Source organism: Spermophilus citellus (genome assembly GCF_964194105.1).
Source record: "Spermophilus citellus genome assembly, contig: SCAFFOLD_298, whole genome shotgun sequence".
Lineage (NCBI taxonomy): Eukaryota > Metazoa > Chordata > Mammalia > Rodentia > Sciuridae > Spermophilus > Spermophilus citellus.
The window spans coordinates 170,386-314,564 of NW_027673066.1; the positions used below are offsets into that span (position 1 = coordinate 170,386).

Below are 144,179 nucleotides of genomic sequence, written 5' to 3' on the forward strand. Positions count from 1 at the left end.
CTCAAGCAGAAATTAAACTGTGTTCTTTGTTGCTACAAGAGCATTTTGGAGAGATCGTAGAAAATATTGGAGTTCACTTAATCAGAACTGGCAGCCAGCCACTTAGAGTAATTGCCCATGACACGGGAACATCACTGGATCAGGTATGTTTAGATAACATCATTTTGCTATCTTTAATTTCCTTCATTAATGTCTTCCACCAAAAGTTGAAGTGGAAAAGCCTACTCTAAGATATAACAATGTTTCCTGTGGGGACAGAGGGTGATACTTCAGCCCTGAGGTTTTGCTTCTCAGAGTGTTCCTAGATCACTGTGGCTAAATAAATCTTTATTCTTTCCATGCTACATCTCATTTTTTCATAATCAGTCTACTAATCTCAGTACTACCTTTAAGTAATAATAAGAATGATAGAAGGAAAGTAAATCGTTATGTGAAAGCTAAAGATCAGAGAAAATATATACATCATAGAAAGGAATCTTCCTGATTTCTTCTACTGATGTTTGATTGTTATTAGCTACTCCAACAGAGAGGAAATAAGAACAGAAATTCTTATATAGCCATCCCCTGATGTTTAGTAAACTATAGGGAAAAAAACTGCCAGCAGTTATGAGCTCTGTCTCCAGGTCTTCTCTTTTGAATTCTATCTAGGTGAAAAAAGCCCTTTGTGTCCTGATCCAACATAACCTGGTGATATATCAAGTGCATAAACGTGGTGTGGTGGAGTATGAAGCTCAGTGCAGCCGGGTGTTGCGAATGCTTAGATATCCCCGGTACATCTATACTACCAAAACACTCTACAGCGACACTGGAGAGCTGATTGTTGAGGAACTGCTGTTGAATGGCAAAATGACAATGTCAGCTGTTGTGAAGAAAGTGGCAGACATCTGTTAGCAAGAGCATCGGTTGGCTGACTAAAGGAATGAACTGTCATCTTAGGCCATCTGACCTCCCTCTTTCCTTCTGTTGTACAGATGGCAAGACCATGGACTATGCTGAGGTATCAAACACATTTGTGCGACTGGCAGATACATACTTTGTACAGCGCTGTCCCTTAGTGCCTACCATTGAGAATTCAGATCTTGGACCACCACCACCTGCCCCAACCCTTGTTGTTAATGAAAAGGACATGTACCTGGTTCCTAAATTGAGCTTGATAGGTAAGAGATTTTGAACATAGAACCATAATGCCCTAATGGTGGATTCTTATTTAATAAATGTTAAATGAATGAATCAATTGAGCATTTACCAAGTATTCACTCAGTGCCAGACATTGTGATATAAAATAATGAGAAAACCATGATTCCTACCCTAATGGAGTTTAAGTCGAAGTATAGGAGATATACACTAATCAAACAATCACATAGATATATAAAAAAAACTGTGATAAGTACTGTGAAGGAGAAGTAAAAGATGTTAATAAATATATAATGGGAGAGTAGAGTTATGCATGGGGTTAGGGCACATGTTTCTTTGAGAAAGCAAAATTGGAGCTTAGATTTGAAACAAGATTTTGAGCTAAGATTTGAAACTAACCAATGAGGTAATAGAGGATAAGCATTTTTAACAAAGGGATTAGTATGGAATAAGGAAAAAAACTGGGAATTTATGAAATAAAAGAAAGTCAGTATAGCTAGAACAAGGTGAGCAAAGTAAAGAGAAGTATCAGGTTAGAGCAACAAGCAGGGGCCAAGTCAAGCAAGACCTTATACAACACCTGTGCTTTATTCTCAGGATTTTTAAGCTTGGATCTATCTACAGAAAGGATAGGAGGATGAGGCAAATGGTAAACGAAAACAGACTGGTGAAAAATTGAAGTAGAAGTAGTGAATTACTCAGGAGGCTGAGGCAAGAGGATCCCAAGTTCAAGCCCAGCCTGAGCAACCTAGCAATACCCTATTTCAAAATAAAATGAGCTGGGATGTAGCTGAGTGGAAGAGCACTTGCTTAGCAGGTATAAGACCTTGGGTTTGATCCCTGTTATCTCAAAAAAAGGAAAAGAATAAGAAACAGTTAAAAGAGAGAGGTATCAAAAATAACATCTGTGTGTCTAACTTGCACATGTGAGAGGATATTGATGCCATTACTGAAAGGAAGCATTGGAGGAGGACCAGTTTGAGGGAAAAAGAAAGCATTTCTTTTAGTTCTTCAGCCTCTTAAACAACTCTAACCTACAGGTAGCCTTTGGGGTGAAAATACACCTGCCCTCATGTTTGGTCATTTCTCTCATCAGATGGTATATAACCTAACTGTTGATTTGTTTTATTTGGCAGGAAAAGGTAAAAGGAGGAGATCATCTGACGAAGATGCTGCTGGGGAACCCAGAGCCAAGAGACCAAAACATACCACAGATAACAAAGAGGTAATGGAGCTTCTTGATTAGACTTCTCACCCTGAAGCCGGCCAGAAAGAGCACACAGATAACAAACCCCAAGAGAGCTTAAAGGTCCCTAAGCTAAGAGGTAGTAGGAGTAAATGTCAAATATCACTGGTCAGGAGTGACCCAGTGAAGGACGAGAACCGTTGTGTCTTCCTTCTGAGGTTAACATACTTCATGTGTTGAACAATGCAACAGTATATGCAAAAGTATGGCTAGAACATGTAGACACAGGGGCCAATAGTGAGAAAGACACTTAGGCCTAAACTCCTATATTTATATGCCTTCTCAACATTCCTATAAAGATTTTTAGTAAGTGTCTCAAAATTAGTATGGCCAAAGCAGAATAGTTGATATCCCCCTCCCAGATATCTGCTCCCTCCAAGCTTCCTCATCTTGGTAAAGAACACCATCACCTAAATTTTTTTGTTTGTTTGTTTATTTTTTAATCACTCACTGGGCACAGTAGTGCACATCTATAGTCCCAGCTTCTCAGGAAGCTGAGACAGACCAGCCTGGGTGATTCAGTGAGACCTCGTCTCAAAATAAAAAATACAGAGGGCTGGGGAGGCAGCTCAGTGGTAGAGTGCCTGCCTAACATCATGAGGCCGTAGGTTCAATTTCCAGTACTGGGGGTCGGGGGGGGGGGGGGGCAGCAGCTGGACTCCTTTAATAGCTTCTCATTATCTTACAAGAAATGCAGACTACAGACTGTCAAGCCTTATGTGATGAGTGTATATCTTCTTGTGAGAAGTGTCTGTTCAGCTCCTTAGCCCATTTATTGATTAGGTTATTTGGTTTTGTTGTTGTTGCTGCTGCTGTTGTTGTTTTTGCATTAAGTTTTTTGAGTTCTTCATGTATGCTGGAGAGTAATGCTCTATTTGATGTGTGTGTGGCAAAAATTTCCTCCCAAAATGTAGGCTCTCTGTTCACCTCATTGTTCTTTCACTGAGAAGAAGCTTTTGGTTTGAGTTCATCCCATTTATTCTTGATTTTATTTCTTGTGCTTTAGGAATCTTATTATAGAAGTTGGGGCCTAATCCAACATGATGAAGATCTGCGCCTACTTTTTTCCTCTATTAGGCGCAGGGTCTCTGGACTAATTACTAGGTTTTTAATCTACTTTGTGTCAAGTTTTGTGCATGGTGAGAGACAGGGGTTTATTTTTATTTTGCTGCATATAGATTTGCAGTTTCATCTCATGCCAGTCAGAATAGCAGCTATCAAGAATACAGACAACAATAAATGTTGGCGGGGATGTGGGGGAAAAGGCACACTCATACATTGCTGGTAGGACTGCAAAGTGGTGTAACCAATCAGGAGAGCAGTATGAAGATTCCTTAGACAACTGGGAATGGAACCACCATTTGACCCAGCTATCCCACTCCTGGGTCTATATACAAAGGACTTAAAATCGACATACTATAGTAACACAGCCACGTCAATGTTCATAGCAGCTCAATTCACAGTAGCTAAACTGTGGAAGCAACCTAGATGCCCTTCAATAGATAAATAGATAAAGAAACTGTGGTATATATACTCAATGGAATATTACTCAGCAATAAAAGAGAATAAAATTATGGCATTTGCAGGTAAATGGATGGAGATAGAGATCATCATGCTAAGCAAAGTAAGCCAGTCCCCCAAAACCAAAGGCCAACTGTTCTCTCTAATAAGTAGATACTGATCCATAATGAGGGAGGAGGAGGTATGGGAAAAATGGAGGGACTTTGATTGGCAAAGGGTAGGGAGGGTACATGGGGGCAGGAAAGATAGTGTAATGAGATGGACATTATTATCCTAGGTACATATATGAGTGAACATATATGGTTGTACACACTATATCGTGTACAACCATAGAAATGTAAAGTTGTGCTTCAATTGTGTACAATAAATCAAAATGCATTCTGCTGTTATATATACATAATTAAGAAAAAAAATAATTAATTTTAAAAGAGGGGGCTGCTGGGGATGTGGGTTGTGGTTAAGTACCACTGGGTTTAATCCCTGGTACAAAAAAAATGCAATTACAATTTGCTCATTAAAAGTAACAAAATTTAACTCACCTTCTGTGTTCTCAATCATATCAAGTTTAAGTGCCTTTGATCCATCAAAGCAATATGCCTTGATGGAGTTCAATCCAAATAATGAAGCATTCTGCCTGATTTTTTCTATTTTGTTGGATATTTTGTCCAGTGCTATTACTTCTCCCTAATATAAAAAATCAAAAGTAGTCATGAAAAAACAAAAAACAGATGAAAAATTAGTATTCCCCACTATCCTCTCATTCCTACTCTACAAACTCATTGAACAAACATATCAAATTTACAGCAAATAACAAGTGTTTCCTTTTAAAAGATATCCTTGCAATAATTATTCTTTCTTTTTTTTATTGTTGGTTGTTCAAAACATTACATAGTTCTTGACATATCATATTTCACACTTTGATTCAAGTGGGTTATGAACTCCCATTTTTACCCCGTATACAGATTGCAGAATCACATCAGTTACACTTCCATTGATTTACATATTGCCATACTAGTGTCTGTTGTATTCTGCTGCCTTTCCTATCCTCCACTATCCCCCCTCCCCTCCACTCCCCTCCCCTCTTCTCTCTCTACCCCCTCTACTGTAATTCATTTCTCCCCCTTGTATTATTTTTCCTTTTTCCCTCACTTCCTCTTGTATGTAATTTTGTATAACCCTGAGGGTCTCCTTCCATTTCCATGCAATTTCCCTTCTCTCTCGCTTTCCCTCCCACCTCTCATCCCTGTTTAATGTTAATCTTCTTCTCATGCTCTTAGTCCCTACTCTGTTCTTAGTTACTCTCCTTATATCAAAGAAGACATTTGGCATTTGTTTTTTAGGGATTGGCTGGCTTCACTTAGCATAATCTGCTCTAATACCATCCATTTCCCTCCAAATTCTATGATTTTGTCATTTTTTAATGCAGAGTAATACTCCATTGTGTATAAATGCCACATTTTTATCCATTCATCTATTGAAGGGCATCTAGGTTGGTTCCACAGTCTTGCTATTGTGAATTGTGCTGCTATGAACATCGATGTAGCAGTGTCCCTGTAGCATGCTCTTTTTAGGTCTCTAGGGAATAGACCAAGAAGGGGAATAGCTGGGTCAAATGGTGGTTCCATTCCCAGCTTTCCAAGAAATCTCCATACTGCTTTCCAAATTGGTTGCACCAATTTGCAGTCACACCAACAATGAACAAGTGAACCCTTTTCCCCACATCCTCACCAGCACTTGTTGTTCTTTGACTTCCTAATGGCTGCCAATCTTACTGGAGTGAGATGGTATCTTAGGGTGGTTTTGATTTGCATTTCTCTGACTGCTAGCGATGTTTTTTTTTTTTAAATATTTATTTATTTATTTTTTTAGTTCTCGGCAGACACAACATCTTTGTTGGTATGTGGTGCTGAGGATCGAACTCGGGCCGCACGCATGCCAGGCGAGCGCGCTACCGCTTGAGCCACATCCCCAGCCCTGCTAGCGATGTTGAGCATTTTTTCATGTACTTGTTGATTGATTGTATGTCCTCCTTTGAGAAGTGTCTGTTCAGGTCCTTGGTTAATCTTTCTTATAGTTAGCTACTTTTAATCAATAGAAATCAAAACTGAAAATAGTGTTTGCAATCTTCAAGAAGCTCAAAAACACCTATTGAAAGTAAACATCAAAAATCACCAATTTGATGTGACTTCCTCACCTCTCAAAAAGGATGAACTAATGTATGAGACATCTAACTTAAAGTGCCTTTATATGCCAATAAAGGTTACTTATAAAATTGATAGTCATTTTAATATTTTTGAGCTAGTCACACAAAATTCCTATAAATTCTTGCAACTAAAGGCAGAAAAAGAAGAGCCAAAACCTCTGTACATCCCAGCAAAATATTCTGGAATTGATATTAAAAACACTTCAAAATTACTTTATATGATAAAATTTGTGTTAAGTTAAGAAAGATGACAATTTTAAGAATGCATTGTAATACTTTAAAATGTACTATGAAATGATTACTGCAAAAATGGTGCAATTGACTTTTCTATGTATTTTCTTTTGTTCCTTTTGCATATATCATCTGTCTATGATATATGCCTCAGGGGCATAGACTGATAACATAAAATTTGCTAATAATGTCCCTAGATTTTTTTTTGGTTTTCATCACTTTAATATTGTGTTTGAGTATTTTTCAAAATGTTCATATTTACTTGTCTTCTTTACCTCGATGTGATTTTTACCCAGCATTATGAAACTGGCTGAAAATGAATATATCTATAATATTCAGATTCTCTTTGGAAAGACTTTACTAGAGAGAATAAAGTATGTATGAATAATAGCCATCAGGCAAATATAATAAACATGTCATAAATTAAAAGGCGGTTATTTTCACTGTCAGATCATATCATAATCAATCTGTACATTTTTAAAATATTTATTTTTTAGTTGTAGTTGGACACAATACCTTTATTTTATTTATTTATTTATTTATTTATTATGTGGTGCTGAGGATCAAATCCAGGGCCTTGAACATGCTGGGAAAATGTACTACTGCTGAGCCACTATCCCAGTCCCTCAATCTGCATATTTAAAGTTTCAAGAAAACTGAAAAAGGATTTGCATTAAAATCTATAGTCACAAAATAAACCCTTCTATTTCATGAGCTTTATTTTAAACACTGTTGGAATTTTTTTTTAAGAAACACTATTGGTGTTTAATATATTTATCCTTCAAGAGTTTTTCCTGCCACTACTTAAATTCCTATTAGGCAAAGAAGAGTATAATTAAACACATAAATATATCAATGCTTTATCCCCAGTATCTAACACAAAGTAAGTACTAAAGAATGTTCAACCAACCAATCAAGGGCTTTAGACTGAGAAACTGGTAAGTATTCAGATTTTAGGTACCATTTAGTTTTATAGAGTTTGAAACAAAAGATGGCATCAGATGGCTAAATACTTCTCCAATTAAATAAAATTGTAGGCTATAAGGCTATAATGAGTTTTGAAAACAGATAAAACCAGTCCATGATAAAGCACTTTGCAAATATACATTCATAGGAAAACAATAAGATCTCAACCAAAGTTATCCAAGATCACACTTACCTGCATTGTTACAAAGAAGCATATTTTATAATTAAACTAAATAAGATTTAAGATACTGAAGATGCACACATTCTGTAAGTATTTATATGTGTTTATTTATGTATTATATATATCTGTGTGTATAGATATCAACATATACATTTCCACCCTGATAATATACTCTCAATATTTAGTGGTAGAATAGTTAGAACAAGGGCAAAACTTTAAAAGAAAGAATATGAAAAGATCTCTTAAATGTTTCAAACTTAATTATATGAGGAAAGAATTGTATTTTATAATGTAGAGTAAATTGAGGATTCAATTGGGTCTTTAGATGGTCTTCACAAATAATTGTTTACTGAACTTAATGTTTGGTGAACTGACATAATTGAACAATTTTCACTTTGGATAAATCTGAAGTAGAAGTATAGATGTGTTTTCTAAGTTACAGTCTACCCTCACCACTGTAATAGGTAATACATCAAATAGTTTTGTTATGAAGATAGTCTTACCTGATCATGCATTAGTGTTGCTTTGCCTCCAGGAGCTGCACACAAATCTAGAATCTTCTCTCCAGGTTGAGGATTTAAAACATGAGTTACTACAGCAGACGGCAAATTCTGAAAAGAAAAAAAAGCATCGATGCAATAGATTATCAATGATTCTAAATCATTTTTAATTTCAGAACCAGAGAATATAAAGAAATCTTCAGTGTAAATTCAGTACAGCATCCCCAAATTTGTTAAGAGTACAATTTCTATAAATATACTAATGTCAGGAGATCAGTATTCCTAGAGTATCCTACGACCTCACACAATACATCTACCTGCACATAAACACATAGGACACATTTTCCAGTCAATTCAGGGTCCTTCCCTGATGTTTTCTGGGTATCAGCAAAACAATAATTATTATTATTATTTTTTTACTTCCAGTGGTTCTCAATATTTGAGAGAATAAAATATGAGAATGCTCTGGCTCTTTTTCTAAAAAAGTAGACTTTACAATTTGCGGGCACCGCATCATCTAACGTAAGAATCCTCGATTTACACTAAATTCACACAGAAGTCATGTTTGTGTTCCTATCTCCATGATACCCACAACAAAATGTTGTGGGTATCATGGAGATAGCAGTAGGTAATATTAAATCATTGTTATTTGAATTATTATATAAAGACTGCTATTTCAGGACAATAGCCCTGAGTAAGACAGGTGTAATATTATCACAAAATAATCCATTTTTAAATATTTCTTGGGCAAGGGGAAGCAAATAAATAGAGGCCAACAAACATGAAGTAATTTTTAAAGCCAAAAGTTTTCAATTTCTACCAAAATACTTAAAATTATATCCATAAGAACACCCTCTACAACTGACAAGGTTGCAATCTTCCCAAAGGAATCCAAGATTAGCAATTCAAAAAGGAAGATCCATGGTGAAAAAGCAGTTATGAATGAGCAAGTTTTCCCTGTGACTATACAAAGCATTAAAATCAATGTAATTTAGGGCATATGAAAAGCAATTCTTTACACTAAAGACTAAAACCTATTTACAAATAGTTCATCTTCATGGGCCTAATTTATTCCAACAGTACTTAAAAACTGAACTCCAAAACAGAACATTAAAGCATGTGGCTACTAAAAATTGTTTGATGCTTTATCTAGAGATAGCTGATAAAGCTTCACTCATAATTATTACAATCTAGCATTCCTCTCCCACATTACTTTCTTTAGTTTGCTCCACAGGGCCACAGTATTACTGTCTTTTAACATACTAAACCTATTTCCTTCTCCAATTAGAATAGACACACCAGAAAATAAGGGTGTGGATTGTTTGTCTAAATATTTCTACTATATCATCAACATGTATATGCATCTTGCATATAATGAATGCTCAATAAATATTTGTCAAGTAAATAAATGAATCAGTGCCCTGAGCTCTAGCCACTGGCCACAGTCTTGGTGTCCCATTGCAGCCATGTACCGTAGCTGTTGAGTTGCATTTTGCCTCTGCCATGTGTCCCTTTGCCAAAAGCACCAAAACCTACAAAGGGGAGCCCATGCCTGTTATTAAAAATACAGGAGTGTGTAGGAAAATATCCCCCATTGAAAATATCTCAGCCAGGAGAAAAAGAAGACAATAAAATTAGAGATGGAAAAACAGATACTATCCCAGACATCACTGAAATTCAAAGGATTACTAAGGACTTTTGAAAATTTATATTTCAATAAACTGGAATGATACAAATTTCTAGACAGATATGACCTACATTGAACCAAGGGGCTATAGAAAACCTAAACAGACCAAGAGCTAACAATAAGATCAACACAGTAATAAAAAGCTCCAACAAAGAAACCCATATACAACCACAAGATTGGGATACTAATTAGAATAAGATGTACTCCATGTTTGTATAACTGACAAATTATACTCTACTCTCATGTAACTAAAAAGAATGAGCAATTTTTTAAAAAGAAAAATAATAAATAAATTGCTGAAGGGGAGAAAAAAACATGACCAGATGGTTTCTTGGCTAATTCTACCAGACCTTTGAAGAACTAATGCCAACACTTTTCAAATTATTATATGAAAGACAAAGTGAAGGAACCCTTCCAAATTTATTCTATGAAGTCATTTTCTCTAAAATAAGGACCAAGACAAGGATGTCAACTCTTACCACAACCATTCAATATAGTACTTGAAATTTTAACCAGAGCAATTAGGCAAGAAAATAAAAGGGACATCCTGATCCCCAAACTAGGACACATTCATGAACAAATATTAAAGACCAAATTCCCTGATGTATGCAACCCAGATGGAAGAATACTTAATAAAATATTAGCAATTTGAATTAAACACGTTAACAATATTGTATATCATGATCAAGATGATTTCATTCCAGGGATACAGGCATGGTTCAACATATGCGAATCAATAAATTAATTAATCACATATAGAATTTAAAAAAGGTCTCCAACAAAATTTAACACCCATTCATGTTAAAAACATTGAAGAAACTTACCTCAATGTCATAAAGGTATATATAACAAACCCAAAGCTAATATCATCCTAAACAAAAACAAACAAACAAAAAAAAAAACAGAACATTTCCTCTACAGTCACGAACAAGATAAGGACATTGACACTTACCACTACTATTCAATATAGTACTTGAAATTGTAGCCAGAGCAATTAGGCAAAAGAAAGAAAAAAAATGGCAGATAGAAAAAGAAGTCAAACTATCACTGTTTGCAGATGATATCTTAAACTTAAGAGATTCAAGAAACCACTAGAAAATGACTACATCTGATAAATTTATTAAAATAGCAGGATTTAAAAAAATCAGGGGCTGGGGTTATGGCACAGCGGTAGAGTGCTCACCTAGCACATGTGAGGCACTGGGTTCTATCCTCAGCACCGGGTTCCATCCTCAGCATCACATAAATAAAAAATAAAAGATATTGTGACACCAGAACTGGGGAGGGAGGAGGAAATCAATATACAAAAATCAATAAATTTCTATACAGCAACAATAAATCCACTGAAAAATAAATCAGGAAAGCAATTCCATTCATAGTAGTTTCAAAAACAAACAAATAAACAAAAACTTAGAAACAAATCTAACCAAGCAGAAAGCCTCTATAATGAAAATTACAGAACGCTGAAGAAAAAAATTGAAGACAACACTACTAGATGAAAAGACCTGCCCTGTTCTTGTTTAGACAAAATTAATGCTGTTAAAATGACCACATTACCAAAAGCAATCTACAGATTCAATGCATATTGAATAGTAATGACAAAATAGCAATGACATCCTTCACAGATCCAGGGGGGAAAAAATTCTAAAATTCATATGGACGAATAAAAGATCTAGAGTAGCTAAAGCAATCCTGAGCAAAAAGAGCAATACCAGGGGCATAATACCCAATATCAAATTATATTAGAACTATAGTAACAAAAATTACACAGTACTGACAGAGAGAGAGACAGAGAGACAGAGAGAGAGAGAGAGAGACAGACTGAGTGAGACAGACAGACAGACAGATAGACAGAAGGAGGTGGGGGAGAGACATGTAGATCAGAACAGAAGACACAGAGACAAGTCCACCCTGGTACAGTCACCTGATCCTTGGCAAAAGGATCAGAAATATGTTAGAAGAGAGACAATCTTTTTAACAAATGATGCTGGCAAAACTATGTACCCATATAGAAAGATGAAACCAGATCACTATCTTTCACACTGCACAAAAGTCAACTCAGAATGAATCAGACTTGTCCAGCATGGTAGCACATGCCTGCAATCCCAGCAGCTCAGGAGGTAGAGGCAGGAGGATCACAGCCTCAGCAATGGCGAGGTGCTAAGCAACTCAGTGAGAGCCTGTCTTTAAATCAAAACGGGGATGGGGATGTGGCTCAGTGGTTGAGTGCCTGTAAATTCAGTCCCCAGTACACCACCCCCAACCCCACCCGAAAAAAAAAAAAAACAGAATCAAAATTAGAAATTACACCAGAAACTTTCAAGCTGTCTGTTTTTATGTCAGTACCATTCAATTATTGTTACTACAGTATAATTTGAAATTAGGTATTGTAATGCCTCCAGGATAGCTCTTTTTACTCAGGATTGTTTTTGCTACTTTGGGTCTTTTATTCTTCCATATGAATTTTAAGATTAATTTTTTCTAGTTCCTGAGGATGTCATTGCCATCTTAACTGGAAATGCATTTTTATCTGTAGATTGCTTTTAGTAATATTACCTTTTTAACAATATTAATACTCTAAACAAGAACAGCAGAGGTCTTTTCGTCTTCTTCTGTCTCTAAGAACACATCAGTTAAACATGCTAATATATACATACAGGCAACAACTTCCTCAATAGAACTCCCAAAGCATAGCAAATACCAAGAATAAATGGGATAACATTAAGTTACAAAGCTTCTGCACAGCAAGTAAATAATTAAGAGTACAAAGAAAGCATACAAAATGAAAGAAAGTATTTACAAATTACTCTTCTGACACAATCAATATGCAGAATATATAAAGAACTCCAAAAGGACCCCCAAAATAATAATCCAATCAATAAGTGGGCAAATGAACTAAACAGACATTTCTCAAATGAAATATGAATTTAAGACAAATATGAAGAAAATGTTCACTATTTTTAGTCAGAAAATGCAAGTCAAAACAATACTGAGATTTTATCACATTCTAGTTAGAATGGCAATCATCAAAAATACAATAATACATGAGGATGTGCATGGGAGTGTAATATTTATACACTGTTGGTGGAACTGTAAATTAGTGTACTCACATTGAAATTGATAGGGAGGCTTCTCAAAAGACTAGGAATGGAACCACTATATGAAATACCACTCCTTGGTATTTCTCAAAAAAAAAAAAAACTGATCAGTATACTATAGTGAAAAAACTGATTAGTATACCGTAGTGAAACATGCATACCCACGTTTATAGTAGCACAATTCACAATAGCCCCACTATAGAACCAGCCTAGGTGTCTGTCCATCAACAGATGAATGAGTGAAGAAAATGTGATATATATACACACACAAAGGAGTTTTACTCAGCCATAAAGAAGAATGAAGAAAAATTAATGGTACTGGAAGACATGATATTGACTTAAATAAGCCAGACTTGGAAAGCCAAGGGTCATGTTTTCTCTCACACCTGGAAGCTATAAAGAAAAAGGAGGGGAAAGAAAGCAGGGTGTCTCATTAAAATAGGAGACTAGTAGACAAGAAGACAGAGACCAGGGAGAGACAAAGGGGACATACTGGGGAATTAAATTTATGTTAAATGCACATACAAATATATCACAATAAATTCCACTATTATGTATAATCAATGTACCAATAAAAATTGCAAAAAAATACTTTTTGTGAAGTTCAAAATTTAAAAAAAATTTAAATAAAAGATTTCTAGTATCTACTCTAGACCTACTGAATTAAATTCTCCAGAGAGATATCAGCCCTGATATGCGGTATTCTTCTGCCAAACAAAGTAATCCCAGTCTAATCAAAAGAAGACATTAGAAAATTCCTAAGAGAGAGAGTCTACAAAATAGCTTAGTCTCAAAACTATGGAGGTTTTAGAAATAAGGAACGACAGCCACTACCCAGGCCAGAAGAGATTAAGAATAAACAATGGGGGCTGGGGATGTGGCTCAAGCGGTAGCGCGCTCCCCTGGCATGCGTGCGGCCCGGGTTCGATCCTCAGCACCACATACCAACAAAGATGTTGTGTCCGCCAAGAACTAAAAAATAAATATTAAAAAAATTCTCTCTCTCTCTCTTTAAAAAAAAAAAGAATAAACACTGGTTAAATGCAGCCTGGGATCCTACAGACACGCACACAAAAAGAGGTTAAGGGAGAAACTGGTGAAATATGAATCAAATTTAGAGTTTATTGTAATATGGTATACACATTTGGAGTGCTGTAATATACATGGGATACTGTTTAATGGTTTAATGTATCAGTTTTTGTTTGTTTTGAATGACATAGCAATCTCACTATTACCCAGGCTGGTCTTAAACTTGTGGCTCTAGTGTTCTTCCCAGCTTAATTTCCCAAGAACCACTGTTGGTTTTCTAAGCAATGACAAATGTACCATCATAATTTGTTACTAATTAGAATTTTTTAAACTATAAAAATATTGAAAAAAGAAAAAAAAATTGTTACTATTAGGGGAAACTAGGCAAAGAGCATACAAGAATTCTTGTATTATCTCTGTAATTCTTAAATTCCACTCTGTAATTCCAAAATAAAACTTTATTTAATTAGGAAATCTCCAAGAACAGATCCTAGGTACCTACAAGTTCTTTTAAGTTCTAGAAGTGTTTTGATGCATACTAATTTATTCCAGAGTCCTGATAACCAGCATGAAGGAATTATAAAATTTGTGAGACATCAAGACTCTGTAGGCTGAAACCTATGAAAGAACTTGAATATCTTTTATGACATCATGTTGGTTCCTAAAACCACAATGCAATGATATGTTATGTCTACTATCAGCCTCTTAGCTTTTAGAGAAGAATGGAAACTGACACCTAAAAGCAAGCAGAATTTTCAATTTGACATTGAAGTGTCAGTATCTATTTCAATGACCTGAAGCTCTTGAAAAGTGCTTTGAGATGATACTTCTCACATCATTATACTTTTGGTCTTTTAATTGACATCTAGACTTTATAGTCCTTTGTTCATGTTTGTCTGAAAAGGCTATTGGATTATTTAGAAATTCCAAATTTGTTCTATTACCATTACCTGTAAATATGAGAACTTTTCTATTTGTGAAAAGAAATTCAAGGACCATAATGATTCTTTAAGATGGACATTCTTCTTAAAATAAACTTACTATTCTTCTTTTGGAAATGTTTCTTTAAAAAAAAATATATATATATATTTATATTGAGATATATATATATATATATATATATATATATATATATATATTTTAGTTGTAGGTGGACACAATATCTTTATTTCATTTTTATGTGGTGCTGAGGATCAAACCCAGTATGCTAGGCGAGTACTCTATCTCGGAGCCACATCCCCAGCCACTGGATATGTTTCTTTTTTTTTTTAATTTCTTTTTTATTGTTGGTTGTTCAAAACATTACATAGTTCTTGACATATCATATTTCACATTTTGATTCAAGTGGGTTATGAACTCCCATTTTTACCCCGTATACAGATTGCAGAATCACATCAGTTACACTTCCATTGATTTACATATTGCCATACTAGTGTCTGTTGTATTCTGCTGCCTTTCCTATCCTCCACTATCCCCCCTCCCCTCCCCTCCCCTCTTCTCTCGCTACCCCCTCTACTGTAATTCATTTCTCCCCCTTGTATTATTTTTCCCTTTCCCCTCACTTCCTCTTGTATGTAATTTTGTATAACCCTGAGGGTCTCCTTCCATTTCCATGCAATTTCGCTTCCCTCTCACTTTCCCTCCCACCTCTCATCCCTGTTTAATATTAATCATCTTCTCATGCTCTTCGTCCCTACTCTGTTCTTAGTTGCTCTCATTATATCAAAGAAGACAGTTGGCATTTGTTTTTTAGGGATTGGCTGGCTTCACTTAGCATAATCTTCTCTAATGCCATCCATTTCCCTCCAAATTCTATGATTTTGTCATTTTTTAATGCAGAGTAATACTCCATTGTGTATAGATGCCACATTTTTTTATCCATTCATCTATTGAAGGGCATCTGTGGACCAATGGTACAGAATAGAGGACACAGAAACCAATTCACAAAACTACAACTATCTTATATTTGATAAAGGGGCTAAAAGCATGCAATGGAGGAAGGATAGCATCTTCAACAAATGGTTCTGGAAAAACTGGAAATCCATATGCATCAAAATGAAACTGAATCCCTTTCTCTCGCCATGCACAAAAGTTAACTCAAAATGGATCAAGGAGCTTGATATCAAATCAGAGACACAGCATCTGATAGAAGAAAAAGTTGGCTACGAGCTACATACTGTGGGGTCGGGCCCCAAATTCCTCAATAGGACACCCATAGCATAAGAGTTAATAACTAGAATCAACAAATGGGACTTACTCAAACTAAAAAGTTTTTTCTCAGCAAAAGAAACAATAAGAGAGGTAAATAGGGAGCCTATATCCTGGGAATCAATCTTTACTCCTCACACTTCAGATAGAGCCCTAATATCCAGAGTATACAAAGAACTCAAAAAATTAGACAATAAGATAACAAATAACCCAATCAACAAATGGGCCAAGGACCTGAACAGACACTTCTCAGAGGAGGACATACTATCAATCAACAAGCACATGAAAAAATGCTCAGCATCGCTAGCAGTCAGAGAAATGCAAATCAAAACCACCCTAAGATACCATCTCACTCCAGTAAGATTGGCAGCCATTAGGAAGCCAAACAACAAGTGCTGGCGAGGATATGGGGAAAAGGGTACACTTGCTCATTGTTGGTGGGACTGCAAATTGGTGCAGCCAATTTGGAAAGCAGTATGGAGATTTCTTGGAAAGCTGGGAATGGAACCACCATTTGACCCAGCTATTCCCCTTCTTGGTCTATTCCCTAAAGACCTAAAAAGAGCATGCTACAGGGACACTGCTACATCGATGTTCACAGCAGCACAATTCACAATAGCAAGACTGTGGATATGTTTCTTAAGGAAACTGTTATTTCCTGTTCTGGCCTGCACTAAATTAAGCTATTTAGATTTCACTGTATCAGATATGACCCAATTAAAAATGTGGTGGTTCTGAATTAGTTTGTAAAGGGCAAGAAATTTATTGATTGGTGCTGGGGATTGAACCCAGGGGCGCTTTACCATTGAGCCCCGACCCCAGTCAATTTTATTTTAAGACACCATCTTGCTAAGTTGCTGAGGCTGACCTTAAACTTAACAAGGCTCCTGTCTCAGTATTCCAAGTCTGGAATTACAGGTGTGTATCCTCTTGTCTAGCTTGTAAAAGGAAATTTAATCATGTACAAACTAAACACTAGACAAGGATTTCTGGGAAGTTGTAAAAGAAGTATTTGGGAAACTTAAGGACTATGTGAATTACCTGGAGCCCCCACTTACTCAGCTCAGAACCTGCATTTGAAACAGGCCCTGCAAGTGATTCAGATCTTCCAAGAGTCACACTGTAAGCATTGGTATATGGTCAAGAGCAAAGGCTTTAAGTCAGAAAGACCTACATTCAAATTCTGGCTTTCTTGATTTATATGTGGCAATCAGCAAACCCTAATTTAGCCACTAGAAAATTACTGAGTGTCTACTATGTGCACACACTTTAATTCTCTAGGCTTCCATTTCCTTGTCTATGAAACTGAAGGTTTACAAGTAGCGTATGAAAAAGTGTATCCAGAACACTCAGCATGACACATGGAATGCAATACCCACTCAATTAAGTGCTAGCTGGTATTACCATTTTCATTTTTAATAAGTTTACTGGCCAAAGATCATCAATGTACATTTTATACAATAAAACAGCTTTCATTAGGGAAGTGACAAAAATTCTACCCTCAGATACAAAAGATTCATTCTAGCTATAACATGTCATGTTCCTTGTCATTAAGTGATAAAGGATATGACTTTATGATGCTACTTGAATATTTTGAATCATAAACTGTTTCACAATTTATATTTTATGTACTTGTCAAGTTGATCTTAAGGTTACAGGTGAGGGAAAGTAGTGATCCTAGTATAAGTATCAAAAAATATATAAAAATTGCACTATACTGATTTTTCTCTTTTCCAAAGTCAAAACTGAATCATGGGATAAGCAGGTATATGGCCCTTTCTCTTACTGAAGAGAGAAATAATATTGTATTAGATTCTGCAAGCAATGATGCATGGCTGTATTGTCAGATGATCACAAGTGTTTGAAGATGGATTATACAACAAATAAGCAAAAACCAAAAATTAAGCAAACAAAATGACCAAAAATGATGCACAAGCCATTGTGTATTAGGTTAGAGAGTCTAATATTTCACATTATTAATAATGTGCCAATAGATGACAATATAAATCATTTTCTGATTATTCACCACGGGAATTATTTCTGAATTTGTAAATAACTTTTGGTTTAATACTAGAAAGAGAATAAAGCACATGGCAACTGAACTTCAGTTTGTAATCAGACTCTACCAACTACTAGTGGTGTGAAGTTGGCCAAAAACAGATCTGGTTTTCAGTATCTTCATCTTATATTGAGAAAATCATCATCTAACCAGCAAATAGTAACAAATGAGTTAATGAATGAAAGTGCTTACTAAACTGGAAAAGGCAAACCAGATGACTTATTACTGCAACTGATATCCATCTCATAAATCTGATATCATTAAACCATTAGAATCTTACTAAAAGAGACAAATGGAACACTTAAATGAACATCAAATGTGTGCATTATTTAGGGACTGACATTCTTAGATGGAAAGCAGTAATTTTAGTGTCATAAAGTCACCTTTGAATAAAGGAGAGAGAAAAAGATTTTCAAAAAATGTATTAAGGAAAAAAGCAGGAACACTCAGATTTTCCCTGTTTAATCAAAATATATATAAATAGACCACAAGAAATATTTTAATATGTTTTTAATAAAAACACTGAGATTTAGAGTTATCCACCAAAATATATTTCAATGTCATACATATTTTTCTTCTATAGATACTTACCTGTAAAAATAAGTAACTGGGCAGTACATTGTCAAACGAAGGGCTGAGATATATTGGTTCTGACATTCTTATGCCTATACCTCTGAAAAAGAGGAAATCTAACATTAGTGTGTACAAACTACATAGTACATATTTCTATGAATATATTCAAGTAGCATGTCAAATATAAAATTATTTGCCTTTTTTAACACTAAAATACTTTGAATAGTCCTGAGAATTGTTTGTGAATGTTTACCTTGAGTAGGGTAAAAGAGCCCATCAGAATCAAAAGGAAAAAAATAAATAAGTTTTTAATTTAGGCACAAGAGTTTCTTTAGATATCTTAATAAACTAAAAAGCCAAGAACATCTGATTTTTGATTCATTCTAATCTTTTTGGTAACTGACTTACGGTAACTTAGTCTATCTAATTAATCAACATTTCATGAATGATCGAGTTTATAAGATACTCTACTCAGTACCTGTATGAAAAATGAAAAAAAATACCTAGAATCATGCTGAGCAATGGCAAAGACTATTGCTTTGCCAGTCTCCCACCTCTGGGTTAACCAGGCTCCCACCCCTGGGTTAATCAGGCTCCCCTGGCTGCACATCTACATACTACATTCTCATATCAACTTTTTATAGAATAACTGCCCAAGTGTTGACACAATCCCAATATGACCTTTTCTACCTATGTCCCATTTTATGAGTGGCAGTGGAGCTGATCAGAACAGGAAGGGGCCAGGACACAGATGGCATAGTAGACAGTGATTCATAAAGACAAACAATGCAATCAAAGATAGTCAGAGACTATTAAAGGGGGGAGAGAGGGCATACAAACACTGTCAGAGAAAGTCAATAGTTTTTTTTTTTTTTTGTAATAGCTGCTTTCTACTCCTACCAATAAAGGAAACATTCAGAACACTGATCCGAAAACATTATTCAACACAGTAATAGGAACCACCACAAATAAAAGAATTGAGAGTATACCATTAATAATGAACTAAAATATCAATCCCCTATTACAGACTCAAAGAGAAACAGAAGACATTTGAATGATTTTCATACTCCCAAAGCCTTTTAAGGAGAACACAATTTAAAAAGTATTGCTATCTAAATATAGGAAATTCAATAATTTGTTTCTTCAGAAGAGTTTTAATTAGACAGAAAAACTGCTGTAACATGAAAAATACTGTTCCAGGAATCAGGGATATGGTCTAGTTCTAGATGGATAAATGCAGAGATCTTAGTATGTCCATGTCAACTTTGGAGAAATGAAGATGTCTACAGTATTCTACAACAAGCTGAAAGAACTAAGTAAAATAAGAACAAACATAAATTGTTCACAGAAATATTCATGTGAATACTGATTTTCTGGTAAATTTTTTTATTTAAAAGACCTATTTCTGCTGGGTGTGGTTGTACACACCTGTAATCTCACCTACTCAAGACACCAAGGCAGGAGGCTTATAAATTCATGGCTTGGCAAGTTAGTTACACCCTGTCTCAAAAATAAAGGGCTAGGGATATAAATTAGTGGCAGAGTGCCCCTTCTTTCAATCCCTAGAATCAAAGGGAAATTTTTTTTTGTATTAAAATCACAAACTTTTTTTCCCACAAAATTTGAATGTTAAACTGATCTAGATGAGTCATCTAATTCACTCTCTATCAAGGTAAGTACTGTTCCTCAAAGATGCAAAAATTATTAAAATTCAAAGGACAAGTAAAATTTTGACAATTAGCATGTAACTGGTTGCTTAGGTAGGCTTTTTAACCTATTTACTGTTTTTACCCAAAGGTATTTTTTTTCCCCAAAAAATCATGGGATTATGGATTAAATAATTTTTTTCCATTTGATTTTTTACATTGTGTACACTATTTTTAAACCACCCAAAGGATGTTTATTCCTCCCATAGCACTGAATACCATACTTCATTTCAGGTAGCCCACTGAAGATTTCTTTGCGGCTTAGTTCAGAAATCCCATTTCCAATAAATACTTTTGTTCCATCAAATTCTTTGTCTCCTTTCTTACATTTCCCTTTAATATCGGAGTACACAGAAATAACATCTCCAGCTTTCATAACTAGGAAAGGAAGAAAACCAGATTACATTAACCCATGTTCTAGGAGAATAACAAAACGTTCTTCAAGCTACAATCAGGGTCTCTAGGGACATAAACAATGGAAATAAGCCATTTAAATTTGCTAATTATCTCAATATAATCCTTACAGAGAAATCTTTTGGCTTTAAAATATTCCCAACAATAAATCTAAATGGAGAAATTTTTCAGTGAAAACAAAAGAGTAGTCTTTAAAACATCCTTTTAGTTGGAAATGTTCAACCGAGCAAAGGAAGATATTTTCCATATAAATTATGATCCCCAAACCTCACATTCTTTAAAAGATTTCCTGTAAATCTTTGTATCTTAGCTTAATATGCAAAAGCTCTTTAAGTTTCCTTCCAAAGGAAGATTCCTCAAAAATGTATGCTAAGAGCTGGGCATGGAACACATGTCTGTAACCCCAGCAGCTTGCGAGGTTGAGGCAGGAGGATACTGAGTTGAAAGCCAGCCTCAGCAACAGCAAGTCGCTAAGCAACTCCAAGGCCCTAAAACATTGTCTCTAAATAAAATACAAAATAGTGCTGGGAATGTAGCTCAGTGATCCAGTGCCCCTGAGTTTAATCCTCGATATGAAAAACAACAACAAAAATAATGTATGTTAAGATTCCTCAAAACGAAATTTCTAAAAAAAAATTAATTTGAAGGCCAGACAAAAACAAACATAGGCCCAATCTGGTCTGCAGGAAGTAGTCTGACAATTCTGATGTAGATCAAAATATTTACTTCCTCTGCAAGATAATCAAAGCCCAGAGAAGAATAAGATTGCAATAGATTAAAACTTGTGGCTTAGTGGCAGATTGCTTGCCTTGTATGTGTGGGACACTGGGTTTGATCCTTAGTACCACATAAAAATAAATAAATAGTGCCTTGTGATTTCAAATCCAATAAGATACCAGTTAACCATGGGATCTTAACTTAGTAAGCATATGCAATATGCTGTCAACTGAGTGAATAAATTAAGAATATCACATTTCACCTAATGTTCAGATTCCAAGTTCTACATATTACCCTCACAAATTACACGAGAGAAGCCTGAGGTTAAGGCAACAGAGTTGAGAATACAAAACAGAATCTCACTTACACTGTCTACTAATCAGTAATGACTCCTTAAACAAATATCACCATGTAAATACTTATGTGCAGAGAAAACAATTGTCAGAAAGCTTTATGTGCATGCTTACTTTGTTAGTCCTTATCAGGTAAACTCCTCACTGGCTATGTTAAATGCTAAGCTTGAAAAATACATAACAAAGGTAAATTTGAACAACATCTCAATGAAATATACCAAATTTTCCATTTGAAAATACACATGATTTTTAGGGAACCCTAAAACTTATACTTACATTTTGAAGCTGACATGATTCCTGGAACATAGACATGAGCTCCTCTTAATACTGCATTACCACATTGGGCTCCAACGATGGCTTCATACTGCTGTCTTTTTATATTCTTTCTATGAATAGTAAAAGAAATTTAACAGTAATATTCCTCCAACACCTACAAATATTTTCAATGTTTCAGTATGAACTCTACATAAATAATTTCTTTAGCCTCGACTTTCCTGAATAAACAAGAGAAAGCTGAATTGAAAGGAATAGAAAAAAACAACAACAACAAAAAAAACCCTGAGCATTTGAGAAAACAATTGAAAGAGGTCCATCTAGTGGAAGGAAGGAGAGTGGCATAAAAATCTGTTAATCACTTAATAAGCATTACTATTTTCATATTGCACTGTGATACTTTTGCTGCTTTCAAAGACTAAAACAGAGAAATATGCAAGAAATTAAAAACATTTCTAGGGCCGAGGATGTGGCTCTGTGGTACAGTACTTAACATGAGTGCAGCACTGGGATCAATCCGAAGAGAACACACAAAAGAAGAGGAAAGAGTAAGATTTCTAAAGTGGTAAATTGTTGCATGGAAAATTGTGATTTTTTTAAAAATCTAGACAGATAAATCTTTTCTATACAACATTTTTGAGTTCTTTTTCAATTTCTCATATTCTTTATACCACTAAAATCTGGCATCATTTCTAATATTAGGTGAGATTTTTTCCAAAGATCAAAGGTCCTAATGTGATCAATCTTCAATAAAAATTCTGAGCAGAGTCTCTCATGAGCTTCCCTGGTTGGCAACATTTCACACATGAATCATGTCCCATAATCTTTCCTTGAAATCCAATTATCAAACCTCACTACACTTCTCAACTTTACACTACCTGATCCCACCTATTCACATTGCTCAAGCACACCATGGTTTCTACTTGCCTTGCACTCTACCCATTGGCAAGTTCATTATTTCAATAATCACTTGGTTGATAATCCCAAATAGCTGAGATTATCAGGCACATGCCAGTAGTACCAGCTACCTGGGAGGCTCATATAGGAGAATCACTTGAGCCCACAAGTTTAATAGCAGCCTAGGCAACAGAGCAAGGTCCAATTTTACTGAAATAATAAAGCCACAAATTCTAATGTTCAGTCTTTCTAGACTGATATTTTGAATTACTTGCAGGTAGCTATATATAGATGTCTCAGAGTAACTTCAAACTCAGCAAGTCTCACACAATATTTTTCTCTCCTATATTCCTCAGATGACCTCAAATCGTCTTTTTTTTTTTTTTCTTGTACCAGGGTTTAAACCCAGGGGTGCTCTAACACCTCTCTTGCTCTAACACCCTCTAACCATGTGAGGATACAGCAAGACCTCACCAAGCACCTGCACCTTATTCTCAGATTCCCCACCCACTGGAACTGTGAGAAATTTCTGTTCTTTATAAATTACTATCCCAAAATACGTTTGAACCTCTTCTTCCTAAGCCTTGACTTTCCTTGAGTTATGGAATGCTACCTCAAGTTTTGACTTTTTTTTTTCTTTTGGGTACCAGGGATTGAGCTCAGGGACACTCCACTATTGAGACACATCCCCAGCCATATTTTGTATTTTATTTAGGGATAGGGTCTGAGTTATTTAGCACCTCACAGTTGCTGAGGCTGGCTTTGAACTCACGATCCTCCTGCTTCAGCCTCCTGAGACAATAGGAGATGTGTGTCACCATGCCCAGCTTGACTGACTTCTTGGGTCTAGCACCTGACTTCACACATACATCATCTCTTTACTTGTTACTGATGCAGTTTCCTTTTACCTTTAATTACTTTCAGAACTTTATGTCTTTGGTGTTCTACAGTTTCACTCTGAAGTACTTAGACATGCATTGTTTTACTTTTGGGTTCAGACTTGTACTTCTTAAATTTGTCTTTCATCAATTCTAGAAAATTCTTAATGCTTTCATTATAGTCTTTTCTCCATTATTTCTGTTCTTTCTATCTAGGACTCATTAGAAATATAAGCTGTCTTTTCATTCCATTTACCATTAATCAATTTCAATTTCATATTTCTAATTTCTTTATCTCTGCTGCATTCTGGATCATTTCCTGAATCATCACCTAATTCAATAATTGTATCAGTTGGGTCTAAGTTTAGTTTGTGGAGTGAATTCTTAATTTTAACAATATTTCTATGAATTATTTATCAATTCTACCTTTTTGTCTTATTCTTTTGTTTTTAATCAGTTAGGAAAACTGATTTATATCCTCTACCAGAAAGTTCTGTTAGAATTTAGGGGACTCTATTTCTGTAGTCTACTGAACACACTAATTTTCACTATGATAGTCTGATTCCTAAATTATCTTTTAAGGATGAAAAAAGTGTGAGGCTTGGCTTAAAAGTGTGCCATTCTAGAATGATTTTGATTGGTTTGTGCCAAGTAGTGGAAGAATTGGCTTGGAACCCAATTTATATGTCAATTTCCCAGAATGTAGATTTCAAGACCATTTGAGTAATAAGATTTGAATTCCAAGCCTTTGTGAGGTATGGAACCATAGTGCATTATCAGAATTTTTTTTCTCTAACCTAGACCCTAACAGAGACACTCCTTGCCTCCTAATTCCTGTCTCATAATGATTGCTGGACAGATCGCAGTCCCCAGTGTTAAACCCATATTAAAAATCAAAGACTCTAAATTTAAAAAACAATCAATGGCCAGATACAGTGGTGTACTATTGTAATGCCAGCATCTCAGGAGGTTTCGATGGGAGGACTGCAAGTTCAAGGACAGCCTCAGTAACTTAGCCAGACCCTGTCTCAAAATTGAAAAAATGTGTTGGGTATGTAGCTCAGTGGTAAAGTTTCCGTTAGATCTCCAGTACCAAAAAAAAAAAAAACCATAAAAACCATGAATGACATTCTTTCTCCAAATCTCACCCCTCTAATATTACTCTAGATGCTTACTGCTTTATTTTCCCCATTACTCTCTATTCCTAATTTCTAAATACTTTACTATTACTCATCACTCGACTGCTTTATTTTCCCCATTACTCTCCATTCCTAATTCCTAAATATTTTACTTTATTACTAATCACTTGGCTATGCATTTTACGACCCATTTTATTTTTTTATTACATTCCTAGGTATATGTAGAAGAAATGTATTCAGGTTATTTCATTTACCATACTGTTGAACTAAAAACTAAAATTCCTAACTTCTCCAGCTCTGCAATTCATTTTTTTTTAAAGAAAGCTTTTTGAAATTTTGATTGTAGTCTAAGAAACACAAAATACAGGGGCTGGGGCTCAGTGGTAGCGCGCTTGCCTCGAATGCGTGAGGCACTGGGTTCGATTCATTTATAAATAAAATAAATGTCCATCAACAACTAAACATTTTAAAAAACAAAACAAAAAAACACCAAATACAACAACCCACTCCACCTACATGGCTCCATGTGTGTGGACACACATTTTTATCATTTCATGAAACAACTCCTTTATTATACAAATTTTAAGGACATAAATATCCATTTAATTCATAAAAAATTGACTTCACAACTCGCTAATGTAAAACTATTACCAGTATTATATTTCTAAAATACACATCTAATCATTACTCTAACAATAATTCTTTGGCTCCTAGAGTCTATAGGGGAAAATATTCTTAGTTAAAAATATCCTTCCTATTTCACAACCTGTCTCTCCTAACTACAATCTGTCCTTCACCTACCTTTCTGAAAAAAATCAATTCAGCAGCCAAATCTGATCTCTTTTATCATGAACCATCAGGATTTTTATGATTTCAAATCTTTGGGTATGCTTTCTTTGTACCTAGCATACATTCATTTATCCACCTAATCTTATCAGCCTAATTTCTACTCATCTTCAAGCTCAAGTAAAATACCTGCTTAGAGAAAATCTTTACAAATTTCTATGTACTCAGTCCTTCATTACCCAATAGCACCTCACTTACACTTTCATCATGTTAATCATACATCTGACTTGTACTACAGTTGCCATTAAGCTGAACAAGTATGACCCATTTGTCTTTGTAATACTTGCACCTTACCCACAGCATAAATTTGTTTAATGGAAACTTGTAATGTTAATTAATGAATTTAAGGAGAGAAAATAATGAATTCTAGAATGGATAGCTACAGAGAAAAGTTAACCTAACAAGCCTGTTTCCCTTTGAAGGGTCTGCTTTTAAGGCTGGCCTTGACTGGCATCTGCAGTTTAGATTTCAGAAGTGTCCCTACTATTAACTGACAAGAGTAGTTCACTGTGCCTACCGCCATAAAAACTGGTGTTTAAGAGGAACACCAGATTTCCTTCTTCCAGTTCAGACTTTGGGTATGTACCAGGCAGAGGATGTTTACATGATGATGTTTTCTGAATAGAAATCTTGGACACTGAGGAAATACAAAAGAGGAAATGTAAGAGTTGGCATAGGCCATAAAACATGTTAAAAGCTTATATTTACTGAGTAAACCAACAATAAGGTGCAATAGTACACAATAAAAACTGGAGGAAAAACAGTACAAAGACACCTAATTAAAACTATTAAGAGCTGGGGTTGTGACTAAGTGGTAGAGCACCTGCCTCATAAGTGTGAAGCACTGGGTTCAATTCTCAGCACCACATAAAAATAAGTAAAATAAAGTTTTATTAACAAATAAAAAAATTATTTTAACGATTAAAATAATTAAAAATGAGGGGCTGGGGTTGTGGCTCAACAGAACACTCGCCTAGCATGTGTGAGGCACCACATAAAAAAAATAAAATAAACGTATGTGTCCAACTACAACTAAAAATAAATACTAAAAAAATTTAAAAATAATATTAAAAATGAAGTAACTATAAATTAAACAATTATGGGAATGTCTCATTAAAACAAACAACAAACTACATAGCACTTTTTATCTTTGTTTTGCTTTTAAAAAAATTGTTTTTCTTGTGACACTTTTTATTTTTTAACTGCACATTTTAACAACTCTTTAACAGAAGATGGATAAAACTGTGATATTAAGGGATACTGTTATATGTCAATCTATTTCTTTTCAGAAAGACTGCCATCTTTATTGAACCAGCAGTTTTTATGCAATTACTTTGAAATTCTATTGATTACCTTATAAATTCATATAAATTAAAATTTTAAAGTGCTTATTATGGACTGACTGTGCATCCTATCCAAAATCCGCACTGAAACCCTAATCCCAATGTGATGATATTTGGAGGTGGCTTTGGGAGATAATTAGGTAAGATGGTAGAATCCCATGAATGGGATCAGTGCCTTCATAAGAGGAACCCAGACAGCTCACCGTCTTTTCACAATGTATGGAAAGGACCAGAAGTCAGTCACCTACAATCCAGGAGTAGACTCTCACCAGAACCCTGTCACCCTATCTCAGATTTCTAAGCTCCAGAACTGTAAGCTGTAAACTAAAACAATACTGATATTGGTGAAAACGCAACTTTAAAAGATGGAAATCAAGCTAGCTAAAGAAGGCAAATCTAGCCTCATTTGGATCAAGAGATATGTATTCAATTATGAAAAAGGGGAAATTTTATTCTAACCTATTTGAAATATTGTGTTGAAATTTTGTTTTAATGAAGAAGGGAGAACTAAGAAAATATAGAATTTAAAATTACAAATTCAAGTCAGGCACTGTGGTGCATGCCTGTAATCTTAGTGACTCAGGAGGTTGAGGCAGGAAAATCACAAATTTGAGGCCAGCCTCAACAATGTATCAAGAGGTTCTCATTCAAATGAGTTTAAAATAAGGGGGAAAGAAAACCCTGTCTCAAAATGAAAAGGACTGGGGATGTATCTCAGTAGTACAGCACCTGTGGGGACAATCCTTAGTACCATCTCACCCCCAAAAATGTTTCAGATACAATGTTCTAAATACTCTTGTGACCTCAGTTAACTACACAATTAACTAAAGCCCCAAACAAAAAACAGTGTGAACTACAAACTTTCACAGAGAACCTACATTTTTTAATCAGCTCTGCTCACCAGGACTAGAGCTGTGCTATCACAATATCTGATGAAAGTATTTCTGAAAAAAAAGTCAAATTAATCATCTAGGCTTTCTCTTCACCACATTCTATGTCATTCTTTAGCAAATGGCATACTAGGATGCAACCATGTTCATTCATGAGTTACAAGTAAAAAAGATTCAGTCAACATTAAACACAGACCCTATAGTGAGTAGTACAAAAAAACCTTAATAAGCAAAAAGCACATAAATATGAACAATAAAGTTTCAAATATGTCTATTTTTAAATAAGCTTAAAGAACATCTAAAAAGGAAGAACAGCAACAAAATACAAAAGTGAACTAGTAAAACTGAATGCAAAAAGCAAAACATATGAAATAAAAAATTAGAAGTATTGCAAACACTTACTGAATATATACAATGTATCATGAACTATTCTAAGCAATTATGTAAGCCTCACAACAATCCTATGATTAGAAAGTATTTTTAATTTCCATTTTAGAGATAAGTAGAGATAAGGAAAGCGAAGTACGGAGGAGACAGACAACTTATGTGCTACACTATTTATGAGAGCCACTTCTAAAACAGTCCATTATTGACCAAATTATGTTGTTACACTGTTACACTGTGTGCATGTACTAATATACAACAACAAATTCCACCATATGTACAACTATTATGCATCAACAAAAAGTGAAAAAAAAAAGTATTTAAAAAAAATTTTTAAAAATAAAACAGTCCATGACCAAAACAAGCACAGATTTTTGACCCAGGAATTCCATGTAATATGTAGTACTCTGTGCACATGCTTAGGCAAGTCCACAAATAATCAATGCAACACTTAGCAACAGTGGAAAGCAGGAAAAAACTAAATGTCTTTCAACAGACAGTTGAAAAAATTAAGCTCAATCATAAGATGTACTATATATATAGCTATTTAAAATAATATAATGATACATAAATCACAGAAAATTATATCATGGAAAAATATTCATAATAGAGTCTTAAATAAACAGAAAAACAATTGTAAAACATTACACACAGGATTTTCTTTCTAAAAATATATACAAATGAATGCAAACATGCATTCAGGTGTGCAGTTGTAAAGATAAGCTGTCTGGAAAAATATGAATTTGATGCTAAGATAATCAGAATTGGTGAGAAAGTAGATAAAAATTAAATTGTCGCTTTTAAATTTATGTATAATTCTAAATTTGTACAATAAATTTGCCTTTTATAAAGAGGAAACCCTAATTGTTACCTATTTTAAAAAGTATTAATCTGAAGAATAAGATTATTTCAACAGAATGAGAAGTGGCAAAGTTTTGAACCTATGAACAGCAATGTTGTATCCTCATAAGGGGTGTAGTCTTAAAAGATCTGTCTGTAATACTACAGTATTACAGTAGTTGAGCAGTTCAAAAATCAAGAAATGGCAGAAATCAGAACAGTAATTTCCTAGTAGGGTAGCATAATCCAAGAAAATTTTCTGGGCTGATAAAAATGCTCAGTTCCTGGGTGGGGCGAGTTTTGGCTATACAGTTGAATATTTGGCAAAGCTCAAACTGTACACTGAAAATCTCACTATTTCACATATAAATCTCACCTTAAACTAATCAGATTTTGAAGTTAATCTATTTTTTTAATTGTAAAAAATCTATGCTTGTAGTAAAAAACAAAACAGAAGTGTTACAAATAAAAATCTTTTATTCCTCCCCTTTCTCCCAATCCAACTTCCTCAGAGTTAAGCTACTGTTCATAGTTAACTGGTTATAACTTCCAAACTTTTTTTCATATGTAAAGAAGCATACACAAATGTGTAGCTGTCATTTTCTTAACTACAAATAAAGTAATTATTCTAAGTACAACTATTTTGTGTATGTGTGTGTTTGGGGAAACAAACCCATGTCCTTGTGCTTGCTAGGCAAGCCCTTGACCACTGAACTGTATCCCTAGCCCATTTGTTTTTAACACTTAACATATCATTAACATCTCATCTTATTGGTACATAAAATTCTTCCACCTTAAAAGACATATAATATTCTATTGCATGGATAAACCAATAATTAACCATTCTTCTACTGGCCACTAAATTACTTTAAAGCTTTAAAAAAATCTTTATTTTGTACCATAATAGTGACTTTAAAATTCTTCTTGGAGCCTGTATAATAGCACACACCCATCATTCCAGAGACTGGGGAGGCAGGAAGATTCAAGTTTGAGGCCAGCCTCAGCAACTTAGCAAAATCTTCTATCAAAATAAAAAATGAAAAAGGACTGGGGATGTAGCTCAGTTGTATGGCACTCCTGGGTTCAATTCCAGGACCAAACAAAGAAAAAAATGGTCCTTAGGTAAAGAATTCTGAAAGCCTGTTTTTCAATTTATGTCTTCCAAATATATAAATGAATTAACCAATGCCTGGTACACAGTAAGTTAACATAATTGTGAATTGTGGATAAAATTTTATAAACACATCAGTTCTAAAAACAAAAAAAATGGTATTTTGGTGCAGTTCAAAAACCAGTTTAATTCACCACTGGAATCTCATAATAAATAAATGAAATAAAGCTTCTCAGAAAGTGGAAAAAATTTAAAAATTTATCATTGCACAAAATAAAGTTAAGGTGTTTTATTACCAAGGTCCTACCACCCATTCCTAGTCTTCTTTAGTGTTTCCCATGACAAAGTTTACATTTATCAATTTATAAATTCCTGTTTATCTATGGAGAAACTGTTGAGAGCCACAGCCAAAGGGGCCCCAGCAAACTTCCAGCTGCCAGCAAACTTCCAGCTGCCGGCTGATGATTGGCTCACAGCAGCCCCAGCAACATCTAGCTTAGTGGCCCCGCCCTTCAGACTGCCAGCTGATGATTGGTTCACAGAGGCCCCAGCAACATCTAGCTGATTGGCTCCTCTGCAGTGATGTTCATTGGGCGGTTTCCCTGCCCTTCAGACTGCCAGCTGATGATTGGCTCACAGAGGCCCCAGCAACATCTAGCTGATTGGCTCCTCCGCGGAGCTGCTCATTGGGGGACTTCTTTGGCTCCGCCCACGCGACCCAGCCAATCGGCCTCAAGAACAGGAGGATTGTGGGAGGTGGAGAGGTTTGTGTGGTGTGAGAGGCTTGTGGGAAGCCGGTGGTGGCAGTTGGGCTCTGAGGGGTTTTCCCTGAGGAGCTCTTTTCTTTGGTGTTTTTAGTTCTAAAAATAAAGTTTATTTCTTTTGACAAGTGACTCCTGAATTGTGCCCAGCCAGACTGCGGCATTTGGTGGCCCGCACGGGGAGCGACTGAGGGTAAGTAAACTGCTCGCCCCTGAGGGCAGGGCGAGAGGATGGGTAGCCATTCTAAGATTCCTCTTTTGTTTTGCTTCATTTTTGTTTTAACTTGCCTGTCCCTGGAGAAACCGCTCACATCTGAGGAAAAACTATTTGCGTCTGAGGAACAGATAGGGAGAAAGGACGGATGCACATGTCAGGAGGATAGAAAGGCTGTCATAATGATTTTGTGTGGTTCCATTTTTATTTCATTCTGTCTCAGTTTTGTTTGGGGTTATCTTGTTGGGTTGTATTATAGTAGAAATACGGGAACAGAAATTAGTAAAAAACAAACCAAAAGACTGTTAAGTAAATTGTTAGAGGAAGGAGGCATCCCAGTAAAATCAAGTGCAGTCAGGGCATACGTTGATACAATACAACAATGTAGCCCATGGCTTTTTAAGGAGGAGTTGTTAGATATATCACAATGGAACCATCATGGTGAAGATTTAAAAAGAATAGAAAAGAACAACCCAGGGACTCTGCCAGTTGGCACATTGCCATTGTGGACACTCGTATCTGGTTTGCTTAGTCCAAAGCCTTCAATTCAGACAAAGGTAGAGGAAGGAGAAGACATATTGATTCAAGTAAAAGAGAAGGTCTCTCAAATTAGTCAGAAAGAGGAAAAGATTCCAGTAAAAGAGAAGGTCTTTCGAGCTAGTGAGACAGAGGAAGGAAGTTTAGAGCAGAAAAATCCATCAGGGGAAAAGTTACAACAGGAGACTGCTAATAACACCTTTCTATCAGAGAGTGTAAGTGTCCAACCAACAGCACCACCTCTACAGGAGACTGCTACTAACAGCATTCTATCACCAGAGGACATAAGTGTCCAATCAACAGCACCACCTCCATATGCTAGGAGGCTCCCAACCCCCGCAGTTGATAGTTGGGATCCTGAGACAGGATCTCAAGTATGCCCTGTATTTGAGGTAGGAGGGCAGCGAATTTACCAGGGTTTAAATTTCAAAACAGTGAAGGAGCTAAAAGAGGCTGTAACAACCTATGGTCCTCAAGCACCCTTCACTGTAAGCTTAGTCGAATCCATTACCAACTTAAGCATGACGCCAGCAGATTGGGCTAATATGTGTAAAGCTGTGCTAAATGGAGGACAATATCTGTTATGGAAGGTTGCCAATGAGGAATTTTGCAAGGAGACGGCTAGGCGAAATGCAGCAGCTGGTTATTCTCAGAGAAATCTAGATATGTTGTTAGGAAAGGGACCTTATGAAGATCGGCAGCAACAAATTGCATATGATCCTGGCGTATACTCACAAATTGCTGTAGATGCAGTTAAGGCATGGAAGACTTTACAAGGACATGGAGGTTTACAAGGTCAATTATCTAAGATAATACAAGGAGCCAATGAACCTTATGCTGAATTTGTAGATAGGCTTATTCAAACAGCTACCAGAGTTTTTGGGAATACAGAACAAGCAATGCCATTAATAAAACAACTGGCTTATGACCAAGCGAATCGTTGGTGCAGAGATATCATTAGACCATGGAAACAGGAAGATTTAAACACATATATTAAATTATGTAGAGACATTAATGAACAAGAGCAAGTCATGGCAGCTGCAGTAAAACAGGCTTTAGATGCCAGAGACATTAATGAACAAGGGCAAATTGTGGCAGCTGCAGTAAAACAGGCTTTATATACCAGGCCAAGAACATGCTACAATTGTCAACAAACAGGACATTTTAAAAGGAATTGCCCCATAGGAGGAGGGTTTAACAAAACTAGGTATCAAAGGAGTAGAATACCGGGTATTTGCCCACGATGCCGTAGAGGGAGACATTGGGCTAATGAATGCCGTTCTCAAACCACCATAGAGGGTACTCCATTATCAAAAAACGAACAAGGACAAGGTGTTTATCCACAATATCGTGGACAAAGGCATCGGGCTCCATTGCCAAAAAACGGACAGGGGGCCCCAATGCTCCGGGGCCCCAAACCACAAATATACGGAGCACTGGAGGAACCCAGCAACCCCATCAGGGTAGTGCCCAGGACACATTGTCCATCAGATCCCTCACCAGACAAACCAGAGGGAGTGCAGGGTTGGACATCTGTGCCTCCGCCAGATCAGTACTAACTCCAGAGATGGGAGTTCAAATCATTCCCACAGGGGTAAAAGGACCTCTTCCCAAAGGAACAGTAGGCTTATTATTGGGACGCAGCTCTTCTACTCTAAAAGGACTTTTGATAAGTCCTGGGGTAATTGATCCCGATTATGAAGGTGAAATAAAAATTATAGCCAGTTCTCCAAAGGGTATATCAGTAATTTCACCAGGAGATAGAATAGCACAGTTACTAATAATACCAAGCCTACATGATAAATTTTCCAGTCATGCTGTAGAAAGAGGTTCCAAGGGATTAGGCTCCACAGGTGTAGATTGGGCTATGCTTTCTTTAAATTTAGATTCTCGCCCCATGCTAAAACTAACTATTCAAGGACATGAATTTAATGGGCTACTGGATACAGGTGCAGACCTTAGCATCATCTCTCGTCAAGAATGGCCAAAACATTGGCCATTACAACAAGCCACTCAAACGCTTCGAGGCCTAGGAGTGGCAACTAATCCTGATAGAAGCGCAATGGTATTAGATTGGAAGGATCCTGAAGGATGTGAAGGAACTATACAGCCATATGTATTGGATCATCTTCCCGTAAATTTATGGGGACGAGATGTCTTAGATCAATTAGGTTTGACATTAACAAATAACATCAATCAAAATGCACCCACTATTATGACTAGACAAGGTTTTAGGAAAGGAAAAAGATTAGAAAAACAAGAACAAGGTATAGCAGCACCAATACAAATAGATCAAGGAACAGACAGACATGGGTTGGATTTTCAGAAAGGGCCACTGAGACAATAAAAATTACATGGAAATCAGAAAGACCAGTATGGGTTCCTCAGTGGCCCTTGACTAAAGAAAAGATACAAGTAGCCCATGATCTGGTCAAACAACAATTAGCAGAAGGACATATACAACCTTCTGTATCTCCCCATAATACTCCCATTTTTGTCATCAAAAAGAAATCTGGTAAATGGAGATTATTGCAAGATTTAAGAGTCGTTAATAATGAAATGGTCATTATGGGACCTGCTCAGTCGGGGATTCCTCAATTGTCTGCTTTGCCAAAAACTTGGTATGTTTTAGTTATAGATATTAAAGATTGTTTTTTTTCAATTCCAATTCATCCTGAGGATAGTCCACGTTTTGCATTTACTATCCCTGCACTAAATCATGAAGGTCCTGATCAGAGATATGAATGGAAAGTACTCCCTCAAGGGATGGCTAACAGCCCAACTATGTGTCAAATTTATGTTAACAAAGTAATCCAGCCACTTAGAAATCAAAATCCTGAACTACAAATATTTCACTATATGGATGATGTATTATTAGCACACAAAGATAAAAACACATTGCTAGAATGTTATGCCACACTTACAAATTTATTAAAAAATTATTAAACTTCACATTATCACCAAAGAGTAAAAAACAATCCTGTGATAAATCTTTATTTAGAAAAAATATAATTTGAAAATGAAACAGTCACAAACCTAGGTCCAATAACAGGAATAAGTAAGACATCCTGAAGGTCTGGATGTTGAAGAACAGGAACAATTAATCCATTAAGCTGCTGTTTAAAACAAACACAAAATTATAAAGAAATCAATATAAAGCTTGATTTGGAGCACTTTCATTTTTTTCCATGGGATATGGGGAGGGCACCTCAAAATAACATTTTCTTTAAAATTCTGATGTATTCTGACTTTTTTAGGGGGAAGGTAAGTATTGGGGATTAAAGCTAAGAGTACTCTACTATTGAGCTAGATAAACACAGCCCTTTTTATTTTTAAGGCTGGCCTTGGACTTTTTTTTTTTTAAGAGAGAATTTTTAATTTTTTTTTTTTTTTTTAGTTTTCGGAGGACACAACATCTTTATTTGTTATGTGGTGCTGAGGATCTAACCCAGCGCCACAGGCATGCCAGGTGAGCGCGCTACCGCTTGAGCCACATCCCCAGCCCTAACTTGACTTCTTTTGTAAGACTCAATTTTGCTTACTGTTTCACTTCACAAACACAAACTATAAGCTGGTCATAGTGATGCATGCCTATCATCCCAACTACTCAGGAGCCTAAGGGGAGGATTATATGCTCCAGGCCAGCTGAGGCAACTCTCAAAATAATCAATTCTAATACTTAAAAAAAATTTAAAAATAATAGAAAAGAACTGGGATGTAGTTCAGTGATTGAGCACCAAAGTTCAAACTCCAGTACCAAAAATAAATGAACACAAACCACATTTACCTTTCAGGACTTACTTTGAGTATATACCTCTAATATAGAATTAAATGTAGTCACTTAAAAGTTTCTGAATAGGATATTAAATATTGAAATTACCGAATACTAATTAATATACAATATTAACACCAGAAGCCATGTCAATTTTAATGAAGGAAACAAATGCTTTTGGCAGTTCAGAATTTTCAGTATCCTCTATATTTGGTTGGTTAGACTGGAAATAAGCACAAAACCAGCACTACAGGTGGTGGATGGAATCAGCTCACATAGGCCCACAGTGTGTGTCCTTCCCAAATTCCATAGCCACACTGGTAGCTTGAAACTGACCATTGTGGGAGTATTTAAACCACCGATAAGGTTATATTTCCCAGAAAATTGCCTGTTAAATATGTAGCAGCATACCACTGTTGCAGGCAGATGACTTGTCACCCCATGCAGAATGAAGAGCAAATGGAACAATGGATTGGATAACAGGACTATGTACAGTATTACAGGAAAATATGCAAATATTGAGAACAAGTCTATGCCAGGTAGGCTAGGAATTAACAACTCAACTTCACATACTATATGAAAGAACAATAACAATAATACTTGCATTGCTATGTAGTATTCTAGCTAGAAAACACTTGTAAAATCAACTTATTTCTAACTAGATAAATGTAAACATGTTACATATTTTAGAAATGAAAGTTTCTAAAATTTCTAATATTTCTACCAAGTCAGTATCTCCCTTGACTTCTGCATTTTCCAAAGGATGTTTTTGATTGTAACCACATTTAACAATGAGTAATCTGATGGATAAACTCCTTTTCTCTCTCCCTGTTGGGTATCAACTAAACAGATCTGAGAAGATAATAAATTGTGTCATTTCTTTTTGTTTTATAAATACTATTTGCTTTATAGTATAGAAATATTTTATATAGAGATCAACCCTTCCCAAATCAAAGGTTTTCTTCTTTCCTTTTCTATTAGAAACTTGTTAAGAGGATACAAAAACAAAACTTTCATAAAATCATACATGTGACTAACTATCAAAGCAACACACAAAAAAACCAAGCATATGATCTGCTTTTACAGTACTAGGAAGTACAATTTACATATCAGAAACTCGCCCATTTTAAAAATAGAATAACTTGCAGTAAATTTAATGTTTTTTTAGTAAATTTTTAAAAAATGTGCAATCAGCATTCCAATCCAATTCTAGATAAATTACACCACCCCACAAAATCCCTCATGATGATCTGCGGTCAAATCCTGTTCCCATTCTCATACATTCTCATACCACTAATATTTCTTTATAAATTTGCCTTTTCTGAGCCAGGCATGGTGGCACAGGCCAGTAATCCCAGTAATCCCAGTAACTCAGGAGTATTGCAAGTTCAAAGCCAGTCTCGGTAATTTAGCAAGGCCCTGTCTCAAAAAAAAAAAAAAAGCTGGATATATGGCTCAGTGGTTAAGTGCTCCTGGATTAAATCCCTAGTACAAAAATAGATAAATAAAATTGCCTTTTCGGGAAATTTCATATAGAGTAATATTATGTCTCATTTTTATCAATAATGTTTTGATGTTAATCCACTTTATTGCATTGATTAATTACATGTACTGTAGAACAATATTCCACTGTATGAATATTTTACATTTGTCCATCACTCGTTGATAAACATTTGGATTTATCCCCTTTTGACTTGTGAATAATGCCACAATGAATAGTCATGTTCAAGAATATGTATGGCCATGTTTTTACTTCTTTTGGGGAAGATTCATAGGAATGGAATTGCTGGGCTGCACAGTAAATTTGTATTAAAGATATTACCAAAATTGTTTTCCAAAGAGATTACACCATTTTATATTACCAGCTGTAATTTACAAAAGCATCCAATTTCCTCACAACTCTATCAGCTATATGAAATTTAAAAATTTTGAATTGCAATATATGTTCCAGAAAAATTTATGACAAATTACCTAGTACCATACTACTTGGGACATCTCTGCAGGACACACATGGAATTTGGAATGTGGAAATAGAAAATTTAAACTAGTCAAAACTAGACTTAGTTCTTCTAACTAAGTTCTTCCTAGACTTAGGTATACAGTTTCCCATCTAGTGCCTAAGACTCAGGCTTTACTGTTCAATCCTAACCTTTAAAGAAAGAGACCCAAATCTCTGAGTGACAGTCCTAAAATCCTAGTCCATGAGATCTTAGATTTCCATCAGATTGTGATACACCCAAGTTTTTGGAACAATTTGTTAGAAATGAAAATGATCTAATCTACTTGAATTATACACACCTCAGATGGGCTTCAGAACAGTTTCTTTTCTACTAGACAAAAATATACGTACGAGAGTAGTCATTTAAGAAGCCTAGTCATTTTATGAACTGCTTATATTTTACCTGTTATTACACTCAATATTACTTTCTATTTATTATATTGTTTTTTTCTCATATATTTATCTTCTTACAACATGAAACTTATCGAATGATTCTTAAAGAGACCATGAAACATTCAATAGTGTAATAAGATTGAAGGAAAAAGAAGAAATGAATCAATACCATTGCTAGATAACTGTTTTGAAAGCAAAGACGACAAGTTAAATAAGATACTACTTTTCTGGCTAGAAATCAAAAACAGTCATTTTATAATATTGTCTTCACTTACGAAGTATCATGCCAAAAATATTTTGTCAAAACAACACAAAAGACTTTTTGTCCTATTTTAAAAGTATTTTCCTCATCTAATTCAGAATGAGAAGTGCCATATTCAAATTTGTAGTATTACCACTTATTATTCAAGCTTGTGTAATTTAACATCCATTATTCAACTTTCTTGTTTATAAGACTGCAATATTATTATACCATTCATTGGGCTTTACTGTGGACCAATATGACACACTGTGGTAATGTAATTTGATATAATGACAAAAAATTTACACAAACCTTCTTAAGTTCATCTACTAACAGACTTTTTACATGTTGTACTGAGGCTAAATGTGTATTTACTCTGACAGATGTGAATGATGGAGGATGTGACAGGTGATTTAACAGAGCTTCAAATTTTCCTTGTGCATCTTGTTTACTTGAAACAGCTAAAACCTGTGGGGGGGAAAAGAATGTTTATATTTCATCAAAATAAAAATACAGTAAATATGCTTCTACATTTGTTCCATCTAATGAAACATCTTTTAACAATTGTTCAGTTCCCTTTTATTTTGTTGTCTTATGTTAGCAACCTTAAGAAACACATAATACTTTGGAGTTCTTAGGATTAATTGTGGTAATAGACACCTAACAAAATGCCTGACATAAAGGACTTAAAAAAACATTGTAAGTTTCAAAATATAAATATCTTCTACATCTGTTCATATAAATTCAGGATTTCATTCTACTTTAATAACGCTATAACACTGATGGAACAGTTATTTACTAATATATCCTAGAGCAAACTGGAAATATCAATATATACAGAATAAATATCATTGATATACTCACTGTCAAAGATCCTCCAGGGTATCCACTTTTTAATGTAGTATTAAATATAACAAATAGATATCATCCAAAAAAGACTGGCAGAGTAGCAAACATACCTGTCAGAAATGAAGGTATAAAGTCTCACCCGGGTACCCTTGCCATTAAAGCTTTTTAAGGCACCCATTTTCCCTTTTTGTGACTACTCTGAATTTTCATAAGCCACTCATCAGCCTACTAAGTCACTGGTCTTAAAAATTTACTTTCTGTAAGTACTGTTAAAATTTAATATTTCTTTCCCTTCAGTACTTTTTTTAAAGCAAAGGAATGGCTTTTGTTTTTGTAATATCATGTAGTTAGTGGGTATAAAAAAAAGCGATGGTGTCAAAGATATTTGAATCTTTTATACAAGAATGTTCATTTAAAAAGCTGCTGAAAATACAAAAAAAAAACAGTCAGTGGGATGAACAGAGTGCCTACAGAATGGAGCCAATTTTTATCAGACACATCAGATAGAGCACTAATCTCTAGGATATAAAAAACTCAAAAATCTTAACACCAAAACAAATAACCCAATCAATAAATGGGCCAAGGAACTTAACAGACACCTCTCAGAAGATGATACACAATCAATCAACAAATACATGAAAAAATGTTCAACATCTCTAGCAATTAGAGAAATGCAAATCTAAACTACTCTACGATTTCATCTCACTTCAGTCAGGATGGCAATTATCAAGAAAACAATCAAAATAAGTATTGGGGAAAAAAGGCATATTCATACTATGTAAGGTGGTGCAAACAATCTGGAAAGCAGTATGGAGATTTCCTGAAAAATTGGGAATGGAACCACCATTTGACCCAGCTGTCCCACTCCTTGGTTTATACCCAAAGGACTTAAAAACAACAAACAACAGGGACACAGCCACATCAATGTTTATAGCAGCACAATTCACATAGCTAAATTGTGGAACCAACCTAGGTGCCCTTCAAACTGTGATATATATACACAATGGAATATTACTCAACATTAAAAGAGAATAAAATAATGGCATTTGCAGGTAAATGGATGGAGTTAGAGAAGATAAAGCTAAGTTAAGTAGGTCAATCCCAAAAAACAAATGCAAATGTTTTCTCTGATATGAGGATGCTGATCTGTATTATGGGGATGGGGGAGGGCATGGCAGGAATGGAGGAACTTTAGATAGGGCAAAGGGGAGGGAAGGGGAGGGAGGAGGGAGGGGGAGGGAGGGAAGGCCATGGGCCAAGGATGGTGGAATGTGATGGACATCATTACCCCAAGTACCTGTATGAAGACAGAATGGTGTGACTGTACTTTGTGCACAACCAGAGACATGAAAAATTATGCTCTATATGTATAGTGTAAATTGAAATGAATTTTGCTGTCATATATAACAAATTAGAATAAAAAACTGCTGAAAATAATTGCTAAATGCCTCCACTTCTTTAAACACACACTTTATATTTTAATTCCCTTGAAATGAAAATATGTTTTCCAGAGTATAGTCCTTTAATCTTTGAATATAAAATGCAAAAATCAAATCAAAAGGTCCTGGATTCATTAACATATTCAAAAAAGAAGCAAGTAACATTTAAGTGACTTTGATTAGAAAAGTTAAAAGATTTAGAAAAGCAAAGTTACTATAGTAAACACTGTGAAGTGGAATAGAGCACAGCCTTTGCTAACAAAGAGGACTTCTATGCTAGACACTGCCATTAGCAAACAATTAACATTTTGAAGAGTTATTATGCACCAAATGGATTCCAGGTGCTTTCACCTAAGTGTGACACCTCAGCCTTGTATCTTCAGCCATTCTCTATTTTCACGGAAGAGGAAATCAAGGTAAACCATGAGAATTAATGTACTCAGAGAACCACAACGCAAATCAACTGCTTTAGATTCTAAATCTGAAATTTTTTTTCATTACACCTAAATTTATTGCCTTCAGATTTCAAATTGGGTCAGTTACATGATTCCTTGGACCCCAGTCTTCTCACCTATTAGAATGAGAACAGCTGCCTGCAATCCGAGACTGAGGGAAAAGAATCCCAATTGCCTCTACAATTTAGGCAGACGATTTCATAAATTCTTTTTAAAGAGCTGGGTTTAGTCAACAATACCGCAAAAATTTAAAAAACTGCCAAAAAATCGTAAAGATTAAAGTGAACGAGTTTGTAGATCAACTAGCACAACTGATCACATTTACAGGGACACTCAACAAATTACAAAATCCTTTTTAACTTAAGTGTCAGAGGCAGTGCTCCAAGACAGGTGTTTTCTCCTATATAGGACTTAAGTTTTTGAGGACAGGGATCTTTTGTTTACTCTTGTATCCCCTTCAGTGACATAACACTATGGAGTTAGAGAATATTATGCTAAGTGAAGTAAGCCAATCCAAAAAAAAAAAAAAAACAAATGCGAATGTTTTCTCTGATATGAGGATACGTTTTTTATCCCCTTTCCCACTCTTAGAATTAAAACGCATGCCTTATTCACCTCTTGTCTCAGTAAGCATTAATTCCTGTGAAAAGACATTGTCTTTTCTCTTATATTCAGATAGACGAATGGTAAAGAGAAAGTTATAAAGATTTTTATTCAGATTTTCTATTCCTGAAGAATATGTAAGTATTTGAATTTTTAAAAAGTTATCAGATGTATTCGTCTGACCCACCTCCTCATTCATAAAGTTCTCCTTAAGATAGTTTTCAACCTCAGGCCTCAAAGATATTTTAGGAAAAATGGGCAGTTTTTCCCCTCGTATTCAGTTCTCCAAGAGAAACGTTTTTTTCCGTCCCAATTACAGTGTGCAGTATCTTCACAATGAATAGCAACCCACAAAGTCCCGGGACCTTCAGGTGCTCAAGGAAATCGCGACGATCCTGCTGAGTTAAATTCCAAAACGAGGAGGACAGTCCTTGGTTTCCCGAGTGTTAGCTAAATTAAAAGCTGTTTCCTCGCCTCCACCACACCTGGCTTTGATCCTCCAGGTCGCTCGGGGAAGCCACTGAGAGGCCATGCCACTCACTTTGCAAAGACAACTAAGGAAAAAGCCTTAGTGACAGAATCAAGAAAAAGAAAAAGAAAGAACGAAAAACTGGAAACGAGGCTGTCAGCAGCAGCTCCTTTCAGCCTTATATCCTAATTTCCAAACCCGCGCCCTCCAACTTCGCAGCGGTAACCCGCTTCCGGTCTGCGTCACTTCCGTCGTCAGCGGCACACCCCTCCCCTCTGACTACCCAATTGACAGCTGCAAATCTATATTAGGTCACGACTGCGGAGATGCAGGCGGCTCTTGCGCTTGTGACAAGACTTTTGGGGAGACTGCAAAGAGCGCTGTGTCCCACAGAAGATGTGTGGACTGGCATGGATCGAGCGGAAGACGTTCCTAGCCTGAACAACGTTGGCAGGCCATCAGTGTTCTTCTGAGTGACCTCCAAGAATAGGATGAGGCCAGTTTATTTGACCGCATCAGCTCCCTCTGATTTCATGGAATTGTTTGCTAGGCAAGCGCCCCTCCACTGCTCGGAACCCCCATTACCCCCCACCCTCCCGCATCTTGTTTTAACATAGGGTCTCACTAAATTGCCCAGGCTAACCTGTAATGGAGGCTACTCCTGCATCAGCTGTGATTACACGTGTGGAGAAGCACGCCTAGCATCCTAGCACCTGCCTGCCTTATTGTGAATATATCTTTCCCACCTGAGAAAGGAACAGATTGGGAAAAATAAAATTTTTGTTACTTACAAGTGTGGTGTTTATCAGGATTCTTGGGTGACCCATATCTCTGTAATTGTGAAGTATGTGATTTCTAGTGCTGGGCTTGATAGAGTTTAAATTACACTTTGTAACCTCAGGAAAGTTTATAGTTTTGTAACTCATTTTCCTACTTGATATTGTTATTGAAAATTAAATTAGGTAAAATGCTTCAAACACTACTGAAGCTTAGACCTTAATAAATATTAGATAGTGTTATCCATGTATTTGAAGACCACTCAGGAGGGAAAAACTAAAGTCAAGTAAATTCTGATAGACCAGAACTAACTTTTCTATCTCAAGAGGAGTGAAGATAGCAAGTTTTAGGTGTCATGGAAATATGTGTAAGAGGTTCCAACCTAAGGAATGGGGGTTGTAGCAAAGTAAAGAGGGTTACAGTTGGTTTCTAAAGAGGAGAGTACCTAGATAATTTGAGAGATTGGATCAGCTTTAAAAATCTGTGCACAGGTAATTTATGAGCCATAGTGACTGCTACTGATCAAGAAGAGAATCAGCAGATCCCTTGCAGACCACATGTATTCATGTAAATGCTTTCATGCACCTGTTGAAGAGACCCATTTCCTAAATGTGGGAAGGATCATATTTAGCTAGAAAATACAGAAGAGATGTTAATACTCATTGATTGGCTCATGACCAAAGTCACAGACCTAAGATGACTTAGATGTTTTGAAACTCAGGATATTATGGGTCCCCTTGGTGAACATAAAGGAACTTTGTTAGGTTTTTACCAACATACTCTTCCTACTGATAGGGAAGAAATATTAACATTCTTTTGAATAACCTATACCATCTAAAAAGCATTTGTCTCTCTACAGACATTTATTAAAGAAATTATATTGATTTCTTGGGCCATATGGCAAAAGAGAATTTCCTGATGGGAAATCTATCAATTCCAATTCATCTGAAAGCTGACCAACTGCACTAAAATCACAATAAACATTACCTTAAAGATTGAGGAGTTTTTCAAATTATTTTTTAAAGATTTATTCCTAGCTGGCAGAACACACTGTTTCTTGAACACTTCCTTAAAGTCATGAGCAAATTGATCTGAGTAATAAATTAAATTCAATTCTAGCTGCAGCTGGTTCTTCCAAGTATTATCTGTAGTTTAAAATAGTTCTTTCTAAGAAATATTAGATGTAGTTTTTTTTTAAGTTCCTGGAGTTGGCCAATATTTTCCTTCATTGAAGTTTCAGTTTTGTTCTACGTATGCACTTACACATTTTTTTTCTTTATTTTGTTGTAGAGATTTTACTGTAGTTCCCTTTTAATTCAATGAAGTAATTTACAATAACTAGTTAAGAAAAGTCATAATCCTAAAGATAGTTTTATTACCGCTGTTTACCAGTGAGGAGTCCTTGCTTCCCTGAATGCTGAAGTATAACACCAGAGAAGCACTCGAGGCAAGTGCAGAGTGGAGAGTAGAAGCTTTAGTAAAGGACAGAAAAAGAAGACTTCTCTAGGAGGAAGAAGGGGACCCAAAAGGTGGAATCCCTGGAAGGGGAGGTCTTCCCTTTTTTATAGCTAAGGTCTTCTTTCAGCTTTCCCACACTCTTTTGTTTCCCTTTATCTTTCAGTGATAGAATATAGGTGGGAAGGCCTGAAAGGTGGGAGATAGGTGGACTGGAGGAGTAATCTGGGCAGGAAGGGCCTGGGGCAGCTTTGATTAGCACCTCCTGGTTTGCTAACCTTACCTACCTATCTGTAAATCTGGCTTCAGTTTCATCAGGTTGTTTTCTATCAGGACTTTTCTGATTTCCTGTATTCAAAATATATTTATTTTCAAATAGTATTACTCCATAGAATTTGTTATCTCCTCTAGATCAAGGACTACACCAAAATTAGTTTTAAAGATTTTAAGGGATTTAAAAAAATTCAGGGAGAAATTATGTTGCTAAGGGCTATTTTAAAAAATAGATTCTCACAATTCTCTACTTCAATTCTTTACAATTATTCCTACTACAATTTACAGTTGATAAAACATTCAATGTGAACTGAGGTGTGTTTTTTCTAACAACTCAGTATATCAGCATGATTTGTTTAGATAATATACAATATATTCTTTAAACCAATAATATTCAGGTTTTAGTTGGGGCCAGTTTTTCTTCCTTCCAGTTAGTAAAAATCCCAAATTTAAAAGTTTAAATAAAACTTTGTTTCCTTGGTTTCTTTTTGCCCCCAGTGGTACTGGGGTTTGAACCCAGGAACATTACACCATAAACTATTTAATTATTTATTTATTTATTAGTTACATCCCCAGTACTGAGACATGGGCACCTAGCAATTTGTGACAGGATAGTGTAAGGGTCCGGCGAAGCGTAGGGATCCGTACCAGCGCGCTGGGGCTCCGTGCTCACTCAAGAAGGGAGAGCAGCCCAGAGCCCAGAGCAGAGGTCAAGCAGAGCTTAAGTACACTTTTTGGAGAGGGTGGGGGGCTTTGCATACATCAGAACAAATCATCATGAGGCGCGGGAAAATTGAACAACAACTCTGATACATGATTAGTCTATTCATTGGCGGGAACAGGTTGGGCAGGGGTGATTGGTCACTTCTAAACTGGGTACACATTCAAACTGATTGGTTCGGGCCCTGTGACAAACTGCACAGGGCCCTAGGCTGAATGGCCAGTAGGGCGTTGTCTTAACTATCTCAGGAATCTGGGTGTAATAGAGGAACTTAATAGTACCTAGTCTTTTACATTTTAATTCAAGGTTTCCAGCTTAGAATCTTTACCCTTTCAATAGCAAGTTCCAGGCCATGGATTCACTAAATTTCCCCGTCGGGCCTCAAATTTGCAATCATTCTGCCTCAGCTTCACATGTGGATGGGGATTATAAACACATGCCACTGCTTTGACCTATAAATAAAACTTTCCCAGGCCCCCTTGGAGTGTTTTATATTGAACCCAGGGCCTCAGACAGGCTAGGCAGCACTATACCATTGAGCCACATCCTCAAACCCTATAAATATAACTTTTTAAAATGAAAAAAAATTCTAATGTTAGAGCTATCCCATTACCAGGTAAACTGTTCATAGAAAAGGTGTTAAAAATCTAGGCATAGTGCTGTAAACCTGTATTCCCAGCCACTCTGGAGGCTGAGGCAAAAAGATCAAAAGTTTGAGAACAGCCTCAGCAATTTAGCAAGACCAAGTCTAAAACAAATAGGTTGCGGGTGTAACTGAATGGAAAAGTACCCAGGGGCTTAATAAACACAAATAACAAGAAGAAGAAGAAGAAAGAAGAAGAAGAAAGAAGAAGAAGAAGAAGAAGGAGGAGGAGGAGGAGGAGGAGGAGGAGGAGGAGGAGGAGGAGGAGGAGGAAGAAGGAAGAAGGAAGAAGAAGGAGGAGGAGGAGGAGGAGGAGGAGGAGGAGAAAGAAGAAGACAGTTTTTAACAAATTTTTCAAATATTTTACTTTGTTTCCCCAATGAAGACAGAGGAAGAGGAAGAGGAGGAGGAGGAGGAGAAGAGGAGTAAGAGGAGGAAGAAGAGGAGGAAGAGGAGGAAGAAGAAGTGGAGGAAGAGGAGGAAGAAGAAGAGGAGGAGGAGGAGGAGGAAGAGGAGGAGGAGGAAGAGGAGGAGGAGGAGGAAGAGGAAGAGGAGGAAGAAGAAGAAGATAAAGTTTTTAACAAAATTTTCAAATAGTTTACTTTGTTTCCCCAACCCACCCACCAAGAAGAAGAAGAAGACGACAAAGTTTTTAACAAAATTTTCAAATAGTTTACTTTGTTTCCCCAACCCACCCACCCCACCCGGATTGAAACCAAGGGTTATTTACCACCAAGCTACATATGTACCCCAACCTTATTTTTTATTTTGAGACAGGGTCTGTAAGTTGATAAGGGCCTTGCTAAATTGCTGAGGCTGGCCTGGAACTTGCTATCCTATCACAAATTGCTAGGATTACAGACATGTTCCACCACGCTGAGCCTAAATTTTCCAATATTTTAAAGAATTAAAATGAATAAAAATGACAACAGCACTGCTCAAATTATTAATCCCATTTTATTAAAAACAAAAGAACAATTCATATTACTGTCTCTAAAATATCATTAGGCTATCATGAAAATTTTTACAAAATAAAATTTATAAAGTTTTGCTTGAAAGATCTCCCTTTATATAAAGATAGTTCTTTTTAAAAAGGTAATTGTTTTTTAGAAATCTGAAATCCAGGGGGGAAAATATGTAAAATGTGGTTTATCTTCTTGTCTAACAACTAAAGAAGCTGTTATAGTTTCAACAAAGAAACTAGGACTAGAAATATCTCTTTAGCGCATTGCATTATGTCCTGGTGTCCCACATGACACTCATAAAAACTGAAAACATTATTGCTGTTCAATTAAAATTTTATAAGTGTCCTTTATAAAGGACTCAGGGATAGAACGGATTAAGCCTGTTTACAAACACACGATAGTTTATATAGTCAAAAGGATGGTCATTAAAATTAATTTGCAAAGATTCAGCACATCCCTTTTTTCCTATATAAGTTGAAGCTTGCCTTTAATATCATAAAGTTGAAGAATTACTACTTTTTTTTGGGGGGGGGGGGTACCAAGGATTGAACCCAGGGGTGCTTACGCACTGAGCCACATTCCCAGCCCTTTTTATATTTCGATGGGACCTTGCTAAATTGCGGAGGCTGGTTTTGAACTTTGATCCTTCTGCCTCAGCCTTGAGCCACTGAGATTACAGGAACACACCACCGTGCCCAGCTGCATGGAAGTTTTAAAAGGATCTTAAAACCCTAGCATTGGGAAGACGGCACACTTCTTCTAGTACAGGTGACCAAATATTTTAGCATGTTAAAAGGCCACCCTACCTCCTGACTAAAGTTCAAAGTCTCTTATGCAAAGCTTGCTTGGTCAAATGGTTTCAAAATCAGTTTTCTCTCATTCCAGGCTTCCTCCCCCACCCAAGACCCTGAGCATGGTAAGCAAGGGGGTTACCTTTGAATTACACCCCTAGCTGAGGCTCTCCTTTTGAACTGTTTTAGGCACGGATTTCGATTTAGGCTCCAGGAACCTACCTGATGCTTGGCAAAACTGTTGGGGGAGGGAGCCACCAACTGAACTCCGTGATTGCTGGTATTCCATAGTTCGTCTCCCAATCAATCCTATTTAGAATTAAGAATCGTGGCAGAACCCCAATACTGCCTGCCCAAGTGACGGGAAGAGTCAACAGACAAAACTTTTCACTTCAGCGCAACAAAGAATAGCAAAACAGTAGCTGCTAAATCAGGGAAACTTAGGACTTTCCTCGTTTCCAGACAAAACTCTAGACCACGCAGTAAAGTGAGCCCCACCAACTTTCCAAACGGTGACGAGAAAACACGCGAGCACCCAGAGAAATCCCCAACTCTCAATCAATAATCTCCCACTTTCTAACCGCTTTGGGTTCCGCCTACCGGAAGTGAAACTGGAGGAAACGCCACGTCGAACGCGTGGGTTGACGTAAGCGCGCTGACGTCATGCGTCGTTCTTCCGGCGATGGGTGGTCCTGGGATAGGGGTGGAGGCGGAGCGGAGGCGGGGCTTGGGGCTGGTCGAGCCTTTGGTGGGTAGGTGGGTTCAGACTGAGGGGACTACGGGTCGGCGTTGGGCTCAGCGGACTCGAAACAAAGGACTATCCGGTAGGGTTTCGACTAGGCACCTTCTGGTTAGTGTCTGAGCGGCGGGTCGAGGCTTCTGGGTCATCCAGTGCCCTCGCGGCGCGGTCTCAGCCGGTTTCTCCTCGCTTCCATACAGCCAGCGCCGCGTTGGGGGACCCCGCGCAGCGGCACCTGCTGCTGAGGGACCCCGCGGCCCGCGCAGGTGCTCATGATGGGGCTGATCTTCGCTAAACTGTGGAGCCTCTTCTGTAACCAAGGTGAGAGCGATAGAGCTGCGCAGCGGCTGGAATCCAAGCCAGCGGGGTCCGACCCGTGAAAGGGGACAGTGGAGGCAGTGCTTTTGGTGGACCGAAACATTCTTAGACGCAGAGAAGTGACTTAGTCCAGGGGGTGGGCAGAAACTCGGTATTTTAGACCTGGAGAATGTGCAGGAGAGACCTGGCGTGTGGGGAGAAAGAGGGACTCAGAAGAGAAGGCATCTGGTCTCCCAGAATTCAGACAGTATTTTTGGATTTTAGTGGAGCAAAGCGGAAAACACTTAAGGATGCCTAGAGGCATATTTGAGGGCCTATTCAATTTCAATTAGGCATCCTTGAGTCTGTATTTTGCCCCAGGATAAGTGTTCGCCCAGGAACCTAAAACTTCTTTATCTTTCCTTTTTTTTTTTTCTTCTTCGAAACTCGGTGTTTTGTTTTCCATCCTACTGTCTAAGCCTTTGCACCTACTTGTTCTCCGATTTCGCTAGGGAATGAGTTCTTTTATACCGGTTTCCGGAAATCATGCTAACCTCTCCACCTTATTTAGGCTTTAAAAAAAAAAACCCTCAGTGTTTTCGGTTTTGTGTAACATGTTACGTGTCCGTAATTAGTCGAGAACAGGTTATGAGACAAGTAGAAGTTTCAAGTCCAAAGGGGCAAGAAGTTGTAAAACCTGTTCTGAGTCAGAATGAGATGTGGTTTCTTGTGAAGAGAACAAATACCCAGACCAAAAAAAGGGGGGGGGGGCAACAGTAAAGTTTTAAGGATTATTTTAGCAGAATGATTTCTTAGTAATTGAAAACACTTTTAAATTCATCAAGTTTCATTTTGCCAGGCATAATTTTTAAAGCATTTTGGTTTTTTTATGCTAGTAGCAATTTGTTAGTTAATGTACAAATCCTTTTTCTGGATTTAAGAAGTCGTGAACTAGAATGTGTGATGCTTCACTTGTTCTTTAAACTGGTAAGAACACTAGTCTTTCCAGATTATAAATATAGATAAAATAACATATATGCAACATGTGTACCCATATATATGTAAGTATCACTCTTCAAGTGATTTCAAAGTGATCAGAATTTTAACTACCTGTGGATATTATTTACAAATTTAATACTTATTATTTTGACAGCTAAAATGTTCTGAATCTTGTTCTAAGAAATGACTATGTTAAGGAGTGTTTAAATACATAATTGAAAGCATAAAGATTAATAATCACTTCTGTTTATCATTCCCCTTAGCTTAACAAATAGAAATTACTGAAGTAGTTGATTCCTTGTGCACCCTATTCCATTTTCTTTTCTCCCTTTTCTCTTGTATTACTGTCATTTATCATGTTTGAGGCTTTCTGGCTGAAACTGGAAAGTAGTAAAAAATATAAAGTATAGAAAATAAAAGACATTCATGGGCTATATTTTATAGTCACAGAACTGCTTATGCCTCTTAAATCACCATTTCTACCTAGAATTTTTATTTAACTTACTTGTTGAAAATTTAGAATTAATGGTTATTTAATTTTATTCTCATTCTGCAAAATTTACTCATATTCCATAAACCAGTCTTGGGAATTAGGCATAGGAGATAGAAAAATTAAAAACAAACCAAAAAAAAAATACAAACCTCACATGCTCTTAGAGCACTCAAAGATTAGTAGACAGACATAGAACAAGCAATATGGTAAATTGCTTCCCAGATATTCCTAAAAATGTAGGTGGCATCAAGAATGAAGTGATCAGTTTTTCTTAGGTGGTTCCTGGAATACTTTGCAGAATAAGGTATACTTGGACTTAAAGATGAGTAGTAGGTTAGGAAGCGTGCTAGATACGCTGGGTAAAATGGGCATACTCTTCTCTGGAGAAGAGCTAATTAATACAAAAGGGGAAAAATGAAATACTTTGGTACATTTAAGGAAGCTGAATAGTTTTATTTGGTCGTATAATATATTGATTTGCTTGTTGCTTAATTAGAAGAGATGAGAGTGAAGAGTTAACAGCAGGAACCAAATCACGTAGGGCCTCAATATGTAGAGCAAGCAGTGAGAGCCATTGAAGAGTTTGGTCTTTGGATAATTGTTTAAAACAGAATGATATGATGAGACTTATATCTTAGTCCAGCGTGGGGTTGTTTTTTTGTTTTTACTATATCAGCAAAACTACCAATCGAAGTATCTTCCATTTTCATCACAATACACACCTAATCCAGAAGTATTCAGTTTGGGTTGTATATTAGAATAATGCCCACGATCACATGTTAGACCAGTTAAATCAGAATGAGGGAGGGTGTCCTGGGCATCGGTGCCAAGATAATTCTAATACAAAGCAGTGCTAAGAACTACTGATTTATGTACTCCTTTCCCTTAACTCTGTTTCCATATTTCCTCTTTGGTTTCGCAGCATTTTAGAGCCCCAAGCATCTTCTTATAAACAAAATATCTTTTTGGGAATAAGTATACTAAAACATGTATGTATTGTCTAAGTAAAGCAATTTAAACATAATTAATCCTTGCAAATTTGTATTATTTTAATTTTAAGCTAGAAGGTTAATACTTTGACAGAATTATCATTGAAATAATTTCAAAATCCGATTGCCTTTGCAAACATTATTTTATATATTTATGTGTTTGTATATGTGTATTTTCATAAAAAATAATTGTGGGGGCTATCTTTAAACTTACGTCTAAAGTTTGACATATCATTTAACTTTTATAGGCCTGGTCCTTTTTTTCTGTTACAATTGCACACACTGTTCATCAGTTTTTTCCTAGTGTAATCTAGAAAGACAAATGAAATAAGTTTTTTGTTGTTCATTTTCATAATCAAATAACAATAACATTAATTTCATTAATCATTTCTTTCTCATTGGTGATTTTCATGTTATCATTTTGAGCATTAGTATCTAGCTTTCTTTTTCTTTTTTTTTTCTGGATACTGGGGATTGAACCCAGACACACTTTACCACTGATACTACATCTTCAATTCTTTTTTTCCCCTTCTCACTAAGTTGCTGAAAGCCTCGCATAGTTGTTGAGGCTGGCCTCAAGCTTGTGATCCCCCTTCTCAGCCTCCTGGGTTGCTGGGATTACAGTATGTGCCACCATATCCAGCTTGATATCCATCTTTTTATGAGTGTTACTGTACATTTCTAACCTCTTAAATCTTGTTTCTTACATTTTCCCCCTTTGCTTATTCTGCTCGTAATTCTGGACTTTTTGCTGGTTTCATATATACCAAACTTATCTGTCTGCTTCCTGTCTTCTAGAATCTTCTAGAACATTATTTATCCATACCTTAGCAAGGTTCAGTCCATTAATTTGTTCAGATTTCTGATCACCCCATTCCTTAGAAGACTTTCTTTGTCATTTTATTAAAAACAGCACTCTTCCTGTCTTAACACTCTCTGTGTCTTTACTGTTTTTCTGAATAATATTTTCCTATACCCACAATCATATTATGTTTATTTACTTACTTGTTCTATTTCTTTCAATGGAAACAAACTTGTGGAATTAACTTGGTCTTATTCACTCTTATATTTACAGTGACTGGAAAATAGGTGGTGCTGATTTTTGTCAATTTTTTTGCTTTATTTTATGCAAACATGAAGTTTTATATCAAAGTAGCATATAAATTGTTTTTTTAAGAAATCGAATAATTCTAGTCTTAAACTGATAAGTATGTCAGTCATGTCTCTATAAACTTTTCTTCTGATGTAACATACTTCCATATTTCTGAATACTATGCCTGTATGGAAATTTTAAACATTATCATTTGCTAACTTATGGTAGAAGAGAATACTATTATGCCTGTTCGATTCCTTCATCATCATAATATAGGTTTTTGGTATAATTTAATCTCTTTTTATGAAGACTAAAGTCTTGTTACCCCTGGGCCATAGCGTGCTTATAATTGTTTCTGTTTTTCCTTTAACATTTTTACCCCAGTGTAAATAATTACAAAATTGTTTTAGTTTTCTTTGCATGTTTGGCTAAGAGGTTCCTGCTCCAAATCCAACATTTACCTCTCTGCTGGTTTGAACTTGTCTTTGCCATTATTGTACAGTTTTTTGTTTGTTTCCTTAAACCAAGTTACTACATCTCAAGCTGTTTTAGTTTTTTCTTTTTGGAGACAGGGTCTCACTAAATTGCCACAGCTCTCCTCAAATTAGTAATCCTCCTGCCTCAGCCCCTAGAGTAGCTCAGATTATAGGCATGACATTTTCAGTTTAAAGATAAAGATGTAGCTCTTTTGCTGGATGCGGTGGTGGTGTGTGTCTATAATCCCAACTTCTAGGGAAGTGAGGCAGGAGAATTCAAAGTTCCAGGCTAGCCTCAGCAATTTGGTGAGGCCCTAAACATTTTAGTGAAACCCTATCTTAAAATAAAAGATAAAGAGGACGGGGAATGTGGCTCAGTGTTAAAATACCTCTGGGTTCAATACCCATTACCCCCCCCACCCCACCCCCCCAAAAAAACAGCTCTGTTGGAAAATTTTTTGTTTGTTTGTTTGTTTTTTAACAGAGGAGAGAGAAAGAGAATATCCTTTTTTTTTTTTTTTGGTAGATGGACAACACAATGCCTTTATTTTTTATTTTTTTATTTTTTTTATGTGGTGCTGAGGATCAAACCCGGGTCTTGCCCATGCTAGGCGAGTGCTCTTCCACTGAGCCACAATCCCAACCCCATCATCTGTTGGAAATTTTTAAAAATTTTCTCTCAGGGTTTTTTCCCTAGAAATATTATTGATTATATTATTGCTAGATTGGTTTTCAAAGATTCCTTTCCATATTGCCTTTTTTCCTACCTATATTTTCTGGGTTATTTCCTTTGTCTTCCAATCTCCCATGGAATATTTTGGTTCAGCTACTACATTTTGTATATATAAAAGAAATTTTTCTAACTTGCTAAATATTTTCTTACTGTTTTTGTGCCACTGTTCAATGAATATTGTCTTTTCCCTCTTTAGTTTCTTTGAGGTTTTTTTTCTGTTCTCTAATATTATGTTTATATTTTTAATTAAGCTTTCACAATGGAAACTTGACCTATAGCTCTCTCCTTTGCATGAATACAACTACTGTTTTATAGATTTGCATTTTGATGGGCTATGCTATGACTACCCCTAAAACTTTTGTAGGTATTTTTATTTCTCTTAAGAAACTGCTTCATCTTTTGTTTTATATTATCTTTATACTTTTATCAGCAATGTTTGAGAGTTGTACTTGTTCCACATCCTTACCAACATTTGCCATTGTCAGTCTTTTTAATTTTAGTTGTTCTGTTGGATGTGTAATGTATCTCATTATAGCCTTAAGCTACATTTTTCTGGTGGGCATGCTAATTTCCTTGTTCTTACCATTTTATATATATATATATATAATGTGTGTGTGTGTGTGTGTGTATATATATATCTTTGAAGACAGTTCAAATCCATTATTTATTTAAAAACAATATATATCTGTTTGTTGTAATTTTAGAAATTATTACTATATTCTGAAATGGGTTCTTTGTCAGATTTATGTTTCGTGAATAATGAGAAGTTGGACATTTGATCATATTTTAACAATATTAATTTTAATGTGATAAAATAAATTTTGACACATTTTACAATTTATTTTTTAATACCACTACTGTTTAGTACACATGATGCTAGTCTATTGGGCATCAATTGGTATTCTATACTAAAACTATAAATTCTTTTTCCACTGAGTAAAATTTAAAAATCCAAAGAAATCCAAAAGAACTAACACCATAGCCAAGAATACAAAAACGTTCATCAAAATTAAAACTTTGCTATTGAAGCTTTCCTTCATTTAGTACAAATAAACATACATTATGTTGGGGTCTGGAGATGCATAGATAAATAACATTGGAAGAATCTCTCCCAGCTTCTTGTTGGAGAAAGAAGCACAATTTGGTTTCCAGGAAGGTATTTCTTTTTCTTTTTTTTCTGGGATTGAAACCAGTAGTACTTAACCAGTGAGCTACATCCCCAGCTCTTTTTTTACATTTTATTTGGAGACAGATCTCATTGAGTTGCTTTAGGACCTTGCTAAAGTTGCTGAGGCTGGCTTTGAACTTGAGATTCTCCCGGAAGTTATTTCCAGTGAAATGATGTCCTTGATAATGATCTCATGGTATGCAGACACATTTTTTTAAAGAAAACATTCTAATTTACTGTAACTCTGATAGTTATGGTAATGTCTTAACCTAAAATTATTTTTACTCACATTTCTATCCCCAACACAAATATTCCTGCCCTGAGCATGGGCACCTTTTATTCTGTGACAGCAAATTGATTTTTCCTTGAATGGGTAAAAACTTTACTAACCAGTATATGACCATCAGCATACTCAATTAGCAATTATTTAGTAGCTTCCTAAAACACAATTTCAACTCTTATGCAACAGAGTGCATTTTTAATTGGTTTTTAATCAATGACTTTTGAACTGCTTTTATTCTTACTGTACAGATGATGATAAATATATTTTTCAGAACAAAGATCTAAAACCTTATTATTCTGTGCTTTTTAAAAACACATAGGCATTCCTTTATAGTTGATGTTCTCTTATAGATAGACTCAGATTGTTGATGGTAATTTTAAGATCAGAAGATAGAATTCAGTTTATTTGAAGGATAATTGTGTATACCTTCATCATAAGAGTTGAAATTGTGTGTTTTAATTGCCAGAATTCCTTGTCAGTGTGGGCTAGAAGCAGTTTTATACAACTTGAATGAAATCTATATGCTATCCACCTTCAGAGTTTGTCTCTCCTTAATTCACTTTGGAGACCAACCTTTGGGAGACCAACTTTCAAAATGATGCATGATTTTTACTGTTAGGCCTTTTAGTACTCTAGTTGTCATGATCATCAAAATGTGAAGCAGAATTGTTTGAAAATGGCTCCAGGGTGGGGCACGGTGGTGCAGGCCTGTGATCCCAGCAGCTCTGGAGGCTGAGACTGGAGGATCACAAATTCAAAGCCAGTGTCAGCAATAGCAAGGCACCAAGCAACTCAGTGAAACCCTGTTTCTAAATAAAATACAAAATAAGGCTGGGGATGTGGCTCCGTGGTTGAGTGTCCCTGAGTTCAATCCCAGGTTCCTCCTGTCCCAACCCTGCAAAAAAAAATGGAAAGAAAATGGCTCCAGGTATTCACTTCATTTTGGTAGTGTCTGTCCATTCTCTTCCCCTGATACTCCTGAGTAGCATGGCATCATCTAAAGTCATGATTGTCAGAATACTGCTTTGGTAGCTTGCAAAAGAGAAGACTTGAAACTTTCAGAGAAATACATAAATACTTGTAAGTTTTGCTTACCCTTTGATTAGTGACTTTCTTCTAACTGGTCTCCAGATGCTGAGGAAGTAAAGTTTTCAGCTGCTATCAAAATTTAAAATGCCTGTGCTAAGAGTGCTCTTATTCTTATATTATAAACAAGAACAAACAGCACAACACGTCAAGAGTGCCTCCATTAGAAATTAGGGGATATGAACCAAAAGAATGGAAAAAGAATTATAGTGACTTACAATAAGTAAACTAGTTTCATTTGGTTTAGTTTTGTTTTACAAAGCAGCTTCTCCTTTTTTTTTTTTTGACTGATACAGTATTAAGGCTTTAGAATAGGAATATGACCTGAATTCAGGTAAATGTATTATCAGAATTTTGACACTCATCAGAGGTTATCAAGAGAAACAGGATACAAAATGCTAAATTGTTGACTTCAAAATAATTTGTATTCTGGTTCTTGTGACAGCTTCCATACATATCCTGCTTTCTAAGCATTCTGCCCTGGATTAATGAAATCTTTAATATATTCTGTGTGGTATCCAGAGGTTTTCTCTTTTTCATCCAAAGAAGATCTTAGATTATCTACCACTTACCAGAATAATTAGACAGGCTTTAATAACTGCTTATAAAGAAGTGACTAGTTAGTGCATGGCACCAGAAGGAAAAAGCACTGAAATGACTTTTGTTGTACAAAAAACAATATCTGCACAGGAAAATTGTTGAATTCAGATTGAAAAAAGCACTAGACTGAGTGACTGCTTATATTTCTCTAAATTAGTACAAGCAGTGAAAAACTAGTTAAGAATATGTGTGTCTTGGTAACAGAAATTATTGCAGTTTTCAGCTAAAAGAGGGTTTTTTAAAATTTTTTATTCTAATTTATATATGACAGCAAAATGCATTACAATTCATATTACACATATAGAATTTTTCATATCTCTGGTTGTGTACAAAGTATATTCACACCATTCAGGTCTTCATATATGTACTTAGGGTAATGATTTTTAAGTGAATAGAAGAAAAGTATCCTGGTACATGTAGGTGGAAAATCACAACTAAACACAACTTGACAAAAAGCTAACTTGATTAGCAGAGACTTTAAGTAGCTGTGTAAAGCAGAGTCATATGTTTTGTCTACATTAATGTTTATACCCAAAGTGACGGGTGCTTCTAAATTTATTTTAGTAGTTCAGAAGTAGAAATCCAGTAAATAATTTTCATTAACAGGCTAAGTAATAATCATTGTTGAAAATGTGTAATTGTATGAATACATGTAGTTGTAGTATGCAACAGTATTAAATGTTTATGGTTTGCTTTCTTTCTGTAGAACACAAAGTAATTATAGTGGGATTGGATAATGCGGGGAAAACCACCATTCTTTATCAATTGTAAGTATGGATATTTAATAGTTTTTTAGTATTTTAGTTATTGAAACATTTTGTAATTAACAAAAATGAGATGCCATTTTTATTCACTTTTTCAATATAATAGGAAGACTTATATATGTTTTTTCAGCATTTTACCAAAAAAGCAAGTAAATAAGCTGTCATGTTTTGATAAATATATATTTCTACAAGAACTTTGTTTTCTGTCCTTAAAAGAAAGAACCAATATTAAGTGGATAAAGTGGATTTCACTTAGTTCTTCTCATACCAGCTTGATATTTCTGGGAACTTACTACTCTCCTGACTAATAGCTTTGGAATTAGTTAGCATAACCAGACTTGTCTGAAGTACTGATGATCAAAGTATTGATTTATTAGCTCACAAAAGGGAGAAACTTGAAACTTTAAGAGTAATATATTAATGCTTTAAGAAATTTAATTAAGAGTTTAATTCACTCATCCAAGTAACTCTTATTATTCTGTCAGTGCTAATGCAGTGATCCTTTCAGTGCCAATGAGATGTTAACTTACAAAAATGGATCAGGATCTGAAGCATTTTTACAAATAATAATAAAGTACTTTACAGGATTGCATAGCTCTCACCTCTTCCCTCCACATCTTGTGTTAAAAGTATATGAATCTAGGGCTGGAAGTATAGCTCAGCACAGCTCCTGTCTAGTATGCAGGAGGCCCTGGGTTCAAAACCCAGCCTCACAAAAATAAATAAATAAATAAAAAGACAAATGTGCATCAGTCTGTGGCTCACCAGAAATATTCACTTAAGCAATACATGTTATTTTTCAGTTACTTTGCTAAAAACTTACTACCTGTGGTTTGTTTCAGAGTTCAGTAACTGCTTCTTTTAACACATTTTCATTCATTATCCATTGTGTATTTTAATATTTTAAAAGTCTTTAAACAACAAATATAGATATTTAAGAAATTTCTTATCTTTATTATAATTTCATGTAGCCTCAAATATATATATAAAACTCAGGAGAAAATTGGAAGCCTCTTCCAACACAGTACTTTGTCATATTGTCAGCAAACACATGTTGAATTAAATAATTAATGTAACTTAATGATTATGGCAGTATAAATATACAGTTCATTTTATGTAAGATTTTTATTTGCCCATGGTCTTTTTAAGTCTGTAATTTGGGTTGTACTACACTGATTGGGGGAGGGGGGTTATCAGGGATTGAACTCAGGGGAACTCAACCACTAAGCCACATCCCCAGCCCATTTTTGTATTTTATTTAGAGACAGGGTCTCACTGTGTTGCTTAGCACCTCTGTTTTGCTGAGGCTGGCTTTGAACTTGCAATCCTCGTGCCTCAGCCTCCCAAACTGCTGGAATTAGATGTGTGTGCCACTGTACCCAACTGCACTAATTTTTTGACTGACCTAGGTCTTACATTTCTCACATAGCCTTTGATGTGCATGTTTGTGCGTATGTGTGTGTTACTGGGAATCAAACCCAGGAGTTTTCTGCCATGGAACTACATCGCCAGCTCCTTTAATTTTTTTATTTTGATACAAAGTTTTGCTAGGTTTCCCAGGCTGGCCTGGAATTTTTAATTCTCCTACCTCAGCCTCTGAGTAACTGGAATTACAGGTGTGTACCACCATGCGTATGGATAGCCTACTCTCCAATGGTTGCCATTGCAGATACTGGTGGTCAGTCACCTAAAACTTGGTTGAGGATGAGGCATTGGTTCTGACCTAAATAATAAAAAAATGGTGGTATATGAATTTTTTCCCACAGAAATGCAGACTCACACTACAGTGTTCCCTTCTATCCAAATCAAGTTTACATCTCATTCTATTAAAAAAACAAAAGTCTTCAGCAACTCCAGAGGCTGAGGTGGGAGGATCACAAATTTGAGGGCAGCCTCAACAACTTAGCGAGGTCCTGAGAAACTTAATAAGCCTTCATCTTAAAATAAAAAAAGAAAAAGGGCTATGGATATAGCTCTGCAATTAAGTGCCTCTGGGCTTAATCCCCAATACCAAAAAACAACAACAAAAAAGTCTTCAGTACTTGTTCTTTTTTAGATCTTTTTTTTTATATTTACTTTTTAGTTGTAGTTGGACACAGTACCTTTGTTTTACTTATATATTTTTATGTGGTTCTGAGGATTGAACCCAGGGTCTCGTACGTGTGAGGCGAGCGCTCAACTGCTGAGCCAGAATCCCAGCCCCCATTTGTCTAGATCTTTATTGGCACAAATGTTCTCCAAGTATTTATTTTGTATGCTTATGGTTTTTATTTTGAGAAAGGTTGATTCATTCTTAAAATATAGGGATAAAACTTACTTTTCTTCTCAAAATGTACAAGAGAGTTTTTATAGTGTTTGTCTTTTTCAACAGCTTAATGAATGAAGTGGTCCATACTTCTCCAACTATAGGAAGCAATGTTGAAGAAATAGTTGTAAAGAATACTCATTTTCTTATGTGGGATATCGGTGGTCAAGAGTCCCTACGGTCATCTTGGAACACATATTACTCAAACACAGAGGTATGCCAAGAATACTTCTGAATTTTAACAAGAAAAAGAAACAGAAAATAGAATGTAAATTAGGATTATTGACAGTTATCTTTTAATAAGATTGGTTTTTTTATACAGAATTCAGATTTTTTAAATAGAAAAGGCAAGGAAAAGAGTATTGGGAGTGATTATTTATTGAGTTCTTACTGTTGAGTAGGCGCTCACAGTTTATTCTTTTAGCAATATTGTAATATCTCTAAGTATTGGAGAAATTTAACATTAGGAGAAATTATACAACTTTTCCCAAAATCTTGCAAAAATAAAAAGACATGATTAAAGAAGGAGTAAAATATTTTTAAGTATGATTTAACATAAGATTTTCAAATAGCATCAAATGAATATTTAAAATTTTGGTGAGACTGTATTGTAATGTTTAAAAACAAAAAAAAAGATGAGTTTGCAGCATCCCTCAGAGTTCTTTATCACTTATGTAATTATCTTATTACTTCAGAGATAGCCTGTGGAACAAATCTGGACTATCTACAGTTTCTGCTTTATTTTTTCTTAGAGGCCAAGTTTTTATTGCTGTTGCTTTAAAGTCATACAGTGATGATGAGAGGTTTATCTTGAGAATGCTAGTGTAAATAGAATCCATGTAATTTTTCTTTGCAAAGAGGTACTCCTCAGGAATTATTTTCTAAAATGAAGCCTTTTAAAAACTGGATTTGGGAGAAAGTGAAATGGAAAGAATTTTTGGTGTGCAAAGTTGCCTTTTTAAGAAAAAGATGTATATTGTAATACCATAACTGTATGTGTGCGTATATTCTAATGCAGTGTGTAAGTAGTAAACCAGGATGAGTTATTTCAAATATTCAGCACTTGTGGTAGTACTTATTTTATTTAGGTTGGGGGTGAGGAGAGGCAGAAGAGTAGATAAGCAAATATTTTTGTTATAGGTTAGATTAATATACATTTGTCAACAGCATAAATACTTTTTCCAAAGCTCAGTTAAATTCAGCTGTGAAAGAGCAGTTCACCTTTGAGAAATAGGTCAAAGTTAATTCTAGATGTTTCAAGTGTACTTAAAACACTTCAGAAGGGTAGTTTTTGAAATTGATGAAACTCTAGGCGACTTGCCCTTAGTTCATAAAAAGATTTTATTACTGATACCATATGCATGAAATGTTCTTTCAATAAACTATTTCTGTAAGAATATCAAAATTACTATGAAAAATAAAGGCCTTTGTTGCAACACCAGCATGACACCTAGCATTTGCACTCTTAGATTCCAGACAGGGATCTGATCTGTGTGGTATTTCACTAATCTTTTTGTTCACTCTTGTCATCTTGCTTTTTTTTTAATATTTTTAGTTGTAATTGGACACAATATCTTTATTTATTTATTTTTATGTGGTGCTGAAGATCAAACCCAGGGCCTTGCATGTGCTAGGCAAGCGCTATACTGCCGAGCCACAATCCCAGCCCCTTGCTTTTTAAAAATTCTTTGCATTGAAGTGACTGACATCCAAAAGGTACATTATAATCTAAGGAGTTAATTCCTGACATCTTCCTCTCATTAACTCACATGTAATTCTTGGTATTCTGTCCATTCTTCCTTTGCTGTATTTCTTTCTCTTTGCTTTTGTCTTAAACCCTTCTCAGTTTACATTTAGATTGCTCTAGTTGTCTCTCTCTAGTTTTAAGGTCATTTCTATAACTTAACTCCATGTTTTCTATCTTATCTTAGATTACCACCCTACTTTACATAATCTTTAGCACCATATAATCTCATTTTTAAAATTTATCTTCTGTATAAGGTGTTTGAGCTAGATGCCTTTTCTTACTATCTTTTTTTTTACCTAGCAAAGTTACTTTCATTCTTTGTTTTTATTTTAGTTTGAAGTTCCTTGTATTTTTGTTTGCAAGACCAATTTTTTTTTCGTGTACACCTTCACCAATGGATTACTCCAGTTGTCCTGGCTCTCTTGCCTTTCTCTCATCTCACCTGCATGATCCTTTAGCATATTAACACCAATACATATAATTTAACATAGTTTAGCACTTTCTTTGTATGTGGTACTGAATAGAATGCAGGGCCTCATATATACTACACAAATGATGCATGACCTACATCCACAGCCCCTTTAAAACTTTTTTTTTTTTTGAGATGGGATCTTGCTAAGTTTGAACTTGAGATCCTCTTGCCTCAGCCTCTGGAGTAGCTGTGATTACAGAAATGCAAACCTTCCCAATACATTAGTATTATTCTTAATGTGTTTTAACTTTTTCTTGCCAATAAGTGGGAGACTGTCTCATAAATATATAGCTGATTATTAGTAAATGAATAATAGAGTAATGTTTTAGTGAAAGTATTCTTTAAATTACTGTTTCTTTTTATAAATCAATTTTATTCACATTTAAAAGCAAATATTATTACATAGTATATATTCAAAAAGCACTTTAACAAATAAACTTGGTTACAGTTTTTGTTTATTAAAATTATCAATTATCATCTTATTATTAACATTTTGTACTCTGTAAGCTCTTGGTGACTAAAAATAGCACTATCTATTTTGTAGGAATGACGATGCTCTGTGAAGAAGCTACTGATATCACTTGAGTAAATTAGAAAATTTTTCACCATCACATTCAGCTTACTTACTTTCTTTTTTTTTAATTGTCTTCTAGTTCATCATTCTCATTGTTGATAGTATTGACAGGGAACGACTAGCTATTACGAAAGAAGAATTATACAGAATGTTGGCTCATGAGGTAAGTTTTGAAAACATATCTTCAAAAAATAATGGTGTCAGGTCTCTGTATATTGGTTTTGCTTTTTTATAATGATTAGTATACAGTGGTATTGGTTATTTCATCATTAGTAAAACTTTACATATTGAAAAATTTATTTGTTCTTTTTAGATATATATGACTAATAGAGTGTCTTTTGGCATATTAAACATTCATGGATTATAACTTACTCTGATTAGAATCCTATTCTTGTGATAGTACATGATGCAGAGTTACCTTGGTCATATATTCAAATACAAGGCTAGGAAAGTGATGTCTGATTAATTTGTACTGTCCTTCTCATTCCCCCTACCTTTCCTTCATTTCCTTCCTTTCTCTAATCCAGTGGACTTCTATTCTTCCTCTCCCACTCTCTCTTGTGGGTTGGCATCCATATGTCAGAGAGAATTTCAGCCTTTGATTTTGGGGGACTAGGTTATTTCATTTAGGCATATATACTCCAGTTCCATCCATTTACTGGCAAATGTTATCATTTTGTTCTTTATGGCTGAGTGATATTCCGTTGTGTATATATACCACATTTTCTTTATCCATTCATCTCTTGAAGGACACATAGGTTGTTTCCATAGCTTGGCTAGTATGAATTGAGCTGCTGTAAGCATTGTAGTGACTGTCACTGTAGTGTGCTGATTTTAAATCCTTTGGGTTATAGACAGAGAAGTGGGATAACTGAATTGAATGGTAGTTCCATTCCAAGTTTTCTAAGGACTCTACATACTGCTTTCCAGAGTGGTTACACCAATTTGCAGTCCCACCTGCAATGTTTGAGTGTATCTGTTTCTCCACATCCTTGCCAACATTGTTTGTTACTTGTATTCTTGATACTTGCCATTTTGACTGGAGTGAGATGGAATCCCAGTGTAGTTTTAATTTGCATTTCTCTAATTGCTAGAGATGTTGAACATTTTTTCATATTTTTTTGACCATTTGTATTTCTTACTCTGTGAAGTGCTTGTTCAGTTCCTTTGCCCCTTTATTTATTGGTTTATTTGGCTTTTTGATGTTAAGTTTTTTGAGTTTTTATCTGGAGATTAATGCTCTATCTGAGGTGCAGGTGGTAAAAATGTTCTCCCATTTTGTAGGCTCTCTGTTCGTGTTCTTGATTGTTTCCTTTTTAGTTTAATACCATCCCATTTATTAATTCTTCATTTTACTTCTTGCGTTTTGGGGGTCTTATTGAGGAAGTCAGTTCCTAAGCCGACATGATAGAGAGCTGGGACTACATTTTATCCTAGTAGATTCAGAGTCTGTGGTCTCATTCCTAGGTCCTTGATCCACTTTGAGTTGAATTTTACGCAGGGCAAGAGACAGGAGTTTAATTTCATTTTGCTACATATGGATTTCCAGTTTTCCCAGCACCATTTGTTGAAGAGGCTCTTTTCTCTAATGTATGTTTATGGCATCTTTGTCAAGTATGAGGAAACTGTACGTATGATTCCTTTGATCTTCATGTCTGTTTTTGTGCCAATACCATGCCATCTTTGTTATGATAACTCTATAGTATAATTCGAGGTCTAGTATTGTGATACCTCCTGCATCACTTTTCTTACTGAGGATTGTTTTGGCTATTCTGGGCTTCTTATTTTTCCAAATGAATTTCATGACTGCTTTTTCTGTTTCTAGGAACAACATAATTGGAATTTTAATAGGAATTGCATTAAATCTGTATAGCGCTTTTGGTAGTATTGCCTTTTTGACAATATTAATTCTGCGTATCCAAGAACATGGGAGATCTTTCCATTTTTCTGAGGTCTTCTTCAATTTCTTTCTTTAGTGTTTTGTAGTTTTCATTGTAGAGATCTTTTCCAGCTGATTCATCATTAGTGTATTGGAATGCAATTGATTTATAGGTGTTGATTGCATACCCTGCTACTTTGCTGAAATAATTTATGAGTTTTAGAAGCTTTCTGCTGGAGGTTTTTGAGTCTTCTGTATATAGAATCATGTCATTGACAAATAGGGATAGTTTGAGCTCTTCTTTTCCTATTCATATTCCTTTAATTTATTCTATCTAATTGCCCTGCTGGGGTTTCGATGACTATATCGAATAGGAGTGGAGAAAGAGGGGATTCCTGTCTTGTTCCAGAGTTTAGAGGGAATACTTTCAAGTTTTCTCCATCTGGCATGATATTGGCCGTGGGTGTAGCACAGGTACTTTTATAATGTTGATATATGTTCCTAGTTTTTCTACTGTTTTGAACATGAATGAATACTGAATTTCATCAAATGCTTTTTCTGCATCTATTGAGATAATCATGTGATCTTGTCTTTCAGTCTGTTGATGTAATATATTATTTTTATTTGGTTCTGTATGTGGAACCAACCGTGCATCCTTGAAATGAATCCTACCCGATCATGGTTCAGTATCTTTTAAATATGTTTTGTATGCTATTTGCCATTATTTTAAGATTTTTTTTATCTATGTGCATCAAGGATATTTATAGGGTCTGAAGTTTTCTTTCCTTGATGTGTCTTTGTCTGGTTTTGGTATCAGGGTGATAGTAGCTTCATAGAGTGAGTTTGGAAGGGTTCTCTCCTTTTCTGTTTCATGGAATAATTTGAGGAGTATTTGTTTAAGTTCTTTGAAGGTCTTGTAGAACTTGGCTGAGAAGCTATCTAGACTTGGACTTTTCTTTGCTGGTAGGCTTTTGATGGCTTGAAATTGATGTGTTGAATTTTCTGTATCCTCTTGATTCAATTTAGGAAGATCATGTGTCTAGAAATTTGTTGATGTCTTCATGATTTTCTATTTTATTTGAGTATATATTCAAAAAAATCAATGAAATAAAATGTTGGTTCTTTGAAAAAATAAATAATATTGATAAATCTTAGCCAAGCTAATGAAGAAAAAGAGAGAAAATTCAAACTACTAAAATTCCTGATGTGGAAAAGGAAATAACACCACAGACATTGCTTGAAATACAATTGATAATTAGAAGCTACTTTGAAAATCAGTACTCCAATATATTAGAAAATCATGAGTACATATTGAAAATCTTGACATCAAAATTTGATTACTTTTGCAAACATAAAAAAGCCTGACATTAATTTATAGGCTACTACTCTTTCTGCAGTGTTTTTTTCCACTTTGAAATTTCTTATGCATGCCTTAGAATAAAGTGTGATAAGTGAGATATGAAAAAAGAAAACCTTTAGTCTTTCCCCAAGTATTATTATAATTATTAAATTATTTAATGAATAATGAGATCATTGTAACGTTCTCCTTTAATTAGTTACACATGACAGTAGAGTGCGTTTTGACACATCATACATAAATCGAGGATAACTTCTCATTCTTCTGGTTGTAGGTGATGTAGAATCACATCGGTCATGTAGTTATATATGCACATAGGGTAATAATATCTGATTCATTTTACTGTCCTTCCTACCCCCATACTCCCTTGCCTCCCGTAACTCCCCTCTAACAAATGTTCTTATGAAACCTTTTGATGTGATTTTTCTCTCAGAGGTTGTCCAGTATCCTAAAAGTAGTGATTGTTATTTCTTTGCTTATTTTTATACTTTTACTGTGTTTTACTGTACCTCTTCTTTAAACCTCTTATACTTATTATGTGTATTTTTTTATTTCAGTTATTTTCACAACATTGAAATTTAGCCATATGTCTATATTTCAGATTCTGGTATATTCCCCCCCCCCCCACCACCAGGGATTGAACCCAGGGGCACTTAACCACTTAGCCACATCTCTAGCCCTTTTTCATATTTAAATAGAGACAGGGTCTCACTGAGTTGCATAGTGCCTCCCTAAGTTACTGAAGCTCCTTTGAACTCAATCCTCCTGCCCCAGCCTCCTGAGAAGCTGGAATTATGGTTGTGTACCACCAAGACTATCTGTATATTTTATTTTTAATTTAACTCTGTTTGCCCAAATATAAAGATAAAACTTTTAACTATCTGATTTATGTTAATCTGTCTTTGTTAGACTGAGCCATTAAATTGTGATGGAAATTATTTTTATTTCAACAAAATTTTAAAATTAATTATTAGTGCCTGATCATTTTAAAGTAGGGACATTCCATTATAACTGTCTGCTGAGTATATTTTACACTTTTACTTCATTATTTTAGTTTGACTAATAATATCTCACATAATAGAGATTTTTTATTGATTGCAGGATTTAAGGAAAGCTGCAGTCCTTATCTTTGCAAATAAACAGGATATGAAAGGGTGTATGAGGGCAGCTGAAATCTCTACATACCTCACCCTTAGTTCAATTAAGGATCATCCATGGCACATTCAGTCTTGCTGTGCTTTAACAGGAGAAGGGTAAGTGTTAATCAACCTGAGGGGAGATATGGGTCCTTTCAACTTTTTTAGGCAAACCTGTTTCCTTCTTGGATCTTTGTTTCTTTTACTGTTATTAAGGTGGTTTTTATACTGTATCTCAGACTTAGAGGGTTGAATTATTTTAGTAAACAAAATTATAATTTTTTTATAATTTTTAATGTAAATGTAATATTTAGCTAGAAAAAAGCAATAATTTTTATTTTATCTATATCTAGCTAAGTTACACAGGCTGACCCAGCAAACTTGAATCCTCTTGCCTCAACCTATTGAGTCACCAGGATTACAGGTGTGGTTCACCATGTCTAGCAATAATAAATTTTTATTGTTCATTTGTTAACTTTTATAATTTTTTTGAGTGAGAGAAAACTATTATATCACCTGAACTATAAAGGAACAGAATGTTTAAAGAAATTATATATTTTATGCAAGGACTTAAACTCAAGCTTCCAGTTTTTCACAAGTATACATCTCCTTTATTATCAGAAGCCTTTTTGGGAGACAAGAAATTTTTCTAGACAAGAAACATTTGAGATAAATGCCATTGTGGTGTATTCTTTTCTAAGAATTTGAAAGTGGATATTAAGCCAAGGTGTGTTATACATAGATTATATAGTTTATATCTAGGAACTTGTTTTTCTTCATATCAACCTAACTTCTTAGTTTTCTCCTTAGAAATGCTTGCAGTATAATAGATGTGTTATAGAAATGCTTTGACCCATGATTTTAAGGTTGTCTGTAGGTATTTAATTCTTGAGAGTTTAAGAGGCTAAGGTGAAGTTCTTGCCCTTTTTTTTCCAAGTGGTTTCAGTTAAAGGGGAGGGGCATTTGTAGTCTTCATGTCAAAACTGCCAAAGCTATATCTTCAAGATGAAAGTAAAGCAGTTTCCCACAATGACTCATAATGATTTAAAATCATTTTAAGTGAATCTTTTATTAATTTTAAAAATACTTCTTTCTTTGTGTAGGTTATGCCAAGGTCTAGAGTGGATGACCTCCCGGATTGGCGTAAGATAACTTTTTAGCTTGAAAGAGACTGCTCTATTTATTCTATGACATGAACATTTTTCCTAGTACCTTTGGCTGCTGAGGCAGCAGCATGTTTAATTTATAACAACACAAACCTCTATGAGCAACACTTGAATCAAGTGCAGCTGAACTGGAACATAAAAGATTTTTTCTTAACTTTTTTTTAAATGCACTAATCTTCAGTTGGATGAACATAATGCATAACTGTTTTCAGCAACAGAACTCTTCTGACTGCTTATTCTGTATTCTAATTATTCAGTGACTGCCTTGTAAAAAATGTTTGTCATATGTTTAATGTTTTCAAAAGTATTGTTATAACCTTTATGACCAATTTCTTTCCATTCATGATCACCACTCCCTCCTTCCAGTTTTGACAGAATTTTAGTGGAAATTATCAGGTACTACTTCCAAATTTTTCCAGCACTAAATATTTGTTCTTTTTATGAATCATTTATCTTTTTGACAGACTTTATTCTAAAGAAATAAATCTGCCTAGAAGATACATATAAGAAAGATTATCCATCATGAATATTTGCCTTTAATTCCCTCACATATTGCATTTCATGGAAGAATTGTAAGTTGCTATTAGCATGGAAATTAAGTGGACTATTAATTTATGTAAAGAAATTGAGTTCACTTTTGTGCTTACAACATTTGGTAAAAACTAATCCAGGTAAAATATTTATTTGAAAGCCTGGCATGGATGGTAAATACTGTTGGATTAATCTGGTAATAATCAGAAATTATTAAAGCACACCAGCACTAAAATTAAAATATGACATCTGAATCTATTTTACTATCAATTTGCAAAACTCTGTTATCCACAAAATTTCAGCTATTGTTTGAAGAAAACAACACATCTGCTTTGGACAGTAACTAAAGCAGAAGTATGAATAGTCCTTGTATTTTCCTTAAAATTTAGTGTCTGTAATAGCATTTTTGCCACCAGCAGAATATTAAAAAACCATGGGGCTTTCTTTAAATATTTTTGAGAATGTTGTATGGAGTAGCCTTGAAACAGTTGCCATCTTTGAGTTATGTATACTTCATGTTCTAAAATCTTATAGGAAGCTGCTAAATTTAATTCTAGCTTTTATAATATTACTATAATACTCAAAGTTAGTATTCTTAACACCACATAAATTCAGAAATCAAAGTGCAGGAAACGTCATAATCAAAAGTTTATTTATTGGATAGCATTAAAAAGGTTTTGAGGCAGTTGTCTAGTATGAGTATGTAAGCATTGCATATTTTCAATTAAGAGGGAGGACAGGAATTTGAATTCTTTTATTTCAAATGTGTGATTTTGCTCTAAAGAAGGTATAGAACATATATTTAGAGAATATTATTCCATTCTTGCAGTATTTTTTTCTTTTGGATCAAAAATAAGATTCAGTGTTCATAAGAGTATCAAAATATCTGTTCAAAAGTGGTATTTTAATTTTAATATTTTATTTGTAAATGAATTTAAATTTTGCTGTTTTCAGGTATATTTTGTTTACTATATTGAGATTAATTAATTGAGATAAACTTGATAACGCTTTTCTGAGTTGTTTAGTGGTAGCATGCCCTCGAATAGAAAAATGGCCAAGAGAAAGCTTTCTGGACTTTGGAAAATAACTAACTTTATTTTGAACCTTTTAATTAATTATTCTATACCAAGTAGTGGCTTAGTTTAGTTTAGTTTTAATATAACCCATAATCAAGAACAAGTGAGAAAAGCAGATATAAATCAATACAGATGCTTTGTGGGGTGTGTGTATGTTGTGTGTGTGTGTGTGTTGTGAGTGATGGTGGTGGAGGGAGATGGGAATTAAGAAAATACCATTTGCCTAAAGCACACTTTGCCTGAATTTCTACATGGTTTTGTTGTTTACCATAAGTACTAAGGAAAATTCTCGAACCTATCCTGAGAGAAAAAGTATATTTAGTACTCCAGTATTCTTATGAAATAATTATCTGCCTTCATGTATCCAATAAGATTGGCTGGTTCAGTTCTCTTCTATCAAATTACATGTTTATTTTTTATATTACCACATCAGCATTATATTGAAAGTGTTTTTTAATAGTTGATTGTATTTTGTCAAACAGCTATACTAGTAGAGTCTAAGATTCACTATTTAATTTTCTAAGTAATTTTTTTAAACCGTTTTGTTATTTTTGGATTAGAAGTGATCTGTGTTAGCTGTTTGTTGAGGAGGAAGTCATCATTCAAGTAGACTTTGTGCCAACGATTGGGAAAAGTTCAATTAGGAAGTTCATAGAAAACTTTTTAAAAGGTTTTTGTTAGATCTTTCCTGTTACATAGTATAAAAACTGATCATCCGGGCTGGGGATGTGGCTCAAGCGGTAGCGCGCTCGCCTGGCATGCGTGCGGCCCGGGTTCGATCCTCAGCACCACATACCAACAAAGATGTTGTGTCCGCCGAGAACTAAAAAATAAATATTAAAAAATTCTCTCTCTCTCTCCTCTCTCTCTCTCCTCTCTCTCTCTCCTCTCTCTTTAAAAAAAAAAAAAAATAAAATAAAATAAAAACTGATCATCCTTTACTCCAAGAGAATGTCTTTACTTAAGCAAGTATCTAATACTGAAGCATTGATTTTATTCATTATAAACAGCCAACATATATTATTTGAAAAATGTAAATTTGTGATTAGTGCCTTTATTCATATTTGAGATAAGTTCTTAATTTTGTATTATACCTGTTCTTTAGAAGTCAGCAGCTAATTAGTTCAACAAGGGAATAATTTGAGCTTTTACCCTCTCTGTTCACTCCACATATTGCCTAGCAAAGTTTCTAATAAGTGGGAAATAAGAAACCCAACACACATTACCTTCAGGAGATTATTATACATTTTATTTTTAATTGGAGGATAAAGAATTTAAAGTTTTGTGGGGTTTTTTGTTGTTTATTTGTTTTGTTTTTTAGTTGAAGATAGATACAATACCTTTATTTTTTATTTATTTATGTGATGCTGAGGATAGAACCCAGTGCTTCACAGGTGCTAGGCAAGCACTCTACCCTAACCCCAAAGAATTTAAATTTTATGGAAAATATTTTCATTGTGTTAAAATTAAAATGTACTTGCTTTTGCAAGTTCAAATATGGTATCTTTCTTAATTCTGAGATTTTGCTGTTTGAAACTCACTTGAGAACTCTTTTAGAATTAACTGTCCTTTTTTAATAAGGGAATATACTTGATATTGTTAATGTAACTTAATTTCTTAAAACCTGAAATATTATATACACACACACACACACACACACACACACACACAATGTAATTTTTGCTTTTAAGTTCTTGTGTTAGTATGCTTAAAGGTATATTTTATTCTGTATTCATTAGAGGAAAGATAATACAAATTTCAGTGCTGAAAATTTCTAAATGTCACCACCCCTATAGCCATAATCACTTTGATTAAGCATAATTGAACTTTTATTATCTATAAAATAAAGAGAAAATAATTATTTTCTTATGGAAGCAGTAATATAGGCAATGCCATTTACAGTAGCCTCTGAAGAGCCATGGAATGCTCAAAGCAAAGAAAATTTTGAAGAAAACAATAGAAGCTTTTTTTTTCTTTTTGGTCTAGTGTTGTAGGACAAATTATAGATGAAATTGTTTCTGAATAGCACTCACTTAATCCATAAATGTACTTTAGGAAAGTGTACCAGTCCTGTACATATATATGTATAAGTTTTATTGGCATTTCTCTTAAATTCTTAATTTATGGCTTTGAACCAAAAAACTTTGAAATCATACTCATTTATTATTTGATTCCTACCCCCTTATCATTTATTATTCAAACAAGTAGGAAATTTAATAACTACTATTCAACTTAAATTGAATTAATGGCTAATGATAATACAAAAGAGAAAACAAGCCATATTGCATAGAAAATAATATACTGCTTAAAAAACATTGGTGTATATTGGAAATACCTTCTTCTGGAAGATTTATCTCGCTCATTTTCCTGGCTTTACTAATTGGATGGAAGTGGTTAGTTCAGTTTATTGCCTATAAATGCTACCCCAAACTACAATTCTGTTTAACTTTTTAGTATTGAAAATATACTGTAGACAGACTGTTCTTGTTTTATAAATGTCTGCATAAATTTGAAACTTTTTTATATTGAAGGTTAAATTTTCCAATAGTGTCTCATCATTATTCATTGATTTTAACTGTGAAGACAACCCAAAAGCTAGGCTCCTCCTCAAAAAATGTATAGTAAGAATTTTTGGTAACCAAAGCTATTTTAGAAAAGGTCAATGTGAAAAATATGTTCAACTTCTACATTTTAAATTTAGCGGGGGGAAATGTATTCAGTTGGCCTAGAGTCAGCTTTAAATATATGTGCTTTGATGAAATGTTTGGATAGTGTTAATTTGAATGCTATAGAAACAAATTCTGAATATTTGAAATTAAAGATAGATATAAAATCTTTAAAAGGATATTAGATAAGAAAATGTGAATGGAAGAATGAATTTCTCCCCCTCCTATTTAAGGCACTTGTAATTACTAGAAAGTAGATAATAGTTTACTGTAGAACTAGTTTACCTGTATTATTTTTAATGTCACCAAAAAAATTGAAGACTGGTTACGTTTTCAGATTTTGGAACTATAGTCACATACAGTCACCTATCCCCCACCCCCGCCCCTTAACCAGTAATCTATCTAAATGTTCTCCTGAAAATGAAGAGATAATATAATGTGCTCTGTGTGGCTTTTGGAATAGAAAACAAAGTCCTGGCTAGGGTCAGTGGCACATGCCTACAATCCCAGCATGAGAGAGGCTGAGTCAGGAGGTTCATGAATTCAAGACCAGCCCTAAGTGACCCTAAGACCATCTCAGAATAAAAAAACAAAAAGGTGCTGGGGATGTCACTAATGGTACAGTGCCCCTGGGTTCAGTCCCCAGTACTCACCCCCCCCCCAAAGAAAAGGAAGAAGAAAGAAAAGAAAAAGGAAAACAACGTTCTGAAAGAGTGGAAATGTTTTCTTGCACCAACTTGTAAATTTTTAATTAAAAAGTTACCTCATTTTTCAGTCCACAAGGTGCTTTGCTCAAGTTTGTGGGATGTTACACCATCCCATAATACCCCATTCACCCAAACTGTGTTTGAAATATGCAAAATTCACAACTAAGGAATCGCATTCCTTAAGAGATTTTTGTTTTATTCTTAATTGTTTATTACCAGCAGGGCTAACATGATGCATCAGATTCACATACAGTTTTCATTAAAGCAAATGAGCCAATACTCATTCAATATTTAATTAGTTAAATAGAATAAGGGAAAGGAAAATCCTTTAATTTGAGTGGTTGTAGTATTCTGTGAATATATTTCCGTCAATGTTGGTTAAAATAGCAAATGACTATCATTTGATCTCAGTTTCTTTGCATGTTTTATCCCCTAAAAGACTATAATCATTTTAATCTTACATTTTCCCTCAGGAAATTCAGGGACTTGAAACCCCTCTTTTATTCTCTTGGAGTAAACTTTCAGTGTGGGTTATGAAATTTTTTAATTTTGGTTTTTAAAAAGTTGAGCTACTGTTTCATTGAAAGTGTGAAATGATGGTTGTTGTTATTTTTTTCAGTTATTGGATTGTTATAAACTTTATCATGTTCATCTAGTCCACAGAGCATAATTTAAAAAAAAAACTAAAAGCAGTTACAGCCTTGCTCTTGCACTTATTCTAATCAGAGTATAATGATTATAATCACACATTGCCATCTTAACATAAATTGGTGCTTTAGACCATTAAAGAGGAAGCATTAGGTCCCGTATTCAATATACTTCTTGCCTCAGAATGTACAACTACATTAAAATGTGTGTATTTATATTTATGTTCATTTCTTAAAATTTAAATTGTATCCATAAAGATTCAAGCTTTTTGCAATAAACAGTATATCTTAGTTAATCAGCCTGAACAAATACAAATGGCATTATAAGGTCAAAATTTTGAGTCAGATCTCTCTGTGGCCCCCCTGCAGTAGTTCTGAGGAAAGAAAAAATATCCTTCACACCACAAATTGCTCTGAACCCTAACCAAGCAACTGAAATGTATGCCATTGGTTCAAGATTATAAGCATTAACCAAGAAAATTGCAAAGGTAATTAATGATTCACATCATCACTCCCTGCAAATGGTTCAAAGCATGTTCTTCTGATGGTAGGTTGTTTAAAAGACATGTTTTTGACATTTTAATACTTTATTACTATTGTGAAATGCATTTTATATGTTAAGTTCAGGTGGCTGGTTCTCATGATTATTTCTACAATTACGTCATAATGAGTTGCTTGCATGCCTACTTATCTAAGTAAAAGGATGCTATTTGCTCTGGAATGTTCATCTTTTAAACAGGTTTTGGGTCATTTACAATCATGGTGCAATATAGTGTAACATTCATTTGTTTTCAGTCAACAGTTTTATTTTTGTCATAATAAATAATTACTTTTCCAATATGAAGTGACCCAGTGTTTTCTTTTAACGATAAAATATGTTTTAACAATATTTTTATTGGAAGTGGTAGAAATTCATCTAAGTTCACAAAGGGTGAATTTTATTAGAAAAGTCATGTGGTAAGGGATCATGACACCCAAGGTCATTTTTCTAGAACAGACTGGAACCAGACTGCAACACTGGGGAAAAACCAGGAAATTATGCTTTTCTCTTGCTTACCTCTTTCTCAGTCTTCCAACTGTATTTCTGTTTCCTAGTCCACATGGTAGACAATGTATAAGTTTATTTTTGTGTAAGGGAGAAGTCAGATTATTGTTAGATTCTTAGATACAATTCCGTATTTTCCAGGAAAATTGATTTATTAGCTGGCATTGGGTCAGTTACCCTCTCTGATCCAAACAACTGGTTAAGTAGAAGGTACATTCATCAGAGAAGGAGAATCCCTGGGGAAGGAAATCCAAGGAGTTGTGTATACTCCATTTTGGGATGTTATCAGGATCATCTACACTGTATATCTACTTGAGTTAATGTTCTTTAAAATGTTGAGATGAGTCAGGGGCTATGGCACATGCCAGTAACCCCAGAAACTCCAAAGGCTGTCACAGGAGGATCATAAATTTAAAGCCAACCTGAGCAACTTAGGGAGACCCTGTCTCAAAATTAAAAACAGGCTGAGGATATATCTCAGTGTAAAGCATCCCTCAGTTCGATTCCTACTAAGGGGCGGGGGATTGGGGGAATTCATTCCTTTCTATTACTGAATAATATTCCATCATATGGATGTATTGTAATTTGCTTATCCACTCACATGTTGGTAGACATTTGGGTTGTTTCTAATTGTTTTGCTTTTACAAATAAAGCATCCAGAACATTTCATGTATAAAATCTTTATATAAAAATTCAAAATTATTTACTGTTGTTTTGTTGTTGTTGTTGTGGGTTTTGGTTTGGTTTGATTTGGTACTGGAGATTAAACCCAGGGGCACTCAATCACATTCTCAGCCCTTTAAAAAAATATTAGAGACAGGGTGTGACTGAGTCGATGAGTGCCTGAGACAGGGTGTGACTGAGTCGATGTTGCTAAGGCTGACTGAACTTTTGATCCTCCTCTTAGCTTCTCAGAGTCACTGGAATTACAGGTGTGCACCACTGCACCCAGCTTGTTTATTGTTTTTTATTAGTATTAAGAATGCTCATTTCTTCAATCTTATTATTTTAATTTATTGTTTTATTATAATTATACAGAATAGTGTGTTTCATTGTGACATGTTCATAATATGCACATAACAATTTGATTAATTTAATATCCCAGGTGCTCTTCACGTCCTTAATTGTTTCCTGTACAGAAGCTTTCTCAGCTTCCAGAATAGCTGAGATTACAGCATGCACCACCATGTCCAGCTCCTTTCTAATTTCATGAGATTCCCTCCACCTTTTCCTCTCTAGCTTCCACATGAGAGAAAATATACATGACCTTGACTTCTGAGTTGAACTTCACTTAACAGGATGTTTCCCAGCTTCATTCACTTTTGTTGGAATTGGCATAATTTCATCTTTATGGCTGAATAAAACTCCACTGTTTGTGTGTGTGTGTGTGTGTGTGTGTGTGTGTGTGTGTGTACAGCTCAAAATTTCCTTATCCATTCATCTGTTGAGGATACCTAAGCTGGTTCTATGACTTGGTTGTTGTGAATTGTGCTGCTATAAACATAGGTATGCATGTATCTATATACTGACCTTAATTTTTTTTATATAGTTACCAAAGAGTGGTATAGCTTCATATGGTGATTTCATTCTTTTTTGGAGGAACCTCATGCTAATTTCCCTAGTGGTGCTACTAATTTACATTCTTACCCATAGATGTGTAAGAGTTCCTTTTGTCTGCTCTAAATATATTTTATTAGTTTGTTTATTGTGCGGTGCTGGAGATTAAACCCAGCCAGCATCTCTCTACCACTGAGCTACATCCCTGGCCATTTTTATTTTTTATTTTGATAAATGATCTCATTAAGTTGTCCAGGTTGGATTCAAACTTGGATCCTCCTGCCTCTGTCTCCCAAGTAACTGGGATTACAGACTTGATATTGAGTTCTTTATATATTCTAAATATTAATTCTCTGTCAGAGGAGTAACTGGCAAAGATTTCTCCCATTCTGTAGGTTCTTTTTTTATTATTATGGTTATTTCTGCATGGCAGTAGAATGCACTTTGGCATATTATACATACATGGAGTATAACTTATTCTAATTAGGATGCTATTCCCTGTTCGTGTATTCAAATACAAGGGTAGGAAAGTTATGTCTGATTAATTCTACTGTCCCTCCTATTATTCTCCCCCACCTCCCTTCCCTTTCATCACCTTGGTCTAATCCAATGGACTTCTATTACCCTCCCCATCCTCCCTTGTGGGTTAGCATTCACATATCAGAACATTCAGCCTTTGGTTTGGGGGGACTGGCTTATTTCATTTAGCCATATATTCTCTAGTTCCATCCATTTACTGGCAAATGCCATCATTTCTTTCTTTACGGCTGAGTAATATTATGTTGTGCATATATACCACATTTTCTTTGTCCATTCATCTGTTGAAGGACACCTTGTTTGTTTCCATAGGTTATTTTGAGTTGAGCTGCTGTAAGCATTGATGTGGCTGCATCACTATATAAGCTGATTTTAAGTTATTTGGGTATAGGCTGAGGAGTGGGATAACTGAGTCCAGTGGTGGTTTCATTCTAAGTTTTCTGAAGAATCTCCATGCTGCTTTCCAGAGTGGTTGCACCAATTTTCAGTCTCATCAGCAATGTTTGAGAGTACCTTTCTCCCCACATCCTCACCAACATTTATTGTTACTTGTATTTTTTAAGATTTTTAGCTATAGATGGACAAAACTTTTATTACTTTTTAATGTATATTTTTAGTTGTAGATGGATACAGTACCTTTATTTTATTTATTTATTTTTATGTGGTGCTGAGGATCCAACCCAGTGCCTCACAGGTGGTACAAGTGTTCTACCACTGAGCCACAATCCCAGGCCATTACTTGTATTCTTGATAGTTGCCATTCTGACTTAAGTGAGGCGGAATCTCATTGTAGTTTTAATTTGCATTTCTCTAACTGCTGGAGATGTTGAACATTTTTTCATGTATTTTTTGACCATTCATATTTCTTCTGTGAAGTGCTTACTCAATTCCTTTGCTCCTTTATTTATTGGGTTATTTGGGTTTGGGATGATAAGTTTTTTGAGTTCCTTGTATAACCTGGAGATTAATGCTCTATCTGAGATGCAGGTGGTAATGATTTTTTCCCATTCTGTAGGCTCTTCATGTCCTTAATTGTTTCCTGTACAGAAGCTTTTTACTTTCATACCATCCCATTTATTGATGCTTCATTTTACTTCTTGCACTTTAGAGGTCTTATTGTAAATTCATAACTTATATAAAGTGCATAAAGGAGTGTGTACAATTCAACAAGTGAACACATGTACACCTACCACTTCTTACTGTCCTCAGTATCCCCAGAAATAGACCATTTCCTGTGGTTATGGTTAACAATTCTCATTCAGGGGTATTTGAGGCTGTTTCATGTTCAAGGGCTCCTGAGGTGGGATTAGGGTTGTTACTAATTTCCCCTAAAACCCACAGAATGACCCAAGGACACATTACTGTGATAAGGATAAATCTGATGGGGTTGAAAAAAGGCTATGTGTATTGGATCTTGAACCCAGGGCTCTGCCATTCAAGGCAAGCATTCTACCACTGAGCTACGTCCACAAGTCCCCTTTTAAAATTTAGAGACAGAGTCTTGCTAAATTGCCCAGATTGGCCTTGTACTTGTGATCTTCCTGCCTCAGCTTCAAAGTAACTGGGATTATAGTTGTATGCCACTGCCTCACCCAATAAAAAGGAGGATTTGATCTTCTACTCATCTCTTCTGTTCCCTGGAGCCTATGGCATTGAGAGTAAAATTAGAAAATTTTTCCTCAGTATCAATTGAGCCCCATCTTTGTTCAAACTCTGGGGGTACATAAAATGGGAAAAAAATTTCAACATGGACCTTTCATTCTTGGAACTTACAATATAAGTGGAGAGGTAAGCAAATTAAAATCACACTGTAATATGAACCAAAGACCTGTTTGCTGGAGGTAAATTAATACGACCATAGTCATTTCCACACCCATAAGTTTTGAATAGAAGACATTAAGCATATACAATCATATTCCTAAATTAGACATAGTTTTAGGAGGGACGAACAGAAGTATAGAAAGAACTACCTGAGAAAGAAGTTGAACTTCTTTTGGAGGACAGTTAAGTATTAGTTTATTTAAAACAAAACCACACATACATCTAGGAATAGAACTGGCTTGTGAGTTGAAATGTGTCTCCCCTAAAATTTATATGAAGTCCTAACCCAGAGTACCTCATGATATGACCTTTTTTAGAAACATTGTTTACAGAGGTAATAAAGTTAAAATGAGGTCACACAGTAAGCCCTAATTCACTGTGACTGGTGTACCTGTGGAAGGAGAAATTTGGACACAAGATATATAGAGCATTAAGATGATGTGAAGATAGCATTCTACCAACCATGGAAAGAGGCCTGATCAGATCCTTTGTTCACAGACATCAGAAGAAATCTACCCTGCTGACATGTTGATTTTGAACTTCTGCCTCCAGAACTGAGGTTCTTGTTGTTTAAGCCACCCAATTTATGATACTTTGTTTCAGCAGGTGTGGCAAACTAGTACAATTATCATAATTTTTAAATTAATTTCTTTGTTGTAGATTTCAGGTCACTTTCTTTTTATTATTATTTTTAGTAGAGCATTCTAGTTACACATGGTAGCTGTGTTCATCCCCAAAAATCATGCATGCATGGAATGTGACCCACTCCAATTCAGTCCCCTTTCCTTTCCCCCCCTCCTCACTTTTTTCAAATATTTACCTTTTTTTTGGGGGGGGGTTATTTTTGGTATTGATTGAACCCAGAGGAGCTAAATCCCCAGCCCTTTATTAAAAATTTGAGATAGAGACTTGCTAATTTGCCCAGGCAGACCCCAAACTTGTCATCCTCCGGAGTTAGAATTACAGGCATGTACCAGCAGGCACAGGTCAATAATTTAATTGGGGGCGGGGGCGGGTATTGGAGATTGAACCTAGGGTGTTTAATTATGGAGCACATCCCCAGCGCCTCCCCCTGCCTTTTTTTTTTTGAGAGGGTCTCATGAGGTTGCTTAGAGCCTTGCTAAGTTGCTAAGGCTGCCTTTGAATTTGCAATCCTCCTGCCTCAGTCTCCTGAACCGCTGGAATTACAGACATACGCAACCATGCTTAGCCTCAATCTTTGAGAGTAAGTCTTTGAGCAAAATGATTTTTTCCAAATTTCTCCAAATGTTGTGGGATGCTCAAATATAATGAATTTTCCTGATCAGTCTTAACTTTCACCAGCTGATCTTTTTGGGAAATCTGTTTTCCATGCCCAGTGTAAGCATCTGGTTGCAAATGGCAGGAACATTCATGAGAATGTTTTCTCAAACATTCATGAGAAACAGCCTGTGTGATGGTGCACACCTGTAATCCCAGCCACTCAGGAGGCTGAGGTAGGAGGATCAAGAGTTCAAAGCCAGTCTCAGCAATTTTGCAAGGCACTTAGCAACTCAATGATACCCCATCTCTAAATTAAATATTTTAAAAGGGCTTGGGATGTGGCTCAGTGGTAAAGTATCCCTGGATTCAATCCACAATACAGAAAAAAAGAAAGACAAGAGGACAGCTTTGGTTTTCATAACCAAATTTCAGGGAAGTCAGGAATGGTATCTGGCTTTATGGACAACATATCTAGAGATGCAAACACCAAGAGGATCTTCTCATCTCTGCCACTATGGTGATCACTGCTTCATTCCCTCCTACCGTTTGCAGGCTTTTTTTCCTTCTATGACATAGACCCTATTGCCAACAACTCTAGATTCACATTCCAACAACTTTAAGAACACAGGAAAGAAAAACTTCCTTCCAGCATGTTGGAGAAGCACTGTGATTGGTCCAGAATGGATCAGGTGGCCAGCTTCTGGCCAGGTAGCAGAAGCATATGCAAATGTGAACATGAATGTGTATATGTGTGTGTGTGGGGGGGGTGTAGTGGGTTGGTGGAGGCTTAAACTGAATAGAAAAAAAGAATAACCATAATACCATAAACAGTCATTTTGTGAGCTGGCACCACCCTGCATTCTGCTATTACCATGTGTCTCCCACTTATTATCACAAACAACAACAACAAAAGATGCCATATGATTGTGTGAATACAGTTTCCACAGCTTCTAAACATACTCCATCCTAGAAGCTATTAAGGATATTATTTCAAAAGTAGATTCAAGGAGCAGTTTAGAAAACTAATTCTGACATAGGTATTTCATAATTCATGAACTCCTTTGCATCAGTTGCTTCTAAAATCATTATGAATTTCTAACAAAAAATTAAAAATATAATAAATTGAATTTGTAAATGCAATAGTTAGTTATGATGAAGTAGGGACCCAATAAGGTTACAGAGTTGACATAGAACTATTGAGTAAATGAACTGATCCAGACAATTTGAAGTATGATGCACTTAGAGGTAAAGAGAGCAGGCTAAGTGTATCTGAATCACAGCTTTACTATGTTCTATTATTTATGTAATTTATGTTCTAGCTATGTATAATTCTATGTGCTGTCCATTTTGTGCCTCAATTTCTTCAAAGACCTTCAGGTTTATTGAGAACATTAAACAAGGTATGTCAGGAAGAGCACTTAGAGCAATGCCTAGAACATATTAATTGCTAAATAAATGTTAATATGAGTAGTCAGGTGTTGTCATCTTTGTACCCAAATTCTCATATATTAGCCACAGGCCTAGTACTGCTAAGTGACTGCACTAGAATTCTAATTAAGGTTTTCTGATGGTGAATCTACTGCTTTTTTAATATCTTCTTAATGACTGGTCGGCAGACCACTAGGACACCTGGCTTTTGTAGGTCAAAACACATATCATGGGGTCTTTCCTCAGTCTTACTGAATCTCTGAAGGTGGAGCCCAGGGAGGTTCATTTTTTCAAGTACCTCTAGATGGTTTGAAAGCACACTGAAGTTTGAGAGTCTAAAGAAACATGCAGGAGCTTGTCACCTGCCTGAATCCCAGCAACTTGGAAGGCTGAGGCAGAAGGATTCCAAGTTTGAGGCCAGCCTCTGGCAACTAGTGACGTCCTGTCTGAAAAAATAAAAAGGACTGAGGATGTTACTCAATGGTAGAGAGCCCCTGGGCTCAATACCCTGTATCCCCCCCACCAAAAAAATGCAGAAATCAGTTTAAAATTTTTATTTAACAAACTGGTTTTGGAATGCGATTTATCATCACACTTTGGAACATGTTTCAGCTATAGTTCTTTTTGAACTATAGAAATCAAAGCTTAAAAACTCATTTGTCTCATCTCAGTAGCTTCATAACTGCCTTTGGTCAAAAATATTAAAATTCGGAACTGAAACTAAACAAAATTAGTAGAAACAGGTGGTTGGAACAGGGCTATTATCCTATATCCTTCAAAGCTATCTGCTTGATGTGCCAGAACAGACTTCAACTTTCCCTTGTAATGAGTGGATCTGAAAACAGCCTCTTTGCAATAAGATTTTGGTTTAAAAAAAAATGTCACTGGGATGCATCTATGTTATTTGCAGGAAAATGGAACTGGCAGACATCATGTCCGTGTTCAGTGAAATATTTTCTCTCACATGTGGAAGCTAGAAAAAAAGGAGGGATCATAACAATAGGAGACAGATCAGTAGAGTGAAGGGTGGGGATGGAAGGAGGGAGGAGGAGAGGCAACAAGAAAAAAAAGGGTTACCAGGCAGTGAAATTGACCAAATTATGTTTTGTGCATGTATGAATATAGAATAGTGAATGCCACTTCACAACAAGAAAATTGCTGGGCAACCTGAAAACTAACCACTTTTCTCTGATTCATCAGAGAATTGAAGTCACAGAGCAAACTGTTGCTCCCAAAGTGGGAAGACAGGTAAGTGTAGGAAATAAATCACCATTTACCAGAAGTCGGCTTCTCAAACCATATTTAAAAATGAGTCTCTAGGGAAAACAAAAAACAATAAGACCAAATCAAGGGCTATAAGAAAATTTAGCCTCCAACATCACAGCTGCTCTGGTGTCCATGGCCTAAATCCTCGCCAGATACATGCAAAATTTCACACTGAATGTCTATCATCTCAGATGCTTTTATAAATACTATATGTCTGCCTTTCAATAAAAAGTAACAAAACGGGACGAAAAGCAACAGAAAAATACGAACAGTGTAAATCACAAAGCAAGTAAGCACCAAAACACACAGATATGGCACAATTTTTGCAATTATCATACAATGGATTTGAAATGACTGATTAATATGCTAACATGTGCATATGTGTAATACACTCTGAAAAGCACATATTTTGTAAATATATACACTGCGGTTTAAATAATAATCTTAAACATAAAAAAAATTCAAATTGTACAATGAAGTACATCAGCAGCAATCAGAGAATCTAGGTTTTTATTCTTTTTTTTTTAAAAAGAGAGAGTGAGAAAGAGAGAGAGAGAGAGAGAGAGAGAGAGAGAGAGAGAGAATTTTTTTTAATATTTATTTTTTAGTTTTCGGTGGACACAACATCTTTGTTGGTATGTGGTGCTGAGGATCGAACCCAGGCCGCACGCATGCCAGGCGAGTGCACTACTGCTTGAGCCACATCCCCAGCCCAGGTTTTTATTCTTATTCCCCCCTTTTTTCTTATTCGTCCTCCTCTTCTTTCTCAGCCTTCTCTTTCCTTTTCTTTCCCATCTTGCTTCTTCTCCTCTTCCTTCTGCCCTTCTTCCTCCTCATTTTCTTTTTACCTTTTTCTTTCACTCTTTTTCATCCCCTCCTCTTTGCCGTATGCTGGGCAAGGGCAAGATTCAGCAAATCCATGACAGAATAAGTTGAAGGATCTACTTCTTGGCCTTCTTGTTTTCTCCTCATTTTTTGTCATTGGACATTTCACTAAGAACTCCAGAGGAGTTTAGATATAGTTATAATATTGAAAGAGGGACTTAGGTGAATACTGAATGGACACATACTATCAAAATATGAGAGTTTACTGGAGGAATCTGAGATTAGGTATTCAATGGACAGAGTCAATGAGAACATCAACTGGGATATTTGAAAGATTGACAATTGGAACCATTGAAATTAAATTTGAGTGACCAAAATAGCTATGAATCCACCAATGCCTGTCACAACCAAGAAATGCTGATGTGCTAGGGTGACTGGGCCAGTGTGAGGAGCTGGAGCAGGTTTAGAGCTCTGCATTTGCAAGTGGCAAAGCCTTTGAGAATAGGTAGAGACACAAATTTGATGAGGTGTCAAAACTCAACTTGAGGCTGGGCGCAGTGGCTCACACCTTTAATCCCAGTGACTCAGGAGGCTGAGGCAGGAGGATGAGGCAAGTTCAAAGCCAGCCTCAGCAATGGCAAGGCACTAAGCAACTCGGTGAGACCCTGCCTCCAAGTAAAATACAAAAAAGGTCTGGGGATGTGTCCCAGTGGCTGAGTGCCCCTGACTTAATCCCTGGTACCAAAAAAAAAAAAAACCCAACCCTCAACTTGATACATGTTTAATCCACAGATTTTTTTCAAAAGTGCTTTTTGAAATAAGTAATTTTCTTCTGTGAGAAAACCTGTTATAATAACATAAAGAAAAATACATAAACCTCTCACAACTCCTTCCATCTCCCTTTTTGAAACCAGTGTATCATCTATTGATAAATTATTTCCCTCCCAGTTAGTGTGTGTCCTCTAGATGGCAGAACAGGATTTCAGTTTGCACTGTTGAAGCCTCTTGGCTATTTAATTGCAGATTTCCCTTTATACAGTTTTTAGTTATTGAATAACAAACACATTTATAAACTTTTGTACAGTTATCACCTCATCAATCCAATGCCACAGGAAGAAGCAGCCATGATATATTCCTGGAAAAATCTAAATAATGAATTTCTTTTTAAAAAAATGCAATGTTTGATGGACTGAATTTACTATACAAGTCAGGTATCCATATCCAAAATCCTTGGAATCAAAAGTGCTTTTTATTCCAGAATTTTCAAATTTCGAATTGCAAATATATAATGAGATATCTTGGATCGAAACAAAATGTATTTATGTGTCATATACACCTTCTACGCATAGCCTGAGTATTGCACAATATTTTTAATGTGTGCATTGTTTTTGTTTATTTGTTTGTTTGTTTGTTTGGCTTGTTGTTTGTTTGTTTGTTTGTTTATTTATTTATTTATTTATTTATTTGATACTGGGAATTGAACCCAAGGGCGCTTTACTACTGAGCTGCAACCCTAAGCTTTTTATTTATATATTTATTTATTTATTTATTTATTTGAGATAGAGTCTTGCTAAGTTGCTCAGGGCCTTGCTGAATTGCTGAGGCTGGCTTTGAACTCACAATCCTCCTGCCTCAGCCTCCTGAGCCACTAGAATTACAGGTGTGTACTACCAACCCCACCCATCTGTGGGCTTGTATTTTGAATTTGACTTGTCAAAAGAGGTCAAGTGTGAATGAAATTATGACATTTTTCGTTGTAGTATATAGCATTAGTGCTCAAAAAATTTTGTATTTTGTATTTTAAGTTTAAGTATGCTCAACCTGTACTATCTTGAATCAATTGCTAATTACCTTGCTGAAATGAAAATCCTATTGGACTGGCTTTACCAGATAGATAAGACTTGTTATTAATTGACATTTATTGTTGTTACTTAATGAAAATTGCTGGAGTCCTTGAAGATTATCCTATTGCACAGGTAACTATGTGGTGCCATTTGCCTCTATGTTAAAAATTTGCTTACTGACACATTGTTTTCCAAAGAAATTTTGAAACTAAACTTTAGAATACAGTTGGCTTAGTTATCAGCAATTTGGATCATTCACATTTGAAAGATAGGATTTATATAGCCCTTTAAACAATCATTTATTTATATGAGTTTATCATACTATGAAGTGTCATTCCTGATTAGAGTTGCCACCGGGAATCTATTAGCATTCTTTCATCTTTCAATAACCTATTCCTACTTGGGAATAAATTTTCCACATAGTAGACACTCTATAAATTCTTAGGAATTTGAATTCATTTGAATACCGGTCACATTCTTTGATTTGAATCTTCTAAAGAGATGTGCTCAAGCCAGGTGCAGTGGCATGAGGCAGGAGGATCACAAGTTTGAAGCCAGCCTCAGCAACTTAGCAAAACCTGCAGCTACTTAGCAATACTTCATCTCAAAATAAACAAAATAAAAATGGTTGGGGATGTAGCTCAGTGGTAAAGCACCCTTGGGCTCAATTCCCAGTACCCAAAACAAAAACAAAAAATAAACAAAACTAAAGCCCAAATAAACAAAAAATAAAATAAAATATAGAGATATACTCAAGAAGTTGAATTTTAATCTTTCTTTTTAATAGAGATTGTCTTTTCACACACACACACACACACACAAAAAAAAACTTGGTTCTCATGTCTCCCAAAATAAAGGTCACTCTATCTACTAATGAGGGAATAAGGTAACAAAAACTAATTTCTGGATTTTAATTTTATATTGAAGTCTGATGTCTATGATTTTTGTTTTAGCAACAAAGAAAACTAATGATTTGTGCTTTTTCAGTCTCTAATAATTTTGCCTAAGACCAACTAATATATATATAAGCAACAATGACAATATATGTTGTCTAGAGTATGGACAGTCATGGCTTCAGGAGAATCTTACTGAGGATTCTGGGGTCAAGGCCAAAGACAGCATGATTGATGATCATTTCCTGTCATGGTGGAAGAGTAGGGAGCAGGCAGGTGCACTAGGAATTTGCCTTTTCCTTTGGCTGTGAAATCAGAGGGATTTCAAGTTCACTTCTTCAAAGGAATTCAGAAATGTGGCTGTTAGACTGGGGGATTAGACTAGTTCCCCTAAATTGGCCTTTGCCAGGCTTCTTTGCAATTGCATATTCTGTTTTGGAGATTTTGTTATTTTTCTCTCTCCCTCTCTCTTTTGATACTGGGGATTGAACCCAGGAACACATCCCCAATTACATCCCCAGCACTCCCTTTTTTATTTTTAGACAGGGTCTCTGTAAGTCACTTAGGGCCTTGCTGAGTTGTTAAGGCTGGCCTCAAACTTGCAGCCTCCTACCTCAGCCTCCTGAGTTGCTGCGATTACAGGCATGTACCACTATGCCTGTCTGTTTTTATTTCTTATAGAAGGTATTAGCTAAGAAAAATATTCTAATACACATTTTAAGAATCAGTAGCAATGATTATTTTCAATTTTGGTATTATTCATTAATTCTAACAACAGGTACTTATATAAAAGTCTATTCTGTAATGTTTGCTTTGGTAAGTATGAAAGTTTACAGTGCTGGGGAAACAGATCTTGCCCTTCTGGAGTTTTCTTTTGAATTGGAGTTCCTCTAAAATTACCATATTGAATGGGTCTTCTAAGTCCACTTGACTCTTATAATACTTCATCTGTTACTCTAGGTGCCAGGATGCAATGGTGACTAAAAGTTCCAGTTCAGGAAGCTCTTCCATTTTAGCAGGAAGAATCAATGAATAGATATATACTGTAATGTCACTGATGTATACTAGAGAGAAAAGCAGAAGTTAAGAATTGAAGGCTGCTCAGGGCAGTGGAGTTTTAATATTTTAAGAGATATGAATAAAACGCAGTAGAGACCTTCATGAAGACCCACTGGAAGAAATGTAGAGGGGCAACAAGGTCCAAGGTCATAAGACTTGTGTGAGGGCTAAGGTTAAGAGGCTTGTGCTTAGAAAGTGTGATTACCATAGAGTAGACTACACGGTTTTCAACTCCAGTGGAGGGTGGTGAGATAGACAGCTGGAGATGTAGCAAGATAGCCAGGCCATCAGAAGGACTTTAGGTTTTATTTAAAGTGTTTCAGAAGATACTGGAGAAAATAAAGGAATTGATAAACAGGGACCTGAAACAATCTGAATTTGTTTAAAAATACTCACTCTAATACAGTTAGACTGGGGAGAAACTAAGAATGAGCATGTACATCAGAAAATAAAACTGTAATATATAAAGAGATAAACACGATTATATTTTTTAAACCTTTTTATAGTTTATGTACAACTGTTTATATTATTGTCAAAATTCTGAGATTAAAACTTCATGCACTTTTAAGAAATTCTAAGCTGATTAGCCTTCATCTTGTGTTGTCTAATATAGCTCAAATATTCATATTTTATATTACATTATAGAGCATAGAGAACATATAAAAATCAGTGATTTCTTAATTGAGATATTCAGAGACTTAGAATAAATGCCAGGCCCCATTTACCAGACTTCCAAGGATGCTTAGTTTGAGACTATGGATAACAGAAGCAATTGTGTTAGGTCTCAGCCAAACCTACATCTGGAGACTTGAAGGTCCAAGCAGTTTGGATAGAAATTTCCAGAATATATGGGGTGTTGAAGAAAGAATATTAATTGTTAATGTTATAAGCCTGTATTTGCATATTTTATTAGTGTTGTTGGACCTTCAAGTTGGAAATAAAGATCAAAGGTTTCTTCGTAGTGGTTTTTGATGGTAGGACAGGCCTTATTGTTGGTGTTGTTTGCAAAGCATTCTCCATGATTCTGGCACACAGAAAAATTGGACTTCTTGACTCCCTGTGGTTGGAAAGCTATAAAACAGTTCTGTCTAGTGAGTTGAAAGTATAAATATTGTCTGTCAATTCCCAACCAAATGTCCAATTGCTGGCCTAAGACCTTGCAGAACTCTCCTTCTCTTCTTACATGGTAAACTACATTGGCAATAGTGTTCCTCAATTAGCCAAGTTCTCTGTGTAACACACTGATTAATCTCCTCACCATCCCCCACAACTCCCTCCATCTCAACTGTGAAGAACATGAAGCAGAAGCAAGAAATGAATCTTGGTAGTTTTATGCCGCGTACACTTGAGGTTGGTTATTACTGGCCCCTGATGATACAGGCAACAAAGTTTACAGCCCTGGTGTGAACTGCCCCTTGAGAAGTTCTGTGTATAAAGAACTGAGAGGGACTTCTTCCCCACAGCAGGTGAAGAGCTTAGGCCCTCAGTCCAACAGCCTGGGAGGAACTAAATCCTGCCAAGAACCATGTGAGTGGGCTTAGCACTGGATTCTCCTGTAATAACCATGTGACTTTACGGAAGACCAGAGTCAGAGCTTCACAACTTAGCTTTCTGTATTCTGGGTCCACAGAAATTCTGAGATAATAAAAATTTGATGTTTTAGGCTGCTGCTAAGTCTTGAGGTAATTTATGTAGAAATAAATAAGTAAAACAGTATCTTAAGAATATGCTGGAACACAATGCCAAAGAATATACCTGCAGAGCTGGAGGTTTCTGAAAGTGTATTTTTACAAGTATCTGGGCTAAATCCAATTATTTTAAAGAAAATGGTTCTCTTAGATAAATATCCAAACCAAGTGTCAAAAAGCAGAATTGCTTGATAATATCTCCATATACTGTGGTAGAGACTGTTAATGCCCACCTATATCTGTGAGCTCCTGCCTATTACTCACCCTGATTAGAGTTGGACTCACCATGTGACTAGTTCTGTCCCATGGAGTAGACGTAGAAGCAAACTATTTTACTTCTGGGTTAATTCTTTCACACTACCTTCTAGTTACACTCTAAGTCAGAAGATGATGGGATCCCCAGTTAGACAAGGTATTGACAACAGGGAGACATAAACTTGCATTCTATTAAGCACAAAAATTTCAGGTTTTATTTTTTACTGATCATGTCATATCAGGACTACTATACCCAACATTTTAAAACAAAGACCACTGGAATAATAATAATGTGTAGGTATTCTGACTGCTCTCGTGTATATGGAGACACTGTCACTAGTTCAATTTGTAGGACAGGTTTTTGGTGGTGTAGGACAGGTTCCGTTTTCCCCCAAATAGAAGAATCTTATCCTCCTCCACAGTGGCCTAGCTAAACATCCCAGAATGGATTTAGGCGAAGACTGTACCCATGAAAATTAGTGCCGCTTGCATATTCTTCTCATCTTCCATTTCACCATGCATAGTTTATTTACATTTGGATTTCTGTTTTTTTTAGTGGTGTTTCATATGTTCATTTTTATTTTAGTTGTATACATTTTTGGATTCCTTCAACTCTTTAGAAAAATGATAAATGGCTAGAATATGTGTTTTAATATAAAAACTATGGGCTTTACTAAAAAAACAGCTTGCTTATTAGTCTTGAGGATTGATATGGAAACAGCCAGAACATAGTGTGGGCCTTTTGCTTCACTTTCATTTTGAAATCTACATCAACCCCTGGGTTTCTAGACATGAAATCTCTAATGGAGGGGCCTGGGAAATCCCCCCACCTCCTGGCATCATATTTCTAAAGATAACAGTCTACTGGTTCCAATTCATATCCACCCTATAAAAGTATTTCAAAGTAACAGGACACATTGTTTCATAGATTAATTAAGAAATTCAACAAACATTTATTCAGGCCTAAAAGGTGCCAGGCCTCATGTCAAATGTTCGGAACACTCAGGTAAAGAAGACCCACTCTCAGTCACCATGGACTAGAGAGGCCATGGGGAAGATTGCCTCTGTTAGGATAAGGGTACGAGGGAAAGACATCCAAGTGGGGACACTGTGTCAGAGATGATCCTTTAGGGACTGAAACAGAAGCACAAGCAGGAGTCCATGCCAAAGAGGAAGGCATGCAGAATGTTCCAGGCATTGAGGATGACAGGAGGAAATGAAATAAGTCCATCTTCCAGAGCTTTACCTTGCCAACAACATCTCACATGGTCAGAGAAGCTTGGTTTAAAAAGATTCCCTGACTAGAGGCCTCCAAATTCAATAGGAAGCTAAACGATATTTTTCCCTTCTCATCTTGACTACTTTCCCCCATGTTGTCCATGTTCTGTAAGATGAATTTGATCAAAGGTATCACTTTCACTCCTCTCACCACCCCAGTTTCACTGATGGCAATGGTTATTGTATTTGGCTCAAGCTCCCATTCCTAGGCCTTTCTATTTATTTAAAATCATCTGTAACATATTAACATGTCAGTGAAATTGAAAGGTTAAATACTGAAGCTTTAAACAGTTGCAAAATAAATTCTGTGGTAAAGATATGTTTAATTTTTAGAGTGAACATTAATCAAAGGATTCATTCGGAATCCTTGGAAAATATATCACTGCAAAGCCATATGTGTGTATCTGCCCTTTGACTCTGAAAATGCCTATAGTCAAAACAGTCTCTTATTCTTCCTAATCTCATCCCAGAACATGTTAGAGCCACCAAAATGTTCTGCTATTCTGTCTACTCTATGCAACTCTGTGTCTTGGGATTAAATAAACTGGATTATTTTAGAAAGGATCTCTTTCCAAAAGTGAACCATAGAATAGGGCCATAGTGTATTCCTTGATGACAGCCGGTTGCTGAAAAAGCAATGTGGCCCAAAACGTGGAAACTGCCTGGTGCCATCAGCCGTGTCCTAGGTGCCAGGAATGATTTGTGGAATCACGCTACTTTCCCTCTGCTCATCGGCATGTTGTGGCAGGACACCCTGTGCAGGCAGCTCATCTATCAGGAAGCAGCACCATTCGCATTGATAATGTTTGCAATTAGGGCCTATTAGGCCTGATTGAAAGTGAAGCATCAGAGGTGTTATGCAATTTGAGAAAGGAGAAACAACATCTGGGATCCTGTCATCTTGGTGGAAGAAAATAATGAAAACCCGGGGCAGAGTAAATGTAAGCTTCTGTAAACAGGAAGCAAGTGGTGTGGCAAGATGGAATTCCATATTCGTTTGTTGATACTTAAAAATACTAGTTACATTTATGGGATGTCACAGGGACTGTATCAAATGCTTACATGTGTCAATTCAGTGAAAACTCATCTGACTCCAATGAAATAGTATTATCATCATTTTTAATTTACAGTTGGAGTTTTATCAGTATGAAATGAAGGAACAAATAAACCATCAGTACACTTCCCAAAGATGAGGAAACTGAGGCTGGAACTACTCAGGAGAAGTGACAATTGGCTTAAGCCTTTTTTCTACCCACCTGGCCTTAGGCAGTCCTGGGGCCTAGAGAGCTGGCCACACAGAGGGAGGGGCCAGCTCGAGGTTTCTATGCTCACAAAGTGCCAGAAAGGAGAGAGGGGTGACCCCTGTCACTATACACAGCACCAACAGCACAGCCAAGGCAGGAACCAGGCTGCTCGGGGGAAACCGAGGCAGCTTTGCCTGCCTCTGGAGGGGAAGCTCCCCGGGCCCCGGGGATCCGCTCCGAGACCCCACATCGGGCACCTCCGCTGCACAGCGACGGTGGGGAGGGCTCACAAAGGGGAAATGCTGGGGCCGGGCGAAGGTGGCCAGGCTGGAGAAGTTGGAGTGACCCCTCCAGGTGGAGAGGCCCGTCCCTGACAGTCCCCGGCTCTGCCCTTTCCTTCCACAGACCGCGGGCTCGTACCTGGAGAAGCTTCCCCTTTGCTTTCCCAAAGAAGACACTCTCCATGCCCAGTGCTACCCCTCAGTGGCCCAGGGAAGGCCTTTAACACCTCCAGCTGGGACCAGAGCCTTCCTCCCACCGGTGCTGGTTGGGCGGGTCCCCTCCATGTATGAGGACAGTGGATAAATGGTGGGTTTCAGTCCATGCTGGTCAACTCAGGGCGTGGGCAAGTGATGCCCTGGAGGGCAGAGGCCAAAGGGCTTAGGGATGAACCCTGGAGTCAGCCACCGGCTCTGGTCTGAGCTTGGGTCTTCTGTGGCTGACATCCCCACAGTTGGGCAAAGGGGTCCTCACTTGACCAGTTCCATTGCTGGCTTCTTGGGCTTATAAATGTCCTGTGTTCTGCGTTTTCCAAAAAGAAAGAAATAGAGGAGGGTACCAGAGGAGGCCAGGGATGGCCCACAGCATAGGCCTGGTCCCTGTGGTGGTGCCTGGGGTGGCCAGCACCCTCCTCCTGCCTCCAGCCCTGGCCCTGAGCTCAGCTCTCTCTACCCACATGTAACTGAGCACCTCTGCCCCGAGGCCCACTTCCCTGGCCCCCCACCTAAGGCCCCATAATCCCACCCCATGCTGAGCCCTGAGGGCCGTGCCAGAGCACCGGGGGGTGCTCAGGGTGCCCCTTCTGCTGACCCTAAGTCCATCTCTGCTCCAGATCCCAGCCCAGGCTGAGCAGCTTTTGCTGAAGGTCCTCTTGCACAAACCCCACAGACCCCCTGGACATTCCAAATTAAGCCCCCAGTGGGTGCTGCAATTCTGACCCCCTGGCAACTGGGCAGACATTGACCAGATCACAAAATGCTCTCTGATTTTTTTTTAGTAATTTCTGGGGAATCCTGGCCCAAATACAATCACACACACACACACACACACACACACACACCTGCTGCACACACACACACACACACACACACACACACACACACACACACACACCAGGAAACCAACAGAGCACTTCTTGAGGTTGGAGGAGACGGGCCTGGGTGCAACAGCCCAGGGCAGCCCAGGACCACGGTGGGTGGGGCAGTGTAGCTAGAGACAGGGAGGGTGGGGGGCAGACTGAGGTCTCAGGAAGCAGAGGGGGCCAGGCCTGGCCAGGGTGTGGTGGGGCCAGAGGGCCATGACCAGGCTCCGACCAGGCCTCAGACCACAGGCGCCTGGCCCTCCCCAGCTCCTGGCACAGCCTTATGGGGGCCGGGAGCCTGCTGGAGGCACCAGAGTCGGAGGATTCTGGGCTACAATCCCCTGCAGAGCTTCCCGGGTGCCCATGGGTGCCCCTGCCCACTGCCCAAGGCTCCCTGCCTAAGGAGGTTCACGGAAACTGGTGCACAGGAGAGGCACCCGAGGTCACCTGCCCTCACTCACTGCCGCCCAGGCCACGTGCATGGAGGAGGGCAGTGCCCTGGGCGGTCCAGGAGTGTCCTCACAGCCCCAGTAGCAAGTTCCAGGGCAGTTCTTGGTGGGGACACTGACGCACCCAGCCCTGGCCCTGGGAGCCCTTCCCAGACGTCTCAGATCCCGTCCCTGCAGCTCCCACAGCCCTGGGCCACACAAGCTGGGCTGCAGGTGAGGGTTAGGGGTTCTCAGCTGTGCACCCACAGCAGGCCCTCCTCATGTGCCTAGCTCTGGGGTGCTGACCAGGCCCCCCCCCACAGCAACGCCATTTCACAAGCCGCACACTGGCCACGCCCGTACCATCTGCATCTGATTCCATTTCAATAGAAAGTTGTTCAAAGCTGCATTTCGAGACAGTTTTCCCCAGAGAGGCCTTCCCGGCCCTCAGCTCCCTGCCGAGGAGGCAGCAGGCTCGAAGCCTCGGTCCTCGTTAAAACCAGAACTCCTGTCTGAAGATGGCATTTCTGCAGAGTGACTTATAAGTAGTGTTGCACAGGGCAGCGACTAGGAAGGGCATGGTGGCCGTTACCAGGTGTAAGCAAGTCTTCAAGATGCGCTACCTAGAGTCAGGTGGTGACGGCCACGGTGTGTCATGTAGGATCAGAGGTGCTGCCAGCACCACCGTCCCTGGGAAGGGGGACAGCGAGGAGCGCAGGGCTGGGGAGTGTGCAGCTGCACCTGGGGCCCTTTGTGTCTGTGGAGCCTGTGACAGGCGGGTCACTTCTTTAAAGATCAAGTTGCTTCCTAAAGCGTGAAGCCTTGAGGAAAAGGGAGCCATGTGTCCCCACGTCCCCCTGCACACGCTGAGCTGCTTCGGGAAGGAAGGACAGGAAGATGATCCCAGACTGGTTTGGCGTATCAGGTGGCAACATCACGACCTTGAGAAATCAAGGGAAAGGTTCAGATAATTGTTTCCACATTAAAAGGACCCAGACGCACCTGCCCAGTGCTTGTGCTGACCACGGCTCCCTGAAGGACGCCTCGGGGCTGATGTTTCTACTGCCGTGGAAAATACTGGGGCAGTGTCTCAAACCCGAGGCATGGAACTGTGGCCAACCCCGGCCACTCTCCTTGGGGAGCTCTCAGCCCCGGGGGCAGACACCAGGCAGAGCCTGGGGCACCCAGGGGGACAGCAGCACGGCCCACAGGACGCAGAGGGGGACACAGCCAGCATCACCCAGTAGGACAGATGAATGAGACGTGGTCCAAACGCACAGTGGACTGTGATTCAACCTCAGAGGGAGGGACTCTGCCACATGCCACCACAGGAAGGGACCTTCAGGAGATGGCAGAAGGTGAAACAGCCAGACAGAGGAAGACAAAGGACATGTGGGTCCCCTCAGGTCCCCGAGGAGCAACCCACAGAGCCAGGGAGGGGACGGCCGTGGGCAGGGTGTGGGGAGTGTGGTCGTCAGCCTCCAGCTCTGTGACAAAGTACCTGAGGAGACAACTTCAGAGGACACAGATCGGCCTGGACTCGCAGCTTCAGAGGCTGCCTTCGGCCGTGGCCCCCAGCACCACCGTGGTCCCAGCACCATCGTGGCCCCCAGCACCATCGTGGCCCCCAGCACACCGGGGCCCCCAGCACCATTGTGGCCCCAGCACCATCGTGGCCCCCAGCACCATCGTGGCCCCCAGCACCATCGTGGCCCCCAGCACCATCGGGTCCCCAGCACCACCGTGGCCCCCAGCACCATCGTGGCCCCAGCACCATCGTGGCCCCCAGCACCACGGTGACCCCCAGCACCACCGTGACCCCCAGCACCACCGTGGCCCCCAGCACCATAGTGGCCCCAGCACCAGCGTGACCCCCAGCACCACCGTGGCCCCAGCACCATAGTGGCCCCAGCACCATCGTGGCCCCCAGCACCATCGTGGCCCCCAGCACCATCGTGACCCCCAGCACCACCGTGATCCCAGCACCATCGTGGCCCCCAGCACCACCGTGGCCCCCAGCACCATCGTGGCCCCCAGCACCACCGTGACCCCCAGCACCACCGTGGCCCCAGCACCACCGTGATCCCAGCACCATCGTGGCCCCCAGCACCACCGTGGCCCCCAGCACCATCGTGGCCCCCAGCACCACCGTGATCCCAGCACCACCGTGATCCCAGCACCACCGTGATCCCAGCACCACCGTGACCCCCAGCACCATCGTGGCCCCCAGCACCACCGTGATCCCAGCACCACCGTGGCCCCCAGCACCATCGTGGCCCCAGCACCATCGTGGTCCCAGCACCACCGTGATCCCAGCACCACCGTGATCCCAGCACCACCGTGGCCCCAGCACCACCGTGATCCCAGCACCACCGTGGCCCCCAGCACCACTGTGGCCCCAGCACCACCGTGATCACAGCACCACCGTGATCACAGCACCACCGTGATCCCAGCACCACCGTGACCCCCAGCACCACCGTGGCCCCCAGCACCACCGTGATCCCAGCACCACCGTGGCCCCAGCACCACCGTGGTCCCAGCACCACCGTGATCCCAGCACCACCGTGGCCCCAGCACCACCGTGGCCCCAGCACCATCGTGGCCCCAGCACCATCGTGGCCCCCAGCACCATCGTGGCCCCAGCACCACCGTGATCCCAGCACCACCGTGATCCCAGCACCACCGTGACCCCCAGCACCACCGTGGCCCCCAGCACCACCGTGATCCCAGCACCACCGTGGCCCCCAGCACCACCGTGGCCCCAGCACCACCGTGGCCCCAGCACCACCGTGGCCCCCAGCACCACCGTGGCCCCCAGCACCACCGTGGTCCCAGCACCACCGTGGCCCCCAGCACCACCGTGGCCCCCAGCACCACCGTGATCCCAGCACCACCGTGATCCCAGCACCACCGTGGCCCCCAGCACCACCGTGGCCCCCAGCACCACCGTGGCCCCCAGCACCACCGTGATCCCAGCACCACCGTGGCCCCAGTACCACCGTGGCCCCAGCACCACCGTGACCCCCAGCACCACCGTGACCCCCAGCACCACCGTGGCCCCAGCACCACCGTGGCCCCCAGCACCACCGTGGCCCCCAGCACCACCGTGACCCCCAGCACCACCGTGGCCCCAGCACCACCGTGGCCCCCAGCACCACCGTGGCCCCAGCACCACCGTGGCCCCAGCACCACCGTGGCCCCCAGCACCACCGTGACCCCCAGCACCACCGTGGCCCCAGCACCACCGTGGCCCCCAGCACCACCGTGGCCCCAGCACCACCGTGGCCCCAGCACCACCGTGACCCCAGCACCACCGTGGGTCCCAGCACCACCGTGGCCCCCAGCACCACCGTGACCCCCAGCACCACCGTGACCCCCAGCACCATCGTGGCCCCCAGCACCACCATGATCCCAGCACCACCGTGATCCCAGCACCACCGTGGCCCCAGCACCACCGTGATCCCAGCACCATCGTGGGCCCAGCACCATAGTGGCCCCCAGCACCATCGTGGCCCCCAGCAGCACCGTGGCCCCAGCACCACCGTGGTCCCAGCACCACCGTGGCCCCAGCACCACCGTGGCCCCAGCACCACCGTGGCCCCCAGCACCATCGTGGCCCCCAGCACCATCGTGGCCCCAGCACCACCGTGATCCCAGCACCACCGTGATCCCCAGCACCACCGTGGCCCCCAGCACCACCGTGGCCCCAGCACCACCGTGGCCCCAGCACCACCGTGGCCCCAGCACCACCGGCCCCAGCACCACCAGCACCACCACCACCAGCACCACCGTGGCCCCCAGCACCACCGTGGTCCCAGCACCACCGTGGTCCCAGCACCACCGTGGCCCCCAGCACCACCGTGGCCCCCAGCACCACCGTGATCCCAGCACCACCGTGATCCCAGCACCACCGTGGCCCCCAGCACCACCGTGGCCCCAGCACCACCGTGGCCCCCAGCACCACCGTGTTCCTTGGTTACAGCTTTTACATTATAACCTTTTATATTTTCCAGTTGAAATTCTTATAGAAAATATACCCAACTGAATTTTCCCTTAAAAAATTAATAAAAGTAGAAAATTTAGGAAATGCAGGAAATCAGAGAAAGAAAATAACATCTGTGCTCTCATTATCTAGCTAAGATTTCAGAAATTATATACCTGGTTTTAAAATAACAAATACAAGATCATAAAATAGACTTTTGTAACAATTATCTCATTTAAAAAGTCACTGCCTCCCTGCCCCTCGATTTTTTTTTTTTTGGTACCAGAGATTTAACCCAGGGGCGCTTAACCACTGAGCCATATCCCTGGCCTCATTTTATTTTGAGACAGGGTCTTGCTAAATTGCTGAGGCTGACTTTGAACTTGGGATCCTCCTGCCTCAGCCTCTGCTGAGCCCATATCATTTTTAAAGACTGCACTGATCTGTATCTCTTTTCAGAGATAACACAGCTTCTTTAACCAATTAGACAATTTCTCAGTTCCCCGGGATTCCCCAGGAATCAAAAGCAGAAGCAGAAGCAGGGGGTAACAGTTTAAGTAGGTATGCAACTGCAGGAACGGAAGTAGTGGCAAGAGGAGGAGGCAAGAAAGACAATGTGAGCCAGTTGCAGCTGGGTATGATTGATTGCTTATCCTTCTGGACTATCCTCTGATGAGCCATGTAAACCATGCCTCAAGACAGTCTGTTAGGGGAGATGTCATTTATCAGCCCAATCCGCTAGTCGAAGCTTTGCCTGTTGGCCGCGACTCCCCTGTGCATCTGTGTATTCAAGGGCCATGAGTGGAATCCTAAGAGGGAGGACCTGTGGACCCTGGTTATGGTAATCGCCACAGAGATGGGTGGCCCCAGAGGCAGGTGAGGCCAAAAAGATTTCAAGAGGTCTATTCTGTGATTACCATTTTTTTTTCAAAAGGTCAAAAAAGCCAGGCACTGAGGGGCACGCCTGTAATCCCAGGGGTTGGGAAAGCTGAGGCAGGAGGATTGAGAGTTCAAAGCCAGCCTCAGCAATTTAGTGAGGCCCTAAGCAAATCAGCGAGACTCTGTCTCTAAATACAATATTTTTAAAAAGGCTGGGGATGTGGCTCAGTGGTTAAGCGCCCCTGAGTTCAATCCAAGGTACCAAAAAAAAAAGGGTCTAAAACTTTTTATCCTTATTTCCTTAGACAAATTCTTAGGATCGCAAGGTGTGAGATTTTAATATGTGTTACCAAATTTCCTCCCAGAAAAGTTGACTGATTCTGATGCTCCTCAGCAGGGGATAAATTTACCTATGTTCTCTTTGCCCTAAACACAGCTCCTAAGCTCTAGCCAAATTGATAGGCTGGAAACATAACAGTTCCGGATTCTGCTTTCTGTGGTTGAACTAGTTATGTTTGGTAGAATGAGTTCAAAAATCAAATCATTTCCTCTTCATCATATGTTTATTAAGTATGTCTTCCATGCAGGACACATTCTTGGCAATGGAGAGATGGAGTTTGTTCTGTGAGGCTGGTACTCTAGCAGGAGAGAAACATACTCAACTGACAGCTGCGTCATTCTTGCACTTGTGCTTGGTTTTACAAAGATAAGTTGCAGAGGATGGCACTGGATTGCCTTATTCTGGAAGGGCAAGGAGAACCAGCTTTTTAGTAATCAGCTTGGCAACCAAAAGAGGGGGAGAAAATCCACACTTCTACTGTAAAAAATTCATGCTCTTTAAATAATTTGAGTAATTTTAAAAATCAAGTATATACAAACTTATCAAAGTCAATTTTGGTCTTTTCAAAAAGGTATCCTTGGAAAAACACAGATATATTCCAGGGTTGCTTCACTGTTTGAAAAAAATGAATTTTAAATAATTTTCAAACATCACCAGAACTAAAGGCATAATATTTTGAATGCCCTGAACATTTAGTTCATTTTCCTTGGAGAAAAACTTCACTCTCTGAAATAGCCCAGAGCCATTCAAAGCCAAGTTCAATTGATGAGGCCTATGATCAACCTGGGAGATAAGCTTTTTAAATTAAAAACATTGCCTGACTTTTAAGAGTAATGAGCCCCGTCTTCCTTGGGTACTTAATGAGCCGTCTTCCTTTGGTACTTCGCGCGCTGTCTTAAGACAGTCAAACAATGTGTCAACATTTTTTTGAGAGAATGTCAGGCCCTTCTAAGGGGTCCCAGAAGTTTTCTTAAATCTTTTATGGTTCCCATAAAGTTGTGCTTCTGAAATTTTTATGAAGAACTGCAGGTACTCCTACAGTAATTTCTCAGCACAGATCTGTCAAGAGATAGTATCCTGGAATCTATGGTCCTTTGTGCTCATTCTTGGCAGAAAAACAAGAAATGAGGGAAATGGTTTCAGGATATAAAAGATATCACGTCAAATATATGTTTATATATCACAGAATCTATCTTTGCATATACACACGAAAAATATGTATGACATACAAAACCAAGTTTATCTACTTTTTAAAAGGAATACTGAATATTAGCCATAATCTTACACACCCACGTAGTCAAAGACTTCTAGAACTTTCTCCCTTCCAATGCAGAATAGTAGTTGGAAGAAATACTAACAAAGGAATGTTCTACAATTCAGTTTTTTCATTTTGTATATCCTGCTCTCTATTTAAACTCAGGTGTCAAGCTAGGTCTTTTGTCCCTGGTTTGGGCTGATAAACCTCAGTGATCTGTAGTGCTCTTGGGTAAGAAACAACCTTGATGACCATTTTTCCTGATAAATGGCTCTGCTTAATGGGTGGGCCCACTATGAACTCCAGAACAGATATCGATGTTCCTGGATCAAACAAGGACTTAGAGAAGCTGCCTTTGCTAACAGCAGCAACTCTTCCTAGTCCTGAAGAAACCTAATGACTAACTGAAAGTAGGAACAGCCCAGCACCTCTGCCTTTATTTTGTATCTGGCTTCTTTATTACCTTAAATTTTGTGAACTACTCATCTCTCTGCTCACAGCTAAAAAACGAATAATACAAAGTTTATTAGCCCTAAATTTTCCTATGCCTATATCATTCCCCTTCAATACTGAGACACAATTTGTAGCATTCTGTTTCAGACTCCTGGAAGTCATTGGTCATTGGCCTACACCTTCTCCTGCTGGGTTCACAGGTCTGGCAGATAAACATTTTGAACAATAAACAAAAATTGCCCCCCTCAAGTGACTCTTACTTTTCTAGAACTGCCTTGCTTAACCAGAATTGAAATGTTGATCATCCTGACCACAGTCTGACTGAGAAGGCTAAATCTTGCCTATGACTCACTCCCTGTCACAGTTCTCCATCTATTGAAACCTGTAGCTCAAGTCAACTACCTGAAGACAGAGCTGGGATGCTGCATCTCACTCTGCCTTCTCAGTATGGCCAGATTAACTAAAGTTTCCTTTTCTTCTTTTCACCATTATCTATTCTGTTTGCTTTTGGGGGCAAGTGGCCAGACCTGGTTTGTTGGGATCCCCAGAGTCAGTAACAGGGAGGGATTTATTTTGTACAAATAAAATATCAATTTTTATTGATACATAATAATTATACATATTTATGGGATACAGTGAGTTGTTTTGATACATGTATACATTGTACAACAATTAAATGAAGGCGATTATGTGATCACTTCAAACCTATCATTTGTGGTGAGAACATTCAAAATTCTCTCTTCTAGCTATTTTGAAACATACATTATTGTTAACTGTAATCTCCGTCTGAGCAAAAGAACACCAGAAATTACTCTGGAGAGAAATTTTCATCTGAATCTTGATTGCAGACAACAAATGGATTAAGAAAAAAATGGAAGTCTCATTATAGAATTAAATCCATATGCAACATATATAATTATCCTTGTGTTACAGCAAGATAAGCAAATTATAAATGGCTTATTTCAGAGTTTTATATTAGTTGCCACTTACTCCTGCCTATGATTCAGTGATTCACAAGTTGTCTTATCCTGATCCAATACAGAACTTCCTTTCTCACATCTCAGGGTTCAGCTGGTTCATTTCTGCCCAGATGACAGTCTTTGCCTACAAGGGTCCCTTTTTACTCATGGCAGCCTGTCTGCAGCTGCCTGAAGTTCATTATAAATATGTACTTTATCAGTTTTATTCAAAGGATGTTGCTTTCCATTAGTGGTTGCCATAAGACAAAAATCTGATGCCAATTTGTTGAGGAACCTAAAAATAACTTTCCTTTCTAAGTCAGTGGCCCCTTAGCTTTCTGTGTCTGACTGCTCTCTGCTTGATGCTTCTGTGTTCCTAAAGTCTGCCTCAATCTTAAAAGTGGCCCAATTTGTATCCATACTTTGCCTCTCATGGTGGAAAGAAGAACTTCCCACAAAGGCCCTACGTGAGTAAAAAACATGGATACCACCATCACTGGGCTCCCAGCCAACATGCTGTCCTTTGTTTTAGCAGATTAAAAAGTTCATGACTTATGTATCTCATGCTTAATACCAAGTGGCCACACCAATACACCACATATTTTTATTATATGCATTTTTAAATATTTTTAACAAGTTCTGAAGACCTCACAACAGAAAGCTGTTCTTAAGGGAAAAATCAAAACCACAATATCAGAATTGAAAATTGTGGTCAAATAGAAGTCAGGGCTCTACCCAGTGACTCGGTGAGAAAGCAGATGAGAATGCCGCCGTTGTTTGACTAAGCCCTGGGTGACTCCAACCTTAGCCCTGGACAGGCTGTGGGAGCAAGTGCAGCTAAACTGTTTTAAGCTAGTTTCCTTCCCCTTAAAGGGGCTTTTGTGAATGTGTAGTAAGGCAAGTCACAAAAAGTTGTCAGCATAGTGCTGGAACAGGGATATACAACAAATGGCAGCCATCAATACATGAAATTTCAGAGATCCCTTCCTAACCAACCTTGAGTTCTGCCACTCCAGTACTAGTAGATAAGTAATAAGATTTGTTCTTTGGGAGGGAGATTTAGGGGAAAGATCAATGAGGTATCCCTGGAGCCAAATCAATAATAGTCCATACTCAGAATGTGGTCCAAGGGTGAGCATAAATTCATCTACTGTGATAGAGTAAGAAATATATTTTTGGAAAGGGCCCCTACATCCTGAAATACATTTCCTAAAACTCACATATAAAAGTGTCTTTTATATGCTAATGAGGCTAATGAAGTGATCTATGGCCAGTGGTGCTGGTGTGTGTGGTTCCTTAGCCTGAAAATGTGGGGTGGTCACCAAGGATTACCAGGGGAACCCACCAGTGAGAAAGGGTAAACTTTCAGCTCCACCCTCTGACCCTGCAGGAGGGGCAAAGGGGTGAAGACTGACTTAATTACTAGTAGTAATTTAATTAATCATGCTCAAGTAACAACACCTTGAGAAAATCCCAAAAGGAAGGAATTCAGAAATCTTTCAGATTGATGAACACATGGAAATGATGTACCCAGAAAGGCATGGGATCTCCACAACTTACCCTGATCCCTTACTTTATGCATCTCTTCCATCTATCTGTTACTGACTTGTATCTTTTTATAATAAACCGTGTTCTGGAATTCTGTGAGCCATCCTAGTAAATTCCAACCTGGGGTGGGGAGGTGTTGTGGGAACTTCCAGTTGATAGTCATGTCATGAGAAAGTTGTGGATAACATGGAGACCTGCCACTTGGGGTGGGTGTCTGAAGTAGGGTGCAATCTTGTGGGACCTGAGACTTTAGCCTGGAGGGTTTGCACTAACTCTAGTAGATAATGCCAGAGTTGAATCAAACTGCAGGACACTATTATGGTTTAGATATAAGGTGTCCCCAAAAGCTCATGTGTGAGTCAATGCAACAAAGTTTAGAAGTGAAATAACTGGGTTAGGAGAGCCCTAATCTAATCAGCACATCAATCCACTGATAGGGATTGACTGGGTAATAGCAGTAGGCAGGTAGGGTGGGGAAGGAGGAAGCGTATCACTGGGGATGTGCTTGGGATCTATATGTTGTCTCTGCTGAGTGGACCTCTCCCTCTGCTTCTTGGTAGCCACGTCCTGAGCTGCTTTCCTCCTCCACTGTCTTCCACCATGATATTCTGCCTTACCTTGGTCCCCAAACAATGGGGTTGATGTCTATAGACTGAGACCCCTGAAACCCTGAGTGACAAACTTTTCCTTCTCTTCGCTGTTCTTGTCAGGTCTTTCGGTCAGTGACACAGAGCTGACTAAGACACCAAGCTGATACCTGCAGAAAACTCTCCAGTTTATAGTATGCTTGGTATGCAGAAATCCCACATCTGGTACAAAAGGTGCAGATAGTAGCAGGAGGTGAGGGAGGAAATAAGACTTTTCTTTCAGCACTCCACCCTAGGCTAATGTGGCCAGCACTGAGTTTGATCTTTCAAAAGGCAGTAAATGCTTTTACATGCTTCACAGCTTTAAGCTTATCCACCTAGGCCCTCTGCCCAAAAGTCTGAGCTGTTACTAAGTGCATGAACCAACAGGTCACAACTCCCAGGAAGATAGATGCAAAATTGGCATCTCCACAGGCCTTTCAATTCTCATGTGTGGTCACCTTGCAAGCTGTGGTCATTCAGATTTGCCATGTTCCCCCTCCCAACCACAAGAGTTCCTTCCCACCCCTAAGTACAATTCTCTCTTCTGTGTTAGCAGTGTCAGTGAAGTATCTAGAAATGTTATGTCTTATCATTTTGACTATTAGATCCAACAAATAACAGCCATATGTAATAAATGTGTGTGCCTAATGGCACACACTTAGTGATTGATTAATGGCATCTTACTTCATGAGCCCAGCAAAGCATGGGGCCTGCTGCTAGAAGATGGCTAACGAACCAGAGTCCATTGGTGCTTTGTCTCAGGCAGCTGGCTTCCTTGTATGTTAGATGAGGGGTCTGCAGGGTGCCCTTCAATTCTAATATGTTGTCATTCTGCAACCTGTGGTCATGTTCAGATTTGCAATGTTCCCCTACCCTACCGTGAGAGCCTCTTCAAAAAGGCCCCTTTTCCCTGTGAGCAATTTCAGTCAAATATATGGAAACATTGTGTTTCAACATCTTGACTATTAGAGCCAGAAGAGCCCTTCACCTGAGAATCCAAGCTTTCATTGTAAAAACAAAAAAAACAAAGCCTAGCAATTTTGACTCACTCAAGGTCATGGAGAGGAACAAGACAGGGAACTGCACTTGGGGCTCTCTGCTTCTTGTCCAGTATTCCAGTATTTTCTCCAGAACCCTAAGCCTAGTTCTGCAACATGAAGCCAATTATTTTTCACTTTAGAGGACAGCTTTTAATTGCTACTTTACAGCCAGGAAAAGATAACATATTTTAAGAAGCAGGAACAAACTTAAAGTCAATCTCCTTCTCCACTTGGGCTCTTTAAAGCCAGTTACATTAATTCACCAGTGACTGATAGGAGAAGGCACACCAGTGCCCCAGATGAGTATTGACTGATCACTCCAGACACTAATAAGTCCAGAGTCTGTTCCTAGGAAAATGTTTTGCATGTGTCATTAAGGCTATTTTTGGCCTTGCTGTCTTAAATTGAATGTAAACCAGCACCGGTGACTCTGAATTTAAATGTGATTTCAGTGAGGAATGGAGAAAGCACAACATTACTTTCAGTGTTTATGCTGTGGCAATATATATATTTTTTAAGGCTGTAGTAAATCTATAGACTTTCATGGGACTTTTTCTAAGTCCTGTGGATAACTCAAATATTATCTTTACACTTATCAATTATTATCCTAAACAGAAACGCTACTATTCAAAACATGCATTTATTTCTGTTGCAGATGTATCTTACCATACTTCTATAATTAAGATTAAAGCTCAACTATGAACAGAGCAGGGAGGAAGAGCAGGAAGAAAAGATTAACATTAAACAGAGACATGAGATGGGAGGGAAAGGGAGAGAAAAGGGAAATTGCATGGAAATGAAGGGAGACCCTCATTGCTATACAAAATTACATATAAGAGGTTGTGAGGGGAATGGGAAAATAAACAAGGAGAGAAATGAATTACAGTAGATGGGGTAGAGAGAGAAGATGTGAGGGGAGGGCAGGGGGGATAGTAGGGGATAGGAAAGGTAGCAGAAGACAACAATTACTAATAGGGCATTATGTAAAATTGTGGATGTGTAACCGACGTGATTCTGCAATCTGCATTTGGGGTAAAAATTGGGAGTTCATAACCCACTTCAATCTAATGTATGAAATATGATATGTCAAGAGCTTTGTAATGTTGTGAACAACCAATAAAAAACAGACTGTCTTGTAAAAAAAAAAAAAAAAGATTAAAGCTCTTCCAAAAGCTCATGTGTTAGAGGTTTGCCTGCCAACCTATAGCACTATTGGGTAGGTGGTAATACCTTTAAAAGGTGGGTCCTATTAGGAGGAAGTAAGGTCATTAGGGGTGTGCCCTTCAAGGGGACTTTGGGACCCCAGCCACTTTCTCCCTTATGCTTCCGGTGTTATATGATCCCTACTATGATATATTGCCTTGTCACAGGCCCAAAAAGCAATAGACTAACTGACCATGGACTGAAACCTGAAACTATGCATCAAAATAAATCTTTCCTTTTTATTTGATTATCTCAGGTATTTTGTCACAGCAACAGAAAGCTAACACATATACCAAATGTAAATCATCTGTAATTTTTTTTCCTAACAGAATAAGGGAGATAGGACCCACCTGAAAGTAATGTCCTGAATAACCAGTGAGTGGGTGAATGCAAAGGATGAATATTTTGCACTGATGATATTAAAAGCACCACAACTGATTTTTCATGGATGTCTTTGATTAATAACAACTGATACAACAGAACAGCCATGAAAATTCTGCTGAATCACTTTAACAACTCACCAAGTTTAGAAACAATGTAGTGACACTAAAATTTTATTTTTTCATTTGATTCAGCCACAGTGCTGAACATTCTTAAAAATGCAGAAGGCAAGTCTCAGCCCTAACCTAATAAACTGAAATTATGTCACAGAGGTGGGCTCAGGTACCTAAAAACTACATTTTAATAAAGTTATACAGAAAATTCAGAAGCACACAAAACCTTAAACCCCAAACTTCTGGAAGCTTTCCTAAAGGTCCACTTGATTTCCAAAGATCAAACAGAAAACAGTAAACCAAGAAGTTAGTTAAGGAGATGTTGTGTTAGACACAGTTCTAACCTAGACCTAAATTTAAACCAAGGGTAATAAAGCTCTTCTACCAAGTCTCCAAACCCAAATTTGGGGAGGTTAATATTTGGTTAAATAGGTTGCTTGTATCATGGCACCAAATTAGGCAGTTGGGTGGAAGGATGGGTTGGGTGTCAAAGAAATTGATTCTCCTATTGAAGAATGGTTTGTCTGGTCAACTGTGGGGTTCAAGGAAGACAGAAAAGAAAGTGAATCCAGGGATGTCTGATCCACAGAAGGAAAGTGAAGGAACATAAACCTCAGAGCCACATTCAAGATGGAACGAGGGCTGTGAAGAGCCATGCAGAGAGAGGTCTAGACTTAAAAAGGGAGATCCTGGGGCTAAGCCTTTCTGGGGTGAGACACATTGTTCCTTTATGTCTAGGTACCCTAAACTCAGTTAAGCAGAAAACAAATGAGTGGTGGTGTCATGATGTTCAGTGACTAGTATTCAATATTTGATAGGAATTCATAATTCATAAACCACATTTAAGACATTTCATCTTTTACTATATACCTGTCTCCACCTAACAATTTCTTCTTTACCTCAATGATAAAATGAAATATTTAAGGTCCTTTTTGCATGATAAAGCCAAATACTTTCAGCAGGTACATTAGGCATGTTTATTCCCACTTTGGAAATGAAGAAAATCGGACGGTAAGATCCAAACCAGATGGTTGTATGTGCAGAAACCCTAACCCATAATTCCAACTCCAGTACCCCATAATTTCAGCTCCAATTTTAGGCTCTGGCTAAGTGGTGCTCCAGAGGAAGTGGAAAATCCAAAAGATTGGGGGCAGAAGGGTAATGGCTTCCTGTGTTTGACAAAACAACACTTACCAACAAGAATGAACTTCCAATGTATCAAGACAAACATTTTATTAAAATTTTGGGATTTTAAAAAAAAAGTCTTTGTTTTTGTCATGGGTAAATAATTTTCCAATTTTAAGGTCTTCCAGGAATGTTCATTGGACAGATTTTCCAATTCTGTGTAGCACTTTATATTTGACCTAAGATGGCATCCACCATAATATCAATGCTCTAGTTTGGAACAGGAGAATGGAAACCAGTGTATTTGGCTCAAACATTCATAACCCTTCCTGCCTTGGTCTCTGTAACCAGACTGAGTTCCTTTAAGGGTAGATGGTGCTTCCTTTATTTGTTTATTCTGCACCACCACCATTTACCACCTCCAACATTCAGCAAATATATGAACAAATATTTGATTGCTTCCCAGGGGCCAGACACCGAACACTCTGAGCTGAATGCTCAGGTAGAATCAGTTTAAAGGAGTACACAGACACAGTGTGATAGGATCTCATGAACTACATAAATCTGGTGTGAGCAAACTGAAGTAAGTATAGAAGAGAAGATAGGAAAGAGAAGAGAAGACAGGAAAGAGATAAAGACTATACACTTTTGACTACATAAGCCTTTTGCAGTTGAGAGGTTTTTATTTTTTATTTTTGTTTTTTTGCTGGGGTACCAGGGATTGAACTTGGGGCTCTTGGCCACTGAGCTACATCCCCAGTCCTATATTTTGTATTTTATTTCGAAACAAGGTCTCACTGAGTTGCTTAGTTCCTCACTTTTGCTGAGGCTGGCTTTGAACTCGTGATCCTTCTGCCTCAGCCTCCTGAGCCTCTGGGATTACAGGTGTGTGCCACCATGCCTGGCCAAGAAGTTTATATTTAATAGATGTAAATATATACATTTGTATATTATATATACACATGCAAAAATCGTGAACATGTTTAAGCACATGAAACTAAAATACTGAGCATTTAGTTTTTTAAAATCCAACAACTCAGAAGAGGTAATATTGTTATTTAGCTTTCCCAGGTATGGTATTGGCATTTTAGCCCCAGAGGATGCTATCTATCTCTTTTATTAGAAATTTTAAGCCACTTATTATTGTATTTATGATAGACCCATTATACAATTTTAAAGTTTTTTTCATGAATACATTTAATAATTTTTTTGTATTCATAGAATGGGCAGAATGCCTTTATTTCATTTGTTTATTTTTATGTGGTGCCAAGGATTAAACCCAGTGCCTCACAGATATTACGCAAGCACTCTGCAACTGAGCTACAGCTCCAGCCTCACATTTCTTTTTAACTAGAAATCTTTTGACTAGTGCAAGCATCTGGCTTCATTAAATAAAGATGACAATATATTTTCATAAATATATTTCCAAGCAGCAATTCCTAAGATGAATGCTCTACTGAAAATATTTATGATTTACATATTTATTATTAATTGAAAAATAGATCTGTAGCATGACAAGAAAAATACTTTGAGCCAGTTTTAAGTTTATGGGCTATATACAAAAATGAACAGAACCAGGACCCTTAATCTCAAGATCCTATGATTTGTCAGGGTGGGGAAAAAATCTTTAAATAAATAAGTATAGATGTGATTAATTATGTTTTAGTTTAAAAGCAGACACTAGGGAAACTGTATCAACCATTACTTGTTTTTTTCTTAATAACCAGATATTCCTTCTATGGATGTTAAGATTTTATAGTGATTGCTGGCCCAAACCATGAAAACTCTGTTGAATTTGGTTTATTAATAACAACTCTCCCATCTCAGGTCACTACGTCTCCCAGAACTTCAGTTTGCTTATGTTTAAAAGAAAAGGTAAGAATCAAACTTTTAGTAATCTCTTCTAAATAACTTATTCTACGAACCTCCCATTTAAGAAGTCAAGATTTCTAGGTTTGGGTGTTGTCTAGAAACTTTATACCATTAAGCAAGAGAGAATTGAAGCATCTAAAATAAAATAGCCCTTTATAAAGTTCCTGAAGTCAGGACTGTAGCTCACTGGCAGAATGCTTGCCTAGCATGTTAGAGGCACTGGATTCAATCCTCAGCACCACATAAAAAATAAATAAAATAAAGGTAATGTGGTCATCTACAACTAAAAATATTTTTAAAAAAAGTTACAGAAGTCCATGAGATTGACATCATTTCAAAATATAGTTGCTAATAAGCCAGGTGACCTGTTGGGCTTGCCAAAAACATTAGAAGCATTAGGTAGGACGGCAGGGGAGGCAGGACAATATCAGCTACTGAACAGGATGTCAGGAGACAGAATAACTGAGAGCCACAAAGGAAGGAATGAGACCGCGTGAGGTTTGAGAATTCCTGTTCTTTGCACTATTTATTCTTCTTTATTTCTAATCCCTGTGTACCTGGTAAAGATATGTTACCTGTTGATTTTTAAGTGCAGGGTTATAATCTTCCCTCAGGTCCTACCTCATATCTTGTGTATTCATTTTTTTCCTTTAATTATTCATAAAAGAAATACTTAGGGGGGACACTAACAATATCCTCGGTACCATGTTAAGCAGTGGTGGGGATTCAGAGACAAACGTACAACATTTGCAGTCTCAAGGAAGTTGGAATCTTATAGGGAATCTTTTGGTTGGAATCTTATAATATACTCTGAGGGCTTCCATATAATTAAGGAGGACTAACAGAAGCATTACAAAGAAGGGGTTGATCAACTGTGCCTGAAGAGGAGGAGCAAGTTGCTGGGCATGATGGTATATACCTATAACTACAGCTTCTAGGAAGTGTAAGGGAAGAGGACCCCAAGTTCAAGGCCAGTTGGAGCCACTTAGCAAACTTTATCTAAAATAAAATGAAGAGGGCTGGTGTCGTAGCTTAGTGATGGAGCACTCACCTAATATGCACGAGGCCCCAGGTTCAATTGCTAGTGCTACAAAAATAAATAAACAAACAAGTAAATAGGAGAAGTTGGCAGAAAAAATGCCAAAGCGAGAAGTCATTTGAGTTGAGTAAATATACATAGGGGTCCTGGTTTTCAGGCTGCTGCTGTTGGGTGGACACCAGTAAATTATTCTCCAATTATTTGAACAGCCTATCAGAGGCTCCCTTCTTTAAAGTCCTGAAGCACTTCAAGTGTATGCTACTCAACTAGCATATGTTATATACTAGTTTGTATTGCTGTGTATCTTGAATGTGGGTTTTATCTTAGCCAGACTGTAAATTCACCAAACTGAAGGCTTTCTGAGGTAGGAACAATCTCTTATTTATCTTTGTTTTTCCAATACCTGGTATACACTGGACACCAATTGATATTACTTGACCTCAAAGTTAGACTCTTAAGATTCTTCGAGAATACAGATGATATTCAAGTATAAAGAATTCAACACTAAAGTTTGAACATAAATGCTGACCACAAGCAGTAAATATTTTAATGTTGTAGCAAAAGGTTAATGCAAAGAGAATTTATCACTTCAATTAAGACTACGGAACAGATTATTTGATACTCTTCCAAAACTAAGAATGCCTTTCTATCTCATCCGATTCTATTTAAAACATATATTCCATATTATTTGGACCTTACTGAAATTTTATCTAGATTTATTTCAATCTGGTAACCATTTCATTAACACACATTTCTAATAGTTGTTTGTCTAGAACTTATCCAACCACCAGCTAGAATTTTAGATCAACTGTGCAGTACCATTAAATTGAGGGCAATTGCTAATATTCGTAACGGATTATAACAATGACAATAAAGGAACCTAATTTTCTTCCTTCTCCCAAAACACCAGGACAGAACATTATATGTAGGACTTTCATACAGTTCATTAAATAGGGACGAGAGGTGCGTGGAAATGGGAGAGAGAATGGGAATTGCACGGAAGATGGTAGGAGATCCTCATGGTTATGCAAAATTACATATAAGATGGTGTGAGGGGCAAGAAAAAAGAGAGAAACATGTCACAGTAGATTGGGTAGAAAGAGGTGATGGGAGGGAATGGGAGGGGAGAGGGGATAAGAAGGGCAGCACAATACAATAGACACTAGTATGGCAGTCTGTATAAACGTGGCTGTATAACCAATGTGATCCTGCAATCTGTACACGTGGAAAAATGAGATTATGTACCCCATTTGAATCAAATGTATGATATGTTAAGATCATTGTAATGTTTTGAGCAACTAATAAAAAAATTTAAAAAAAAAGATTATGGAGGAGAGGGGGGGAGGAGGGTGGGGAAAATAAATGCTTAATTACATGCCATTGCACAAAAAGGCATGTAAATTTTACAATTTTAAGTTAATATTTCAATTGAAATTTTATAATTCTCAATTGATAAGAATTCTCTTTATACCAATAACAAATTTGCCTCGATTTTTCTGTGTATATTCATTTATGTAAATTTCTTCCGGAATTTTTGGATAAAATACCAAAATACAAAAGTAAATAAAGACATTAAAATATGCAAAAAAAAAGAGTTAACAGCCATGGTCAGAAAAACCAACCTCGTTAGAAGTATAGGTAACTTTCCTATGTTCATATATGAATATACACGACCAATGTAACTCCACATTATGTTCAATCACTAGAATCTGATCCTAATTAGAATAGTTTTACTCCATGTATATGTACGTCAAAAATACTCTACTGTCATGTATATCTAAAAAAGAACAACAACAAGAAAAATAGAAGTGAAAAAACAGACTCCAGTTTTGGTGCCTCCTCCATGTTGTAATTCTACCAGGATGGTTGGAAGGAGAATTCTAAGTAGATGGCTGAAAGGTTTTATTTGCTGCTTTGGGATTCTTGGCTTTGTGGGCCATCCACTAGAATGTCAGATAAGTAATCACCAGGGTGGGGAGGTGTGACTGTATTTGTTTGTCAAGTGTTGTACTCTCTTGCTGGCTCCCGATAACTGAAGATTATCAAGGGTCAAAATGTTCAGCCACAAAACCTTTAATAAGAAGGTGGACGTAGGTGCTTATCATTGTGAACAACAAGACTGAAAAATACATGGGGCACTGTGCTTCCTTTTGTGTGTATCCTGAGAAGGGAGTGACTGGGGTAAATGAAGATGGTGCAGAGCTGTGAAGAGAAGAGGAATGAATGCTTGGCTCTAGACAGAGACTAGATGGGAAGTACAAGAAGTCAACCTGAGGCTGACAAGCAGGATTGACACTTATTTTTCCATGGGTACTTTTTTTCCTTGGTGATTTCATCTATCTTCATAACTTCAGGTATAACCTGTAATGGATGATTCCAAAGTCTATACATTTAGTCTTCAAGTCTTGGTTCTAGTTGTGTATATACAACCACCTCCAAACATATCCATTTCATCAAATGGAACAGACATTTCATAAAAGAAGTACAAATGACTAGTAATCATATGAAAAACTGTTTAACATCTATAGACATCAGGAGAATGCAAATCAAAATTGCATTGGGATTCTATCTTACTTTAGTCAGAATGGCTACCAAGAACTTAAAAAAAAGAATTAAGAAAAAAAAGAAAACCAGTTAATTCTGGTGAGTACTCAGAGGAAAAAAAGATACCTGTATGTACTATTGGTAGGAATATAAGCTAGGCAGCCATATGGAAATCAATATGGAGCTTCCTCAAAAAAAAAAAAATAGGACTACTATCTGATCCAGCTATAACACTCCTGGGTATACACCTGAATTAAGTCTATATATTACAGACATACTTGCATACCCATATTTACTGTGGAAAAATTCATAATAGCCAAGCTATGGAATGAGCACAGGCATTCATCATTAGGTGAATGCAGAAAGAAGATGTGGTATATTTATAAAATGGAGTATAATTCAACCATAAAGGAAAATGAAATCATGTCATCTGTAGGAACATGGATGGAAGTGGTGATCATCCTGTTTAACAAAATGTCAGACTTGGGAAGTCTAGTATCATGTTTTCTTTCATATATGGAATCCAGGGGATAAAAGACAACATGGAATTAGAAGGGAGATTGTCAGAGAAGAGGAAGGCGCCCAGGGTAAAGTGTGTGGGGAGGGTAGTGGGAGTTATGCGGGGAGTAAAAATGATCAAAGTACATAATACACATGTACAAATATGCCACAATGAAATACATTATTCTGTATAATTAATATTCATTAAAAAAGAAATAGACATTTGATGATCCTACAGCTCAACAAATCCAACAACTAAGACTTCAATTCAAAACCTGGCCTCTTGTAGGTTCGGATCACTTTTTTGTATATACCTGTAATCCCAGAAACCTGGGAGGGTAAGGCAGGAAGATTCCAGATTTGAGAGCCAGTCTGAGCAACTTAGCAAGGCCATCAGCAGCTTCATGAGATCCTGTCTCAAACAAAAAACCTGGCCTCCACTTCTTTCCCACTTGTTTCCTATCACCCGGATTCCTTCCGCATGGTTCTTTCCCACTTTTCACTGGTTCAGTTATGTTGAAGTCTGTGTATCCTACCAGCTAAATACATGTTTTTGAACTGCATCTCCTTATCCCTCATTCCTACAGCCCTGCTTAAATACAGTTGTTGCAACTTTTCTCCAATTTTAAATATTGATGCGGTCAATTTTCTCCAACTTTATTTCTTTAAAAAACTGGAAAGGAGTGAGAGTAGAAGCTGAGCCCAGATGAGAGATGATGGTGGCTGGGACTCATGCCATGGTGATTAAGATGGGTAGGTTTGGGAAATAAAACTATGGAACTTATTGATGGCAGGACCATTAACCAGAAGGGGAAGCATGAAAAAAGAGGAACCTGTTGAGGAACATAGGTGAGCAAACAGTGCTGTGATTTAGACAAGTTCAGTTTGACATTCATGGGAATGTGTAAGCAAGAAAGCTACATAAGCAGTTGAACAAACAAACAAAAAAAATCGAAATCCAAACAGTGGGAAGTTAGAGAAAAGATAGGCAAGTTCTGAGTGCCAAAGTATCCTCAATTTGAGCGGTTAAATAGAAAATGAGGAGTCTGTCTCCCTCTGTCATCCCAGAAAAAGAAGAAAACACAAAACCCCAAAGCATCCAAGCTGGCATGGGATGGCCAGAGAACATGAAGTCACAGGAGTCAAGAGCAAAGAACATTACAAGTTGGAGGATGGAGTTCGCATGGGGAAATGAGAACTCCCTTGTTCCTTCCACCATGTGGAACACTGCAAGATGACGAGAATCTACGAAATAGAAAGTGGATCCTCACCGGGCTTTGGGTCTGTGTATACCTCTGTCATGGACTTTTCAATTTGCAGAATTGTAATAAATAAACCACTCAGCCTATGGAGTTCTGCTAGAGCAGCCCAGAAAGACAAAGCATTTATAAGCAGAAAAAGTACCAATCTAATTATCCAAACATGTCCTAGAAATCCTTTTGAGTTGAAGCAGGGAGGAATGGTAAGACACATTGTGAACTGAAGACATCTATAGAGAAATAGTTCAGACACAGCCACAACCTTAATATTTCCTAGCCAAACCCTCATTTTATCCAGAAGAGACACTCAGAAACGGTAGATACTTTGTCAAATGTTATTCTGCTACAAAGTGCCAATTCTAGAACAGGCCTATATGTCATAGTGGCTTTTCCTATGGGAAGAGGTTGAATTATGTTCCCCTAAAAAGATATGTTGAATTCCTAACCCCAATATCTCAGAATGTGCCCTATTTGAAAATAAGGTCTTTGCCGATACAATCAAATTAAGATAGGGTCATACCTGAATAGGGTAGATCCTAACTCAATATGTTTGTGTCTTTACGAGAAGAGGAAACACAGGTATAAGAATAGAGAATGCCATGTGACAATGGAGGCAGAGATTGAAATGTTAGATCTACAAGCTAAGGAGAAACAAGCACTGCCAGCAATCCACCTGAAACTAGGGAGAGAAGGAAGAATCCTTTTGTATAGGTTTAAGGGTGCATGGCCTGATGGCCTCTTGCTTTTGAACTGATAGTTTCTACAACTGAGTCAATATATATATTTTTTTCTTTTAAAATTTTATGCCACACAGCTTTGTGGTGCTTTTTGTTACGACATTCCTAGGAATACAATACACCCACATTTTAAATATGCAGTTTATTATGTTAAATGATGGTGGAAAGTTTGCAAAAATTTTAAAATATTTTATCATATTAACTATGACTTTTAGAATATGAGTGAACCTGTGTGTGAATAAAAACAGCAATACTAGAACCCCAGATAATCCTAAAATTGATGGATGAAATCAGTGTGTGATGTTGTTAAGACTTGAACACGTCCCTACAAAGTTCATGTGTTACCAAAATAATCCCCAAATTCATATGCTGATGGTATTTGAGTCAGGGCCTTTAGAGGTACTTAAAGATAAAGTTATAAGGGGGGTCCATTATGGGATTAGGAAGGAAGAGAGACTTGGGTTGACATGCTCTCTTTAACCATGTAGCTGTCATGTTATGAAGCAGCAAGAAGGGCTTTATCTAATGCTGGCACCTTAACTTTGGGCTTCCCGGCCACCAGAACAGTGAGGAATAAATTCTAGTTCAGAGACGCTGATCATGTTACAGTGTTCCTACATGGTAGAAGGAGCAGAGGAGTAATCTGAGATGTATTTTATAAAGGGAAGAATCTCCTCATGGGGGCTCCATCCACATGACCTAATCATCTCTCAAAATCTCTACTTTCCAATACCTTGGGAAATTGGGTTGTAGCATATAAATTTGGTGGAGACAGACATTTATTTATAGCATCATTTTCTACATTGTTGTTTATATGTCAAGTTTAAACTAAATTAAAATCACAAAGAAAGGAATAGTTTTATAGATATTAGGAATTCTGAGAAAGTCCACAGTTCAATAAATTAACCGATTATTTTGGTCAGGCCAAAATTTACTCAGTCTGAGAAGAAAATATGAGAAGAAAACAGATCAAGACAGATATCAGGTCTCAAGAGACTTTTATTTCTGGTTTCTAGATAATTTAGATACTAAAAATATAAAAATTCATCTTTAATTACTTTAACATATTATATATTTACAATCCACAGTATTGATTGTTCTTATTTTATATTGCTTATTTTATATTCCTGGCCCTTTTTAATATTTTATTATATAAAAGAGGGGCAGGAATGCACATTTGACTATTACAGGTCACTATAGTAGGTTCCATTTACATCAAAGTCATTTTATATTTTTGTACATATTCTGACACTTTTGTAGCCAATAGTTCTGGAGAAAAGTATGTCTCTGTTTAATTCATTAAAAAATATATTCAACAGGGCAGGGTTTTTGGGTCTGATTTAGATCTTAAGTGGACATGGAGAGACAAGTCAGACAATAAAATAGCTCAAATGGTGACAGACAGGAATCCATAATAAGTTCAGCTTGGGATATGAGATTCCCACCAACACTCAAGTGGAGGCAACTGCATATTATGAGGTTATGAAGTATTTGAATGAAAACTGTGAAGTTGAATGTCATTGGCCTGGAGATGGTAATGAAATCATGAGCATGATGAAGAATGGGAAGAATGCCAAGAAACAATAGCCAGAGCAGAATCCAAAAGATCATTTACATTTGAGAGATGCAGGAAAGAAGGGACCATGAAAAGCAAACTGAAGACACCCTGTTTACAAAATTGAATTTGAATTCTATCCATCATCCATTGTTTACCTAGTTTCCTCTGACTTAGTCAAAGTCAAAATTTTTAGCTTTGATCTTCCAAGGAACAAGAAGTGAGTTACAAAAGAAAAAATAAGCATGAAATTTGGATTGCTTTAATCCACAGAGATTCAAGAGGGGAAAAAATAATGGTTTAAAGCAACATCATTAAATCTAGGTTAAAAAATAGAAGTGAAAACATGCTTATTTAAAATTGCAGATCCTTAAGAAAGCATACAATGTCTAGATTCTAATTTTTTAGGAAACTAATAATATGTGAGTTCGTAATATTATTGGCGAATGAAACTTTTTTCAATTCCTTGCTATATTGTCTGTGTATTCCAGATTTTATTTATTCTTACCAAAGTTTATACAAAATAGAGAAAGCTGAGAAATCTTTGACTTGCTTTAACTTGTTGAAATAAAATGGCTCCCTTTTATTAAATTGAGAAAATTGTATTTAAAAAAAAAAAACAGTGGATTATAAATAGCACATGCATGATTTATTTGATAAAAAGATGTATTATTGATGGTTGGATTTTTAAACCAAGTTAAAAAAAAGGTTTATGAACAAAGGTTTAGAGAAGCTAGGAAAGGGAATGTTTTTTTTGTTGTTGTTATTGTTGTTGTTTTTTTTTAAAGAGAGAGTGAGAGAGGAGAGAGAGAATTTTTTTTAATATTTATTTTTTTTTTAGTTCTCGGCGGACACAACATCTCTGTTGGTATGTGGTGCTGAGGATCGAACCCGGGCCACACGCATGCCAGGCGAGCGCGCTACCGCTTGAGCCACATCCCCAGCCCCTAGGAGAGGGAATGTTTGTCCCTACCTTCTGTTTTAGTTCTGGAAGCTCGAAACACAGTGGTTGAGACCAAAGATGTCAACATCAAGTAGCTGGCTCAGCCACTCGGTAAGTGCCCTTAGGCACACCACACTTTCTCAACCCTACTTACTGACATATAAATTTAATCTACCTCATAGAATTCATGTGAGAAAAGTTAGATCATGAAAATAAAGTATTTAATTACACAGCCTATCTAATGGTTGTAAGCTTTTAAACTTGTTTGTGGGTCGTGTATTATTATGAAAATGAATGCTTTCATACACAGCATCAAATCATTAAGCTTTCTAACATTGGGGGACCAAAATTGACCCACTCTAATGAGTCTGATCTTCCCTTTACAGAGATATTAAAATTGATATATTATATGACTAAATTTTTCACAAATATTAACTCAATGATTCTCCTAGCTATCCCAGGTTGTAGCCATTATTATTATTCCTATTTTATAAATGAGACAGACACTAAGGTATAGAAAGCCTTAGAAACCAGCATGGGGAGACACAGCAGACCTGAGTGTCACTGCCAAGCAAGCCTGGCATCAAGACATGTGTAGGAAACACTACACCACATTGCTGTTCTGAAGCTGTGCATCACTTTGTGGGGCTCTACAGAATAGCCTCTGTTGTTTACTCCCTTTATACGGGGATTATAGGAATTTTAATTTCATACTTGCATCCTTCTCCCTTACTAGGTAATTTGCTTGTGTCTTTATGGCCTTTAACCAATGTAAATCAGATCGCTTGACCTTCAGTCTATTCAAAGAAAATATTTGTCCACAATTCTGACTTTTTCTTCACTCTAAAAGTGCTTTTATTCACTGAAAATGAACGGAAAGAAGACAAGGACATATGGCAGGGATGCTGATATGAGAAAGCCCTTATAGTTTAAACATCGATGCCTCTAACAAAGCAACAAGCCAGGATTATAACTCACACAAAAAAAATGGTTGGCAACAAGGATTCATAATAAAACTCAGGGTCAGATCACAAGCTCACAGAGGAAAAAATTATATAGAAAAAGAAAAAAAACCTTTTTTTTTTTACCATATCATTTCCTGCATAGAGACCTTTCCTAAAAGATTTATGCAGAGTCATATCTGTGCAAGATGAAAGGAGTGCTCTGTCCTTAGAATCAAAGCCAAAGGAAGAATGAAGAATAGAACAGCAACAATAAGCTCCTCTTCTTATAGACTTGCATGGAAAGGAAGTCAAAGTGTTTTTGATGCTCCCATTAAGTACAATAAGCTGTTTAGGAAAAGGATTATATTGAAACCATTTCAACATGCTTAAAGGTATAATACACAGTTTCATTAAAATATCAGTAAGTTAAACTGTGTTTACATTTCCAACTTTGTATTCAGAATTTTTCAAAGAGGCAAAGCATTAATGGAGTTGCTACTTGTTTAGAATATTGACTTCCAAAGTTTGTTTTCATTCATTTATGAAAAATCAATGCTAATGTTAAAACAACACTGAAATTTTGATTTTAAATATATTGCACATACACTGCAAAAAGTTATTTTAAGTGTAATGTATGTCTATAGATTTAAAGATATGAAAAAATAAATAGCACCTGAATTCTTGGCACAAATAAGACATACTATTAACATATTTACTTATTATATGCTGGTATTATTTATCATGATACAGTCTAATATATCTAATGTAGATATATATAATGTAGATATAATTATACATTTTAGGTTTAATACCAATCATGTGAATGCATAATTTTTAAGCAGTTCCTTATTGAAGGAACTTGAATTGTTTTAAGTTTCTCCTATTGTAAATAAGATAATACAAATAATATACTTATAAATATATATTTTCCCAGTTTCCCAGTTACTTCTATAGGATTAATCCATACAAATGGAAGCAGTATTTTAAAGGGATCCACATTTTAAATGTTTTAATACTTAATTCCAATTGACTTCCAAAAATGCAGTAGCAAATATTTGCCCCATTGATAGATGAGAATGCTCCTTTTTACATATCAACACTAGAAATAGTCTTGTTCTCCTGGAGAAGCAGCTCTTGCCCATTTCTGTATCTACAAAGAATAACTTTCTATAAACTTTCTGGACATCTTTTACCATGTCTTACTTCATTCCACAGAGAAGCAAGTTGGTTGGTATGGACAATCATAGAATATCTCTCCAAAAAGAGAAAAGCTGATCTGGGAGCAGATTATACTCACAATTTGTTAAGGTAGAAATATAATTCCTAGAATTATTTTGCCTACATGATTCTAAGTTAGATTCAAAAGATATCAGAAGCCATTGCTTTTGAAGATCATGCAATTAAAGCACTGATGGAAATGACAGAGGTCCAGGCAGAATCTATGTAGCTCTGACTTTCCTCTACCTCTACTCAACTCTTCTTCCAAATTGCTGGCCCTGTTGACCAAGAGCTTCCATACACTTTACCATACGCTGAGTTGCATATCTACAGAGGAAATAGCTCCCCATAGGCATGTTTGCCAGTATAACACATTGTTGGCTAGACAGTACAGAATGACTGGTTGATGTATTCTTTGACCTTCCAGTTTTTACATTTGAATAATAATTTCTTCAGCAACTCCCCCAGTTTTGTTGTTTTTGATTACTACAATAAATCTCCTTTCTGAAAAATCAAGTTGTTCTCTTTCCTGACTAAACCCTGCTTAGTTTTTTCTCTCCACCTGGACCAATGAGAGATAGTAACAGTTAAATATTGAGGCTATTAATTCACTCTTACTCCCTGTGGGCCGTCTCAGGTATGGGCTCAAATATGGAGTTAGCAAACAAATTCTGGTTTTTACTCTAAGGTACATTCACCAGTCAGTCCTTTATAAGTAGTAAAGGGGATATAGTTTTGTTTTCGTTTTTGTTTTTCATATGTGGACTTGTAAATTATGTCAATTGATACAGAATAGATAAAATAGCAACAGGCATCTTCTTTACTCCAAAGGTACTATAATTCTTTTGATAAGCAAAATAAGTTATTATTACAAATTATATTTATTTTGATATACTATAGTTGATGTAGTTTTCATTTAAATCAACTTTTGCAGTGAGATTTACTGCAAATATGCATATATACATCATAGTCAATGTTTGCCTACTCATGGATATTTGAAAAATTGCCCATAACATATACTAAATATGTTCACATTGATTTATAAATATCTTCATTTTTACATCAAATATATGGCACTGAGTCATAAAGTGGCAGATATAGGAACCACTTGCTCTTCGAAGAACATTAAGAAAATTCAAATGTAAATCACAGATTAGAAACGAATACTACAATTTCTTAAAATCCTAAATACACTTATCATGCAATCCAACAATTCCATTTCTAGGTATCTACTTCAGAGAAATGAAAACACAGAGCCACCCACAAAAAACATACCAATGTTCAAATAGCATTATTCACAATGGTGCAGACGTAGTGGAAATAACCTACATTTCTCTGAAAAGATAAATAGATAAGCAAAATGGGGTATATCCATAGGATGCAATGCCATTCAACAATAAAACAGCAATGAAATATGAACATGCAGTACAATACAGATAAATTTAAAAACATCATGCCAAGTGAGAGAAAGCAGATGTAAGGAATAATATATGATTCCGTTCATATTAAATGTCCACAAAATTCTAAATTATAAAAATCAGAAATAAATTGTTGCCTGGGGCTGGAGGTGAGAACTCTGACTGCAAATAGGCATGAGAGACATTTTCAAAGTCATGAGAAAGTCTTAAAGTTACATAGTGTTGGTGGTTGCTCAACTCAGTCAATTTACTAAACATCATTGAATTATGCACTTAAAATGAGTGCATAATTTTATGATATTGAAATTATACCTAATAAAGCCATTAACAACAGACAAAAATTTTGTAAGTATCATTCTTGTGAGTCTGATAGCTATAAACATGATTGATTTTTGCCTATGAAATATAGATTTATGAAAGAGTTACCTGATTTTACCAGGAACACTAAAAAGGAAGGTTCAGGAAATCCATCATGCTAACATGTTGGATACTAAATTTCCATAGAACTTGAAATTGAAATAGTAAATCATTATAATGTGTTAAAATATTTAACTTTATTTTTCATGTATTCAAAATAAATTATAAAATAATAAACCATTTGTAGTCCAATTTATTTAAAGCAATTCTACATGTACTAAAAACTCATGTATTGAAAAATAAGGCTTAGGAAAATTAAATTTCAACATTTTAAAAATGGAATTTATGACTCTTAATTCACTGTGAAGGGAAGCTAGAACACAGAATTATGTGTGATAAAGGTCACTTGCTTTTTAACTGAAGTATCAAATTTAAACTTTTTGACCAAAACTTCCTTTATGAATGGCAAAGTTTGCAATACACATTCTTAATAATAAGCATGGTCAGAAACTCTGAGAACATGTGTCTTTGGGGATATAACACCATTTACCTAGCTTGCTTCACATCATTTTATGATACAAATCCATGGGGAAAACAAGTGAACCAAAGAGAGGAATAGAAGATGAAGAAACCAGAGAGGGAGGATCAAAGTATTTCATTTATTTATGTATTTATTTTTAACCAAGGATTGTTTTTGAAAACCAGCAGAGGAGTAAAAAAAAATTTCCCCAGATTGTTTTTGAAAAACCACAGAATGATTCAAAGAACTGTTCTATATAGAACCTGAAGAGTAACAGATAGAAAAATAAAATGAAAATAGTAATAAATAAATAAAGTTCTAAGACGCACTCCATTTTAGTATCTGTGCTATATGCTTTTCTTCTGTTTTTTTTTTTCTGTTTTCCTTTACATGTTTCTATAGCACTAATAATTGTTTATATACACAGTCCTCTAATTTTTTTATTCAAATTCATTCTTATCTTTCTCTTACATTCAACAAAATAGCAAATATGGTATCTAAAGTTTTGAGGTACTCTTAATGAGAATAAATATGGCCTGATCTTCCCAACATGTGACCTAGGGAATTACTCTTGGTTTATGTGTGAGAAAAATGAGAGAAGATAGTTGACTTTGTGATATTACAGAATTGATGAAGTTGAAATTTCAAACCAAGTCTTATAAAACTAGGACTTAAAATCTAATTTTTTTTTGGAGGGGGGTGTTTTGTTTTCTTTCTTGTTCGTCACTGGAACATAACCTTCTTAAATGCTGCCATTTAATCTTGATTTCAAAAATAGAATCTAATGGTAGAATCTAATAGATCTACATAACCAATCACACAAAGGCCTGAGAAAAATTCAGCTAAGTTTCATTCGCTGAAATAATCTTCAGTTAATTTCTTAGATTATTTCAGTGAATGAATTGATTTACCTAGAAATCCTCAATTATATCCAATATCAAGCGATCAATAAATACCACTGAATGACTTAAGATTTTAAGGTGTCAGATATTTTATATAAAACATTGTTTTTTAAAATTTATTGACAAGAAAAATTTATACAAGAAAAATGTGGATATCACAAATGTTCAAAACTAAACCATGCTTACAATTTTTAAATCAGCAACTCATTTCCTCGTTGTTCTTTATGTAATATAGGAAATACATACTGGAAGGCATTTTGAAGAAAATATTTTGATGAATGAGTGTGTGATATACAGACCAGCATTCAAGTATAACTTTCAAAGGAAATATAATCATTATTTATTGTACATTTTAAATTCATTTCTTTATTCCCCTCCTTCATTGCCAAAGCAAAATGAGGCCCTGAAAACAATATATTTCCTCTCAGTTTCGGTAGTTAACTCATTGCTTAAACTTTGAATCAAGAAGGACAGTTCTCCTGTCTTTTGATATTACTGAGCAAAAATCACAGTGGTCATATTTAATAATGTAACTGACTTATTTAAATAGAGAATATTTTCACTTATTGAATGAGTTTTAGAAGTTGTATTGAAACTACTGTCAAGTTGAAATCTTTTATTTTCAATGATTCCAATTATTTTGAGTACCAAATACTTAAATTATCTCAAGAAGGCAATTTATAAATTCAATTCAGCAAATCAAAAATCTCTATCAATTGGTGAAGTATTCAAATATTCTTTTTTTCAGATATAAATGAGAACACTCCATAGATTATTATTATTATTTTTAACTTCTTTCATTTCTAACCTTAAGTGTCAAGAGCCTGGACAATATGTGTTAGGACAAAAAAGTTTTTAAATCTGAGTTTGCTCTTTCTTTTGGGCAGCAATTATCTAAGTTTAAAAAGAATTTGGAAAATAAATTCAAGGTTCATCCCTGTTATGACATAGGCACACAAAAATATATATATATTTTTTTATTTTGGTGTTTAATTTGTTTTTGAAACTTTCTGCTAATCTTCCTAGGAACTGATTCTTAGTATTAGTTTTTGTCACTTCCTAGTTCTGAGCAAAAGGAAGAATCAATCATTTATAAAAAGAAAATTTTCCAATTAAATACTGTTTCACCTCAAGAATGTTTAATAAGATATAATTATTCTATCTAAATAAAATATACTCTGAATAGAGAATGTCACTATCACAGAAAAAGTTAATCATGGTGTACCTATTTAAAACAACCGTTTCCTATAAACAGAGATTCTAAAATTTCTAGAGTTCCTTTAAATGCTGATTTTTTTATATCTAGGGTTTACCCTATAAAAAGACATCAAATAATTAATATCTTAACATGAGTTTCTTTTCATATTTTCACTATTAATAAGAAGATATTTTCCATATTTGGGGAGAACTTTGCTGGGTAAAGAAAGAAAGCAAAAAAAGTTAAACTAATTATATCAAAAAGAAACTCTCCTTTTTGAATTTTGGAAAAGATTACAACATTCCTTAGTAACATAGAGTAATATTATTTTTGAAAATATAGATTATAACACATCACCTTACTAAAAAGTCAACTAAAAAATGAAATACAAAAGTATTTTTTCTTAATTTCTTCTGGCAAATAGTTGTGGTTTTCAGCATATCATTTTATTTTTCCTAAACCACAGAGAAAGGACTACATGCATTGAAGCACTCAGTTTGGTTTCCCTTGTCATTATCTATGCTTTGCATACAACAAATGTTATTAAAAGCCATAAAACTATACAGCCATGGTATTGCGCTCAGTGACCTGCCACGATAGTGAATTCAACAGATTGACTTTATGGAGCATACGGTAGTATTCTCTCTCCCCCCTCCCCAAATTTATAAGAGTTAGCATTCCATTTGAGCTCATCTACTTTGGATTAAATTCAAATCTGTGTATTTGTCATTTCAGGTCATTTAAAAAAAAACAACAACAGTGTATTGTCAGGAGACACATGATAAATTCTGAGGCCAGAGTCTGATTCAGAGGTAACTAGAAATTATGTACTGAATTCTGGAAAAACATTCTTTATATTTATGAAAAACTACAAAGAATGATTGCAGATACAGTAAACTGAGCCAGGTGAGGTGGCACATGCCCGTACCCCCAGCTACTCTGGAGACCAAGGCAAGAGGATCCTGAGTTCAAGGCCAGCCTGGGCAATTTAGTAAGATCATGTCTTAGAATAAAAAAAAAAAAAAGAAAAGAAAAATGAAGGCTGGGGTATAACTCAGTGGTGAAATGTTTCGAAGCATATGTGAGGTCCTGGGTTAAAACTCCAGTAAAACACACATACACACATACATACATGCACACACAGATATATATACATACACACATACATACATATATACAAAGTATATATATACACACAAACACATATATAAATGTATAGATAGACAGATATAGTTAGATATAGTGTGAGGATGCGTAATTTGAAGCTTAGTTTGAAGAAGATGACAGCAAATACTTGATTGCCCTCATTACTCACTGGCTCTTAGACACTCCAGCTCTTGATCTGGATGGAACAGAGAAACTTGGTTTCTAAGGCTTTTCTTTTTCTTTCTCTTTCTTTCTTTCTTTTTTTTACATTCTTGTATTTTTCATGTCATTTGTGAATATTTGCAATTAAATTTGTAAAAACATTAAAAGTCTTATTAAGACTTGGCTTGCATGTGAATAGGACCTATGTTAGCAATCTGACATCTTCAGTAGCAGCTAGTGGCCTCACTCTACAGATTCTTAAACCAATGTGATAGCCCAAGCTACCATATTAACCTCTTATCCTCATTTACTTTTCCCACAACTCTACTCTTTATCTGTGAAATAAACACCCTAGTAATTGACTGCTCACCTTCTACCTGCACTTTTACCAAGATTTATGAAATGAGGTTAAAGAAATCAAGATGAGATTGATGTATGAATCATTGTAACAGAGAAAATGAGAGTCCCCTGGCCATTCATTTTCTGGTAATCAAATCTAATGCAGTTAAAGAAAGAAGTTGTATATAATCCAGGAAGTTCCTGGTTCCAATAATATTAATAACACTTAACAGTAAAATACTAACTGTTCCTAGGGTCAGTCCTTTCTTCTTACATTACTCATAGAGACAGTGATAAATAAAGACTATACACAGATTTCTCTTTAAAAAGCTACTTTTTTCAGTAACTTTGAAAATATTAGATCATCATTACTGGGTCATTTAGAAGAAAGTTTCCTAGAATGGAAGCATATTGACTCTCTAAAAGTAGAAAACTTAAGTACACATAAATCTCATTGTAACAAGTATCTGGATTGTTGATAAAGACGTTTGTTAAAAAGAATTCAATGCTCCAACATTAAGTTCCCCTTATTGTTCCTTGTTGGAATATCTTTCCAATACAATTTAATAGGGCTACATGTACATGTAATTATAGCATAATTTTGAAATTAAAGTTGGAAATTCTACATATTGAGTTTTGCCTGTGACTTTATTTCAAATAAAACCTATTAATCTACCATTAAAATTCAATTGAATATTTTATGGTGATAGAATAGGATTATACATTTATGAGCTCTATGTAAAATCAGGTTTAATATCTCCAAATACAGAACCAATTCTATAATGTGCAGTTATATCACATTTTGTATGTGTTAAAACATGTAAAATTTATATTAAGGTAATGCTGACTAATCATTTGTATGAATCCTCCTGACATGGCAGGCGATAACACCTCTGCAAAACAACTATGTTGAAAATTTCATCAGACTTCAGATATAGCACACATGACACATGTTTTCATATCTAGAAGCCATAATAATAAAGGGAAATCACAGAATACAGAAACACTTGAGACTTAAACAGACTTAAATAGACTTCCAGACTTAAACAGGATATCTTGATTTATTATCACCAGTTGCTAGAACAGAATATAAAATTTAACATTTAGTTTCCTAGCTGTAAATGGAAGAAAGAACAAAGAGGGGAAAAAGGAAGAATAGCAAATCTTGAAGATAAATAATTATTTTTCTTTATTCCCATTTTTCAGAATGGAGTGTATTTTGAGGGTTTTGAGTGTTATAGTTACTGATAGCTTTTTTTCCTAACATAATAAATAAAAGCTAAAGACAAATATTGGCTCTCAATTCAGAGAAAGTGATCCTTTAAGAGACTACGTTGATGTGATGTGATGTGATCCAGCAAAATACTCAGCTTCATACAGTGATGGGATTTTGGCTATTAAATGATTTTTAAGATATAGTTTCTTTACAAAAGGCATTGAACAGGAACCAATAGCTGATTGAGAATGATTCTCCATTATTTATTGAGATTAAAGTTGTGAGCATTGGATGCCAGATAAGGATAATAAACTAGAGAAAAAATTGGTTTAATGGGAATGAAAAGTCAACTTAAGAGGAAGCAGGGGAAAAGATGGAAGATATTTTGAGCATAAGAAAAAGTATAACAAAATAATTGGGAACGGTCAGGGGCAAAATGTAGATGTTGGAGAGTTAGGGAAATAATCTGAAGCAATTCTGTGTTTTTGGTAAGTTACTTTATACTAATTGTCATTGATAAAATTAATAGCATGAAACTGGAAGGGCAGAATAATGTGGCAGCCAAGGTTAATGCTGATTAATCATTTTGTATGAGAATCTGCTCCTGACATGGCAGGAAGTGATATCTCTGCAAAACAACTAAATTTGATATTTCACATGATAGCTCTGTTTGGTAATTAACTCATCCTGAGAACTGCACATGGATACTTCATTAAGTCTCAGAGTAGTTGCTTTATGTGAGGTCCTTATTGTAGAAGTCATAAATGCTATTTTTGATGCTGTTATATTATCTTTTCAATTGCCAAGGAGAAATTAAAACAAATGAAAAATGATAAGTTGCCACTTGTGGACAGTTAAACACAGACTATACATGTAGTTTGCAGTTTAGAATAACAGCCAAGGCCACTGTGGACTAGTTTCTTTTTTATAAAATGCCCGTCTTTTCTCACAGATTGTGCAATACAGTTTATTCTCCTCTTCTTGACTTTACCTTTCAATGAATCTTTCCTGCTAGTTGCTAATGTGCCTTATGCTTCACATGGTTTTTATTTTTTACCTTCCTCAAACTGTAAAATTTATATAGCTAAACATTTTAGCAGTATAAATGTTTGTTTGGAGGAAAATATTTATATTGCTGATTAAATTTCATGTTATTCATTTATTTTTGCTATTTTGTAAACTGTGGTATCTCAGCAAATTTGTATTCAGGGTCTACCTTGGACCAAAGATTGTGGATAAATAAAGTGGACATGTCACAAACCTGTCCACAGACAGCTATTTAGCAGGAAATGTAGAGAAGTACAATATGATTTCTGAGACACAGGGGTAGTCCCTCGTGTGAATGACAGGTATGTAACAGACATATTGAAATTAGGGCTAGAAGAGGCCCTAGAGATTATCTAGTTCCTTCCTTGCAAAGATGAGAAATCTGAGGAGCACAGAAGTTAAATGATTTGCTCAAAGCCACATGGTATGCTTGTCACAGAGCCAACTGTTAAACTGTTGACAGTAGAATGAGGACTTTTTTATTCATAGAGCTAGTACACTGTGTATGACACACAAACCCTTTGATTCATAAATTCACAAATCAAATTATCCCTTTAGTGTTCAAGTCAACACTTGGCCTTTTACTTTCATTTCTTGCTCGCTCACATCTGTTTCTCTGCCCCACCTTTTAAATATTTCTCTCTCTCTCTCTCTCTCTCTCATGCAATGTGCAGGAAACTATTAGGGGGAAATGTTCAAATCACTATAAAATACTAAACAGTTATCTTGAAAAATCAACTGATACTTAAATGTTACATCTTGATGATTTAAGTTTAAATTAATCAGAAAAGTAGAGGTGAAGGGCCATATTGGTATTCCCCTCTGCAAACGCCTCATTTCATCAGTGTGCGATGTTCTAGCTAATTGCAATGAGAACTCCATGTACAGAAGCTATGAATAAGGTGCAAGATGCATATTAATTTTGTAGAGCATTTCCCCCAGTTACATTTGTGTTTTTTTTTTAATTGAAGGGGGATGAGCTTGGTTAAACAGTTCTAGACATCCAAAGAACAGCAAATGTAGCTGGGATCCCTAATTAATATGTGTTTTACAGAGAGGAACGCTTGTAAGTTTGAAAGCATTGGGGAGTTTGATGTTATTTTTGAAATAAATTTTTAATTAAATTTTCCTTAATTGAGCATACTGAAATTCCAGTAAAGGATGCCTATAAAGTACTCCTTGGGGTGTGGAGAGGTGTGGAGAAATATGTGAATTGGGCTGAGTATCTCATTAATTCTTACGACACCCTGGGAAGAAGGTAGGAAACATAATGTGCAGGCCTGAGCCACAATTCACTGAAGTAAAATGACCTTGGAGGGCACGTGAAAACCTTTGATGTCTGGAGACCAAAAGAGCTTACACAATTTCTTCAGAACAACCCACTTACTCCCCCTCAGTTCTAGCTTGTGAATTAGGCAGAAATTTAAATATGGCAAATCTCTAGTTCCTTGTTTATATGGCAGAGCCAGATTTTCTAATAGTGACAGGTAAAATATAAATTTTTTGTTCTTATCAGAGTAAATTCAATTCGGTATTTATTGCAATGTACATGACACTGAGCATGCTGTGTGGAAGGTGTAAAAATGAGAAAGTGGCCATCCCTTCTGTATGTCTTTCCAACAGCATGTCACACCTTTTGCTGTAATTCCAAAAATATGAAAAATCTTGGAAAATCTCCAGTTGTTCTCATTTAATGCAAATTTCCATTAAGGCAATGATATCATAGCCTGTGAATTTTCACTTAAGACCAGGCATACTAGATGTTAAAGTGAATAGGATAGACATGGTGGAAATAATTTGGCCTCGAAGGCATTCAAACTTATTAGTAAGAAAACAAATAAGAAGAGTTTCAAAGAAGACTTACAAATTATAGAAATCTGGAGAAAAGATATTTCTGTGATATGTGCTGACCAAGGAAAGTCAACTTCCTGGGTAAAACAAAATCAATATGTAGTGATCAGATTCCTGAGCCAGCCTCAACCTCCATTCTACCACTATGAGCCCTAAACCTAATTTCCTTAACATGTATTCTTAGGCTGTCACCCAAGTACCAACCACAGAATCTGACATATTAATTACAGATGTCAAATCAAAATGAAATTTCTGAGGCCAGCTTTAGTGGCACCTGCCATAGAGAGTAGGAAGAATTTATTTTGCCTACTAAACCTTAAGTAATTTGAATCGGACAGAGGTATTTCTCAGTATAAATCAAAATTAGACAAACCGTGACTCTCTGGATTTTCTAATCAGTGAATATCACAAAAAGGAATTAATAGTAAAATATGATCCAAATTCACATAACATGATTGCTTCTCTTTTTCTGAACTTTAAACTTCTTTAGGATAGCTTTGATCTCATTCACTATTGTGTTTGAGAACACTGCTTACTTTCTGATACATAGATTTAAACAGGATAGTAAATGGTTGTGGAATGGATAAATAAATTAATGTGTTTTGTTGCCTCTTTCTGTAGTGATGATAAAATGTCTTTCATACTATTCAAACCATTGTGAAATATTTAGAACAACTAGTTTTAGGCCAATAAATAAAAAAAATAAACATTTCTATTTGTAAAATAAAGAACTTTAGAGAGAATGACATGTCAGAATCTATCTTTTGAAGTTTTAAAAGTGAAAATTTGATTTACTAAGTGTAATACATAAGGGCTTCCGTAACTATAACATTGCATACAATAAGATCTCTGTACTGAACTAAAGGAAATATTACAATCATCTTATTTGAATTATAGTTCTGCAAAAATTATAGTAGAGAGAGTTTAGTTTTTAAATTAGTCACATTAATTTGGAGATTTTAATTCAAAATGCAATTAAATATAGTTTGTGTCAAAATCTGGTCCCCAATCTCTTCAAAGTGCAATTCTGTTTTTTTTCCACTATTTTACATCCTATTTTCAGTTTCTTTACCCTCACTTTCTTCTATTTTATGTATATGTTATGATATTCCTATTCAAGGAAACCTCTAAAACTCATTCCTAAATTCATAGATAACCTTTAATATAATATCATGCTGAGATTTAGAAAGCTATTCTTCCTTTTTGTATTATGTTTTATTAAAATGGTATCCTGCCCAAGTGTCTAGATACCACACGTCAGAGGCATTATATGAATAGATTTAGATAGATGTATGTTTTCTGAACTTGAAATGTATAAATGTCAACCTGAAATAATCATCATCACAACAATAATGACAGTGCTCCTTTTTATTTGTGTAGTACTATGCCGAACAAACAATTTTTGAGGCAATTGCCAAAACAAATAAAGATGGAGAATAGATAAGTCCAAAGGAGATGTCCATAAGAAAAAGAAAATAACATTTAAGAGAATATGCCATCCATAAAATTTTAAGGGATACAGAATGTATTAAACGGTTGCCTGGATTGATATTTCTTTCTTTCTTACCACATGGAATTTTTATGGAAATAATAATATGCAATTTTGACATGTTGAAAATTTATAAGAGATATCAAAGAGTTGTGCCATCCATTGCCTTTTTTTAATTAAAGTAGATAAGAATGGACTATAGGCTATGACATTTCCTTTCAATGAAAATAATAAAAATCTCTCTTAAATGCACAGATAACCTTCAATATCATAGGATAGTGGTTCTTTGGAGAGAATTACCGTCCCTTCCTTTTTCCATTCTTTTCTCATATAAAGTACTTATCAAGGTGTGTCTAAAGAATGCATGCTACAGCATTAAACCAAGAGATACATCGAGGTATGTATCCTTGACTTTAGAAATAATAAATTTCAAATTAAAATAAGGATAACTACAACAATAATAAAAATCATCCCATTTTTAATTTATAATAGCTCTCTTCTTTTAAGATGTTCAAAATAGATATAGATTTTTTTTTCCTGAAAGCTTCTAGTTGGAATCAAGTGGACCAATTCATAAAGCTTGATGAAGGAAGCATAATTAAAGGAATGTTTGCAAACTCGAGGGAGATATTTTGAATCTCAAATAAGATATTGTTGTATAATCATTGGAGATGACAATGAGTAAACCATGAAAGAATAAATGTCAGAACATGAGTGATGAAGGAACAATTATGAAGATACCAAAGGGCACAAAGCTTCTGTGAATGTAAGAACAAAAGTTTGAAAAACTATTACTAACTGTAAATCTGAATGATACTTTTGGACCTAGAAAGAGGAAAAACTTGAGTAAACATATTTTGGTCCCATTATCACATAGTAAGAAGCATGATACCAAAAGAATGAAGTACCTGAGTGACCTCAGAATCCCTATCCCTTTTAGTAATTACAGGTAGCGATGTAAAACAAGTAAATTTGCACCTAAGTAAATATCATACTTCCATCACTCAGAACTGATCTAGTGGAAAATAAGTTTAAATTGTAAATATTTTATTTGTACAAACTAGTACCTTGATCTGGAAGGAATATTTAAAAAGAGGAAAGATAAAGTATTCACATTAGAAAGGGCACATTCTTAACCAAAAGTTTTGAGAAAGAGAACATGGAAACAAATTTGAGAGTGTATGTGTGGGAATAATTGTAGTGACATGTAGGGCAATATGAAGTGATACAGAATAGTTTGATTAACAGGTAATCTCTTCATTTATAAGTATGGTAGCCATTTCTTTACTATTGCCCCAAATTTTTAGACTTTGTAACTAGCTAGCTATTAAAATAACTATCCTTTCTTTGTGGTCCCACGGGTACTGAACCACTGAGACCCATCCCCAGCCCTTTTTTTTTGTATTTTATTTAGAGACAGAGTCTCACTGGGTTGCTTGGGACCTTGTTAAGTTGCAAAAGCTTGCTTAGAACTCCTGATCTTCCCACCTCAGCCTCCCAAGCAGCTGGGATTACACACATGCCCCAAATTTACCCAGCAATAGTATTCTATTTTTTATCAGTACTGAAAATTCTATATTCCACTGTTTCAAAATATTGAGTTAGTTTAATGAGTTGTTGCTTTCTTTTTGCTGCAACCCTACTTGAAAACCAAATTGCTATTACAACTGGTTCATGGGTATGGCAAACACTTCAATGCCAAATGACATTGTTAACCTTAACCAACACATTGTGGGTTTCTTTGGACAAGTAGAAGAAGTATATCTACAACATACATTGAGATGATAATTTTCATGGCTTAAATATATTTCCTCTCTTACTTCTTTCTCTTACATATTATTTACATAAATAATAAAGCAGAGTATTTATATATCTGTTAGATAATTATACTATGGTGCTGAGGGCCATTACCAAGTAGGAAATTTCCTTGCCAGCGTACCCCATGTTAATTTCGCTGTTGACATTGCATGTAAGGTGACCTTGCTCAAAGACCAAGGTGGATCCGGGTTTAGAGCTGATCAGGTTTGAGGAAGTATCCCAGTCCTTGGGTTTAGGGCATTCCCAGTTTAAGACCTTGGGTTTTAGGGAAGTTCGATGTTGAAGATTATTGCTGCCGGGATTAGGGCGTTCCTGCTGCCTGAGCTCCCGTTGAGCTCTCGTGAGATTCTGAAAGTAGATGGGAAGAAAAGCCTCGTGGAGTAGATGAATTGGGCGGCAGTAGAACTGGGATTGCCCCAGAATGTGTGTGGAGGCTGGTGTGAGTTTGGGAATAAAGAATTGCTGTTTGAATCTACAAAGCTGTGTGGTGGCTCGTGATTCTGTGCCCAGCCAAGACTGTGGCACTATGGAAAATTGCCTGTTCTACAAAATAGATCTCTAAAGTATTTTTCAAGTGACTGCATTTAATTTGTTAACATTGTTTTCTTACAGTCGATGTTCTTCTTTTGAATAAATACCTTATATTGACATTATATTCCTTAGTATATTATTGTCATGAAGTATGTGTGATAATATTAATGCAACATAACTTCTTCAGTAAGTTTTAATTACCAAGAATATTTCTATGGATTTGCCTATTATGAATATTTCATAAAATCAAACAACATGTGGAATTTTTTGGCTGGCTTCTTTCCCTTAGCATTTCATTTTCAAGCTTCATGTATGCTGTAGCATGTAACACCAGTTCTTTTTTCTTACTGAAAGTCATTCTCATATATTATTCCCAAATATTATTCAATTGTCACAATAGTGCATATTACTTCTCAGCTGAGGGCATTTAGGTTTACATCATATTATAAATCTTATTGCTTTGAAAATATATATGCAAATTTTTGTGTGAACAATTTTTATCCTTTTTAAATTTGTGCATTATAGTGGTACATATGATGGAGTATGTTGTACATATTGATATAGGCACACAGTGTAATAGTATAATTTGACCAATACCATTCCCCAGATCTTCCTCCTACTCTCTCCTCCCACTATCTGGTCCTCTATATGAACAGGTTTATAACTCTCTTGGTTATATACCTAGAAGTGAAATTGCTGACTCATATGATAACTCTATATTGAAACATTCAGGGAACTCCAAAACTGTTTTGCAAAGGGATGTTACCATTTACATTCACACCAGCATCCTATGAGTTTCAATTCCTTTAGTCACATCAGCAAATATTTTTGTGTGATTTTTTTATATCTTAGTGGTTGTGAAAGAGTATATCATTTTTATTTTAATTTGCCTACCAATGAATACTGAGTATTTTTCCATGTATTTATCAATCATTTATTTATCTTCAGAGAAGTGCCCACTCAAAATTGTTGCATATTCTTTAATTGGATTATATGACTTTGTTTGCTATAAAAGGACTTTTATATTCTGGTTTTAAGTTCATTATCAGATATATGACTTAAATTTTTCTTCTACATGTTTTTTCTCTAATTTGATGGTATTCCTCAATGAATAAAATTTTTTAATTTTGATTAAATGCAAGTAACCTATTTTTGTTGTTGTTGTTTATTTGTGCTTTTGGTGTTATAGAAGACTCTGCTTAATTTCAGTTCACAAAAGTTTGCAGTTATGTTTTCTTCTAACAGTTTAATGGTTTTGTTGCTCATGACTCTAAGATCTGTTTGGTTTCTTTGTTTTTGATATGATCTAATTTCATCATTTTGTATTTGTAGATCCATTTGTCCCAAAACCACTTGTGGAAGAATATTTTTCTCCAGTTGAACTGTACTGATACCTTTTCAAAAAATCAACTGACCATAAATAGGAATATTTTGTTTTCTAAATTCATAATTCTATTTGATCTGCATAACTATCTATTCCTATGCCAATATATCAGTCTTGATAATTAAATTTATAGAAGGTATCAAAATTGGAAAGTACACATATTCCAACATTGTTTTTAGGATTGATTTAGCTATTGTGAATCTCTTCATTTCCATATCAGTTTAGAATCAGCTTGTCAGTTTGTGTAAAAAAAAATGTAGCTAGAAATTTTGATAAGTACTGTAATCTGTACATCAGTTTGGAGATTACTGCTATTTTAACAAACTGACAGCTTTAGATCCATAAATTTGGGATTTATTTCCATTTATTCACATGTTGTCTAATTCCTTTCCACATTTTTTCATGGTTTTCAGCATGTAAGTCTTATGCTTATTTTATTAAATTTAAGCTAAGTATTATGCTTTTTTGTTAATTTTATTTTTGGAATACTCATTATAACTTATACAACTACAGTCAATTGTTCATGATTCTATCACATTATAGACTAATTCTTTAGTTATAATATTTTAAGTAGATTGTATTTCTACATAAAAGATCATGTTATTTACAGAGATTCTTTTATTTATTTATTTATTTTTACAATCTGGATGATTTTTATTTCTTTTGTTGCCTAATTATTGTGGCCAGAATCTTAGGTACACTTCAAATATAAATGGCTATAGTAGACATCCTTTCTCTTGATCTTAGGAGGAAATCATTCATTCTTTCTCCATTAATATGTAAGCCCTGGGTCTTATGAAGATATCCTTTACCCAAATCTGAGGATACTTTTTTCCTTCTTCTGGGTTGCTGTTTAAAAACTGTGAGGTTTTGTTAAATGTTTTTCCCGCTTACATTGTAATGCTCATGAGGTTTTCTGTGTTTTATTCTATTAATATGGTGTACAGCCTGAATTAATTTTCATCTAGTAAACCATACAATCATTTGTGCCTTTATGGGGTATTCTCACTGGATCACAAATTTTTTTTCCTTGTGGTGCTGGGGATTATATCCAGGGCCTCAAGCATGCTATGCTAGTCCAGTGTTCTACCCCTGAGCTACATTCCCAGCCCACACTTGATTACATTTTATAATCCTTTTCATTTATTACTAGACTTGGATTGGCAGTGTTTTGTTGAACATTTTTCTATTTAGATTCATGAGGCAGTGGTCTGAAGCTTTCCTGTGCTGTGATGTCTTTGCTTGTTCTGGTTAGATTTCCCTAATGCCTTACCTGTATTTAATGTCTTGCCTGAATATAAAGGTCATGCACTCTGTTGTCATATTGAGATTCAGTTCTTTAAAGAGACAAGTTTTAGTTTGTTCTGTGACTTTGCTAGTGTTAGAAAATGGTGATTTTTAAAATTGCCTGTCCGCATTTTTGTTATTGTAGAAGGAAAGAAAGTGTACCGAGGTCCTTTATCTGCTATTCTGTTAAGTCAACGTCCCATGCATGTACTTTTCCTATGTTTTATGTGCTCTTGTTAATTCTCTAGTTATCACTGGACCTGATCATAATTGTCTAACATATTCTACATCTTTTATTTTCTAATTTGCTACTTCCAGTTTACGTTAGACTTATAATCCAGATCAAATCACATTAAAGGTACATATAAAATAAAAGTTAAAAATACTATGAACCAGAATAACAATGGGGCTCAAAAAAATTCACTGATCATTATATTTATCCTGCATTTCCTTTTACTAAACTACATTTCTTTGAAAAATCAGAATCACATTTCCTCAGACTCAGGAAAATGTCTTTATCTCTTCTAAAGAGTTAATCTCTTCTCTATCAGCATTTTGGTCAGATTTCTACTAGAATATTTACATACTATACCACATTTACTCATGTTTATTCCTTCCTCTGTACACCCATATTTCCATTCTATAATAAAATATGTAACATTTCAGGGAATCATATAGTTGTTTTAGGATTATCATTTTTAACCATGTTTGGAAAATTCTGTTATTATTTCTTTGAAGTTTTTTACTCTTTCTCTTCACTCCACCCCCTACCTTGGGACTCTGATGACACAAATGATGTTTTTTTAATTCCAACATGTCCCTGAATTCATTTTTTTACTGTATTTTACCTTTTTATCATTTAGACTAGATAATTCCTTTTTGATTATTCAAGTTTACTGATTATTTCTTATGTCCTTTATTCTCCCAGTCCTGCTGTTGGTCCTATCCATTGAGGACTGGTTTAAAGAATTCATTTCAATCATTGCAGTTTTTAGCTCTAAAATGTCCACCTGAATCCTCTTTATAACTTCCATTTATTAGCTGAGGTCTTCTATATTTTTTTGTTTCAAGCATGCATGTAATAATCCTTAAAGCATTTTTATTATGAATGCATTAAAATTTTAGTCTTATAGTTCTAATATCTGTATTATTTCAGAGTTCATTTTCATTAGCTTTTTTTCTTTCCCTCCATTTAAGATCCTTCTGTTTCATGGCATAATGGGAGATATTCAACTGAAACCTGGTGTTCCTGTATTCAGGCTCCTATAACAAAAACATCTTAGACTGGGTAACTAATATACAACAGAAATTCATTTCTCATAGTTTTAGAAGTTGGGAAGTACATGATGAATGCACCAGCAGATTTGGTGTCTGATGAGGGTCCTCTTCTTTATAAGTGACACCTTGTAGCTGAGTCCTTGTTGGCAGAGGGGGCTCACTAGCCACATGGGCTCTTTTTTATAAGGATACTAATTTCATTCATGAGGGCAGAGCCTGCATTAGTCACCACTAAACACTCTGCCTTCTAACACTATCACTTGTGGATCAGATTTTAACATATGGATTTTGAGGGGACATAAATATTTAGACCAGAGTACCAGAACAATTTTGGTAGTATATGTTTAAATTCTAGATCTCAATGAAGTCTTGTGTTTTAGTTTAGTTCTTCTGGCACTGCTCTGGTAGGTGGAGGGGGAGAGTTACTACCTTGTTAACCACCAGATGGCATGGAAGTAGAGGTTTTCCACTTGGTCCCTGGTGACACTCTTTGTTTGGGGGATGGAGTGAAAATTCAAGTTCCCTACTACACGTTTGTAGAAGGAAAAGAAACAACTCGTTACTGCTTCCCATTGTACTCCACTGATTCTTGGAGTGAAAACTTTGCATAGTACGTTGGGATAAACATTTTAGCTTCCACTCATTCTGAAAGCGCTTCGATGGGTGGGTTGAGTCACCTTTTACAGCCTGGCAAGAGTCAAATTTAGGCTCACTACCCATTTTTGCTGGGGTGGTGCTGAAATTTTTTTGTGTGGTGTCATGTTGGAGTACAGTGATTATTTTAAGAGTTTTCAGTCTTTCTAAATTGCTTTTTTTCCTGATCTTTTTGTCCACCAAGTGCAGGCTTTTCCAGGAAGTTTGTTCTGTATTTGTTGATATTTCTGCCAGCTTATCCAGTTAGGGATATATGAGGATATATGAAGCAAAAAGATAAGCCAAGGAGCTTACCACCATTGTTCTTTAGATCCCAAAGTCCTAAGGTGGTCAGATTTATACTCTCTAGTTTTCAGGATAACATTGTGTTGGTTTTACACAGGATGTCTGTCATTTCTGCTCATTTTTAGTGGGAGTCAGGGAGAAGAGAATGTCTTCTTTATCTTTCTGGAAGGGGAAGTTGACCAAGACAACCCATTTGAATTTTCCTGACATTTTACATAGTCTACCAGGTAATAAATCATTGTTAAATTAATGACAACAGCCAACCTGCATATCTACATTTCTGGGAACCCTGTGCTCAGTTTTACTCACTTCTGTTTCAGGAGGATGTTGTGGGCATTGGAGGCTTCTAGAAAAGTGTTCTGAGCCAAGAGAGGTACCACTGAATTTAAAAACTTTTACAGTTTCTGTCATAATATTTTATTCAATAAGAAATCTGATTTGGAATAATAAGGAAAAAACCTTCTTTTGGTATTGTTGCTACCATCATTTGCATTTGAAAATTCCCAGAAACATTTTACTCTTTAAACATGTTATTCTTTGTTGTGCTGATTTACAGCTTCTAAATAATTTAGAGAATGTAATTTGTAATTAAGAACATTCTCACTCACATATGCAAATTCTAATGACTATGTGTTATGATCTTGCTATTTTTAATAACATTTGTACTGCTGGGCTGAAATTTCTTAAAGATCAGACTAATTTTAATAGCTCAATGTTCTTTTTATAATTGCTGAAATCACTCATTTTCCATTCCATGACTATTGATTATTTTCTTTAGTATTATCATACTTACAGAATATGACATAAATACCATGGCACTTGTGATGCAATGAGCAAATGTCATTTAGCAGCTTTGTAATCCCAAGAACCAGAAATAGATTTTATATAAAAGAATACTTCAGTGGAAATGCTTTGACAGGCAGGGCCTTGATTGTGGCATTATTCCATCCCTTAGCTCCTTAACTAGTTTTAGACTAATTTGAACTTCTCAAGTGCTATTCTTAGTATCTTCATTGAATAAATCAATTGAACCAAGTTCAGTTCAGGTAATCTTGCTTTCAACAAAAAAAATATTTGCCAGAAAATTATGTAGTGATGACAGTTATCTTGCAATCCAGGCAAAAATGATGTATATAATTGGGGTGATTTCAAGACGAGGTAAGCATTATAGGAGGACATCTCTGTAAATCATCATTAATGATAAAATAAAGTATAAGATGGCAAATGGCACTGCAGCAACTTTTCCTTCTATAAATAGAGGAATGTACCCTAATATAAACTATGAACTTTGGATGATAATGCATAGGGTCATCATCTATAACAAATGTACCATGTTAGTAGGGGATGTGGATAATGTAGAGGGTATGTGTGTGTGGCTGGATATACGAAAATCTTTATATCTTCCTTTCATTTTTGCAATGAATCTAAAACTACTCTAAAAATTTAAATATATATAATTAAGTCTGTTAAGACTTGTGGAGTTATTCAAAGCTTGATGGTTTGTTTCCCAGGATCACATCTCCCTGACCAAAGATCATTCCCATACACAACACCAAACTGTTACCCCTGAATGATCACCATATGTTAGGCCCCTTTTCATTAATTTCCATGCCTTTCAGGGTATTAACATCAATCATACAATCCATACTGCCTGGAGTCCAGAGTCTAACAAGCAAAGCTGCTGTAGCATTGTTTTCTGTTGGCAAAATCAAGATTTTCCATTATAAATATTTAATATTTGTCCAACCATGTTGTCGATGGAACTAAATAAGGCGTTTTTGAAAAACTTTATGACCACAGTAATTTTTATATACTTAGTTATTGTACAGTTAATATCAAGTAATGATGGTTTGATGGTAGACAATAGGGAATGAGGAAAGATTAAGGAAATAAGATATAAAGCAAGATTTGCCTCTAGTGCTCTCATTCTTAAACATTCTGCCTTATTTTTTCCTAGACATTTTTCTATCATGGACTCGGATCTCTGTGACATAGGGAGTAATGAGTATCTGAGAACCTTGGGAAGTCAAGGTGGTCTATATACTGCAATGCAAGTTGAGATGCTGCACTTTTGAAGCAGGGGCAGTCTATCTTATTTCAACCTGAAAAGCCATTTGGAGTTGCAAAATTGTTTCCCAAAGTAACAAGAAGAATAGTAGCATAACAATTCACCATCAGCTGTGTGTTATACACTCTAAAACATCATATTATGTGATGGAGAAAATGATGGAAGAAGTAGTTGTGGGTGTCTCATTGTTTGATGCTTCTCCTCCTTAAATTCATTGCTGGCCTCAGGATTGCTGTCCTCCCTTCTCAATCCTCTCCTTTTTTAATTAGAGCAAATGGCCAGGAAGTCTGGCTGTCCCTGAATAATCTTCCAAGTTCTTCCTATTACATCATCTCTAAATCCATCTCCATTCAGAGATATACCTTTAGTTTCCCAAAAGTCCACTGTAAAGGTCCGATAGTTGGGCATTGCCTATTTTCTCTTTATAACAAACTTAATTCTCCTAAGCCCAATGGGGATACTTCTGTCTAATTAAGTAAAGGTTCTTAAGCAGGAAATATGACAAGTAAGGAAAGACACAGAATACTCTTTTAATAATGATCTTGTTATCTTTTCACTGGGAATTTTTTAGTGTCTAAAATTAACTTTAGTCACATCTATGTATTCTATGCTCTACCTCCTATATTGTGGAAGGCATAAATAAGATCTGTTACCTAAATTTGATTTAGAATATATAATTTTATTTCCCCTAAATCATATGGGTCCTATCTCTTTGAAGACGTTCAAATTCTTGGATATCTTTGGACATATTCCAACTTTAAAGTATTAAGAAAGAGAGAGAGAGAGAGAGAGAGAGAGAGAGAGAGGAGAGAAGAGACTTTTATATTAGATTTGTGGTATACATTCTATCTACCACTACACATGATTGTTATAATAATCTCTTATTTAATAATAAATTTATTTCCCACTGTCTTTCTCCAGAGTAAGGGGCAATGATTTCTATCACATCGGAAGGTAGTTCATGGCAAATCCTTATCAGAACTTATGGAGGGGAATGGGGAACAGGCTACATTTTCCTTTAAATGTTCTCATAAAATGATAGACACCTACTTCAATTGTTTCAGGAAAAATCCCTGACCACAATTATTGAGCTACCATTATCTGCTTTCACTCCTAAGTTTATATTCATAGAATTGCTAAAATTAAATCCAGTAGTTAATTGTGAAAAACAATCAAATTTCAAAGTACAGGTTAAAGAGGGAAACTCTATTTCAAAATTAAATTCTTTTTTCTCTCTTCTCCCGAATGGGATAGTCCCTGTGATTACAGTAGAGCTGAATGACCTATAGAATTTTCAGGAAAATCTAGTTATAGTTATAATATATGTAATTAAAACATGATAAAATACATTATTAGTTAGTGGCATTTTAACCAAATCTCAAAATCCTAATGTATCCTTCCTCAGATATAAAGGTAGGTTCTCAAATCACAGAGTGTAGACATTACACTACAGGTAGGCCTAAGTTCAAGATACCTTCAAGATACCAGTGGTTCTATGTGTTATATTGAAGGCTGAATTTTATCTATTATTGATGGCTTTTCAAGTAACTTTTTATGTTTTTAAAAATGTTTAAAATGTTTAGTTGTAGTGGGCACAATACCTTTATTTTATGTATTAACTTTTATGTGGTGCTGAGGAACAAACCAGTGCCTTACACGTACTAGTCAAGCATTCTATTACTGAGCCACAATGACAGCCCCCTCAAGCAACATTTTAAAAGTACCTTCATATGGGGTTGGGGTTGTGGCTCAGCGGTAGAGTACTCACCTAGCACATGTGAGGTCCTGGGTTCGATCCTCAGCACCACATAAAACTACATACATAAAATAAAGGTATAAGAAAATAAATTTTTAGGGCTTGACTAGCTTCGCTTAGCATAATCTGCTCTAATGCCATCCATTTCCCTGCAAATTCTATGATTTTGTCATTTCTTAGTGCTGCATAATACTCCATTGTGTATAGATGCCACATTTTTTTTATCCATTCGTCTATTGAAGGGCATCTAGGTTGCTTCCACAGTCTTGCTATTGTGAATTGTACTGCTATGAACATCGATGTAGCAGTGTCCCTGTAGCATGCTGTTTTTAGGTCTTTAGGGAATAGACCCAGAAGGGGAATAGCTGGATCAAATGGTGGTTCCATTCCCAGCTTCCCAAGAAATCTCCATACTGCTTTCCAAATTGGTTGCACCAATTTGCAGTCCCACCAACAATGTACAAGTGTACCCTTTTCCCCACATCCTCGCCAGCACTTGTTGTTGTTTGACTTCATAATGGCTGCCAATCTTACTGGAGTGAGATGATATCTTAGGGTGGTTTTGATTTGCATTTCTCTGACTGCTAGCGATGGTGAGCATTTTTTCATGTACTTGTTGATTGATTGTATGTCCTCCTCTGAGAAGTGTCTGTTTAGGTCCTAAAAAACAAATGCCAAATGTCAGCTTTGTTATAAAGAGAGCAACTAAGAACAGAACAGGAAGGAAGAGCATGAGGAAAAGACTACAGTAAACAAAGACGAATGGGGGGAGAGAAACGGAGAGAGAAGGGAAAGCATATGGAAATGGTAGGAGACCTTCAATGATACATAAAATCATAAGAGGTCATGAGGGGCAAGGGGGAGGGAAAAAAAGGGAGAGAATTGAACAACAGCAGGGGAGGTAGAGAGGGAAGATGGGAGGGGAGGGGAGGGGAGGGGGGATAGTAGGGGATAGGATAGGTAGCAGAATACAACAGTCACTAATATGGCATTATGTAAAAAAGTGAATATGTAACAGATGTGATTCTGCAATCTGTATTTGGGGTGAAAATGGGAGTTCAAAACACAATCTGAGTCAAATGTATGAAAGATGATATATCATGAGCTATGTAATGCTTTAAACAATCAATAAAATAGTTTGACAAAAAAAAAGAAAATAAATTTTTAAAAAAGTACCTTCATATGATGTAAAACTGTGGAGTTCTATCAACTGAAGTACCATAATATTTTAGAGCACCTGATCTTTTTCAGAAATGATGGGAAAAATAAAATATTCTGAAATATTGAAATTTTTAGGTTACAAAATTGTTTTTGAAGAAATGAGTAATAATATTTTATAACATACTAGACATCTTGAAGGATTCAGTTGAAATTAGACCCATGAAGGTAGCCTTTCCTTTCCCTTTAACTTGACTAG

At 36.6% G+C, this 144,179-nt stretch overlaps 2 protein-coding genes across 3 annotated transcripts; one reads left to right on the plus strand and one right to left on the minus strand.

The window, feature by feature from the left end:
* Positions 1–4,169: 4,169 nt before the first annotated feature.
* LOC308640169 (tRNA (cytosine(72)-C(5))-methyltransferase NSUN6-like) lies at positions 4,170–48,797 on the minus strand (the record flags this gene model as incomplete). The annotated part of the gene is made up of 10 exons (XM_081312177.1): positions 4,170–4,174; positions 4,441–4,585; positions 7,986–8,093; positions 18,655–18,736; positions 20,567–20,720; positions 22,103–22,212; positions 34,976–35,055; positions 38,657–38,812; positions 48,385–48,527; positions 48,722–48,797. The coding sequence occupies 10 exons, from the start codon at positions 48,795–48,797 to the stop codon at positions 4,170–4,172; spliced, it is 1,059 nt and encodes a 352-aa protein (XP_081168303.1).
* On the plus strand, positions 48,507–69,018 carry LOC308640170 (ADP-ribosylation factor-like protein 5B). 2 transcript variants are annotated; one of them, XM_081312179.1, is made up of 7 exons: positions 48,507–48,634; positions 48,724–48,844; positions 57,447–57,507; positions 59,876–60,023; positions 62,682–62,765; positions 66,940–67,091; positions 68,078–69,018. In XM_081312179.1, exons 2-7 carry the CDS (start codon positions 48,796–48,798, stop codon positions 68,124–68,126), a joined length of 543 nt encoding a protein of 180 aa, XP_081168305.1. In that variant the 5' UTR covers positions 48,507–48,634; positions 48,724–48,795; the 3' UTR covers positions 68,127–69,018. The 2 variants fall into 2 exon arrangements, with proteins under 2 accessions (XP_081168305.1, XP_081168304.1); XM_081312178.1 differs by having other exon boundaries at positions 48,512–48,844.
* Positions 69,019–144,179: the final 75,161 nt, after the last annotated feature.

Bases quoted from the DNA above. Each gene is read 5' to 3' on its own strand.
- LOC308640170 (XM_081312179.1), top strand. From the start codon at position 48,796: ATGATGGGGCTGATCTTCGCTAAACTGTGGAGCCTCTTCTGTAACCAA. The intron at 48,845-57,446 runs GTGAGAGCGATA...TTCTTTCTGTAG, and splicing joins GAGCCTCTTCTGTAACCAAG to AACACAAAGTAATTATAGTG. The intron at 67,092-68,077 runs GTAAGTGTTAAT...TTCTTTGTGTAG, and splicing joins TGTGCTTTAACAGGAGAAGG to GTTATGCCAAGGTCTAGAGT.